General features: G+C 36.4%; 10 protein-coding genes, 2 long non-coding RNA genes and 5 other non-coding genes across 26 annotated transcripts in view; 3 read left to right on the top strand and 14 right to left on the bottom strand.

Moving 5' to 3' along the window:
- sh3bp5lb (SH3-binding domain protein 5-like, b) overlaps positions 1-2,543 on the bottom strand; it is a 19,310-nt gene extending 16,767 nt beyond the window's left edge. The window contains exons 1-3 of one of the 3 annotated variants that reach the window (XM_067425315.1): positions 2,169-2,543; positions 1,833-2,085; positions 1,535-1,597 (exon numbers count right to left, since the gene is read on the bottom strand). In XM_067425315.1, the coding sequence (XP_067281416.1) occupies positions 1,535-1,597; positions 1,833-2,078 (309 nt within the window). In that variant the 5' untranslated portion in view covers positions 2,079-2,085; positions 2,169-2,543. Of the gene's footprint in view, positions 1-1,126; positions 1,164-1,534; positions 1,598-1,832 lie in introns of all 3 variants that reach the window. The other 2 variants (XM_067425316.1, XM_067425314.1) reach the window with 2 other exon arrangements.
- Positions 2,544-2,901: 358 nt separating this feature from the next.
- On the bottom strand, positions 2,902-15,317 carry gtf2h4 (general transcription factor IIH, polypeptide 4). Of its 2 annotated transcripts, XM_067426241.1 has the most exons (14): positions 15,160-15,317; positions 14,732-14,847; positions 12,918-13,022; positions 10,746-10,877; positions 10,475-10,660; positions 10,270-10,378; positions 9,065-9,133; positions 8,817-8,900; positions 6,285-6,453; positions 6,057-6,187; positions 5,931-5,978; positions 4,308-4,386; positions 3,778-3,839; positions 2,902-3,663 (listed from the first exon to the last, which is right to left on the bottom strand). In XM_067426241.1, the coding sequence occupies exons 2-14, from the start codon at positions 14,845-14,847 to the stop codon at positions 3,553-3,555; spliced, it is 1,401 nt and encodes a 466-aa protein (XP_067282342.1). In that variant the 5' UTR covers positions 15,160-15,317; the 3' UTR covers positions 2,902-3,552. The 2 variants fall into 2 exon arrangements, with proteins under 2 accessions (XP_067282342.1, XP_067282343.1); XM_067426242.1 differs by lacking the exon at positions 15,160-15,317 and having other exon boundaries at positions 14,689-14,811.
- A 204-nt stretch (positions 15,318-15,521) lies between these two features.
- polr1h (RNA polymerase I subunit H) lies at positions 15,522-17,616 on the bottom strand. The gene is made up of 5 exons (XM_067426793.1): positions 17,477-17,616; positions 17,227-17,346; positions 16,038-16,141; positions 15,830-15,939; positions 15,522-15,667 (listed from the first exon to the last, which is right to left on the bottom strand). Exons 2-5 carry the CDS (start codon positions 17,342-17,344, stop codon positions 15,643-15,645), a joined length of 357 nt encoding a protein of 118 aa, XP_067282894.1. The 5' UTR covers positions 17,345-17,346; positions 17,477-17,616; the 3' UTR covers positions 15,522-15,642.
- An 11-nt stretch (positions 17,617-17,627) lies between these two features.
- On the top strand, positions 17,628-30,394 carry ddx39b (DEAD (Asp-Glu-Ala-Asp) box polypeptide 39B). The gene is made up of 11 exons (XM_067426792.1): positions 17,628-17,724; positions 19,378-19,609; positions 19,693-19,820; positions 19,929-20,021; positions 23,648-23,831; positions 24,381-24,499; positions 27,755-27,886; positions 28,965-29,074; positions 29,169-29,313; positions 29,408-29,555; positions 29,830-30,394. Exons 2-11 carry the CDS (start codon positions 19,378-19,380, stop codon positions 29,844-29,846), a joined length of 1,308 nt encoding a protein of 435 aa, XP_067282893.1. The 5' UTR covers positions 17,628-17,724; the 3' UTR covers positions 29,847-30,394.
- LOC137048549 (uncharacterized) lies at positions 19,714-21,924 on the bottom strand. The gene is made up of 3 exons (XR_010899435.1): positions 20,179-21,924; positions 19,925-20,072; positions 19,714-19,844 (listed from the first exon to the last, which is right to left on the bottom strand). It is a non-coding gene; the product is annotated as an uncharacterized lncRNA (long non-coding RNA).
- A 5,860-nt stretch (positions 30,395-36,254) lies between the features above and the next one.
- On the bottom strand, positions 36,255-47,764 carry mgat1b (alpha-1,3-mannosyl-glycoprotein 2-beta-N-acetylglucosaminyltransferase b). 3 transcript variants are annotated; one of them, XM_067425626.1, is made up of 3 exons: positions 47,395-47,764; positions 38,600-39,513; positions 36,255-37,576 (listed from the first exon to the last, which is right to left on the bottom strand). In XM_067425626.1, exons 1-3 carry the CDS (start codon positions 47,402-47,404, stop codon positions 36,875-36,877), a joined length of 1,626 nt encoding a protein of 541 aa, XP_067281727.1. In that variant the 5' UTR covers positions 47,405-47,764; the 3' UTR covers positions 36,255-36,874. The 3 variants fall into 3 exon arrangements, with proteins under 3 accessions (XP_067281727.1, XP_067281729.1, XP_067281728.1); XM_067425628.1 differs by lacking the exon at positions 47,395-47,764 and adding an exon at positions 40,149-41,542; XM_067425627.1 differs by lacking the exon at positions 47,395-47,764 and adding an exon at positions 45,581-45,682 and having other exon boundaries at positions 36,256-37,576.
- Positions 47,765-51,834: 4,070 nt separating this feature from the next.
- On the bottom strand, positions 51,835-82,287 carry vars2 (valyl-tRNA synthetase 2, mitochondrial). 4 transcript variants are annotated; one of them, XM_067425122.1, is made up of 30 exons: positions 82,209-82,287; positions 80,043-80,259; positions 79,878-79,959; positions 79,649-79,749; positions 78,808-78,929; positions 78,575-78,641; positions 78,380-78,477; positions 77,468-77,549; positions 75,645-75,764; positions 75,451-75,559; positions 75,275-75,363; positions 74,978-75,068; positions 74,120-74,247; positions 70,322-70,425; positions 70,028-70,109; positions 65,412-65,488; positions 65,087-65,174; positions 64,250-64,346; positions 63,385-63,455; positions 63,155-63,280; positions 62,827-62,931; positions 57,676-57,744; positions 57,515-57,593; positions 57,293-57,420; positions 55,721-55,873; positions 55,375-55,611; positions 55,158-55,269; positions 53,041-53,228; positions 52,804-52,953; positions 51,835-52,079 (listed from the first exon to the last, which is right to left on the bottom strand). In XM_067425122.1, exons 1-30 carry the CDS (start codon positions 82,229-82,231, stop codon positions 52,002-52,004), a joined length of 3,273 nt encoding a protein of 1,090 aa, XP_067281223.1. In that variant the 5' UTR covers positions 82,232-82,287; the 3' UTR covers positions 51,835-52,001. The 4 variants fall into 4 exon arrangements, with proteins under 4 accessions (XP_067281223.1, XP_067281227.1, XP_067281224.1 ...); XM_067425126.1 differs by having other exon boundaries at positions 82,258-82,282; XM_067425123.1 differs by having other exon boundaries at positions 64,250-64,343; positions 82,209-82,246.
- Positions 81,455-86,418, top strand: ppp1r11 (protein phosphatase 1, regulatory (inhibitor) subunit 11). The gene is made up of 3 exons (XM_067425127.1): positions 81,455-81,756; positions 84,480-84,588; positions 84,885-86,418. Exons 1-3 carry the CDS (start codon positions 81,679-81,681, stop codon positions 85,064-85,066), a joined length of 369 nt encoding a protein of 122 aa, XP_067281228.1. The 5' UTR covers positions 81,455-81,678; the 3' UTR covers positions 85,067-86,418.
- Positions 86,419-90,245: 3,827 nt separating this feature from the next.
- Positions 90,246-95,096, bottom strand: c19h6orf47 (chromosome 19 C6orf47 homolog). The gene is made up of 2 exons (XM_067425851.1): positions 92,726-95,096; positions 90,246-91,656 (listed from the first exon to the last, which is right to left on the bottom strand). Exon 1 carries the CDS (start codon positions 93,688-93,690, stop codon positions 92,746-92,748), a length of 945 nt encoding a protein of 314 aa, XP_067281952.1. The 5' UTR covers positions 93,691-95,096; the 3' UTR covers positions 90,246-91,656; positions 92,726-92,745.
- Positions 95,097-95,569: 473 nt separating this feature from the next.
- On the bottom strand, positions 95,570-98,822 carry LOC137047610 (uncharacterized). 2 transcript variants are annotated; one of them, XR_010899212.1, is made up of 11 exons: positions 98,424-98,822; positions 97,950-98,007; positions 97,662-97,718; positions 97,396-97,450; positions 97,120-97,175; positions 96,850-96,905; positions 96,588-96,645; positions 96,338-96,380; positions 96,190-96,252; positions 95,961-96,021; positions 95,570-95,778 (listed from the first exon to the last, which is right to left on the bottom strand). It is a non-coding gene; the product is annotated as an uncharacterized lncRNA (long non-coding RNA). The 2 variants fall into 2 exon arrangements; XR_010899211.1 differs by having other exon boundaries at positions 95,570-95,773.
- LOC137048570 (small nucleolar RNA SNORD52) lies at positions 96,707-96,773 on the bottom strand. The gene has a single exon (XR_010899455.1). It is a non-coding gene; the product is annotated as a small nucleolar RNA SNORD52 (small nucleolar RNA).
- LOC137048572 (small nucleolar RNA SNORD52) lies at positions 96,975-97,040 on the bottom strand. Its single transcript, XR_010899457.1, has one exon. It is a non-coding gene; the product is annotated as a small nucleolar RNA SNORD52 (small nucleolar RNA).
- On the bottom strand, positions 97,246-97,312 carry LOC137048567 (small nucleolar RNA SNORD52). Its single transcript, XR_010899453.1, has one exon. It is a non-coding gene; the product is annotated as a small nucleolar RNA SNORD52 (small nucleolar RNA).
- Positions 97,522-97,588, bottom strand: LOC137048568 (small nucleolar RNA SNORD52). The gene has a single exon (XR_010899454.1). It is a non-coding gene; the product is annotated as a small nucleolar RNA SNORD52 (small nucleolar RNA).
- On the bottom strand, positions 97,788-97,853 carry LOC137048573 (small nucleolar RNA SNORD52). Its single transcript, XR_010899458.1, has one exon. It is a non-coding gene; the product is annotated as a small nucleolar RNA SNORD52 (small nucleolar RNA).
- A 321-nt stretch (positions 98,823-99,143) lies between the features above and the next one.
- atat1 (alpha tubulin acetyltransferase 1) lies at positions 99,144-119,954 on the top strand. Its single transcript, XM_067426742.1, is given in 14 exon segments — positions 99,144-99,685; positions 101,474-101,534; positions 101,641-101,732; positions 101,897-101,954; positions 102,043-102,156; positions 104,721-104,822; positions 105,144-105,189; positions 106,599-106,644; positions 107,094-107,168; positions 110,152-110,371; positions 116,410-116,513; positions 116,611-116,623; positions 116,625-116,713; positions 119,348-119,954. Coding segments are annotated over 14 exon segments (1,401 nt in total). The 5' UTR covers positions 99,144-99,593; the 3' UTR covers positions 119,637-119,954.
- Positions 119,955-120,101: 147 nt separating this feature from the next.
- On the bottom strand, positions 120,102-131,862 carry si:ch211-152p11.4 (regulator of G-protein signaling 18). The gene is made up of 6 exons (XM_067426741.1): positions 131,530-131,862; positions 130,333-130,845; positions 128,833-128,894; positions 128,512-128,642; positions 125,862-126,028; positions 120,102-121,588 (listed from the first exon to the last, which is right to left on the bottom strand). Exons 2-6 carry the CDS (start codon positions 130,792-130,794, stop codon positions 121,418-121,420), a joined length of 993 nt encoding a protein of 330 aa, XP_067282842.1. The 5' UTR covers positions 130,795-130,845; positions 131,530-131,862; the 3' UTR covers positions 120,102-121,417.
- Positions 131,863-133,807: the final 1,945 nt, after the last annotated feature.

Here is a 133,807-nt window from a genome sequence, read left to right as displayed (position 1 = left end):
TAAGAGATAATTAAGTGTTCACTGTGATTTTAGACTTGTGTTTACATTTTAATTAGTGTAATTGTTAATTAGTGTAATTGAAAGTGTTTTCTGTGGTTGCGTTGACATTTCTGCCTTTATAACTGAGGGGATTATAATCAGAGGAAGGTTTAAAATAAAATTGTTTAAATGTAATATATTTTTCTCCTGGTCCTTATTTTAAATAGGTAATTAAATTATAAATAATTATTGATATCGACCAATATGAAACACCATATCGTGATACAGTTTTCTGCCATATGGCCCAGCCCTATCTGTAACAATGCAATACTATCGCAAATTAAAAAAAAATGTTTATGTTTTACTCACATAAGTGTGTTGCACCATTCCTGTCGGATACAATGTAGAAGTCACAGCATTGTGTTTTAATCTCAATGTCTGCAAATCCAGTGTCGACCTGAGACTTGTTTACAAACGATTATCTTGCCATCTTCGGCATGTTTATTGCTCGTTTAGCTCCATGCGTTGGAGGGTGGGGCTACAGAAACAAGCGTACACATTTATCTGTAGAGGCGGTGTTTCCCCTTTTATTATGTCATTGATTTGAGAGCCTTGTTTTCTGGGCCTGGTGTCTATTAAAGCTTTTCTTTTACTAACAAGGAAGTTTTCAGCTCTGAAATTTACAGGATATTCTTAAATTACCATGACCATTTATATATCAAGGGAAAAGGGCTCAAGGGAAAGATGATTTCTCAATTCATCACCCCTTTAAACAAATTTTGGCTTTGCAAAATAGAGCTAAAGACAAATAGAACAAGTGTGAAATGATCAACTTAAACTTGTGTAACAAAATGTGATTACAAGACATTATAGCACTTGAAATTAAAGAGCTCACTCAAGCTGCCTCTCATTTCAGGGCATCACATGTGCATTTTGAATAAAGACATTAGCTGCCCCAAATGACGCACATTGTATAAATGTTGAAAGGTTATTTTGACATCACTGATAGCCCTTCCCCCTCATCTATGGCAGAAAAGCTGCGACAGTTGAGCGCATTTAGTGTCCAACATTGCACACTTCCGCTTTTCGGTTAATTAAAGGGATAGTTCACCCAAAAAAAGAAAAGAAAATTGTGTAATTTACTCACCCTCAAGTTGTTCCAAACATTTGTGAATTTCTTTCTTCTGTTGAACACAAAAGAAGACATTTTGAAGATTGCCGGTAACTGCTGATAGCCCCATTGACTTCCATAGTATTTTTTCCCTTTTTGGGTGAACTATTCCTTTAAGTGCATCATCCAGGTATTTTAAGTGCTTTTTTCTGTTTGGAATGTTTTGTGTGGAAATACTACTCCTGAATATATATATATATATATATATATATATATATATATATATATATATATATATATATATATATATGATTTCTCAATGTTAAGTGGTCTCTTGATTTTTTCCAGAGCTGTATATATATAGCTAGTAAGCGCACAAACTAAGACACACTTACTGTCAAAGTAGGCACCTTTGAGACAGTAGTTGTGTCACAAATTACTCACGTCCAGCTGTAGTTCCAGTCTGTTGATCTCATCACTGGCCTGATTCAAGTGTTCCAGCTCCTCCTGACAAATGGGAAACAGGGAGGGAAGATCTGACATTTAATTACTATTAATATACCGGTATGCACTAAATAACAGACACAATTATATGAATTTATACAAAACTTGCTTAATCACAGACAAACAAATCATTTTATATAATTTTGCCATTATAAACCCTTAATTGAAGCAAATTGTGAATATTGTGTCAATGCACCTGTCACAATATCAAGTTTATTATGGGTCCAAATCTTAATACCTGAATCCTGGGGTCCAGCTCTTCCTCATACTGTTCCTCATCTTCATCAAACTCAGGCTTATCTTTCTCAACCAGCTCAGTGTTCTCGGTTTTGCTCGTAACTTCCTCATTTCCTCCGTCCCCGCTTCTGTTTTTCAGGGTGTCGTCCCTTTCCTCGGCATCCACCCCGGCGCTCTCCTCTCTCCACTCCCCTGACTCCGGCTCCCCGGATCCGGGGGGATTCTCACGCTGCCGCCCCGGTTCCATCCCTGGCCTTGAGAATGACCCGTTTTGCTCTTATAAACTTAGAATAAATAAGTGTTTAAATGTTTGCCATGCCTATAAATATATATTTACCCGATAATTTTACGATAAAGCGCTACATAATCGGTGAATGAGTGTCGTTTAACGGCGCAGGCGTTTTGTTTGCAGCGGTAGGCGTCATGCAGTGGAGCTGACAGCGCAGAATGACCCGTGCTGAACCGTTTAGCTTTACGGCTAACTGCAGAAATCACAGCCTTTCCATACCGCACAGCTCAGGGCTCATAAATACAGCGAAAGCTCCAGCCAGACATCTTGATGGTCACTGACATTGTCATTTCAATACTGGTAACGTTAGTGTTGCTAGTTCCCGTTATTTATTCCCCTCCCTGTTTCTTGCGCTCTCTCTCAGCTGCCTTTCTGTTTTTGTCCAGGATGATGATCCTTCATGAACCAAAGTTTCCGCCTAATTTCCAGTTACTCCAGTCATTGTAACTAACTACTGTAAATAAAATCATACTCAATTTTAAATCTTCACACTGAAAATGCTCTGCTATTTTATTTATTTATGACAGCGGTGGCTAAAACAAATAAACAACCAAAAAAGTTTACTAACAAAAATAATAAGTTTATAATATAAATCTGATGAAACCCGTAAAGTACACGTCCTTGGCATATATCACCAAAATGGCATTTCATCCTGAAAATATCAAAAGAAAAAGTAAATTATTTTCATCTATTTCTTATGATCTATTTTTTTAATTAAGCGCACTTTTAAACAATATTGTGAAGAAAAAATCTATTAGTAATTAATTATACACCACAGCAGTTTTTGTTGTACTTATATACATTTTTAATGTAAATCTGTTTTGGAAATTGCCATGAAAATATTGCACAAATGGTCCTACAGAAATAAGCATTATTTATGTAAAACATAATTATGTATTTATAATGCACAAATGGCCCTAAAAAATAAGCATTATTTATTTAAAACATAATTATATTTATTTTTTTATCTTTGAAAAATGTGACCTGGACATGTTTTTGTGAGCTTCACCTATTAAGACTAAAATGCATTCCCCTGCATCATCCTAAAAGCTAAACTGAATTCTGTAATTTTACCCCAATTACTTGTGACTGAAATGTAAATTTCATGGACTAAATTTCCATGTTATCAAACAAGAAATTAGCATTCGGCGTAAACAGCATTTATTTCAGTCAGTTAAACTCGTACATGTAACAAAGACAGACACAAAAGCATAAGGGAATAATAATTATGCACATACGGTCTCTCATAAACACCAAAAGGCTTTGAACTATGTATAGAAAGGTTTTTTTTAACAAATGACCTTAAGTATACACAAAATAGTCCTCATTATAGATGGTTCCTCTTGTCCAACCATAAGCAGTAATTCTCAGTATCGTTCTCAAGTGAAAGATGTATCTCGTGGTCTTAAAGGTCTATTTTTACGTATTTCCTTTATGTATGGCTTTTTTGTCTCTTCCAGAATCTCTTAACCTCGCTGTGTCCATGTGGCGTCACCACCATGACCCTGTGAGCGGGGTTCTGCCAAACCAGCACACCTAAACCCTGCAGAACAGAGGCTTTACTGTCAGTACTCTGTGCGTTACTGCAGGAGAGACCGCTACTGGTTATGAAAGTACACCAAGTAAAAATGGGGAAAACATTTTTTTTTTTTTTTACCTGAGCTCTGTCTCGCAAGACTTCAAAATCAGCCTGGGATAAAAACTGGTTGTATAACACTCCTGAAAGAAAAACATGGTTTAAAGTTAAAGAACACAAAATGCATCACTGAGACATCTGTATATTTTCAGGTGGCGTTTATGACCCCCTGACCCAAACCTTATTCCAATGCTAATTTTTTTATTTGTATTACATTTCACTAACACACTTCTTATACAGTCTGACATTTATACTTGAGAGAATGAACCCTGCAGGTCACCCATGGAATGAAAACAAATTCCCCATGCTATAATATCAAGATGATGTTTTTATTATTATTATTGAAATGGAGAAAGCCATTCTCACAGGTTCCATTTCAGTAAAACTGGAACACTGTATTATTTAAATAATTAAAATCACTAATGTAATAAAATAATTGTATAATATGTAGTGGTTTTATTTGAAGTCAAAAAATCGGCCGAGTTAATGGGAAATGTAAATTCGCTTTGGAACTACAAAGAAGAGCTGGTCTCATATGCACAAAGACTCACCCTCAGTAAACTGTAAGCGATCTTTTTCAAGCTCCCACAGTCTGATCTGATCTGTGATGGTTGGGGGAAGAACAGGGGTCTGAAAGACAGAATGACACATGCAAACATGTTCATGCATCAAGCAGTGAATATTTGCACTGCAGTATGGAATTTTTAATAAGAATCGGCATATTGCACAAGGGAGACACCTAAGGGACATCTCAAAATACAAGGGTGAACTAAAGGGATTAATGCATTTTTAATTAAAGGGATTAATGAGATTTTAAATGTAAAAATTTTTTTGATTAACAAAAACAATGTTAAAAATCCTTAATCATTTCAATTTAAATTATTAAAAACTATTTTAATAATTATGCATTATTATAAATTAAACGGACAGTTCATCCAAAGATGAAATTACTCATGTCGTTCCAAACCCATTTTTGAAACACAAATTCCCCCTATTTAAAGGTATGATAGGTTATAAAGAGTATTGTAGTCAAGACCAAGATCAGTGTGCAGGGCAAAACCGAGTCAAGACCAGACGAGCACTCCTAAAATTCCTTTACATCTACTGCTGCTTGAGAGAAGTCTTATATTTAATAAATTAATACAATTAGAATAATGAGACACTATAGAGCTGTTACCAATTAAATAAAATCACTAACAATAAAATGAATCCTTGCACTTCAGTGGTGGCACAGAAGTTGAACCTGAATTGGTACAATCACTTGTTAGCAACAAGGTGTCGTGTTTGGATTTTTGAGGTATCACACACCCCTAATATGCCATGAGTGCAGAAATAGTGTTTGCTCACTTACCCCGGCTTCCAGATATGAAATATGTATTTGTCTTTCATTTAATTCATTTTATTGTATATTTCCCTTTTACTGAAACACTAAGAGTCAAGATGCATATTGCCTGTACTATTGTCTGTACCTCTCACTGAGAAAAAGCACATGCTATCAGTGTGTTTGGGGTTAGAACTGGAGCTTAATCAGCTCCAACCTTGGACAGACTGTGTATCTGTGTATGTGCGCGATATTCTATGCTACAGATCAGAGTTGAGAATGGTGTACAACGGGCATCCTAAGAGATGGCTGGACTTGTTGTTTTGGACAAGCTGGCGCCTGCTCCAGATCAGGAAGGTCACTACGGGCCTTATTCCGGGGTGAAAGCGTCAACAAAAGACACATGTGAAACTGATTAACAGGCAATGTGTGGAAATTTACCATGACTTTTCATATTCTCTGTGCCAATCAGAATCCTCCACTTTGCAGTAATGACGTGGATAGACCTTGAAAACTGTATAACTATTGGGACAATTGTATGTACGATAGGTGGGGTGACGAGACGGGAAGAGAGGGAGCGCGATCTATGAACTCAACTCAAGACCTGAAGCTGGCTTCTGCTGATGAAACTGCAAACTATTGTTCAGAACATTTTCCTTTAAATAATTGCACTCCTGACTCTTGGTCTTCATTTTTTACTACTAGTCTTGGGTCATATACTATTAACCCCAAACTGTATATTTTATCTATATTGCCCAAACCTAAACTAGACCAAGTTTGTTCAGTTACGGCAAAAAATTTATTAAACCGTTTTTATTAGCACAATAATACATATAAATCTGTTGGAAATTACCTGTTTAACCATTACAGGGTGTGCTCGGGTCCTTAAGAAGTGAATGATCTGAAAATCACAAAATAAATGTAATTAAAAGGGCAAAGCAGTCTGCAGAGCAATAAGCTCTTAGGTAGTGGCTCTCACCTGCTGTGCAGTTATGCCGTTACTGATGGCCTGCTGCACTGACTCTCTGGTTACCTGAGCAACAACCAGGTTAGGAAACCGATACAGCATCTCACTAAATAGAGCTACCAATGCAATCTGGAGTTCAGAGTCTGTCGGACATAGATTAAAAAAAAAGCGTTTAGACTGATCTCGTAAAGCGCAATACCTTCAAGACATGTCAGTGCATGTAATATGTGTCTTACATACTTGTGTAGGCATATACTCGATAATTTGTTTCTACAATGATGAAGCCTGTGTCCCCTGTTCCCGGTGTGGCTCCTAGTGCAGAACAGGCAGATCCAGAGGCAGGGCTTGCTGTGACTCCTGCAGACAGAGTTATGGCCAACCTCGTAGGGTAGTATCTCCTTGACTTCCTCTGTGAAAAGATGCAGCGGATGAAGCAACTGGTGCAAGTGCTTGTTTTAGACATATTTAAAGGAACTGTATGTAAGAAATGTATTTCAATTAATCATAAAATTGCCCTGATAGGTCTCTAGATATTAAGAAATCATGTTAATATCAAATACTTATATTACTGACAACAGTAGTCCGGGCAGGATATTGTCATTTAAAAGTTGTTTTTGCAGCCCTCAACTGATGTTGACATATTGTGTTTTGGCCTGAAGCTCCACCCTCCATATATCTACCAATCACAAAGTCAGTAGTGTTTCAGCATTCGGGTTGCCAGCTCTGCTCTAGTTATCACAGCTGCAGCTACAAACATTCCTGCTGGATCATGCAGCTTATCTGGCAACCTTGAGTCAGGGGGAGGGGAAAGTGATTGCAGTACCAGTTTTGGCCACGATATTACATACACTACATTTTTCAATACGAAGCATTCAAAGAACATAATATAGAAAGTTTTTTGAAGGAGTGTGTGGGTGAAGTTTATATTATAGCTCCACTCTAGTTTAGCTTTTTATAGAAATAAAGACAATTTAATTCAGGTGGATAATCATAACAGTTGCTTTAATTCTGTCAGCTCATCTAGAACAAGCTGTTCGCAGCAGTGATCACGTAACGAGAACACGAGCGTGTGTTATGAGGTTTGTTGCGTGTTGGTAAAGCGCTTGCATTTTAGCGTGTTACATGTTAGTGGACTAGACCGTGGCAGAGGATTCGTTTCGCAGCAGATGCGCCCGACTTATATTTAAAACTGCACGCTAATCACAGAGTACACACACCATCGAGAAATTGAAAGTTAAAGGGAACGCGCATTCAAACGCGATTTCAACAAGTTACCGCTGTTTGAAAGCGGCTTCCTGAGGCATGAGAATTTCTCCCAATATTAAAGCTATTTACTTGTAATTAAAGCCTGCAGCACTCCTCTAAGAAACTGAAGCCTCCGTGCCTCAATCACCCCAGGTGGCCGGTCCCAGTATAGCCGCCCCTCTGTGTTTTCTAATGGATGCAAGGCAAACTAAACAATCAAATTACACTTCAAATATTTTATCCCCAAAGTTAGTTTATGTCATTGTAGGCAGTTATCATCACAATGAATTCATTTCAAGTGATTACAAGTTTAGTTTTAGTTAGGTATTTGATTATATAAATGGTTGGGGGCGGGTGGGGAAGGGGGGTGACCTCATGATTGACTGCTGAGATCGATGTCTTCTCTGAGTGAAGTTGTCACTGAGAAACTAACAGACTTTTTCAGGATTTTTGGGAGCAGATTGGAGCTTTAGCTTTAATTTCTACATTTCCATAACTTTATTTCACACCAACATAATTCATTGTTCTGCATCTGTGAGAGTGTGGGCGGGCTTTTGATATAGCGGCTGTACTTCCTGCTCTCTACTGCGCAACTCTGGTCCTGAAATCACAACTGCTCAGACTCCGGATCCAAGATGTCAGTGCCGTGCGGGGCGCAATATTTTTTTCCCAGGATGGTAGGGGAAGGTACCACCTTTTTTCGTCTATGATTGGCTATAAGGCCTCTCCTCCGATTGGTTATATATCTCAAGTTCATTTTAGGCTTTAAGCTTGCCTGTTTCGTCTGTTTTAATCGTCTTTATAACAGAAGTAAACAAAGTCAACCCAACATAGCCTACACACACACACACACACACACACACACACACACCAAGTTTGTTTTTGTGACATATGGGGACATTCCTAGGGCATATTGATTTTTATACTATAAAAACTGTATTGTCTATCCCCTTACACTGCCCCTGCCCCTAAACCTACCCATCATAGGAAACATTCTACATTTTTACTTTCTAAAAAAAATTCATCCTGTATGATTTATAAGCATTTTGAAAAGTGGGGACATGGCCAATGTCCTCATAATTTACCCTCTTCTTGTAATACCCATGTCATTGTGCACATTTGTGTCCTCATATGTCACATATGTATATATACACACACTAGGGCTGTGCAATATATCGAAATTATTGAAATATCGCAAATGTACATATCGCAATATGCATATCGCAACAATATTTCTATTTCGTTTAAATGCTGTTATTTTTAACATTCTATATTGATGAAAGAAATAAAAAAAAAAAATTATTTCTGAAGATAGTGTAGTACTCGAGACCTGTCTTGGTCTTGAGACCGGTCTTAACACCATTTTTTGAAGGTCTTGGTCTCGCCTCGGTCTCAACCACATTTGTACTCTGTCTCAGACTTAGAGGACTGCGCTCTAGTTCCTAGAAATTCTATTTTAAATCCTGCACATATTTTGACTAGAGGACACATATGTAGTTATTCAGTATTTTTGGGTTGATGTCAAACCTTTCTTTGGAAAACCAGACCAAACTCTCTTAGATGCTGCAAAAATGTGAGCAGAGACTCACTCATGCCCTCCACAGAATAGTCCTGCAAGAAAAACATATATCAAACTACAAAGCAAAACTTTTTAATAAGACCAAACATACTTTATGGGACTATGGCAGAATGGCTTCTTTAATTTAATTATGATAAGTAATGGCTTTTATCTATGACTCATATGTTGTTATTGACATTGTAAAAGCAGCACTTACCCTACCAAGAGTTGAAAAACTCAGCTGGAACAAAAAGGAAAGAATCTCCACCAGATCCATTCCTCTCGACTATGAAGGAGAGAGATTTGACTGTTAATAATGAGGTGGAACCATATTTTCATCACTCCAACCACATTTGCATGCAGCCTAATAACACATGAACCACCAGAATGAAAAGCCACAATAAACTGGAATGAAAAGCCATCATGTAAACACCTTGGGGGGGAAATGATCAGACTGAAGTACAAGTCTTGAATAATTCAACAAAAAAATGAGCAATTGCCATGCAAACATTTTTATCTGACTAATTTCATGATCAGATTAATAAATACCTTGTGTGTGTACGCATAGTTGTGCAGGAAGTTTTCTAACCCAGAAAATGCAAAGTACTCTCATCCAGATGTTTAGTTATTGAAGAAATCGGCCATATGTTTTCATACGATAGAGACACAATTTTGAGATGACGCTTGAATTTGTCAACTTTTCTTAAGTAAAGTTAGCAAAGCAAGAAGAAAGCCATGTTTTTCAATATGTTAAACAGGCAAACACACACTGTTGTGCCATGCTAAGTTGTTTATCTTTCTCTGACAGGACTCTCACTTCTCGCTGTTATTGCACTTTTTGCATGCGCAAATGTTCTTCATAATTTCAAATGGGTACATGTGAATCCGCAGTTGGACTAATATTTGCATGTTAAAGGGTTAGTTCACCCAAAAATGAAAATTCTGTCATTAATTACTTACCCTAATGTCGTTCGACACCCATAAGGCCTCCATTCATCTTCGGAACACAAATTAAGATATTTTTGTTGAAATCCGATGGCTCAGACAGGCCGTCATTGACACCAATGTCATTTCCTCTCTCAAAACCCATAAAGGCACTAAAAACGTCGTTACAAAGCCCATCTCACTACAGTGGTTCTACAATAATTTTATGAAGCGACGAGAATAGCTTTTGTGCGCAAAAAACAAAACAAAATAATGACTTATATAGGCGATGGGCTGATTTCGAAACAAAGATTTGAACGGTTATGAATCAGCCTATCAATTCATGATTCGGATCGCGTGTCGAACGACATTAGTGTATGATATTATTGATACAATTTTCATTTTTGGTTGAACTAACCCTTTAACTATCTTATGATACACACATATCATACTGTAGGGGATATTTAACGTACAGACTGTAATATGTCGTGCACTGACCTGTGCTGTTTTGAGGTACTGCAGGGTGAAATACCACAGCTGAGATGCTGTGTCCAGCAGCAGGAACTGAAACCCTGCTGATGTAATACAAGGAGCCTCACCAACCTCGCTGAGAGAAAGAAAACAGATCAAGATAATTTTTTCTCTACCCTTCATATTCAACCTACTTTGGTTGGTGCATCAGTGGAGTGATGGTGTGCTCTACCTCCTCATGAGCCCAGCCTGTATGAGGAGCTGGGCCAGATCCTGGCTGACGGCTGCGCTAGGAGATCCCACCATGAAGTGAAGGATGACCTCCCAACGCTCCATGGCATAGCGGTCGAGACTCTCTACATCCCTCGCATGGCGATCGGGACCCAGGCTGCTGCCCTCATCTGACCACGGTTTACCACTGACAAAGATAAAAGAGAACATGAATCCGGTAAACCTGCTGCCGCAACCCTCTGATGGTTGTCAAATAAAACCGTGTTCCTCACCCGCCTAGCAGTGCTATTCTCAGGTTGTCTTTAAACACAGGGTTGAGCACAAAGCCTTGAAGACCACCCTGAAGCTGCTGACTGTGCCAGAGCCGTAGACCGGTTAACACAGACACACACTGATCGTGGTCCCTTGGAAAAGCAAAGACACCAACATATAAGAAAGAGATAATTCAAAATAGGGGGTTGATAATTTTTTTTAAAACATGGCCTATTATGATTTTTTACATTTTACATTTCCTTTAGTCTGTATTTTTGCTGTTTGAGCATGACAACGATCTGCAAGTTACAAAACACAAAGGTAGTTATTCTCTATATCAGTAACCACTGTTTCTGAACTCCCTGAAACACCTCGATTGTAGTCTTAAAGGGTAAGTTCAACCCAAAATGAAATGTACGTCATTAATGACTCACCATAGCCTCGAAATCTAGATGCTCCCTAGCGGCAGCAAATCTAATCTGCCGCGAGTGTCGTCTAGCCACTCTCAATACACTTATGAGCTGTAAAAACCAAGCTCTGGTCAGGCCAATCACATCGTGTATAGAGTCGGTGGGCGGGGCTTGACGATGATGATGGCAGAGATGCGTTTGCATGCTTCTAGTAAACACAGAAGCTGTCAAAAGGCAGTCTTTCAAATCAGCTTTGCCCACGACTCTGAAAGACTTGGAGTTAAGCTTTTCTCTGTGAAAAGAACAGCACTGAGGTCATTCTTAAAAAGGGAAGATGTTTTCGGAGTTTTGCCGACCGGATACGGCGAAAGTTTAATCTATCAACTACCTCCGCTTCACCTTTGTTGCTCTGGTTGGTTGTAACGCTATCCAATTGTGTGCAGAGGGAGTTTGAAAAACAACCGTTTATCCCGCCCCTTGGATTGAGCCCTGTCAATGTTAAGTTTCCACATCAAGATGTTTGGTCTGGCTTGTCAGGCTAGACTCACCCTAATGTTGTTCCACACCCGTAAGACCTACGTTCACCTTCAGAACACGGTTTAAGATATTTTATATTTAGTCTGAGAGTGTATAAAAGTGTATACACACTATACTGTTTATGTCCAGAAAGGGAATAAAAACATAATCGAAGTAGTCCATATGTGACATCAGTTGGTCAGAATCTCTTGAAGCATTAAATACATTTTGGTCCAAAAATCACAAAAACAACAACTTTATAAATCATTGTCTTCTCTTCCCTGTTTGTTTTCAATCATCAAATTAAGATTTGAACGGTTATGAATCAGTGTATTGATTCATGATTCGGATCGCCAATGTCATGTGATTTCAGCAGTTTGGCACGGGAGCCTAATCATGAATCAATCCGCTGATTTATAACCGCTTGCATCTTTATTTGAGGATTGAAAACAAACGAGGAAGAGAAGACAATGCTGAATAAAGTAATAGTTTTTGTGATTTTTGGACCAAAATGTATTTTCGATGCATCAAGATATTCTAATTACCTAACTGATGTCACATATGGACTACTTTGATGATGTTTTTATTACCTTTCTGGACATGGACAGTATAGTGTGCATACACTTTCATTCTGTCTTAAGGGTGTGGAACGACATTAGGGTGAATCATTAATGACATAAATGTCCTTTTTGGGTGAACTAACCCTTTAAGGTTTCTTACAGGAACATACACGTTACAATACCCATCCTTTAAATCATGACCACACAAGCCATATGCAAGGGCCGAGGCCTGGTCGAGTTACGTTAGTAGTGTGTTGAAACTCGAGGTTATGGTAAGTGGAGTGACATTTCCAAAAAATGCTCTAAGTGGTTAACAAATTACAACACATTGGTCCAGACGATCAATTAAGCTTTTTGGAAGTGGGTTTTCATAGAGACAGAAACTAAACAGAGCATTACTGAAACACTACAACAATGTAAAATATAACATTCAAGCATGAAAACCTATTCTACCTAAACAAGGGCAAAATATGGCCTCTTTAATGTATTTGAAAGAAGTATCTTGTGCTTACCAAACTTGCATTTATCTGATGAAAAATACAGCAATGAAATATTACAATTTGAAATAACCGATTTTCATTTTCACTTATTCCTGACAGCAATGCGTAATTTTCTGCATCGTTACTCCAGTCTTCATTGTCACACGATCCTTCAGAAATAATTCTGTTATGATGATTTGTATTAAAATTATAGAAATTTTACTTACTTTTGACTGTCTTTTTTAACCCAAAGTGCCACTGCGGCCTGTGGAAGAGGGTGGTCTAAAAACAGCATTCGCATCACATAATTCTTTGCCAAAGCTGGAAGTTCCCTGTGCGCAAATAAAATTGAGAAAGAGCAAATCAGCATAAATTACTGCGTTTTAGTATTATATCAGGGCCGTAACCACCACAGACATTGAGGGAGATAAGTCCCAGCCAATAATTTGAAATGGTCAAATTGCCACACGTTTAGCATTTATTACATATTAGGCATATATATATATATATATATATATATATATATATAGTTTGATCGATAAGAGTTAATATTGCAAAAAAAATAAAAAATACTTTTTCAATTTAAAGGAATTTTAAAAATGCAATTTATTTATTTGATGCAAAAATAAATTTTCAGCATCATTAATCCAGTCTTCAGTGTCACATGACCATTCAGAAATCATTCTAATGAGATGATGATTTGGTGCTAAAGAAACATTTGTGCGAGAACAGACGATGTAGGTTAATGTTAATGGTTTATTGCAGAGAAATCCGGAGGTAGAGAGGAGAGACAAACAGGTGAGAGGATATGCATATGATAGTTGGTGATTTAGCAGGCTTGTAACCGTGTTCTCGGTGCAGGTGAAGGACTGGTCCAGGATGCTGGTGAAACGGGTGAACAGATGACCCTGGCAGGCACAAATGAATGGACACAGGCTGTCTGACTATTTCAGGTAGGTTCTCAGGTGAGCAAGACAGGGTAGGTCATGTGTGCTTGTCATAGACAAGACCAGACAATAGTGAGGTGGAAGGTGACTGCTTAAATACAAGGCGTGATGAGGGTGATTGATTGCTGTCAGATGCGGTTGATGGTGGAGGTTGTTTGCAGGTGGGAAGTCTAGTGCAGTTGCAGTGAGTGAGCTGATGACTGGGACATTTTGATCATTATCAATGTTGAAAACAGTTGTGTACATTTTTTTTAGGATTCTTTGATGAATAGAAAGTACAAAAGAACATTATTTATCTGAAATAGAAAGCTTTTGCAACATTGTACTACCGTTCAAAAATGTAGGGGCAGTAAGACAGGAACTGTATGTAAGAAATGTATTTCAATTAATCATAAAATGGCCCTGATATGTCACTGGACATTAAAAAAAATCATGTTAATTTCAAATACTTATATCACTGACAACAGTAGTCCGGCCAGGATATTGTCATTTAAAAGTTGTTGTTGCAGCCCTCAAACGATGTTGATGTTGACATGTTGTGTTTTGGCCTGAAGCTCAACCCTCTACCTATCGACCAATCAAGAAGTCAGTAGTGTTTCAGCATTCGGAATACACTGCTCTACAATCATTTGATTGTAGTGCAAGTTTTGGCCACAATCTTACATACACTTCCTTTAAAAAATGTTTACACAACTGTTTTCAACATTGATAATAATCATAAATGTTTCTCATGTGACTCTGGAGACTGGAGTATAATGATGCTAAAATTCAGCTTTGCGTCACAAAAATAATATTACATTTTTTAAAACACCTGGAATTTTTGCAATTCTTATTTCTTTTTCGTAATTCCCTTAAATCCCTTTTAATACTTTAATCATTTCATTCCTTTAAATAAAGAGAAAGATCAACAACTTAATACCCACAAAAATGGTTATGGCCATGTGTTATATAATGGGCTCAGAAAAGTATGTGAACAATTAAGCCACATATGAAATTTGTGAATGTTATTAGATTAAAAAAAAAACTAAGTGGCATACATATACATACATACCTACATACACACGCACACACACAAACACTAAAGCAAGATGAACCTGTATACTGCCAGGCATGTTGCTGGATGATTGTAGAGCCTGTCGAGGACCTCAGGGCTCAATTCCTTTAGATACTCATGCAAGTTCTTACACTGCAGCTGGACGCGAAACTTCATCTGTAACAGCGCAGACAGATGAATACGATGACTTGCATTAAAACTTCTGCCATTAAAAAAATAATTATGACTGATATCTTTGCACACAGAAATCTACGACTACGGTGTTTAATGAATAAAACTTATACTAAATACATTTAAAAACAGAAGTCAACATCAACAAATACGAAAGAAGTGAAGACAAAATGTACAAAAAATGAAACCTTGGGACTTTTGTGTTCTACCGTTAATGAATAGGGGAAACGTAATTAAAAGCTACATTTATCTTAAATTTATCGTTAATTTAATTTAAATTATAGTACGCAGTCTTACCTTGTTTCACATGTGTTTGGGAGCAAAATACAGTGCATTAAATTATGTAAATCATTTTATTTCTTCATAAGCATTCATCTACGCATTCAGTGAGGCTAGTATGAAGCCATGTTGAATGATCACGTGATCACGAAACAAGCAGTCTGATTGGTTGAAGTGCCGTGCCTGGGAGACTGGGGAGAGAATTTTTGATAAACTACTCTTTTTTTTATTATTTTTTTTTACTTTTTAATAAAAGAAATATGGACTTATATTTGGTGCTTTTTAAATGCATACATTTTAAAATATGTATTATAAACCTAAACTGTGTAATATACATTCTAAATAAACCTTGAAAAAAGGACATTCAAACATTCTTTTTATTTATTATTTTATTATTTTTAATAACATTGTGGACATTAACACATCTTTAATATTTCATAATATTTAAATTCTGGAAACCAATAAATGTAAAAGACAAGAACAGCAGCAAATATAATTTTCTCATGAATCCTCCTTTTCTTGGTACCTGTAAAAAGAAAATATATATATATATTTTTTTTCCTGTCAGTTCACTGACAGATTGAACTGATGAAAATTATAATCACTTAAAACAGTGTCTAAACAGCATTAAAGAAAACCTGATAACAGTATAAATTGTTTAATTTCAATATGCAATTTGCATAATTACCTGCAGTGTATACATGTGAAGAAGACGGTCTGCCCTTCATCTGCAGATCTCATCTGTCTTGTGTGATACACCATTCCCTCTTTATTACAGCGAGAACATTTCCTGTCAATCTGGCGAAACATTTGCAGAAAATGAGAAACAGGTGAAAAAGTCCATTGGGTGACATTACAAACATAAGAATTAATTACAGTATTTTGAAATAACTTACCACTGGCCCCTTCAATTCAGCATCTTCCAAACTCTCACCAGTTCTGGTGTTCTGATCCAAAGGATTAAACACCACCGACGACTTAATAACTTGACCTGTGAATTCTGAGAGAGAATCCAACAGATAAATAATTTATTTGTTTATTCCATAAATCAGAAGTTTTCAAACTTTTAGTTCTGTAATATATACATTTATTTATTATATATTTATATTAGTGCTGTCAAGTTGATTAATCACAATAAATCACATTCAAAATAAAAGTTTGTTTACATAATCTGTGTGTGTACTGTGTGTACCATTAGTGTCTCCTCTGAATTTGCCTCACCGGCACATCATCATCAATAAACCGGTCTCCGGCGCGATGACTCCGATCCTTCAAGTATTCATACTCTTGTGTAATCGAAGCACCATCCTAAATAAACCCGTCTCTTGTGTGATACCCAGAAACTTTAAATATTCCAATCTAATATGATTTCTGACATGTAAGGTGGCCAGAATAATATTAATCATACACTGTTTGTTAATAGACCAGAGGAGAACTGGCACGTCGACTGAGCCTGGTTTCTCCCAAGGTTTATTTTTCTCCATCATGCACTGATGGAGTTTTGGTTCCTTGCCACACTAATGGTACACACAGTACAGTTTGGCTTGGCTTGTTATGATTATAATTATAAATTATTTTATATATATTCTATAAACTATAATACTGATCTGTCAACATTGTCGCCATGTGAAAAATTGAAATGAGCTGATAACATGACTGTTTTTCTCCGGAGCGACTATACAGCCAAATCAAATTTTGTTGAAATATTGTCCTGTTTAACACTGTGAAGCTGCTTTGAAACAATCGACACTGTAAAAGCGCTATACAAATAAAGTTGATTGATTGATTGAGTGTATTATTTATATACATACATATATATGTGCATCATACTGTGTGTGTGTGTGTGTGTGTATGACACACACACACACACATTTCTTAAATATATACATGAATCAGTGTGGATGCAATTAATAGCACTAAAATGTATTGATTTAATCCGTGTTTATTTTAATAAAATGTATTTAGTTAAATATTATTATGTATTTAACAGTTTTGTCTTTGAACTTTTATTATCACGAATACCAGTTTGAAGATCTCTGCCATGAATTATTACTTTTTATAACATTAAAAACATCTCTCTCTCACCTTGAACAGGGATTTCGAAAGAGCATCGAGGGCAGGTAATTGTATTTTTCCTGTCAGGCACTGGGAGAATGTTCCCACATTCAGGGCAAAAGTCGAGGTCACCTCTGAAACATGACATTGCTGGGGAAAAAAAATATTACAGAAATGTATTTCACACACTACATCCACAAAGTTCAAAACAGTTAGGACTTCTGTAACTACGCATGAGTACCAAACGTGTCACACTTATATCCACATTAACAGAACTTACTTATCAAAGCTCAAACACAATTGTCTTAAACTTGCTGGTGGTAAAAGTGTTGCTACATCTATGCTATTTTCAATAATAATAACAACACGATGTCTTCGCTAGAAACTCAGACGTCTCTTCTGAAGGCAGTTCATGCAGTTCCACATGTTGGGTCCTTCAGAAAAAACACTATTCGTCTCATGTTGATGACGTTGTAAACGTATCCAGCAGGTGTAGTGAAATCCAACCGCTTCGTACAGCATTTCGAGGTAACTAACTGCGATTATTTACTACTAAAACAATTCAAAATCAACAAGGGAAGAGATAACAGACTGTTTATTTCGTTAGAAAACACACATGAATACTGTGCTATAGTGCATGAGTTTGCCCGTTGCGTATCTTGGGCTAACGTTAAACGGATAAGCTACAGCCATTTGATATAGGCCTGGTTTCACAGACAGAGCTTATCCAATTAAGATATTTAAAAAGTTTTTAAAAACATTCAGATAAAACAACGGCACTGACATATATTAAGATATGTCAGTTCAAGCTGCTTTAAGTTCAAATAGCTCAAACGTGCATTTTAGTCTGGGACTGGCTTAACCCCTTAAGTGTCACTGGCCCACCGGTGGGCCCATTTGCCACTTCATGTTTAAAACAATATATCCTATATTTGTCCTGATCTAATGTTGACAAACTATATATCATTCGAAAGCTTACGAAGTCAAGATTCATCTTGTGCAACCCGATTTGAAATCGGACCTTGCGTTACCATGGAAACGGTGCTCTAAATTATTCTAGCGGGCTCCTCCCCAAGTGGCGTTGTCATGTTTCATATTTATTTAACATATTTATTTAATTTATAATAAAAACCTTTTCTAATCTTGACAAAACGCATATCGTCGGAAAGGTCTTAGTCTCACGGATCTATATCTGCAAACTGTTTTGTGATATTTACACAAAAATATATACATTTGACACAGGAAATTGCATTTAAAAAAATCAATGGAATTTAAATGACACCCGGTGGCTATTTGTGGTACAACGCCTAAAAAAAATCTCATGGGAACTTCAATTTTTGTGATATCAACTTCAAATTTGGAACACAAATTGATTAGACATATGGCTTTGATTTGATAGTAATTTTAGAGTCCACATTATTTTGTAACATATATATTTTATATTAAATATTAAATATCTAGTACAGTATATTTGATTTACAGTACATTTAAACTTCCATAACTTTTATAAACTTAATTTTTTTGAAGTGATTTCACTTGAGCAATACTCTGCTGACTGTCTTCTTTAAAATGAGACCAAACTTATGTCTATATTCCAAAGCATTCTTGAATTGCAACCATTTAAGTTTGGATAGTGAATTTTCATGTATATTTTCAAAAAGGGGGGTGACACTTAAGGGGTTAATCCTTGTCTGTGAAACCGTGGGAAAGTTTCTTAGTTTAAAGCAAACTAGCGTATTAATTAACATATAACAGCTTTAAATTAATATTAATTTCTAGCAATTAGCAAATAGCTGTTATAATTGAGAGTTGTTTAAGCTCTAAGTCTGTATGTCATCAAATCTAATAAAATAACACACACACACACACACACATTTCTAATTATATTGTAATTTTGTTACATTTTTGCATTGTTTAATGTAATCATGTTATTATAATATAATTCTAATAAAAATATATAGTATTTTATTTTTTATTTCGATTTGATAACATTTGCATTTTATTATCATACATACAAACGTGCTGTAAAAATGTTTAATTATGTCAAATAATACACACATTAAAGTAGCACATAATAGATATAATAACAATGATTAACAGAAAGAGGCACTGTCAGTTGCTCCAACATATCTTTCATCATATTTTTGCGTTTTTGTTGTCTTACTTCAATCTCTCTGCAAGATGACGGAGAACGATGTTGAGAATGAGCTGTTAGACTATGAGGAGGATGAGGTTGATGCAAGTGTTGCTGGGGATACAGGGCTTGGACCCAACGACGGCATCATATCCATTAGGAAAGGAGGGGTCAAAGGGTCATATGTGTCCATCCATTCATCAGGATTCAGGGATTTCCTTCTCAAACCTGAACTCCTGAGAGCTATAGTGGACTGTGGCTTTGAGCATCCATCTGAGGGTGAGCAATTCTATGTCCTCATAATATAATCCTTTGATATCATTTAAGATTAAAATAAGTATGTTATGTTTTTCCTCTTTCAGTTCAGCATGAATGCATCCCTCAGGCGATCTTGGGGATGGATGTATTATGTCAGGCCAAGTCTGGAATGGGGAAGACGGCTGTCTTTGTATTGGCTACCCTTCAGCAGCTGGAGCCAGTGACCGGTCAGGTACCAGCTCTCTTTTAAAAGGCTCTGAAAATAAAGAACTTAGACATAAATTAAGTGTGCTTTGTGTGTTGTTCAATTTGGGGTTCACCAGTAATTGCTCTCACCTAGGTATCTGTGTTGGTGATGTGTCATACCCGAGAGCTGGCATTCCAGATCAGCAAAGAATATGAGCGCTTCTCCAAATACATGCCTACTGTGAAGGTAGGATGTTTTTTATGTAGCAAATACTAAAAAACTGTTCTGATCTGTACTCTAGAAGACATTTGGGATGGATTAAAAAAAAAAAAAGTTCAATTCATGAGTTGGAATTAAAGGGATAGTTCACCTCAAAATTAAAATTGTGTCATCATTTACTCACCCTCAAGTTGTGTCAAACCTGTATGATTTTCTTTGCTCTGCTGAACACAAAAGAAGATATTTTGAAGAATGTTTTGGTGGACCTATCCCTTTAAATAGAATTGGGCATGCACCATCGAAATTTCTGAAATTGGAGTGACAGGAAGAGGAATTTACTGAATTGTAATTTAATTGCAAAAACACCAGTCACACTACAGAGGAATTTCATTATTCAACACAAGTTTTGGAACAAAACATAAATTACATCATTAGTTTAGACATCTGATTACTACCTGATATGCGGAATGCATTTCTCAACTGATTTGACATCTTTACCTGAAGTTAATGTAGTACTGTCAAAATAATTAACACAACCATCAGATTTGACCAAATTTATTTTTGCATACTGTACCAAAAATGTCCACCAAATTGTTCACATATAATAGTATACAAAATAGTGCAGCCCTGCTGGAGCATCTTTTTTAAAAAATCTGCTGATTTTTAATTATTACTGATTTTTTTTAGCCTAGAAATCTAGACACACCCTAGCGGCAGCAAATCTAATCTGCCCGTGAGTGTCGTCTAGCAACTCTCAATACCCTTCTGAGCTGTATTCCCCTAACTCTTGCCGGGCCAATCACATTGTGTATAGAGTCGGTGGGCGGGGCGATGACGATAATGACGATGGCCGAGTTGCGTTTGCGTGCTTCTAGTAAACACAGAAACTGGCGAACGGCTGTCTTTCGAATCAGCTTTGAGCGCGACTCTGGAAGACTTGGAGTTAAGCTTTTCTCTGAGAAAAGAACATAGAACGGCACTGAAGTCATTCTTAAAAAGGGAAGATGTGTTCGGAGTTTTGCCGACCAGATACGGCGAATGTTTAATCTATCAACAAGCTCTGCTTCACCTTCGTTGCTCTGGTTGGTTGTGTACAGTATCCTATCGCATGCAGAGGGAGTTTGAAAGACAACCGTTTATTCCGCCCCTCGGATTGAGCACTGTCAATGGTGAGTTTCCAGACCAAACATCTTGATGTCGGTCTGGCTTGTCAGGCTAGATTTTTTTATTTATTTTTCACAAAAAAGATTTACTTTAGTAGGGGATTTTACAGTAAAAGACCCAAAGACCAGATATGGATAATGAAGACCAGGAGTCAAGAGATGCAATCGATTAAAGAACATTTTGCTGAAAAATAGTTTGGAGGTCCATCAGCAGATGTCAGCTTCAACACTCAGCAAGGAGTTATTAGGGTGCTTTGCCGTACATTCACAAATCCACTGCAGTTTTACTTAACACAGGTCACTAAGCTACATCATTACTTCAGGTTAAATGATTCTGATTGGTTAAGAAATAGATCAATTTAGAAAATATCCACGTATGGACTGATAGGCAGAAGCATATCTCCATTGTTCATGACACTAGGATCATGACTTTAGGCACAAAGTGAACTTCTGTGGTCACAGCTCTATGGTTCTAGCCTCCAGCTAATCAGGAAACTAGTATTTTCAACTCCCCTGGATGCCAGTTGTTCACCTCACCAATACAGGGTCTGTAACAATGAATACTAGAGCACACACACCGATACACTGCTTCTTCAAGGCTGAAGTTAATCAAGCTCTGGCTATGATCAGGAAACTTTCCCAAAACATACTGATAAGTTCAGTTTTTCTCTCAGTAAGTGGTTCAGACGGTATCATTATTCTCAAGTATTTTAAGATCAATTTAAAGGGAATGTTTTAACTAAGAATTGATTGTGTGTATATCTATATGTGTACAGTCCCTGACAAAAGTCTTGTCCTGATATTAACCTGACCTTTAATTAATTCATTGGTGTTAGAAATAGCTCATATGAAAAGCTAAAACCCTCCCAAATGATGTTTAATGCACTGAAATAAATAATTTTCACAGAAAAAATATTTATCATTTAATCAAGACAGAAAGGTCAAATTTTGGCAAGACAAAAGACAGAAAAATCCACCTTCTGCCACTTTTCCTGCGTCCATCCTTTTAGCAGGCTGTGGGCCTTGGCAAATGCCACACGGTTTTTCAATTGTCTTTTGTTTAGTGCTGGCTTCTGGGCACTGATTCGACCATGGAGGCCATTTCGAGACAGAATCCGACAAACTGTTCTGGTTGACACAGGGACTTCAGGTGACGAGGTCTCGTGGAGCTCTGCTGCAGTGGAAAATGGGCTGGCCTTGGATTTTCGAGCCAACAAACGGTCCTCTCGAGCAGTTGTCTTGCGGGGTCTGCCTGACCTGGGCTTGTCAAAAACGTCTCCAGTCTCTTCAAATCTTTTTTTTATCCTCTGTACTTGACGCTGAGACACATTGAAGGTGTCTGCCACATCAGCAGTGGATCTGGTCTTCAGCCTCTTGATAATCAAAACTTTAGTCTCAGGGTGAATCTTAGGCATGTTTGCAGAGGTCTAGTTGCAGTCGATGTGAAGGTCTATTGTCAGAAGCCATCGGATTGTCACATGCCATCAAAAAAATCAGAGTTGCGTGAATTTTTGCACCAGGAGTGGCATAAAGTCACCCAACATCAATGTGAAAGACTGGTGGAGAGCATGCCAAGACACATGAAAGCAGTGATTCAAAATCAGGGTTATTCCACCAAATTTTGATTTCTGAACTCTTTCTAAGTTAAAATATTAGTATTGTGTTGTTTAAAATTGAATATGTAAATAAATATACTTATTTCCACTATTCGAGGTCTGACAACACTGCATCTTTTGTTATTTTGACCATTTGTTGCTTTCGGCAAATACGTGCTCTAAATTACAATACTTTTATTTGGAATTTGGGAAAAATGTTGTCAGTTGTTTATAGAATAAAACAAAAATGTTAATTTTATCCAAACACATACCTATAAATAGTAAACCCAGAATAACTGATAATTTTGCAGTGGTCTCCTAATTTTTTCCAGATCTGTGTGTGTGTGTGTGTGTGTGTGTGTGTGTGTGTGTGTGTGTGTGTGTGTGTGTGTGTGTGTGTGTGTGTGTGTGTGTATATATAATGCATTAATGCACTTATAAAAATGATTAAAGCAGATAAATGTCAATAATAAGTGTGAATAATAAATGTATAATTTATTTTGTAAGAATGTGACATGCTAGATCAAAATAGCTACTATTTTTAAAATCAGGACCCCAAAGTTTGAAGACACAAGTATTGGATTTCATTTAGCAAATATGATGCATTAATCTGTTAATTATATATTGATGTGTGACTTTTAATGGTGAAAATTAATGTTTTTTTTACTGTAAAATTAAATCTATTTTATTAAACACAATTTTTATAATTAATAATATCATATAATGTTTCTTTACATATTTATGGGTAATACATACTGATTAATAAAATGTATAAATAAAACCAACACTTATAATTACATTTCGATACATGTTTGCCACGTCACTGTAAATTCACAAGTTTAATTTTAAAGGCACAAACTTTTCTGCGTTTGCTTACGCTGTCTCTCTCCCCCAGGTGGCAGTGTTCTTTGGGGGTTTATCTATAAAGAAGGATGAGGAGGTGCTGAAGAGAGAGAGCCCTCATGTGGTGGTGGGAACTCCTGGACGTATCCTAGCTCTGTCTCGCAACAAGAGTCTCAACCTGCGACACATCAAACACTTCATCCTGGATGAATGCGACAAGATGCTGGAGCAACTTGGTGAGCTTTTTATTAAGAGAGACTATGGCTGTGTTCTGAAATCGGAATTTACTTACTGAATAGTGTCCAGTACACTGTGTACTGCCTACTTTTCTTTAAGAGCAGTAAGTGAATTAATTGGCATTATTCCATAATAACCAGACCTTTGTGCAGTTGTATGAAATAAACAGTGACTGCATTTTGATTCAGTTTTAAGTAAAAATGTCAACTTTTGACAGTCAAAAAAAAAAAAATCACACTAAAACATACAGTCAAGTGCACAGCATTGTGGGATAGAACATTCTATTCTGTCCATTGTCCTTTGTAGGTCATTGCACATTTTCTCACATTTTTTTGAAAGATTTCTGTGCACACTATTCATACTGACACTATATAGTTCAGAAACAGTACAATGCTGATAATTGCAACGTGACATGCAATGTATAATTATAAAAAATTATATATATAATTACATGTAATACATATATTATGTATAATTATTGTCTAATTATTAAAAATAATTAGTTTTTAATTATATAAATGCATTTTTCTTTTACTGTCCCCTGGCAGACATGCGACGTGATGTCCAGGAAATCTTTCGTATGACTCCTCATGAGAAGCAAGTCATGATGTTCAGTGCTACCCTGAGTAAAGAGATCCGTCCCGTCTGCAGAAAGTTCATGCAAGATGTAATTACGCCTCTCCTACTTCTACCATGTCAACAGCTCCTTCCCTTCACAAGACCACCTCATATACACCTGAAAGAGATCCATTTGCGGCCTCCCTGAGACATGTTAACGCTTAATGCCCCTTTCTCCTGCCCGTTTGATAATCACAGACTGTTAACTAATAGAGGCACAGTGAAAAAGATGTTAAGTCCTTAATCCCCGTCTCAGCTGGCAGCGCTGCGTCAGCATTTGGCAAACACGGTGACCGGTCCGTTTGGCCAACAGATAATGCACCATCCATCAGGCTCAATCCTCTGTAAATTTAAATAGGTCCTTTCACAACCTTTGCTAAGATCATGAAAATTCCATTTAATATATTTTACACAGAGTAAGAGGATGTCTTTAAGGGAAGGATGTAGTGTATCTTCAAATACACTTCAGGGCCATAAATCAAAGCATAAACGCATCTTTTAAAATCATTTAGGGACTTAGAGTTAAAAATGAAAAAACTCAACCCAACTCTAACAAAATCCTTCATATTTAAATAATCATTCACTCGCAGTATCTATTTATTAAGACAAATTGCTATAGTTCCTGCTCGACTGTAATTCCAGCCTGGAGATTTGTCCTCAAATAACCTTTAATTAAAAGAAGCACTTGTTGGAGCTTCATGAATTCTGTTGCCAGCTGCCAGAGACTCTCAAGGGGCATAAAACTAAAACTGATAAAGTATTGGCCCAACAAAGCAAGCCAGCTGCTAAAAGACTACATTAGATTCACGACAAACTGGCACTCCAGGGCTGCAATTAATTACTCTTTAACAAAGCAGACAGCACAATGAAATCATCTGAGGAATAAAGCGAAACAAAAAGATTCAGTCATGGGCAGCATAAATGAGTTCAGGTGGACCAGCCAATGATGGATCAGCTCTTCATCAATCCAGCTGACAGTCTGTGATTAGCACAGTTCCTCATCTGCCCCCAAGAAAGAAAAAAAACTGTCAGTTTCTAAGTTAAAGTCAAGGCAATGATCCTGGCCCGAAACGGAGTAGAAAGTATGCGCGGGTGTGAGGGACAAGACAAGAAAGAGAAAGGGAGGATTAAGCTGCGGAAGACTGGAACGAGAGGGATGAGATGATGATGAAACTTAGAGGAGAGAGGAGATATGCGCGGGTGAAGATAGATGCTCTTGAAGAACTATTAGGTGGCAACTGAAAGCCGTGACTCAAACATAAACCATCAATAGGCAAATTCAACTTTGAGCACCTTTAAAAAAAAATCTGAATGACTTGTGAGGGGCATTGCCTCAAAGCGCTGTGGCTTTACTAAGATCAAATTCCTGTTGCACCATAATTTACTATTAAATAATGACTCTCAAAACATACTCAAACATACTCATTTCGTGAGAGTTACTATAGATAAATACTATGCACATTGGGATGCTGCCTAATTTAATCCACTGATTTGAGGTCAGCTTTAGTAGGTTGAAGACAATATAGTATAATGAGCTTTAGTCAGACCAGCTCAGCAGCAAATAGAGGATTGGTTGGCAGGAAGTGAAGATAGATTTGCCTTAACATCTCTAAGGTAAGTGCAAAGATGTGTTATACACTAATAAAGTTGGAGTGTAGTGCTTTTGTTGAGGGCCAAATAGTGATAGAACAGAATTGTGATCTCAGTTACTTTTACTTGGCCACTACTATTTGTTATTCTTCCCACAACTCGTGCTAGTAGCCCAGATCCTAAAAAATGATTATCCCACCTACACAGATAGATCAGACTGGGGATGTTCTCTGTATATTTAATTAAGCAATCTGGTGAATGAATTTGGCCTTCTGAATCAATTATTAGAACATCCTACTGCTAAAGGTTACACACTGTTGCAGTCATAATGTGAGGTTGTGTATGAGTGTTTAAAGTCAACATGAAACAGAAAAAAAAGAAGAAAAAAAAGAGGTGGGTCTGGACTTGATTGGATGGTAAAAAGTGGACAGACAATACTGGGATAAACCTTTCAGTCGACCGAAACACCACCGGAACACGCTTAAAGGGATAGTTCACAAAAACCAAACAAAAATCCTACAGGGCTCATCATCTGTTTGGTTACTGTTTGTATTTTTAGGTGAACTATCCCTTTAAGACCGTATGGTGGCTAAATGTTGAAATTTCCCCATTGTTTTTTTCTTTTCTTTTTTCTGTTAATTGTTATCACCATAATTTACCATGTTATCTGATATACTGAACGGCTGCTTTCCCAGTAGCATAAAATAATACATGTTTAAATGCACTTTAAATAAATTGGTTTTCATTCAGACAAAAGCAACTATTCATATTTTTAAAAAGTTATGCAGATACTTTAGTCCAACTGAAATTGCGGAATCAGAACCTAGATAATGTGATTACTTGATCATCCAAAAAGCATATGAACACACATTAATCAGACTATAATTGGCCCCATACTTAAGCCTTGTTCAGACTGTCAGCCAAAATTGTAATTTTGTACATATCTGATTGGAATTAGAAATGTGATTTTTACAAATCTGTTTTGAGCTACATTAATATCCTATATAAATCGGACTGTCAGTTGAACATCACCTTAGATCAGATTGGAAAGCAAATAGGGTCAGTTTTGATTTCATGTTGACTTAAACTACTTAAAAAAACATGTTTTCATGTAATTTCCCAACTGCACATTTATTGGTAGTTTTACTTTTGTGTTTTTCAAAAGATCTGTAGCTTTTGAATGTTTATTTTAGAAATTGCACAGATATGATTTTAGGTTTGATATTGGTAGCTAAATATAGCCGAGGACAGCAGGGTAGCATTTATCAACGAGTTTGAGACAGTGTGTGTGTGTGTTGTGTTCTCATTGGCTTGGGATGGGAGGGGAGGGTGAATCTAACCCCCATCCCTTCTCTTCCTTCCCTTCCTTTCTCCTGCTGTTTCATAACTCTCTCCTTTCTAACACCATGTTCTCCTTCTCATTGTCGTCCCCTCCCCCACCACTGTCCTTTGCTAAACTTTATACCTCTTTTGTCCTTGTTTTTCTTTGTGTTCTGTTGTCTTTCTTTCCGTCCACGTCAACACCCATTTCACCCATGCGTCACACTGTCATAAATACCACTTCCTCTTTCACATCCTTGTAACATTATAATCTGCACCACCCATGTCTTGTCAACTTTCCTGTATGTGTCTTCACACAATCTTAACCCCCTGAACCTGCACACTCCTCTCCCACTCCTCCTCACCTTCCCCCTACTTCCACTGGTTGTCCTAGCCGATGGAAATTTTTGTGGACGATGAGACCAAGCTGACGCTTCACGGCCTCCAGCAGTACTACGTCAAGCTGAAGGACAACGAGAAGAACAGGAAGCTCTTTGACCTCTTGGATGTGTTGGAGTTCAACCAGGTATCTCGAGAGTCCACCAGAACGTTGTTTAAAGGGATAGTTCACCCAAAAATGAAAATGTTATGTTTATGTGCCTACCCCCAGCGCATCCAAGATGTAGGTGACTTTGTTTCTTCAGTAGAACACGTCGTAGTTAAAGGCAGTGTTGACTCTTTCGATGTCCATACCTCGGCCAAACAGGTTTGTTGCCACCAGGATTCGTCTCTGGAAATCCTGGTGGCCACAAATCATAGTTCTCATACTCCTGTGTTACCATTCACATGCATTATACCACTGACAGACTGCAACATTTGGAGTTAAAATTCGTAATTTGTGTTCTACTGAAGAAACAGTCACCTATCTTGGATGCCCTGAGGGTAAGCAGATAAACATCAAATGTTCATCTTTGGCTGAACTATCCATTTAAGTCTATTCAAACTGAGAGTGACTCGAGAAAAAGACAATAGTTATTTGTTAAAGTTAGCAAATCTATTTACACCAAATTTTTCAATTTTCTAATAAATATCTGTTTACCTAAAAGTGACATGCACTCTAGTCATTCACAGGCTGTAATGAAACAGTTCAACCCATTTGAATATAGATTTTGTTTATGCAAAATAAATGCAAACTACAACCCTCTGGAATGGAACGAAGTAAACTTGTGAGAATAAATGACAGGGATTTAAAATATTAAACCTAGAAATAACAATTGTATGCAATAGAGTGGTAAAGGTATAATGTCAGAAACCCAATAGGAAAATCTCAAAGGAACCAGCGGCCATTTAGTCTTCTGGGTTTTGCCATCATACCTGCACCACTTACATGTATATATACCTACACACATACACACACACACACATATATATATATATATATATATATATATATATATATATATATATATATATATATATAAAATATTTATTTGTATTGCTGGATCTTTTTTTCCCCCCACCAAGTTAGCTAAAATATTAATATGCTATGAAAAAGTCAATGGGTGAATTTTTGCACTTGGTTTGAAGTGTTTCTTTGAAATTTGTTGTTTCGTTTTAACGATGAAAATTGGCTGGTACAGTGTTACAGCTGCTTAGTATTGCAGGTGGTGATCTTCGTTAAGTCTGTGCAGCGTTGTATCGCTCTTGCCCAGTTGCTGGTGGAGCAAAATTTCCCTGCCATTGCCATTCATAGAGCAATGCCTCAAGATGAAAGGTAGAAAACATTCATACATTATGCACTTTAATGTTATTGTTAAGATGTTAGGATTTTTTAGGGCTCATATTACATCTGAGCATTATTTTCACAGACTAGCACGATATCAGCAATTCAAAGATTTCCAGAGACGAATCCTGGTGGCCACAAACCTGTTTGGCCGAGGTATGGACATCGAAAGAGTCAACATTGCCTTTAACTACGACATGCCTGAAGACTCGGACACATACCTGCACAGGGTTCGTTCAGTTCATGTGACAATGGCTTAATGTCAAAGCCAAATCATGGGCTGTAAATGGATTCACCTAAACAGCTTTGACTTTTCTCATTCAGGTTGCGAGGGCCGGTAGGTTTGGAACGAAGGGTCTGGCCATCACTTTTGTGTCAGATGAGACTGACGCCCGCACTTTGAACGATGTTCAGGACAGGTTTGAGGTGAACATCAGCGAACTTCCAGAGGAGATTGACATCTCGTCGTACAGTGAGTTTAACCGCAAAATATATTTAGTCATTTCTATGTTGTTTTAGGTTCTTTTCCATATAATAAAAGTGAATGGAACGTGTGGCTGTCGAGGTCCAAAATAAGAACATTTGTATGAGGGAGACCAAATTTAAATTTTGATTAACTATTTCTTTAACGTAAAATTGTCCGGATTTAGTTGTAATGTTTTGAGGAAAAAAGGTCAAAACAGTAGTGTTTTTTTGCGGTCATGAGCACTTTCATTATTTTCTACTTTTGCATCTTTTTCTCCTAGTTGAACAAACACGATGAAGGTGACAACACACCAGGCAGCTGTTTCTTCAGAGGATGCATGGCATTGTAGCATTTGGTAGCAACTGAGAGTTTGTATTTCACATAGAAAGACTGTTATGGTGTTAGTGAATACTTAAAATAAACGGCTCATATCGCAGTGTTATCCTATATGTGGTGGATTTTTTAATGCCTCCTCAGTAGTTAATTTTTGTTTTTCTTGTTAAAAGGGAGAATTTTTATTTTAAATGATTATTTTTTTCCCTCTTAATATGAATAATTTCCCATTTGCCTTGTTTTTGAGTTTTATTTATTTATAATGGAGATGCAAAATTTGTGTTTTCTGCGAGAGGAGTTATCACTGGATTATAATGGACCATACAGTTGATTGTATTGACGTAAAATTGTTCGAAAGTTATAAAACATATTAGCAGTATATCCTGAATGCTTGTTACCAGTAAAGTAGGTATCAATTAAATATATTCAGTGTTTGTTCAACTGCCAGACAAATGCCCACTTTGTTTGAATTTATCAATGCTTGTTAAGCCAAATAAAATGTTTAATTTACAGACATTTTGTTTTCAGTTATTTAAACATTAGTGATCTCAAAGCAGTTCACAAGACTCTTAGCTGATACCTGAACACTCTCAAACGTCACTTGTTTGCACAATGTAATTTGTCATCAGCACAGTCCACTGATGTCCAAGCGTTGTCCAACTGAAATCCATCTAGTTTTTTTGTGTTTTTTGACAAGTGTGTGTGCCGGTGATTTTAATGCTTTGAAATACAGACCACTAGAACACTGACAGTCAAAAGAATATACTTTGAAAAGCTTGTGAACGCTCAACCAGAACACAGAAAAAAATGAAGGGCCTTAACAAAATACACCTGGTCCCAGTTGTTGCAAACGTTTAATCTGGATCAGAGTAATTACAGTTTGGAAATCCCATGTTTTGCTATACAGCAGAGGTCTTCAACCCTGCTCCTGGGGATGCACTGTCCTGCAGAGTTTAGCTCCAAACCTAATCAAATAGGATTGGATCACCCTGATCCAGATACACACTTTTCAGATGACCAAATCTGGATTACCAGTGCTCCAAATGGGGTTACATTTCACAATGTAGGTTACTAGCTATGTTTCTTTATTTGAAGAGAAAGAAAACAACATAAACATCCCCTTCTATTTAAACTGGGTTTTTTTCTTTCTTTAAACAGTTAGACCCATACGAAGGCACTAAAGGGAAATGGTGATGAAAAAAAAAAATCTAATTTGCAAAGAAAGGTTTTGAGAGATAAAGAAAAGTCTTTGGGGGGAATGCAAACCATTTGTGAGAGAATGCAAAATAATTCAAATTCGTTTTTCCTCTCATTACTCTGATCATTGTGCTAAAGTACTTTATATGCAGTGTAAAAAATAAATATATACAGGTCCTTCTCAAAAAAATTGCATATTGAGATAAAGTTCATTATTTTCCATAATGTAATGATAAAAATTTAACTTTCATATATTTTAGATTCATTGCACACCAACTGAAATATTTCAGGTCTTTTATTGTTTTAATACTGATGATTTTTGCATACAGCTCATGAAAACCCAAAATTCCTGTCTCAAAAAATGAGCATATCATGAAAAGGTTCTCTAAACGAGCTATTAACCTAATCATCTGAATCAACTAATTAACTCTAAACACCTGCAAAAGATTCCTGAGGCTTTTAAAAACTCCCAGCCTGGTTCATTACTCAAAACCGCAATCATGGGTAAGACTGCCAACCCGACCCTGTCCAGAAGGCCATCATTGACACCCTCAAGCGAGAGGGTAAGACACAAAGAAACGTCTGAACGAATAGGCTGTTCTCAGAGTGCTGTATCAAGGCAGCTCAGTCGGAAGTCTGCGGGAAGGAAAAAGTGTGGCAAAAAACGATGCACAACGAGAAGAGGTGACCGGACCCTGAGGAAGATTGTGGAGAAGGACCGATTCCAGACCTTGGGGGAACTGCGGCAGCAGTGGACTGAGTCTGGAGTAGAAACATCCAGAGCCACCGTGCACAGGCGTGTGCAGGAAATGGCCTACAGGTGCCGCATTCCCCAGGTCAAGCCACTTTTGGGCTACAGAGAAGCAGCACTGGGCTGTTGCTCCGTGGTCCAAAGTACTTTTTTCAGATAAAAGCAAATTTCGCATGTCATTCAGAAATCAAGGTGCCAGAGTCTGGAGGAAGACTGGTGAGAAGGAAATGCCAAAATGCCTGAAGTCCAGTGTCAAGTACCCACAGTCAGTGATGGTCTGGAGTGCCATGTCAGCTGCTGGTGTTGGTCCACTGTGTTTTATCAAGGGCAGGGTCAATGCAGCTAGCTATCAGGAGATTTTGGAGCACTTCATGCTTCTATCTGCTGAAAAGCTTTAAGGAGATTTAGCACGACCTGGCACCTGCTCACAGTGCCAAAACCACTGCTAAATGGTTTACTGACCATGGTATTACTGTGCTCAATTGGCCTGCCAACTCTCCTGACCTGAACACCATAGAGAATCTGTGGGATATTGTGAAGAGAAAGTTGAGAGACGCAAGACCAAACACTCTGGATGAGCTTAAGGCCGCTATCGAAGCATCCTGGGCCTCCATAACACCTCAGCAGTGCCACAGGCTGATTGCCTCCATGCCACGCCGCATTGAAGCAGTCATTTCTGCAAAAGGATTCCCAACCAAGTATTGAGTGCATAACAACATAATTACTTGAAGGTTGACTTTTTTTTATATTAAAAAACACTTTTCTTTTATTGAATCAAAGGTATCCCGATCTTACTAAAAGGTTTTGAACAACACAAACGGAAGATTTGATCCACATCAAAACCAAGAATGGATTCTTGTGATCTAATCTGACCTCAGTATTCTTTTTTTCTGTTGATCCACCCATTTTCAAGATTTGATCCAATCCGATCATCCAGCTGAAATCTGATCAGATTTAGAACAACTGGCCCCCGGGCCATAACGAAATCAAAACCCCAGACCTCATTTACACTATAAAGGTTCTGAAGTGACTTTTAAATGTCTTTCCACAGACTTAAAAAAAAAAAAGTAAGCTTAACCTTTAAGCAGCAGTAAATTGATACCGGGGCAAATGTGTGATAGAGCAGGCACAATTTAGTATGGCTTTGAAATTCTGTTGTATCTTTACACTGAATTTTGAGCAGGCAAGGGAAAATTACCTCATGATTTACTCACCCTGAAGTCATCCTAGGTGTATGACTTTTGTGTATATGAGTTTTATTAAATAATGTCTCCGCTCTTCCAAGCTTTATAATGACAGTGAAATGGGGTTCAAATTTTTAAGCCCAAAAAAGTGCATCCATCCATCATAAAATTACCCCACACGGTAAAAAAAAATATTTTTTTTCACACGGTTAATTAACACTTTATGAAGTAAGAAAAATATCCACATTTAAAACTTTATAAACTAAAATAACTATCTTCTAGAGTAACCCCTGACCTCACGTATGATGTATTGATGAATGCGGAAGCGCAGAGAATAGAGCAAAACAAAACACTGGTTACGAATTAGAAGTCTAAAACAAGAATTTTTAAAGGGTAATGTCAGAGGATTTCAATATAAGAGGAGCTTCTTCCCTTTTTGTTTGAACCGGGAGAGGTGTCAACACTTATGCTGCCATTACATCCCACGTCATTGCGCCAGGGGCTACTCTTTTGGCGCAAGTCGAAGAGACTTTCGTAGGCCGTCTGCCGGAAGCTAGTTATTTTAGTTTAAAAAGTTTTAAATATTGATATTTTTCTTACAGAAACACATTGTTTTGTGTCGGAAGGCCTTTTTTAATTTTTAGGCCTCAGTATTTTTATACTTTATTATATGGAACACTTTTATGATGGATGGATGCACTTTTTTGGACTATATAACTCTACGTGTTTTTGTCTAAAACAAGAATGTAATATACACCTGATGGCTTGAGGGTGAGTAGTTTATACCTATTAAGCTTACGCACCCATTAAGCACACCACTATCTTTGAGCTTAGCTTAGATTAAACCAAGAAAAACAATTATTTATCATCCTGCTTGATGCCTTAACCAATTGATGTGTTTGTTACTATATACTTTCAGTGATTTCAAGCTAATCAGACCATTGCACATTGAGATATGGGTATCCATGTGTTTACACTCTCCAGCGGCCATTTTGAAAGCCGTCAGAAAACTTTCACCAGGAGAGGTTTATGCCTTTATTTTGGATAAGTATAACTTATTACTGTAAAATTAAGAGATTAATGTTTAGATTTTGCATATTATAACCTGGAACCGGGAAATAATTAGTTTTATCCATAAGATAGTTTCAGCCCCATAGCGCAGATGCTGCAGAACATTGTTAGCTTACTATAAGATTGTGTGCTACACAAATGTATTACTTTACAGGCATTACTGGCTTGTACTTTAAATTCATTATAATATAACTTACAGTTTATTGATGTTCTGCGGTTTTGCACATCTGTAATTTTTTTGAAACGTTATATTATTGTAAGGTGAGCTTAAAATATGCACTACTATAAAAATCACAGCTTCCGTAATATAAATAAGAAAAGGTATCATTTCATAAATATTTTTATAATAGCTGTTCATATTCAAATATTTATGAACTTAACACAACCTAGATGATTTATTTAGCAAAATTATCCTTTTTTAATTTAATTCCATAATGTATTAATTATTTTTTTTTATGATGTAGGCTATATCTTAATTGAAATGCTTTTGTCATTTAAAATGAAATAAAATATTATTGTGTGAGATTAATATTTATTAATTTATTGTACTGGAACCAATACCCTGTGCACCAAAATGTCTCAATAAACAATAAACTGTATAACGTCATTTTGTTCTTGCAGCCCTGGATTGGGAGTTTGTTCTCGCAGCTTTTTCTCGACACATCGCCTGAACAGAACTTTTTTTCTAGCGGTTGTCCGAGAACTATTGTGTGATTGGTCAGACATTTAAAGTGGGCGTGGTTAATGCAGAGAAACGCAGATGATCGGCACCTGCTTTTCTCGTGAAGTATGGAATGTACTGCCAGAACGAACTTTGTTCTTGAGAAAACGAACACATTTCTTTCAAAGTTCTTGCAGAGTATATTCCAAGCTTTAAGAGCCGCGTCTCTTGTGTGTGTTTGACGGACGGGTTCCTGTCGCTTTTTGACTACACATTTAATAAGCTATTCACAACTTCTTAGCTGGTCAAAATACATATGAGTGCATTTATCCCAGCACACACCATTGTTTTGGATGTTTGAATATTTTCATTTTAACAATTTGTTAACAACAAATCAGTCGTGGTAGAATCCTACCTATTTCCCAGCAGAAATTAAGTAACTGGAATAATGTCTATAGAAACACAAAATGAACGTCCAATTCATCTAATCAGTAACACACATCCTTTGGCTTTTATAAAATTGCTGCTGGCGGTACAAGAACAGGAAAAGAACATAGTTAAGTCAACAGCAGAGCCATGAGACAGGAAGACAACAGGACGCAAGAGGAGTGAGAAAGGAAATCTGGAGCGACAGAGACGTCAAAGGTGTCACAACGGTGCCTGAATCAATGCTGATATGGGGGGTTTGGACAAATGATCCCTGGAAGGAATTTACCAGATAAGATATAAAAATAATTTAAAAAAATACAGCATATACGGTCAAATATCAAAATAGTCTGTTTTATTCTCAATGTAATAAAGTTATAAACATATCAGGCAGTGGTTTCACACTTCTTCATACTGCATATGCATTAATATCAGATAATTTCTCTCCCAAACATTTAAATACAGTACATTTAATTAAAAATTTTCCTCATCTCTGGCCTACTGAAATCCGTTCATTCATCCGTAAGAACATGTAAAGCGATTTTCTAAGAACACTGGTTTTGCAACAAACCTACAACATCTTTAAAAAGAAAACAACAACAAGAGTTCTCCCAGGCCAGGAAGAACAGTTAAAACAAAAACAGGTTCAAGTACAGTACTTCAACAGAATGGCACAGATGAGATGTCGTCCAGAGATTTGGTATGTCAGATACATGAGCCTTGAATCATTTCTGCCACAAGCTTCATAACTTCAAACTTCATCGATTCAATGGTGCTACATAAAAAGTCAAATGAACAAGTCTGCGCATTTCAAATTAGACAACAATTATACACATTTTTCATTTATAATGATGTCAGGGACTAAAAAAAACACTCAGATTGGTCTTTCAAAGGCCGAATCTCACGGAACTAGTAAAAAGAAATTACGGAACTAGTAAAAAGAAATTATTTGGATATTGATTTTTTCTCCTTCTATATCTATTTTTTCTCCTTCTACATCTATATATATATATATATATATATATATATATATATATATATATATATATATATATATATATATATATATATATAATGATGCAATAATTTTCAAAATCATTACATTTTATTACAATTTATTAATGATAAATTGGGGGTAGGGGGATATGCTTGTGATGCAAATGTCGCAAAGAAAAAGCATGGTCCCAAGAATAGGATACATTTTTCTTCTGTATATATGCAAATATAAAAATATTAACTTTTTTCTTTTTGAGTGAAATGTTATCGTGAGATTCTCCCAAAAGACACTGTGGTAGGATAAAATATAAGACCTCTTGTATGCCTTTTGCATTGATGTTGAAAGCAACAGAAAGGTCAGTATGTTAATAATAAAAATAATAATAAAAAATCTGATAATTTTTTCTCCATATCAGAATGAGCGATCCTGCATAAAAGCTGTTTGCAGCGTGATTACTATTTTCTCTGAGGGAAGATTGTTGCATGATTGCTGCGCAAATACGATGCACCACCGTTTTGTGCTGTTTCCAGCATGCCTGGAAGTTCTTCCATGACAAAACAGCGGTTATTTTATACTCGCTTCTAAGCTTTTCTCTACTGTTTACACCCTGCCTCTGTTTTCTTTGGTTTGAGAGGGCTTTTTCTCCTCCTATACTTGTAATATAAGTTGTGAGTTCTCTCTTTCTTGCCTTTTGTGGTCAAATCCTCAGCTCCAGCTGGTGTCATATTTAGTCCAGCCCTCAGGGGGAGCCAGATAAATTCTTCGCCCACGGGATATAAAGCTGACTACGCCCCTGTAACCGGCACGGGGAACACCTGACTTCAAGTCGTCCATAACTCCCAAGTTGCGGGCCAGCACTTTAAAGCTGTCTCTGCTGGAGTACTGAACTCGAAACGGCCCAGAACCTTTCAGGCTTCCACCTTGCTGTAGCTCCTCGACCTTTACCAAGAGGGCGCTATACACTTCCTTTTCAAAGGTTTCATCGTACTTCTCCTTGACCAAGTAGGACAAGTCGAGTTTAGTGAAAGGCACAAATTCAGCATTGAGTTTTATGTAGCGCAGATACTGGTCAAAAAATTGACCCAAACTGACGCCTTTCCGGCCAAAAGTAATAGTCCTCGAGATCTCAGGACGAATGCACGAGCGATCCTTCCGCTGCTCTGGGTGCCGCATCCAGTCATCCCAGAACGCCTTGGGCCACTTAGGTTCCAACTCTGCCCAGACTTCCTTCAAAAGCATCCATCCGAGGCCAGGAAAGAAATCTGTCCGGTAAAGGAGGTCAGCCTTGCCTGGGTCAACCAGCCCATCCCGTCCGTTATCATTCCAGGCGGAAATGCACCACAGAGTCGGATCCGAACTCAATATGGGGTAGAGCGCACGGAAATACTCAAAAAAGTCTGGGGCCACCTACAAAATGAAATGAGAGCAGTTTTAAGACATTAAGAAGAACTGATGATGAACAAGAAACTATTTCTAAACTATCTGGACAGAAATGGCTAGTTATACATGTGTTCAAAGGTGGTTAGGTGAACATTTGTTCAGCCAGCTGGCTGTTTTATAACAATGTAGAAAAAAAATGTGTTTGGGCCTTAGGGAATCTCAGTGGTGCTTAGCTATGATGTTCAGTATCATAATGTCATATTCATAATGCAGGTGAAATATGTCATGTGGTGTAATTCCCCCAAAACCTAATGATATCTAAGAATTAATTTGTAAAAAATACTCACTATATATTTAAAAACCTTTTTGCAAATAACTAAAATGTGTACATTTATTTATGTATTCAAGATGTTTCCTGGAGGGTTATTAAATGTTTTTTTTTTTCCCCTGAAAATCTTACAAAACCATTTAAAAAAACAACATGAATACAAAAAGTATACTCCTAAAAACTATATTTTTAAAGGTTGTCCATGCCATATTCCTGGTTATTTAACTCCCTTTCACCTTGAGTATGGAGGTTTGCTATTTCAAAAAATAAATAAATTGTAAATGCAACACCTTTAAAGCACAGAGTCATCAAAGCCTTCACAGGACACAGTGAGGAGTGTTCAAAAACATGTTTGGCTGAATAGCACCTGAATACACCTTGATCCCTTCCTTTAGAGAACTCCTGACAACAGACCTGGAGCTTTACTGCTGTCCTATTAAAGGTTTTTTAGGGCGCATATTAGACTTTGTAATCAGTTCACCTGTGAGACTTTTCAAAGGAAATGGTTCAGAAATGTGCAAACGAAAATATTCCCTCTGAGTGAGAGAAGCTCTTATCAAAATTCCTCTCTATGAATTATGAAAGAGAAAAAAATTGACTTCCTTTCAGATACGGTACTATTCAGATCTGGTTAACATATAATGACGCTCAAATGCAGGATGAATACGATCACTGAGTACTAGTCATAAATGCACATATTCAAAACATATTCATGATCTTACCTCCAGGTCATCCTCCACAATGACCACTGTGGAGTAAGCGAAGACATTGAACACTTGGTTCAGAGCCCAACGGTAGTGCCTGGAGATCTTGTAGTAACCCTGGAACTTCCTGTGATCAGGTCGCACTGGAATGTCCGCTAGATCCGGTTGGCTAATGTGGGTTATCTGACTGCCATAGGAGCCAATCACCCTTGCCGTTTCTGCATGGCCACAGTCCTGGCTGACAATGATTGGATAAAGCTCAGCAGAAGGACGGTACTGTATCAATTTATCCAAACTCCTCCTCACTGTTACTCTGTCACAGGCAATGACGAGAATTGGGATAATGATTTGAGGGCTTGGCTTAGTAAGGCCTACTTCATTTTCCACCATTTGCTTGTTCTCTTGGTCCAGTTCCTGCTCTTTCGTGACTAGCAGAGGCGGCGTAACCAATATAGTCTGTGTATTTTTTGTAACAGTTTTTGTATCATCGACAGTTTTATGACTAAGAGAAACTGCAGGAATCTGCTGAAGTTTTTTATGCTCCTCAATGTTCTTTTCATCTTTTGCGCCCTCAGATTCCCTCTTTCCCAATTCTTTCCGCTGCTCCCATAGTTCCCTGTGACTCTGTATCTGTTTGAGGAGCTTTTTCTGAGTCTCCAGTTCCGATTCTACTTCTTCGGCCAATCTTATCACTTCGCCGGCCAATCCATTAGCTCCACCCACTTTTGCTTTCCTGGCTCCCCATTCTTCTCCGGCCCCTGGTTCAGCTCCGCCTCCCTCACCAAGTCGGCCAATGGGAGGCCTCCCCCATAAGAAGAGCAGGAGCAAGGCGTTCCAGGCGACAAACAGAAATGCTCCACACAAAATAAGAGATCCTTTCTTGCGAACCATGGCCCAGTGACACCACATGAGGGACTGTAGTGAGGAAAATGCTATAAATAGGGGAAAAGCAAGACATAAATTTAAAGATAAGGATAAAACCTAAAATAAATAAATCACAGACAAGAGTGATGTACATAACAGATAAGGCCAGTTCAATGACTCATGATGCACATCTTTTTGCTGGGTAATATTTACTGATTTTGATCAAGTTATAGACAGAATAAAGAAAATGTGGTGCATCTGAGAAACTTATGTTTACTTTGTTTTATACACAATAATCATTGAAAATTTGTGACGTAATAGGTACATTAAGTAATTAAGATCACTAATTAAAAACGTAACTTATTTTACTAAGATATATTTTGTTTGATAAAACAAAGTTGTTGTTTTTTACATGATTAACTTCACTATAACAATATTATACACTCACCGGCCACTTTATCAAATTCTGTTGCATTATTTTACTGTTAACACTGTGAAGATTCTTTGAAAAATACAAAATAATATCGCTATTGTAAAAAGCACTATATAAATAAAGTTGACTTAACTGTATTAGGTGTACCTGTTCAACTGCTTGTTAAAAGGGTGTTTTTTTCCTAGGCTTTGTTTGTGTTTATGGGGCGCAGTATAACATGTCTTAATACTTCTTTTTTTTTTTAAACGCCGTATTTTTCGTATATTTTACCTTTATTCCACAACGCTGTCTCCACTGTCCTTTGAACGGCTCATTTGCTTCCCAATCCCTCCAAAAAACGCAATGGTCTTAGATTGGTTAGATGGCCAAATGTAGTTTCATGTATTTTTATTGGCTGAAGTGCCAAGCACAAGTTGTCCGGAAACGTCACGGCCCTTACCATTATTGGCAGAAGTCACATAAGCGGTAACTAGCAAGGGTTTATAAAGTCACCAACCCAGGAAGAAGCTTGTTGTAGTCCAAACCGGTCGTTTTTGTAGGCAATAAACTGCTAAAACTTTAAAAGACAATATCTCCGTATGTATTGAACTTTCAGCGCTGTAACTTTGCAGATACTGTTTATGCTCAAGCAGCAACATTACACACTAACTAAAGTTTAATCGCATATAACCACCCCTTTAACACAAATCTAATCAGCCAATCACGTGGCAGAAACTCAATGCATTTAGGCAGACATAGTCAAGACGATCTGCAAGTTCAAACTGAGCATTATTTAAGTGACTTTGAATGTGGCATGGTTGTTGGTGCCAGACGTGCTGGTCTGGGTATTTCAGAAACTGCTGATCTACTGGAATTTTCACTCACAACCATTTCTAGGGTTCACAGAGAATGGTCAGAAAAAGAAAAATATTCAGTGAGCGGCAGTTCTGTGGATGAAAATGCCTTGTTGATGCCAGAGTTCAGAAAAGAATGGCCAGACTGGTTCAAGCTGATAGAAAAGCAACAGTAACTTAATGACCACACACTACTATAGCTGAAGTATGCATCTTTGAATGCACAACACATCAAACCTTGAAGCAGATGGGCTACAGCAGAACAAGTGCACAACGCCAGTTTTCATGGGCTCACCAAAATGAGACGATAGAAGATTAAAAAAACGTTGCCCGGTCGGATGAATCTCTATTTCTGCTGCATATTTTAGATGGTAGGGAGAATTTGGTGTAAACATCATGAAAGCATGGATCCATACTGCCTTGTTAACGGTTCATGCAGGTGGTGTTGGTGTAAGGGTGTCGGGATATTTACACTTGTTTTGCCTCTTAGTACCAATTGATCTTAATTTAAATCCCACAGCCTACCTGAGTATTGTTGCTCATAATGTCCATCCCTTTATGACCACAGTGTACCCATCTTCTGGTGGCTACTTCCACCAGGATAGCGCACCATGTCAAAGATCATATCATCTAAAACTGGTTTCTTGAACATGACAATGAGTTCGCTATATTCAAATGGCCTCCACAGTCACCAGATCTCAGTCCAAAAGAGCAGTATTGGGATGCGATGGAATTCGAGATTTGCAGATGTGCAGCTGACAAATCTGCAGCAACTGTGTGATGCCGTCTTGTAAATATTGGCATGTTATTATATTAAATAATATCATTGAAAATAATTTATATTATTAAATTATAAAATGCATTTTTTTATATATTAAAATGTATATATTAAAAGAATAACATTTTTACAGGCTGTACAGTGTTAACCCTGTCTAAGGTCTATTACCATTGGAGTACACAACGACAGATGCAAGTAACATACAAGCAAGAATTTCTGTCGTTTGAACAGAAGTCAACAGTTTTTTAATAAAAAAAAACGTCTGACTGCAGTTATGATGAATCACTTATTGAAGGCAGTTACCCACAAGTCAACCACAATCTCTTGTGATGGCTCCAACAACATTTATCACCGCACATCTTGTCTTTACATTCACATCATGTCGTAGTGGTGTTTGGATGGGAAATATTGGGCTTTCATCGCAGTATGATTACCATTAAATATTTTTTTCTCTAACAGTCTCGCCTATATTTCATCTGTACAACAGCTGCCTTCATCTTGAACACAAATTAGAGTATTTCATTCACCTCACTCCACAGGAGGGCTTTAGGAAGTACAAATTTCCCAGCATGCTTTGAAAACTATGCAAACCCAGCTCTTGGCAGGCTGAGGGCACTCCAGAGTAATTAAAACTGACAGTTTGATCAGGCCGCCGTGCGCCATCAATAGAGAGAGCACTCCGTAATTATCATGACAGTCAATGATGATTTTTTTTTTCACACTCGGGTGAACTGAAACAGAAATCAACACAAAGATATCACTCTAAACTGTCCTGCTGTGTTCCTCAGAGAAACTCTGGATCCCAATTAGCTGATGGGTTTCATGACCCTACATGTCTGTGGGCGGCAGGGGCAGCTACTAACAAGGGCAAGTCTATTTTTTCTAAGTGGGCCAGACCAACATAATTTGTAAACCAGAAAGGAATTTCCTTCTAAATGAGGCCTACAATTCCCAAGAGTGAAATTTAGAAGAATTCTGTCTATATGATGTCAGTTTCACTATAGTGCCAAGTTTATGTTACCATGTGTCTCATGATCATTGAACAGAAGTCTGTCACTGGCAAAAGAAGAGTTTCTGCGTGCTGCAAGCCAGGCAGAACTGAACATCCGTACACCCAAAAACAGAAACGTGGCATTGCCCAACGGTTCCTGTGTGGATTTACGGGGTCATAAATATTCTGAGTAAGCACTTTTTCATTAGACACAAAACCCATGGCACTCATGAAGGATGGTAAATATTATGCAGGCACGATCCGCATAAGAAAAACAACATTATTCAGGTGGACTCTGAATACTGAAATTGAGAAAGACAGACAGGACTGACAGTATTGATCCCTGAGAGCAAAGGCCACATGGAGTCTAATAGCTCAAAAAATGATTGCATGATGCTGTTCCCTTTATTTAAGTAAAGTAAACTCACCTGCTAATAACTATTAAAGTTGTTTTAACAATAAAAAACAACTACTTTGGCCATGACATGGATGTAACAAAACCATCTTCTGGCTAGCCAATACGATTTTGTAAAAGGTTTTCTTGTTAGACAACATTTTTAAATTTGTAATTTAACTGGATTACTTGTTATGGTTTTTGTTTGATATATTCATTTTAGAATAATTGAATTAAATAGTTTTGGACAAAATTAAGAATGTTAACCTGATTCAACTAAATGGCATTGAAATGAACTTACGTGAAAAAATAAAAATAAAATAAAATAAAAACGTTTACTGAAATAATGTTAATTCAATTCAACATAACCCAGTTACGTGGAACCAGTTGACATAAAAAAGTTAAGTAAATCCAATGTATCATTTCTACTAGTGAACATCTGGGTTTTTCATGAGCAAATACTTATATATAACATGCTTATAGTCAATATACACTATCGTTCAAAAGATTTTTGAAAAAAAGCCTCTTATGCTCACTAAGGCTGCATTTATTTGATCAAAAGAAGAAACAGTAACATTGCGAAAAATTATTTTAAAATGTAACATTCCTGATGGCAAAGCTGAATTTTCCGTGCCATAACTTCAGTCCTTTTATGTCACATGATCAGTCAGAAATCATTCTAACATGCTGCTCAAGAAATATGCCTTATTATTATCAATGTTGAGAACAGTTGTTTAATATTTTATTATTGCCTTAATATATTTGAAGAAACTGTGAAACATGTATTTTGTTCAAAAGAACAGCATTTATTTGAAATAGAAATATTTTGCAACAATATAAAAGGTATTTTCAGATCCGTAGATTGTTTGCTTTGTCCCAAAACAGGGATTAAAATTGTTACAATGTTATGTTACAATTTATTCTTGGTTCGATTACTTTTTTAAATGGACCAAAATGTATTATTAAATACAAACCTCTCTCCTTTTACAGAGTGCACCTTTTAATGTTAAGGTGTTTTGTGAATTCTGTGACTGTAGTAGGTACTGTTTCGAGCTAATCCTAACCCCAAATCCTAATCCTAACCATACCATCACTACATTATGTGTACGGTCAGATAATTTGGTATCATAGTGGTAATCCATCAGGATGGATAGACAACAAATCGGATAGCTTTGTTGTTATATTACTTTATAATTTTGTGCATGAATCAAGGCTTTGTCGGGACAACATAATTATACATATTTTCGAGAAGAGCAAATTAGACATCATTTTAAAATGAAAAGACGTGCTTTGCCCACGATTCATTTTGAAAGGTATTACCAAAACAAACACAGCTGCTTTTCACGCAACGTACGCAATTACCCATCATGCATTGTGATACAGTCTGGTTTCGCTGGGCTGTTGGGTTGGATTGGTTTCTCACCATAAGTAAAAAGCTCCAAAGTTCATTTTTAAGTGGGCTAGGACAACCACGGTCTGGTAAATCAGACTGTTCGTTTTGCAGTTTTCATATGTGCCTAAATTAACAGAAGTCATGGGGAAAATGCACCAAAGGAGCCAGGTGTGAAAGCACCCTAAAAGTCTTTAGTCACTCTTGCTCAATTTAATGCAGCATATGAGATGTACACAAACATTTGCATTAAAACTAAATTTGTTCATCGTATAAATCGATTGTCTCTCTTTAGGAGACTTAATTAAATCCCTTGATTTGTGGATTTGTTTTACAATCTCTTAAAATGTATTTGTGCTTCAAAGATTGACAAAAGTCTTATCGGTTTGGAAACGATGACTAAAAGGGAAAATGGTTAAAAAAAGGAACAATCTGCATCTGAAGCTACATTTTTCCACGGGAAATCTACAACTAAAAATGACAAACTTTCCTTTATGACATTAGTCAGATACTGTTGTTTAGCTAGTGAAATAAACTGTTTAATGACAAAGTCCATTCATTGTTTGTGACAGACACTGAGCCGCACACAAAAGTCAATACGGGGGTCATAAGACTGCTTGTCATTCTATTCACATCACACATGTAACACTGCAAACACCGATCAAACAATGATTAAAATGCATTTCCATTTCATATATCACCAGTGCTAAAGGGTAAAATGATACTATAAAACAGCCTAAGAGTTACAATGTGGCAATGGACATCAAAAGACCACCTAATAAAGTGCTTTGCACAGGAAAGGTGTCTGCTGTGCCATTAATAACCTCAATAATCTTCTGGCTGCAAGCAACTAATCTCCACTTAACCCTGTTAGAAAAGATATCTAAGACTAACTTCTCTAAACTCACTTACAAAACTACAATCAGCAGGACAGACGGAACCATTTAAGCCTTGATGGGTTTGAAACTCCCATAATCATGCTTTTTTTTTTTTGAGGAACAAACAAGACAGAAACACATCCAGTTCCCGTTTGTGCCTGCACACATATGAGCGTAGTTTCATCAAAAACACCTGGAATCAAATGTGACCACTAAACAGAAGACTTTTTAACAGGAAAAAGACAAGATTGTAAATAGAGCCTGCCGAATGAGAAAAGAGCTAAAACATTATATATACAAAAAAGCAAGAGACGCCCATAGATCATGAAGAACCACAGTCCAGGAACAAATCAAGCAGAAAGTAAAACAAGATGCCCAAAAGTTGCTTATTTGGCAGTGGATCGTATGGAACGGATAAGACGTATTGTTAAGCATTACCTGGACACAGAGCAGACTATGTTCCCACGTCTCTCCCCCAACTATTCACAAGGAGCTGATCAGCAAGAAACAGATGAGCAAAAGGGGAGGGGAATAGAAAGGAAAGGGGAGGGAAGTACTGTACTCACTCATGTAAAGAGAGAACACTGCCAGTTAACTCTCCAAAGAACTTTTAACACCCCTTTCACTCACATTAACACATGCAACACCCTGAAAGGCTCACTTGTAAAGAAGGTTTAGCTGTTCTGAACATGAAACGTAGGAACACATGTTTCGAAATGTTTGGTTAAACTGGAGAATAAAACTGGATTTTCCTACTAAAATGCACCATGGAAACCATAATTATTGTTATTCTATTGCTACAGTTTTACTAAAATAAAATGGTGGAAACTTGATCTTAGCCACCACTAAAAAAAATGAGGAATATTTTTAAATCTTAAACTGTTTGCTCATATATATTAATTTATTCAAAATATATATTCATTTATGGTTATACAGTCAGTTCTGGTTAGTAATATTTTAATATTTTTTATATATGGAAGCTTGTTTCCCCCACTGATATTGATATTATATTATCATATATTATCACAGAATATTATCATATATTATCACGGAATTCTTATATTATAACTCGCAGTCTCTAGTTTATATATTTTGAGAAAAAAAGTCACAACTGCGAGATGTAAACTAGTTGCAAGGGAAAACGGTCTTAAAAAATTATCTTAAAACAAGTATGATCATTTATTTATCAGATCTAACAATCACTTTCTGTAATATTGCGATACACTTTGTACCAGAGGTTGGCTTTGTATAAAGTTTTTTTTATTTTATTTTACATTTCACAGATTTTTGTTATACCAAAGGTCTCTTTGTCTAGTTTTGATGTTTGAAAACCATAATAAAAAATAATATACATTAAAATAAATGATTCTGTGGTGGAAACCACAGAATAATTTATAAACAAACTATATAAACAAACCATATTTATACTATACTATTAGGCTATATTATTTATTCATATTTTAAAATTGCTTTTTTTTGTAAATTTTTCGTTTTCATTTTACTCTTTGTTAGGTGCTGTCATTTTTATTAGTTTTTTTGTTGTTAAATATTTATATTTAGCTTTAATGTTTTCATTTTAGTAGCTACTTCAGTTTTTTTAACTGAATATATATATATATATATATATATATATATATATATATATATATATATATATATATATATATATATATATATATATATATCTCACATTATTTACATACAGTATTGCATATCATTATATTACAAATACCCGTAATAGGGACAACTAACGGTAGAATTCGCAGGATTTCTTTAACAAATCGCTTAAGAGAAACAAAGAATTACACGACATGAACACAACTGATCCTCATGTGTTGGTCTGAGGGGTAAAGTAGTGTTAAGTTATAGTGTAAGATGACGTGGCATCTTGGTTTAACTTGTACATGTTTGACCGGTGGAGTAAGTCTGAGTCGCACAGCTGAAGTCTGTCATCATAAACACTAGCAGAAGGACAGGACACACACGTTACTGACGGTACATGATGTTAAAGGTTCAACTGGACAGACTTTCCCCTTTAACCCTCATAAAGAGATCATCTACTGCACTAAACCTGCCTGAAGCTAAAACTCAAGGCAGAATATGAGGGTCATGACTTGAGAAGGATGTATTCATATATTTATTCTGGTCTTTAAAACAGTTTCACACTCACACTGGGGAAAATCACAGCGGTTTTTAATATAACTAGTGGCTAACACTTAGTTATACACACTACAAACCACGACCGCTCTCACCTTTCATCATCTCTGAACAGGATTGGGTTAAACAGCGAGATGGCCGTGACCGAAGAGATGCTGACCGTCTGAATGAAAGCTTCACTTTTCACTCTTCATCATCATCCTCATCGGTCGCCTTCACTCGCCGCTGCTGTCAATATACGGCTCTTTCCATTCCTGCAGCTGTCGCCCATTTCCCTCTCTACCCGAGTGTGTATGTGCTCTGTCCCGCTCCGTGTTTCACATCCGGTAAGGTCTGCAGCGATCTAACCTGGGGAGGTGAGGACGTGCGGTATCGGACTCTTGTTTAAACGTCCTCGTTTACAGTTATGCACTGATGGAGGGCTTCTTTTGACGCCGCCGCTCTGTGTGTGTACAGTCAAAGCGATTCTCCACTTCCGGATTGACTCACTAAGTAGGACCCGCCCCCCTCGCGCTTCCCTCCCCTTCGCCATTTCCCTAGTAACAAGATGCCTTAGCAACCGTCGCGAGGTGGTGATGGGCTGGGCACCTGAAAGCTTGTTATATGATATCTGCAAAAAAATTCATAAAGAATAAATCTCACTGGGGAAAATTCTGGTCAACCCAACATCACCAGTTAAAGAAATAATGTATATTTATTTTAGCCTATTTTGTGGATTTATACTGCATTGTGACATTATTATTATTATTATTATTATTATTATTATTATTATTATTATTATTATTATGGCAATTAAGACGTTAGGTCTACTGTAATGCAAAAAAAGAGTTTATCATTGGTGTATCATTAAAGTATCCTACCTGAATCTGAATAAATTAAAAACAAATTAACCCAATTTTAAAAAATTAAAGGTTTGAAATCAAAATCATGGGTCAAATTGACCCTAAATGATTCAATACAATTCCCCAAAATCACTCAAACAACAGCAAAACACCTGATCAAATAGCAAGCCTTTAACATTAAAGTCAGTATGAAACCGATATACTCTTTTCTTAATAGCTTCTTAAGCAATACATTTTTTGGGCGGGACTTCACTTTGTAGGCCAACCGGCAGTTAGCATCAATTGGTTCCCTGGGGGAAAAAAACAATTAAGGTGTATGATACTTACACGTTGTGTCCATCAAGATAGTTGCCACAGATGAACAAAACTTTTGTGAATTTTAAAGACGAAATGCTGCTGACAGAAGTAAAAGCTAAAGGCTATAAACAGACTTCACCATGGTCCCGCGATATCAACGTCACCATCAAATCACGACTTTGTAGCGTTCCAGGCAGTCATGCATGCCAAACTGCCTGAGCAAGAAATTGTGATATGTAAACAAAAAATGGCGGACCGTATGGGGCTTATGCTCATTTACAATCATTTCTATCTTATTTGAGGCAAAAGAAGCTGTTGTACCTTTTATTTTATGTATATTTGGAAAGGTAGGATATTCATTTATTCTTGCATTCAATGGACTGAAAACTAGCGCTAGAAAAGGGGCTGGTAATGCATTACATTTGTGGATAAATAACGTAATACCTTATTTTAATAAATGATTTGTTTTTGATGTAGGCTAAGACCCTTATAAACAGCGCTCAAACTTTAGAGCAGGCTCTAGCAACGCCAAGATCACTGTTTCAAATTTACAGCGAACTGAACAAATTAATTAATTAAATTAACATATAGTATAGGGTTCAAATATGCAAAAGGAAATATGCAAATGATGCTGAAAAACTAGGATTTAAAAAAAAAATAGGATCTGAACAGTCATTTTAATAATTACAGATATTTTTTGTCTTGTGGACTACATCGTATTCAGGACTGTATGCTAAAATAAAACTTTTTTGTTAAAATAACTTGGTGTAGGCTTTTAAGCATGACTGTGTAAGTGTTAAATATATGCAAATTGCCACCTTGGAACTATACGGTTCTCTGCATTCTGAGCAGTTTTGAAATATTGAGCTTCAAAGTTTTTGCATTTCATTCATTATTTTCTAAATAAAAAGTCCCAAAATTTACACAACTTAATGTAAAAATAAATACATTATGTATAATGTATTTACACATAATGTAAATAAGTTGTCACATATGTGAATAACCCATGCAGTTTTGACAAAAATGTCAGATAGAACCTTATAAAATAACCTCATTGCCTCCTAATCATCCCCATATACTGACTGGCTTCATCACTCTGTCTCCTCTCCACCAATCAGCTGGTGTGTGGTCGGCGTTCTGGCGCAACATGGCCTTCATTGCATCACCCAGGTGGATGCTGCAGATTGGTGGTGGTTGATGAGATTCCCCCCTTCAATATGTAAAGCACTTTGAGTGCCTAGAAAAGCGCTATATAAATCTAACTAAATATTATTATTATTATTATTATTATTATAGGTGAAGAAATGCTATCATCATGTAGAAATATTTTAGTATTTAACATTTAATTGTTGTTTTCACTATTTTGAGTTCTGAGTTTTAGAAGCCTTCAAATGAGAACTGGCACTCGTGTTGCTGTCCAGATCTGTTTCCACCTGTAATATTTTTTCCTTTTCCACTTTTGGTAAAGAGCACTTGCTCACTGTTACTCCAGATATTTTCTCATGCCTTATTAATACGACTCTCTTGGGCATTGTTCATATTTCATTATCAGTACAATGAAAAAACATCACAAGATCCTTGACCTTTTGTATTATCGTGACTCCATCGATGAAGAAACCAACATGGTAGATTAGGGGGAATCGTGAAATTGAGGACAACACAGAGTCTGACCTAGATGAGAATGCAACTGATGGGGAAGATATGAATGATGAAGAAGAGCTCCCTGCTGAGATACTTTCATCCGTAGATTAGGCAACAATGACACAATCAACAATGACACCTACTGCCTACACACATAATTGTATTGTTTTGGCAGGTGCTTATAAAGTGGGTATGTATTATAAATGCATAACTTTAGATCATGTTACTGTTATAAAATCAAACTGCATTTTCAAAATCTGAAATTTAGAAGTTTAAAAAAAAATATTGAACTGGTATTTACTTAAAATGAAGATAAATCAGTTATTGCATATATAATAAAAAAATATATATTTGTTTTATATACTGAAAGGGGGATTCTGAAATGCAATATACCTGTCTGTGTGTGTGTGTGTGTGTGTGTATCCTAATTAAATTCATAATCAAACCTTAATAAATATTTATCATCCTATATTATTATGATTCTTTCCAGTTATTGTTTTTACTTAATCAATAGAGTTCCATTTAATTTATTATTTTATTATTTTTATATTTCCTTTTACTGAAGCACTAAATCACTAATCAAGATGAATATTGCCTGTACTATTTTCTGTACCTCTCACTGAGAGCAATCACATGTTATCAGTATGTTTTGGGGAACATTCTAATTTGAACTGGAGCTTAATCAGCTCCAACCTTGGATATAGGTATCTTTGTATGTGCGCAGTATTCTGTGTTACAGATCAGTGTTAAGGAGGTGGATTACAGGCATCCTAAGAGATGGCTGGACTTGTTGTTCTGGACAAGCTGGTGCCTGCTCCAGATCTGGCAGGTCACTAATGGCCTAAATCTGGAGTGAAAGCGTCAACAAGTGACACGTCTATGGACACATGAAACTGATTAACTGACAATGTGTGGAAATTTACCATGACTGTTAATTTTCTCTGAAACAATCAGAATCATCCACCTAGCATTAATGACGTGGAATAGACCTTAAAAACTGTTGGGACAATTGTATGTACGGTACGACAAGACGGGGAGAGAGGGCGCGTGGAATACAAGTCCTTGAGAGACTTGCTGGCTTCTGCTGATGAAACTTGAAATGGTCTATACTTCCATAATTTTTTCTTAATTGCACTCCTTACTCTTGGTTTTCATTTTTCACTACTGGTCTTGGGTCATAAACTGTTAACCCCTAACAATACATATATATCAAAACATACATACAGTATATTAGCATAATGTACTACATAAAACAATATTGCCTAATAATGTTTCTAAAACAGGCTGAATTATGCTTTTGATTCACCCTAAAAAATCACCAGCAATGTACCTTTCAGACAAGTTTCCATCCTTCATTTCTATAGGCAGAGAACAGAACTGGTTAATTTGTAAAGCATAGATGACCTCTTTTGAAAGAGGTACTGTAATATACATAAATACATGTGGATAATATCATACTAAACTTTAATAACACAAAATAAATCATGTTTTCTTTTTAAAATCGAATTGCAACAGTGTATGAAAATGGTGTGCAATGAGGCTTGGGAGTAAACTCATGCATTTCAAGTAACAAAAATCTGGGACTGGGAGACTAGCTAGTACATTTGGTTTTCAAATTTCTTTCTCATGTATAGGTGGGTAAATCTCACCCACCTATACATGAAAAGTCCATATTTAACCTTAGTAATTGAAAGGAATCTTATGTATTTCACAGAATTGTATATTAATCAAAATAGGTACACAAAAGCAAAATGATTCATTGTTATTTGTTAAATAATTTATTTTACATTTGTTACATACAAACTAACATACAAATATGCACCAAACATGTATTTATTTGTTGTTGTTGAATAAAGCAGTGACTCAAAGTATTCTTTACTTCTGGTTATTGGATGGCTTTAGTATTTGGTTCAATGTGCCCATTAGACTTCTTTCCTAGTTTCTTCAAAAGCCAAAAGTTGGTCCTCAATGTTCTTCATCTCCTGCTCCATAGCTGTAATCTGGATATTTTAGAACACAATAAATGTATGCAAGCTCCTTCAGCTGTATATATTATTCTATTGACAAGAATTTAGCTTTCTCATGGGATATACCGATTGAAGCATATGCAGTGCATGCATAAACATTTCAAAGCAAAGAAATTCATGTGGATAATCTCATATTGAACTTTCCTAACACAAAATAAATAATGTTTTTCTGTTGGATGGAATTTCAACAGTGTATGAAAACAGTGTGCAGGCTTGCAAGTAAGCTCATGAATTTCAAGTAACATAGGAATCTGGTAGACTATCTATTTTATTTAAATTTGGTTTTCAAATTTCTCTCTCATGTATAGGTGTGTGAATCTTACAAAGAAAAGTCCAAGCTCAGGAATGGAAAGGAATTAGAATTATAAATTAAGCCTTCCAAACTGTCATTATATTAATTAAAAAAAAAGAAAAAAAAAATTATATATAAATATAAATTTTGATTATTTAATGTAAATATTTTCTCAGTGTAATAGTGGTGAAATAAAATAAAATTAACTTACATTTGATTAACAAATATTAGCATGATGCACATGACGATTACATTATTTAACAATTTAAATAATATATAATAGTGATTGTGATAATGACAAAATAATGTGAAAATGAAAAGAAAAGTTCCTACAATAGGCTTCATTGTGTAATATGATCTGTACTGATTTTGTAAAGTAAACTTCCCATTATCCTATGTACTCACCTTATTCTCCATCTCTTGTCTGATTTTATCAGGTACTTTTTCTGTGTAGTTGGGCATGTGGGTCCGAGTCAGGGCTTGCTTGAGTTTGGAAGCCAGCTTTTCTCTGCGCTGAGAGAGAAGAGCTCTCTGTTTGTCAGCATTAAAGCCATTCTGAGCACGTTGACAGAGAGAGAGAATGAGACATCAGCAGTATATATATAAGCACCATTTAACAAGGAAAATCTTAGTCTGCATTACCTGAACACTGAGATGCAAGCAGATGGAATGATCCACCACCCCTACAGCACTGGCCTTAGGTGGAGGGGAGTCAGTGAAACCTCCCTCTGGACAATGCAAATGAAGTGCTGAGATTCGGCCTAGTGTGCAGATAGCAGATCTGAAGTGGAGAAGAATCTCAGCCTGATCTGGTCCACACACTGCCCACACTAGAAGACATGATGAAAGATTTAATCTGCTATATACATACACTCACCGGCCACTCTATTAGGTACCCGTGTTAAATTTCTTGTTACCGGAAATATCTAATCAGCCAATCACATGGCAGCAACTCATTGCATTTAGGCACGTAGACGATCTGCTGAAGTTCAAACTGAACATCAGAATGGGGAAGAAAGATTATTTAAGTGACTTTGAATGTGGCATGGTTGTTGGTGCCAGACAGGCTGGTCTGAGTATTTCAGAAACTCCTGGTCTACTGGGATTTTCACAAACATCCATTTCTAGGGTTCACAGAGAATAGTCCAAAAAAGAGGAACTATCCAGTGAGCGGCAGTTCTGTGGATGAAAATGCCTTGTTGATGCCAGAGGTCAGAGGAGAATGGCCAGACTGGTTTGAGTTGATAGAAACAGTAACTCAAATAAACACTCGCTATAACCGAGGTATGCAGAAGAGCATTTCTAAAAGCACAACACGTCGAACCTTGTAGCAGGTGAGCAACAGCAGCAGAAGAACACACCGGGTGTCACTCCTGTCAGCAAAGAACATAAAACTGAGACTACAGATTGCACGGGCTCACCAAAATGACGATAGAAGATTAGAAAAATGTTGCCTGGTCTGATGAGACACGATTTCTGCATGGAAATTCAAATGGTACGGTCAGAATTTAGTGTAAAAAAAAATGAGGTCCATCATGCCTTGTATCAACGGTTCAGGATGGTGGCGGTGGTATAAGGGTGTGGGGGATATTTTCTTTCCATTGTCCATCCCTTTATGACCACAGGGTACACATTTTTCTGATGGCTACTTTATTCGCCATGCCACAAAGCTGAAATAATCTCAAACTGGTTTCTTGAACATAACAGTGAGTTCACTATACTTAAATGGCCTCCACAGTCACCAAATCTCAATCTAATAGAGCAACTTTGGGATGTGATGGAATTGGAGATTCACATCATGGATGTGCAGCCGACAATTCTGCAGCAACTGTGGGATGCTGTCATGTCAATATGAACCAAAATCTCTGAGGAATGTTTCCAGCACCTTGTTGAATCTATGTAACCAAGAATTAAGGCAGTTCTGAAGGCAAAAGGGGTCTAACCTGGGTAAACCCGGCCTGATCTGCCGGTGATTTGATTTCGCCCTGCATCTCAGTCTGGAAACCTGTACATTCATTTATCCTGCTTCGGTTACACTTTTGTGGGAACCAATCACAGACTGGCTTATCCACCTGGCGCGCTATTGGTGGATTTAACATGATGACGGATAGAGAAGCGATGGGTCGTTGCCCGTTGATCATGCCTCTTGTGGTCTGATTGGTTCAATCCAATTGCATACAGAGTCATTTGAACAATGCTCGTTGATCACGCCTCTTGTGCAGTACAAAATACAGAGCAGACTCCCCAGACCAATATTCAATCTTAAATTGAGCTTGGTCTGGTGATAGCCAGACAAGGTCCAACCCGGTAAAAAGGAGTACCTAATAAAGTGACTAAAATTGAAACCAAAATTAAAATTATATTGAATTATATTGAAATTAATTTAGTATCGAGACATATATATTGTAAGATTGATTAGTATTTTATATTAACTATATTGTTTTATATGTCTATTATAGCTTTTGCTAAAATGTATTTATTAATTAATTAATTAAAATTAAAATAAGAAGAGATTTTCTTAATGTTTTATTTTATTTCAAGAAACAAAATGTTTTTTTAATGGTTTTAGTTAAAAAATAATAACTAAAAATATAATATAAACGTTTATTCAAAAATATTAATAAATGCTATAACAGTATATAAATAATATTAAAATACCACTGCAAAATATTACAGTAGTGATACTTGCCTTTGCAAACACAGCTACCAAAACTAAAACATTAGCATTAAGTAAAAAAAAAAACTTGACATTTCCTCACAGTCAGGTCTTTCCTTTGTCATCTGGCACTGGGCCCTCAATAACCTCGCCACTCTGACAACTTCCTGTACCAAAGAGAAGTCTGCTTCCTCCTTAGGAAAATACCAGTGCTCCTGTGGTGAAGGAGGAGATTGAAAAGAGTTGTTTTATGACAAAAAGAGAACTGCATGTTATTAGGCAGGCGGCAGCTATAGTGTCTGTGTGTCTGACTGGCTCACCAGCTGTGAGATCTTTGGGTAGGGTTGCACACACAGGCTGGTGGAGGTCCTGTCAGAGTCCCCGTAAGGCAGGAGTCTCTGCCACATCTCCTCTGTGAGGAACGGCATAAAGGGCGAGAGGAGAGCGAGAGAGATGGACACGCTGTGATACAACACAGACGTGGCCACCTGCCTTTCTCTAACTCTCTGTTCCTCACTATCAGAGCCTTCGCATTTCAACACCGGTTTGATGCTTTCCTGAAGAGAAGAGAGGAATGGAAAAAGCCAATTTAGGGACGAATCTCATCAATCAATGACTTGAAGATCCATCAAATCCCGACAGCACTGCAGTGCAGATCATACTCACCAGGTAGACGTCACACAGACAGTGGAGCCAGAAAGAGTGCAGTGCAGACGTGACCGTGTGGAGCTCAAAGCTCTTGAAACCCTGCTCACACTGCTGAACCGTGCTGTAGAGACGTGAACATATCCACCTGTCTATGCTGGATAAAGGATAGGTCTGAGAGACAAATTGAGAAAAACATTAAAATCAATATTATTCTGCCTGTTGTCAATGAGTTTTGACATTGCATCTGATTGAATTTACAATACTGTTCAGTTTTTTTATGTTTTTGAAAGAAATCCCTTATGCTGCTAACCAAGGCTGCATTTATTTGATTAAAAAATACACTACATTTATTCCTGTGATGGCAAAGCTGAATTTTCAGCATCATTACTCCAGTCTTCAGTGTCACACGATCCTTCAGAAATCATTCTAATATGTGACCCTGGACCACAAAACCTGTCCTAAGTCACATGATTGTGGCAATAGCCAACAATACATTGTATGGGTCGAAATTATCAATTTGTCTTTTATGGCAAAATTCATTAGGATATTAAGTAAAAATCATGTTCCATGAATATATTTTGTACATTTCCTACTGTAAATATATAAAACATTTATTATTATTACTATATATGCATTGCTAAGACTTCATTTGGACAAATTTAAAGGCAATTTTCTCAATATTTTTTTTTTTTTGCTCCCTCAGATTCCAGATTTTCTAATAGTTCGACCAAAAATGGTCATATCCTAATAAACCATACATTAATGAGAAAATTGACCCTTACGACTGGTTTTGTGGTCCAGGGCATATGTATATGTACATATGATGATTTGCTGCTCAAGAAACCTTTCTTATTATTTTCAACAGTTCTGCAACTTAATATTTTTATGGATACCATGATGCATTTTTCAGGATTTTTTGATGAATAGAAAGTTCTAAAGAACAGCATTTATTTGAAATATAAACTTTTTGTAACATTATAAATGTCTTTACTGTCACTTTTGATTAATTAAATGCATCCTTGCTGAATAAAAAATATTAATTACTTAGAAAATAAAATCTTACCGACCACCAACTTTTGAACAGTAGTGTTTACATAAAAAAAGAATATCACAGTAAATAATGCATTCACAAAACAAATAAATTATTTCAGTTAATATTTGGTCCAAATTCCCTCAAAAATATCTGAAAACAAAATGTGCACTATTACAGTCTGTAACTGACACAAGCATACTGTGAAGGAAACAGTAATCAACTGATAATCTCAGGGAATAACTGTGACTTCATCCTTCAAATTGATTTTCTGTCATTTTGCACTGGGACTGTTCTTCTTCCTTTATAATTTAGTCTCATTAAACCAAATGAAAGCAGAAGAAAGAATGCATAGTGTAGTGCATAAACAGCATAGTGGAGGTTCAGGACAAAATACAGCACAAGATAAAGAGTTTTCTTTATTAGAACCTAGATGCAGAATGGGAGGAGGAAGATCATTAAATCATCTTGGCATCATGCAGATAAGCTCTCAACCACCCAGTGAGCTGTATCCGACGGGTTGTTTTATTGATTTAATGAAGAGATATTTGCTGTCGTACCTCGGCTAATGGTGTCGGTAAACTTGCATCATGCAACGTGGCGAGGGTGAAGCGCACCGCCTGCCACATCTTATTACAGAAATGTCTACAGCTCAGCACATGAGACACAGACAGGCTGATGTCCTCTCCTGCGACAGGATTTGAACAAAAGTGAAGGGAAGAACTCTGGGTATGTCTGATCGTAAGATTTGATTACAGGACTCTATAATGAGGGCGACTTACCCTGTGCTTTATAAGAGCAGAGCGCAAACCTCAAAGCGTCGGTCCCGCATTCTGGAATCCCTTTAGGGAAATCTTTTTTCTGCAGAAAGGACACAGGAAATTAGGTGAACCTGCTCAGTTGGGAACGGCTGGACCGCCGGAATAGAGAGCCTCGTACTGACCTGCGCTTCCATGGCAACAACGCTTTCTCTCGGATCCAAGTTTCCTTCTCTGACTTTCTCTTGAAGTCTCTACATAGATCAAACCAGAATTTGACTGACAAGAAAATTAAGTCCTCATGACAAAGTGGTGATTAGAACATTAGCTGTTTCAAATTATGATTTCTCAATGGACTGGCTGTTGCTTCAATGAGTGGAGTCAGTTCTGGCCTGAGGCTTGGTTAAAGACATCTGACTGATATCTGTTCACTGCCAGCTGTACAAAGTCTTGTTATATTCATTAATAAGTCTGAATTATTACTTTTATTAATATACTGAAGATTTAATGTTCATATGAACTAAAAAGGGAAAGGAGGAAAAAAATACAGACGCAGAAAGAGCGTTAACATGTTTCAAACCAAATGTGATGCTATGAAACTACACTAATGTAGTATAAGAAAAATCTGCCAAGGCATTTATTGAATTAGCTTTTATATTTAATTTTTTCTTTTTACTTTTTATGCATTTTTGTCATTTTTCTTTAGCTTTAATTTATTTCTAAGTTCAAGTAATTTTAGTACTAGCCAAGGCAATATTCCAAATTTTCATGGGTTTTTAAAGGGGTACTTCAGCGCTGGGAAGATGAATCTGTATTTAAACTGGGTCATCAATGTAGTAGAAATGTGAAATTATTTTTTGAATTTGGTGCCTTCTAGACTGAGAAAAGACAGAAAATGTATTTTTGTCTCATGGGGATGAAAGACTACAATTCCCAGAATGCTTCGCTGCCCTGTTAGGCCATTCCCAAAGCCACCTACTGGATTACTGTGACTGAGTTGAAGACACTACAATTAAAACCTGAACGTGTCTGTTAAATATAATGAGTGAGTCACCGCGCGAGTATCACAGCACTGATCACACTGTGAGAGAAATGAGCTCGTGATGAGAGCTCGCGGCATACATTCACAACACGAGTTCAGTTTGGCGCTTTTCAGTTCATGCCTTTGCAAGCTTAACTTTCATAGAAATTAATTTGAGAAGTTAAAACACTTACATTGCTCACCATAGCTCCGTTTAAATGAGTGCCTCCAGCTGCCTGCTGAGCTCTCCCTGCAAGCTGAGTGTAATCTCCCATCCCCCATGCGCAAGTTCAAAACATGCGGAAATGGCTCCCTCTGCTGGCTGTAGTCTTTAGCCTTATTCCATACATTCCTCCTATGATGCAAATATCGTCAATTTGCATCATAGGAGGAATTTTTCCAGAAATAAAATGCATAAATCTCTTGTCTCAGGGGGATATAAGGGGGGAAAGCACAATCATTTGAATATACTCCAGGGTTTCTACTGATACAAAGCCATATGCTAATCGCTGAAGTAACCCTTTAAGCTTTTTATCCAAATTTTATTTTGTTTTATTCCATATTATTTCAAATAATGAAAATAGCGTTTAATAGTTTTAGTTAACATTTACAACACCGGTCTGTTCACACAAAGACAATTATTTATAAAATTCTCTGCAAAAAGAGATTTCTCTGGAATTTTGAGGCTTTTAGTCCATGTCTATTAATTATGGATATACTAATATTAAATATTAAATATCATAAGCCAATAGTTATTATGTTATGGCCGATGACCAATAAATGGCTAATATTAAAATCTAATACTTTGTCTAAATATATATTTAAAAAAGACTCAAATCATTAAATGCTACAAGTGAATTTAGGATTGAAAATGGATAGCAAAAATGGAGATTTGCTAAAATTGATCAATTATTTGTGTTTCTAAAGACTAACTTTAAATGTGTTAAATTATGGCAAATGTATGTTAAATGTAAAAATGAGAATGCACAACTAAATATCCAATATTTAAAAACTAAAACAATCTTTAATACCGGTAAATCTGTATTGTGCATCCATACCATTCGTTTTGAGGTCGTCTATGTGTTAGCGCACTTCTACTGTAAAAGATGACTATATTACATTTTTGCACATATAATCATTTAACATTTGCCTTCCAGAGACATGGACCAAGTTTATTTAGGACTCATCGCACACAGCCATTTTTGTCCAATTACCGTAATTCCTCAATAAAAGCCTGTAGTCAATTAAACGCCGGGCCTCTGATAGTGACCGGGGGCGTGGTCAGCACAAACAAATAAAGGCCGGTCTCAAATAAAGGCCGGGGGGAAATGTGTGGATAATCTTCTAAATGCCTTTCATTTAATGTGCATTCAAGTTCATCGTAATGTACAGTAGGGTTGTGCCCGGCTGACCGACATCACGCAACCCTCCTGATGCCACGCGCCCCGTTGAGAGTCTTGCAATTGCGACACACTAATCTAAAGTAGTCTCTTCTATAGTTAACCTAAAAAACTTTGCAGGGATTACTCTGTAAATTAAATTGAGAATATAACTGATGCATTTATGCCATTTTAAATAGGCTACTATAGTCTATGAGAGATGTGACATCTGTGAAAATACTGTGTCTATATTGACCTTCACCTCTCGCCATTTTTAATAGGCCTACGTCTTACTCTGCATTTAACTTAAAATATTTTATTTTGTACAAGAAAACAGAAAAAGCCTTAAAATAAACTATGTTGATGAAATATTGTAAAGTGGTCATATGAACTAGACTAAACCAAAGACCGTTTAAAAATATGCAAAGTATAAAGTATGCAAAATCAAAATTGAATATCTCAGAGAAAAGTGTGTCCAACCTATTGGAAGCGCAGATAAGTAATTATTTGGTCAGAAAAATATAAAAAAGTATTTAAAAAATGATGTAAAAGCTATTAAAATAAAAAGTGCTTAAAAGTACACAACTTGCAACAATAGGCTATAGCTAGAAAGCGCGGAGTCAATATTTGGGTTAGAAAAATAATGAAATTATAGTTTTTTTCTAGTAGAAAATAATATTTATGTAAAGAAATATATTAAATTAAGTGCTTAAAAGTACACAACTCTTCTTGGAATGGAAGGATGTTTTTTCCTCACTTGCAACCTATTTAGAAAGCACTGAGTAATTAGGTGGGTTAGTAAAATAACCAAATTATAGTTTAAGTATAAAAAATATTTATGTAAAGAGATATAGTAAACGAAAAAGTGTTTAAAAGTGCACAACTATTCTTAAGTGGAAGCTAGCTTTTTTTCCATCATGCGCAATAGCCTATAGAAAGCGCAGATGCGTCATTATTTGGGTTAGAAAAATGGCGAAATCATAGTTTTTTAAAGTAGAAAATAATATTTATTTAAAGATATATATTAAACTAAAAAGCACTGGTGGTTACCTCTCACTGGTTAAGTCTCACTGGTGGTTACCGATTAGGCTACAGTAATTCTGACCGAGATTGCGAGATATTGACTCTATTGTGAGAAAAGTAAACTATAATTTAAGATTATTATATCGTTCAATTAATTGTTTTCCACCACTAATTAGATTAAGACTGGTAACTCAGCTATTATTTCCTATTATTGATTATGCTGACTTTGTTTATATGAGTACAACAGAATCATGTTTGAAACCCTTAAATGTTGTCTATAACAGTCTCTGTCGATTTGTGTTGAGATGTCTGTTCCTAACCCATCATTGTTCTATGTATCAACAATTGAATTTTTTATCTCCTAAGGCCAGACGACAGCTACACTGGTTTCAGTTTATTTATAAATGTATCTTTTTTAATTATCCTCTTTACTTGAAGCAATATCTAGTCCCATATAGGTCAACTTATGGCCTAAGACACCTTGATCATCTCTTTTTTTCTGTCCCAAATATATCAAAAGAAATTGGAAGACGCGCTTTCAAATTCAAAGCTCCCTTTGATTGGAATAGCTTACCCTGTTCCTTAAGGTTCATCTCTTCCTTTCCACTCTTTAAGACAGCTCTGTTAGCTTATTTACAATCACGTGATCATTGTAAATGTTTCCCTATATGAGATGAATTATATATGGTTTTTTTATTTTATTTTATTTTATTTTATTTTATTTTATTTTATTTTATTTTATTTTATTTTATTAATTAATTAATTAATTAATATTTATTTATTTATTTATTTATTTATTATAATTTATACACTTTTTAATTTTATTTCATTATTATTACTATTATTATTATTATTATAATTTTTATTTTTTTATGTATACTTGGGTTATATGTATCTGTTTGTTCCTGGTGACTTAATCAAATACGGTGCTCTCGAATATGGTTCTCTCCTGTAATATTTTGTTTTTGAAATTACTTTATGCTGTTTATATGAATATTTTGTGGTTAGAGGGGGGACGGATTGGGGTGGTTGTTTGTGTGGAAGAGTTTTTGTATGTGTGAGTATGTAATTGTCTGATGTTATTTTGAGGACCCCCTCGAAAACGAGATGTTTCATCTCAAGGGGTTATCCTCTAATAAACTGAAACTGATTGCTTTATCGCCTTTCTGGCTGTTGTTGTAAATAGTGATATGTTTGCATGTTTCTTAAAAAAAATCAAGGATATCTGTCCACTGGAACGCTATTGCTTTTATTCGCTATTAATTTAAAACAGTTTATTTAAAGCAATTATTTTTTAAACAGATGGAATTAGAAATACAAGCCTACCCCTAATAAAAGCCTGCTTCAAATAAAAGCCGGTTCCCTTCTACAGTTCAGGTAAATAAAGGCCCTGGTCTTTATCTGAGGAAATACGGTAAACGCTCTCTAGTGTAAGAAAAAGCCCCTCCCACTAAAGACCGCCTGTAATAGAATAGCAATAACAAGTAGCAAATTATGTAGTTTTTTAAAAATATTTTAAATCAGTTATTATTTTTAAATTTCATTTTAATTGATCGAATTGACAAATCCCAACACACTGGTCTAGCCGACCAATCAGAGCACGCTGTGCTTTTCAAAGGAGGGGCTTCATAGAGACAGAAACTAAACATACCGTTACAGACAGACTGCAACAATGTCAAATATGTGCAAAAAAAAAAATGTAACACGGAAAACCTATTCTAGTAGACCCTAAAAACTAAATCAAGACTTTGAAGCCCTTTGACGCTGCATTGAAACTGCAATTTAGAACTTCAACCCATTGGACCCCGTTGAAGTCCACCATATGGAGAAAAATTCTGGAAAGTTTTCCTCAAAAACTTTTACTTCTGAAGTGAACTAATCCTTTAAGGCTGAGAGTGAGTATGTGTGTATACCTCTAAAGATATCCCTGAGATGACATCAAGAGGGTCAATGACATTTCCTAAAGATTTACTCATCTTCCTTCCATATTTATCTCTCACCAGAGAGTGAAAGAGCACCTGTTTGACACAGTGATGGAGCAGAGAGAGAAAGAGCAATAAAAGAGTCAGAGCAGCACTAAACAGACACATTTTGATGGCGAAATAGACGGTAACATTTCTCAGTGACATTTTGGATACTTTTGGTATATGACGCACATCGCAATATAAAATTTTCAATTCCTTCTAGCCTTATGATATGACATTTAGAGTTATGAGCTCAGCAATAAGCCATCAACACAACCTGTTTAAAGGGCAGCTGGCCTGTCAACTCGCTGCCCAGCATCACCATCCTGGCCACCCAGAAAAAGATGAGGTCGCTTCCTGTTTCCAGAATGGAATTAGGGTAGAATTGTTTGAGGTCCTCTGTCTAAGGATAGAGAATCAGATCAAAAGCATGTTCATCTCCACATATGAATACAGACGTTCTTGTTTTTTCATGATAGTGAAAGAAAAATGGTCTATTAAACGAACCTGCTCAGGCCAGCCGAGCATTGCAAATGGAAAGAGCCCAGAAGAAAACCAAGTATCCAGCACATCTGGGTCTGAAACAAACAGACGCATTGTTGATTTCCAAGCAAGTGATCAATCAGTGAATTATTTAACTTTGAGTAAATTTGTATTTTCAGTTGTATTTTTTTCCACAAAATGCTGCCAGATGACTATTTTCTAATATGACTATTTATAATATTTATATAAACTTTTATGGTACTTTTTGTCACATTTGGCACTTGACAGCCCCTGGTCACCATTCACCATATTTTATGGAAAAGAGCAGCTTGGACATTCTGTAAAATCTTTCTTTATTTAGTAACACGGAAGAACAAAAATCATACAGGTTTGGAACAACAGCTCATTTTATTATCATTTTATATACTAATATCTGTTCTTCAATATTTCTATTATTAAAATATACACAACAGTTTAAAAGTTTGGGTCAATACATTTTTATATTAATGCTTTCATTCAGCAAGACATTTATGATGTTACAAAATATTTCTATCTTAAATAAAGGCTTTTGAACATCATGAATATAAGAAGAGATTATTTTTAAGCACTAAATGAACTGAAGGATCACGTGACACTGAAGACTACTGAAAATTCTGCTTTGCAATTACAGGAATAAATAACATTTTAAAATAGAAAACCGTTATTTTCAATATTCATAATATTTCAAAATATTAGTGTTTTCATAGTACATGTGATCAAATAAATGCAGCCTTGGTGAGCATAAAAAGCAAAAACATTAAAAGATCCCAAACTTTTGAACAGCATTGTAGATTATGAGTAGTAATCATTAAAACAGAAGTGTGATTCATTTCAACTCTATGATAGTCACCCTGTGTGAGTATGATGGTTTCAGGCTTCACCCCAAACTTCACAGCTGCACGTTGTCGAGCCTCTGCAGCACTCCTGCCCCATACCCACTGCTCCTGCTTGAGACAGTCAACAATCATCAAAGCTTTTGATAAAACCCTCACGCAATACAATCAGGCCTAATCATGGACACATTATGATGTACTACACTCACCTAAAAGATTATTAGGAACACCTGTTCAATTTCTCATTAATGTAATTATCTAATCAACCAATCACATGGCAGTTGCTTCAATGAATATAGGGGTGTGGTCCTGGTCAAGACAATCTCCTGAACTCCAAACTGAATGTAGAATGGGAAAGAACGGTGATTTAAGCAATTTTGAGCGTGGCATGGTTGCTGGTGCCAGACGGGCCGGTCTGAGTATTTCACAGTCTGCTTAGTTACTGGGATTTTCACACACAACCATTTCTAGGGTTTACAAAGAATGGTGTGAAAAGGGAAAAACATCCAGTATGTGGCAGTCCTGTGGGCGAAAATGCCTTGTTGATGCTCGAGGTCAGAGGAGAATGGGCCGACTGATTCAAGCTGATAGAAGAGCAACTTTGACTGAAATAACCACTCGTTACAACCGAGGTATGAAGCAAAGCATTTGTGAAGCCACAACATGCACAACCTTGAGACGGCTAAAGAACACTTTCAGCACCTTGTTGAATCAATGCCATGTATAATTAAGGCAGTTCTAAAGGCGAAAGTGGGTTGAACACAGTTTTAGTATGGAGTTTCTAATAATCCATTAGGTGAGTGTAAGTACGTCATCTTTGGACTATAGATGCAAATTGTTTGATAGCCCCCCACCTCATCTGTGTCCTTTGAGTTTTGCAGTGTCACTCGATAGGCTGGAATCTGATGACCCCACCAAAGCTGTCTGGAAATGCACCAATCACTGCAAGGTGGAGATATACATGACACAATCTTATTCAAACATGCAATTGAAAGAATATTAACATGGTATATAATATGGACATGACCCTAAACCAGCCTAATTAATTATACAGAGCCGCCTTAAGACTCACTGACTAGTCAAATAGACATTCAGGCAACCCACAAAATAGTCTGTTTTTATAAAATAAAGCTTTGCATATATAAGAAAGATCTATGTGATGTAAATAATAAGGCTAACCTGATGTTGGACAGCCAGCTCTTCCACATTTTTGAATAAAAGTGAGGAATTATCTGTAAATCCCCTTCTTCCACTGCCTAAAAAGAGTATATACATGGGATGTCAATGTGCAATTTAAAGGGATAGTTCACCCAAAAATGAACATTACCCCATGATTTTCTCACCCTAAAGCCATCCTAGGTGTATATGACATTCTTCTTTCAGATTAATACATTTTGAGTTATATAAAAAAAATGTCCTTGCTCTTCCAAGCATTTTAATGGCATGAATGGCAGCCCAAAATCTGAAGCCCTTCCGTATTCACCTAATGGAAAAAGCATAACTGGCACGATGATGACGTCGGATGTTGCTTAAGTGTTTTGAACTGCGAGAGGCATTACACATTCGTCATCAGTTGAATACCGAAGGCGGTCTGGCAGAAGTTAATTACTAAAGTTTTAAATATGGATATTTTTTCTTACATAAACCCATCAATTCACTTCAGAAGGAATATTTATTAACCCCTCGAAACCGTGTGGATTACCTAGGCCCCATTCACACTGCAGGCAAAAGTGGCCCAAATCTGATTTTTTTGGGGTCAAGTGACCAGGTCAGACCTCTTCAGAGGTAGTGTGAACACTGAAATCTAGCCCAGATCTGATTTTTTCAAATCAGATTTAGACCACATACATATGTGTTCCTGAATCTGACCCAGATCTGATTTTTTTCAATGCGGCCGCAGTGTGAACAACCAAAGCAAATTTGATGCGTCTTTTACGTCAATCTATGTCGACATTTGTCACAATTATGCGCCGGCGAGTTAGCCCTAGACTAAACTGACACAGACAGTAACATTAAAAACTTGACTAGATATGGAGAACATTAATGGAGCAAGTCAATGGAGGGAGAGTGAGGTGTTAGACATATTTAGTATATGGGGAGATACTTCAATTCAAGCTAAACAAGAAGAATCCTACTGTAACCGCTCCGTTTTTGAAAGCACACGAAATGGAAGAACGGGGCACAGAAGAACGTGGCTTCAGTGACAAAAGAAGGTGACAAGAGGCCAAAATAACCAATTTTGCTCTCTTTCTTTTTGTTCTTCTCCTCTTCAGCACCTGCTCATTAATGTTATGGCTTCCATTACACAAACATATTTAAATAAAAGCAAAAATGCATACTTCTTCTATAACCTCCCGAACTTTAGTGCAACAGCGTGCTGCGTCTTATGTCATTGATATTGTTCTTTTGCACATGCGGGTTAGTTTGAAACCTCAAACAGTTCACACTGGAATCAGATTTAGGCCACATTGTTAAAGGTAATGTGAACAGCCAAACAAAAAATCAGATCTGAGCAAAGAATCAGAATTGAGCATTAGGACTTGCGGTGTGAACGCGGGCCATATATAATCGATGGATGCACTTTTTTGGACTTCAAATTTTGGGCTGCTATTTACTGCCGTGATAGTGCCAGGACATTTGTTAATATAACTCTTATTGTATTAGTCTGGAAGAAGAATGTCATGTACACCTAGGATGACTTGAGGGTGAGTAAACCATGGGTGAACTATCCCTTTGACAAAATCATCAAAAATAATAATAATCGAATTTCAATGGCAAATGTGTACTATCATTGACATTGTAACAGGAATATGTTTTCCAGTAAAGATCTTAATGAGCTACACTCATCAAGTTGCTTGAGGGAACAGAGAATATTGACAGGGACAGTAATTAAACCACAAGCATGTCAATTCAAGGCCATACAAACAAAAGCAGGATTATGACATTTGAACTGTAAATGTGCATGACTGTTTGATTAGTTTGCTGTTGGTAATATTTTGAATGTTTTTTAAAAGAAGTTTCTTATGCTAACCAAGGCTGCATTTATTTGTCATATTGTGAAATATTACAATTCAAAAGAACCGTTTTCTACTTAAATATATTAAAAAATTCTCAACATTTTTTTATTATCGATGTTGAAAACATTTTTAGAAACCGTTGACTTAGCCTGAAAATTTGAACAAGCACAACTCACAGGTCACTCCCCCTTGCTCTGTGCTGCGCTACAGCCCACCCTCAACAGCTCCTCCCCATCACAACGGAGCCTGTTGTGAATGTGCAGGCTAGTAGAGGGCCACCGATGACAGCAGAGAAGTCTAACCTAAAAAATGAGGCGCCATCTGGGGTGTACCCCCGGCCTGCGAGGGACGATGGGGGTATGTGTCGAGGGGAACGAGCGAGAGACATGGGAGGAGCGAGTGAGAACGGGGACGTGATTGCGAAAGAGCGTCACCTGTGAGCCACACCGGTCTCTCAAGTGCTCTCATGAGGGAGCTCAGAGGCATTTAAGGACGAGCGACACCAGTCAAGGACGAGAGAGGACCAGGCTTGGATTTTATGTTATGTTTGTGTGCGGGCAGTCGTCCAAGAGGGGCTGCCCGCGGTTTACTTTCGTTTTGTTTATTAATTTTGAAATTAAAGTTTGTTGAATGTTCGCCAGTTCCCGCCTCCTTCCTTTCCATCTAAGAACCGTTACACAATTGTAATCAATTTTTTTCAGTCCCAATTGCAAATCAGGTTTATTGGCAAAATGTACAGACTTTCAGCTGTTTGCAATGAAAAAAAATCAAAATAGCTAAACACAACAAATGTTTCAAGTAATTTCCCCAAATTCAACTCAAAATTAAAAGTTTAATGACTTCTGTATTTTGAAAATTATTCAACCCCTTCATGGCAAGCATCTTTAGTACTTAGTAGAACACTCTTTTGCTGTTATGGCCTGTTGCAAACGAGATGTATAACTAGACACCAGCTTCAGACAGTGTTTCTGAGGACTCATGAGTCATGAGCAATGGCCTCCAGTTCTGTAATATTCATAGGTTTGCATGCCGCCTTCTTCAAATCCCACCAGATTTTTTCAATGGTGTTTAAGTGAGGTGATTGTGATAGCCACAGTAGAATCTTCCAGGACTTACTTGGAGAAATTTGAGGTATGCTTGGGATCACTGTGCTGCTGGAAGGTCAAATGATGCCCAAGCTTCAGCTTCCTCCCTGACGGCATATTTTCTCCTAGGATTTCCTGAAACTTCACACACTGCAGGTTTCCAGTGCCAAAGGATGCAAAGCAGCCCCAGAGCGTCACCAAACCACCATGCTTAACTGTAGGCAGAGTGTTCTTTTCAGAAAATGCTTCATTCTTCTTCCTCCAGACATACCGCTGATCAATTGGGCTGAAATTCCAGTTTTGTTAAATCGCTCCAAAGAACAAAACCCTAAAGCTTCTGTGGCTTATTTACAGGATTTTGAGCAAATTGGAGTTGACTTTTCTTGTGCTTTTGTGTCAGTAGTGGTGTACATCTTGGAATTCTGGCATGAAAACCACGTTTAGTACGCGCCTTAATGTGCAAGCTGAAACCTCAGTGTCTGTTGCCACCAAGTCTTGCTGCAGGTCTTTTGCAGCCACTTGAGGGTTTTTCTGCCTTCTCAGAAATCTGATTGCCGTTGATAGCTTCCTTTTTCTGCCCGGTATAAGAAGTGTAACACCACTGTTCCTTTAACTTTGAACTTGCGAACTATGCTTACAATGATGTCTCTAGGAACATTTGTTTCTGAAGAGCAATGATATCTTCACTTATCTTTCTGGACCATTCTTTTGACTTTAGTCAAATGTGAACTTCAAAAAAAAACTTTCATGTGTTCTAGCTCAAGCAAATCTGGTGCAACTAACGACGCCCTTGATTAATTGCATCAGGTGTGCTTGAGACAACACCAGATATATGCTGCGTTCCAGTTAGTTTTTATTATGCCCTTCACTTGCTAACTTCCCTCCGTCTCATTCACTCGAATGTGCGTCATTGCTTGCGTTGCATGAGTGCCCACTACTGACGGAACATTCGCAATGGACTGAACTGGAACGTCCTAAGACCTTGATCACTTGGAATCTAAAATGAAGTGGATTTATTTATTTATTTATTTTTCTTTACTAAATTGTTTAATGCAGCATTCTATATGTATATAGGTGAGTTTGGGTTGTTTTAAATGTTTTAAAAAAATAATAAAAATATCAGAGTTGTTTGTGGTAGGGTAAATTAAACGTGATATGCGGTGACGTCACAATCGTGCTGCATTGTGGTATATGAAGCTGCCTGAAGTGTACATATGAAGTAGACTCAGAAGTAGTCAAGATCGAGAGAGCAAGGGTCTGTCCATATAAACTTCCCCTCGTCTACTTTACAAAGTGGAACTCACTTCAAAATGGTGGCAGGGATTCTCCCGATGGGAAGTGCTTAAGTTTGCAAGTGCGTGTCTAAAAGTGGAGTGGAACGCAGCCTTGTGCTGTTGTGAGGGATTCTATTCCGGGCGGCTGAATAATTTTGAGACTGCAGAAGCCATTAAAAGAAGCCAATTAAAATTGCAGAAGCCAATTATTTGAATTTAAAACATTTGTTGTCTTGAGCCATTTCAATTACTTTTGCTTGATTTGTTCATTGCAAACCGCTGAAAGTTTGTACATTTTGCCAAAAAACTTCATTTGCAATAGGGGTTAAATAACTTTTATTACAATTGTATGTGTAAGACAATGTGAGATTTAGTGCATCAGCACAATTTATATTTGATGCAACAACAAACTCACTTACTTGAACTGCTTTTTTGCCCATCTCCTGACAGCGTACAAACCACTGTTTCTTCAGCAATGGTTCAATGACATCTCCAGAACGGCTATGTGGAATGAATAAAATCAAGACAGGATACAAGGTCAAAGACTAATGTTATTTTTTTAGTGATAAAAACCCAAATATGTTTTAAAGGAATAGTCTACATAAGTACACAAAAATGTGGCAAAATACAGCTAGATGATAATACACAAGTCTGTAATGCTTTCATAAATGAGAAGAATTTACTGGATTGGGGTCTAATTTATAGTGGTTCACCTGCAGATTGGTAATGACATGGGATGATCCTTCTTTCCTCTGAACAGCTTCCTCTCCATCAGCGCAGTAATTACTCGTTCCCTGGCATCAAAGCGTTTAACACCCTGAGAGACAGAAACATACTTTACATGCCGAATATCCATTCCTTTAAATATAGAGGCACCTTAAAGGGATAGTTCGCTCAAAAAAAAAAATTCTGCCATCAATAACTCACCCTCATGTCATTCCAAACCCATAAGACTTTAGTTCATCTTCAGAACACAAATGAAGATCTTTTTGATGAAATCTGAGAGATTTTTGTCCCTCTACTGACAGCAACTGACATTTTTATACTTCAAAATCTTCCTAAAAAGATTAGAAAAATCAATCCACATGAATTAAGCGGTTTGGTCAAAATTTTCTGAAGAGACTCAATCATTTTATATGATGAACAGATTTAATTTAGGTTTCTATTCACATTGAAACATTGATAATAGCTTGACGCGCAAGAACACGTGCTGTGTAAAACATAAGAATGAACCTCATTAGTTCTTCTGATCTCTTCATTAACTTTTTGAAGCTTCAGAGCGGTAGTTGTGTCAACGGAGGGACAAATAGTGCTCAGATTTATATTACAAAAATGTCTTATGGGTCTTATTTTCTTCTCAACTCTATTCAAAATAGTTTTCAGGAAGCCACGGAGTAGTTCGCATATTCAATAATGATTTAAGCATATTTTAATTTGATATATTGAATTTTGTAACATCCTGGGGTTCCAGGTGTGCACAATTACACTATGAGACCATTAAATATGTTTTAAAATTCTAGACTAGATTTCCTACCAAGCTAGAAGGCTAAGCTGAGGATATGTTGATCTCAGACGCCTTTCAAACCCACTCATGAAATATTCCTATCGCCCGCTGACCTCCTGTAATACAATATGTTAATGCATATTTAGAGGCCTTACAGTACAGATTCTTTGACCTTTATACAAGTCTTTCCAGTGAACAGAACTTCAATATTCATCCGTTTCACGATCCTGAGATATGCCTACACCTCACTGACCCCTGTAATATACTGAAGATGTACATTTGGAGTCCTGCAGTTGCTAGTTTGCCCTTTTATTAAAAAAAAAAAAAAGGGGGGGGGGGGGGAAAGCAAGCTAGAAGACAGAAATATTTTTCTCTCAGAGCCCTCTGACACTCAGAACTGAATAAATTTAATCAGACATAAAACTTTCTCTCAAGTTGCTGTCTTAGGAGATATAATAAATTCACTTTACAATGAGGTTCCATTTATTAATATTAGTAACATGAACTAACAATGGAAAATACTTCTAAAACATTTAATGTCAGTTAATGTTAATCTCAACATTTACTTATACATTGTTAAAGTCAAAAGTTGTATCAAATTGTAATATTGTTTAATGGAGCTAACATGAACTTACAGGTCCTTCTCAAAAAAATAGTGATATTGTGATGAAGTTCATTATTTTCCATAATGTAATGATAAAAATTAAACTTTCATATATTTTAGATTCATTGCACACCAACTGAAATATTTCAGGTCTTTTATTGTTTTAATACTGATGATTTTGGCATACAGCTCATGAAAACCTAAAATTCCTCAAAAAATTAGCATGTCATGAAAAGGTTCTCTAAATGAGCTTTTAACCTAATCATCTGAATCAACTAATTAACTCTAAACACCTGCAAAAGATTCCTGAGGCTTTTAAAAACTCCCAGCCTGGTTCATTACTCAAAACCGCAATCATGGGTAAGACTGCCGACCTGACCCAGTCCAGAAGGCCATCATTGACACCCTCAAGCGAGAGGGTAAGACACAGAAAGAAATTTCTGAACGAATAGGCTGTTCCAAGAGTGCTGTATCAAGGCACCTCAGTGGGAAGTCTGTGGGAAGGAAAAAGTGTGGCAAAAAACACTGCTCAACAAGAAGAGGTGACCGGACCCTGAGGAAGATTGTGGAGAAGGACCGATTCCAGACCTTGGGGGACCTGCGGCAGCAGTGGACTGAGTCTGGAGTAGAAACATCCAGAGCCACCATGCACAGACGTGTGCAGGAAATGGGCTACAGGTGCCGCATTCCCCAGGTCAAGCCACTTTTGGGCTACAGAGAAGCAGCACTGGGCTGTTGCTCCGTGGTCCAAAGTACTTTTTTCAGATAAAAGCAAATTTCGCATGTCATTCAGAAATCAAGGTGCCAGAGTCTGGAGGAAGAATGGGGAGAAGGAAATGCCAAAATGCCTGAAGTCCAGTGTCAAGTACCCAAAGTCTGTGATGGTCTGGGGTGCCATGTCAGCTGCTGGTGTTGGTCCACTGTATTTTATCAAGGGCAGGGTCAATGCAGCTAGCTATCAGGAGATTTTGGAGCACTTCATGCTTCCATCTGCTGAAAAGCTTTATGGAGATGAAGATTTCGTTTTTCAGCACGACCTGGCACCTGCTCACAGTGCCAAAACCACTGGTAAATGGTTTACTGACCATGGTATTGCTGTGCTCAATTGGCCTGCCAACTCTCCTGACCTGAACCTCAGAGAATCTGTGGGATATTGTGAAGAGAAAGTTGAGAGACGCAAGACCAAACACTCTGGATGAGCTTAAGGCCGCTCTCGAAGCATCCTGGGCCTCCATAACTCCTCAGCAGTGCCACAGGCTGATTGCCTCCATGCCACGCCGCATTGAAGCAGTCATTTCTGCAAAAGGATTCCCAACCAAGTATTGAATGCATAACTGAACATAATTATTTAAGGGTTGACTTTTATTGTCTTAAAAACACTTTTCTTTTATTGATCAGATGAAATTTGCTTTTTTTTTTTTAGATTTTGGGTTTTTCGTGAGTTGTATGCCAAACTCATCAGTATTAAAACAATAAAAGACCTGAAATATTTCAGTTGGTGTGCAATGAATCTAAAATATATGAAAGTTTAATTTGTATCATTACATTATGGAAAATAATGAACTTTATCACAATATGCTAATTTTTTGAGAAGGACCTGTATAATGAACAGTTGTACTGTATTTGTATTAACTAATGTTAACTTAATTAATATATACTGTAACAAATGTATTGCCGATTGTTAGTTATACTAACATTAAATAATGAGACCATTTGTAAAGTTACAAAATCGTTAAATCACTAAATATGAAATAAGAAACAAATAATAATTATTTTTATTTTTATTAATTATTATTATTAGTCAAATATTACATGTACTATAAGTAAAAATAATACTAACAATATTTACTAAATGTATACCAAAAGTCTATGTTTTTACAAATTATAGTAGGTGGATTAAACATCGCCTGTGAAACAGGAAGTGAATATAAAATGAACACAAATCTTAAAGTGCACAATGATCCCTGTCATTCAAAATAATCATGACCAATAATTCCATAATTGTAATGAGCTGGTTATCTGATAATTCTCAGGACATAAAATCAAAATTGACAATTCTGCTTTTTTTATGGAATATTGCAGTTTATCATAAATGCTTTATCCATGTACATTGTTTATTTTAATTTTATTTATGATCCCTCATAATCCTTAATCAAAATAACTTCCCCTCCCTCTTGCAACATCTCTGATGGCGTGTTTACTGGTGCGAGGATGGGACCTGTCACTCACACGAGTTCACAACAATAGCAAAACATAATGAATCAACGATTCAATACATTTCCAATGGACAAAATCATGTCCCGCCTTTTTCCCCTTTACATTTTTTCATTCGAGAAGCCATGTCACTCAGCTATACCTCATAGAGAAGAAAAGACTATCAGAACTTTTTGTAAATCTCTGTACCTGTAGCCATTGGCCACATACTGAGGTCATGGTCCCATCTCCTCCAATCACAGTGAGGTGTGGTAGTGAATGTCTCTGAGAGACTATGAAGTCAGTGTGGTCATGAGCTGGTGTCAATTTAACAGCACCTATGAAGGAAAAGTTTAAAAAGACAGGGATCACAATAGCAAAATGTCATCAGATTATCAGGTGAAAATGGTCCATTGTCCATTGACAATACTGTAGTGATTTATAAAGCACCGCTCACACAGAAGTCACTTTTAGTCCAAGCAGCTTTCTCCGACAAATCCGTGTGACCAATATGTTGTAAACTATGCCTGTGTGGGGAAATATTTCACCCTCACAAGAAATTAAAGTCATGTGAAAAAAAACAAACAATTTAACACTGGCCTAATGGACCCTTTTCATGGATTGTGATGATGCGTTGCCCCAGTTATGCATATTAAAATGTAGTAAAATATTTAATACTTCATTTTTAAAAAAACTTAATATACATTTATAATGCTATACTTTGTGTTATTACTTTGACAGTAAATTACAAAAAACAAAAACAAATAAACACTTCTCGCTATATTTCTTCCTATTTTGGAAAGTTGTGGAAACCCTAACCGCTATTTTTTTTATTTTGCTATTGAAACAAAAGAAAATTCAGACTTTATATTTGCTGTCGTCCCCCGTTCAACACCATAAAAGTTTACTATAGTGAGTCAATAACGTCCTCTTCTGAGAACTCGCGAAATGTGGAAAGGGTCGTCCATTTAATGATAAAGATCCAGTTATCAAATAAACAATACATAATATAACAAATAAAATGAAGCACTCATCTCGTAAAATATCATGCATAAATGAATGAAATACCGGTGCCTAAGGTCATATCCACCATAGAGTCAGTGACAATAGGTAATAACCGCTCTGTGAAAGGATGCTTGCAGTGTTTGCCATGAAGATCCTGAAAAGAAAAGAATGAATGTTAAGCAATTCTAGGTATTCTAGGTCACAATAGCCAAGCGAAGTAGGCATACTGCATGATAATTTATCAAATGCAGTATGAGTAGTACAATAATATCCCATTCTAACACAAGTATAGTCTTGATAAGTAACATCATAAGCACATAGTTAACAACAAAATCCATTTGAAAACCAATATAACTTTACTTTATATCGAGGGTCATCGGGATGAACAGCAATGGCCACGTCTCCCAGCATTGTCTCTGGACGAGTGGTTGAAACAGCAACCTCTCCTTCTAAGAAAATAAATAAATTACAGCTTTGAACCAAATGGGGTAAAAACATCTTAAGAAATCAAGCAAACTGGAAAAAAGTATGCTTACCATTTCCCTCCAAAGGATATGCAAATGTAACCATGATCCCAAACTCCACTTTCTGCTGATAGCCGGGAACAGACAGAAGAGTCCTGCCAGACAGCTCCTTTGAGTCCACCTTAACACATCGAATCATGCCTTAGTCTACAAGAAATGTGTGGCATTTCTAATGTTGTCAGACGTTGTTTGACCCAGTGATGCACCTCTATATCTGAGATGGCTGACTCTAACGCACAGCTCCAGTTGACCAGACCTTCAGAGCGATAGATGAGCCCAGAGTCACACAACCTGACAAAGGCTTCAGTCACAGCACTGCTAAAACCCTACAGGGAAAAATTTAATGTTTAAGATGTTTATAATATTGTAGACAAAATCTCTCCAAAGACAGATGGAAATTTCAGTTGATAATAGTCCTGGTTCATTGGTCACAATGAAAACCCTCAAGAAAATGTTGTATTAAACATGCACTTCTAGTGTATGTCAAATCCTAAAAGCACATTTGATTACACTTTATTTAAAGGTGACAGTTACTTTGTACTTACTCAAATAAGTATTGAGTTATATTAACTAACTATATGTAGTACTTACTATAGATTCACGGTTAAGGTTTGGTTTAGGGTTAGTTACTTGTAATTATGCATCATTTACTGTTATTACTATAGTAACTACGTGTAGTACCGTTTAACTATGTCACTAAAATAAAGTGTTATTGTATTTTTTTTAAATAAATCTGTACTTGCCGATACTATAATATTAATTAAATAAAAGGCAACTTTTACACACTTTCAACGCTGATTAAAGTGAATTTTGTAATAAGGTAAAATTTAATTCATTTTTGAGTGAACTATCCCTTTAAGCGAGTCTAAAAACACTCTAAAGTTCAGCTAATTGCATTTAATAAAAACCTAAACAATAATACATTTTAATTTAAATGCAGTTAATATGTAATTAAGTGTTAGGAAATATTAAAAGAATACACTTAAGTGTGAAGTGAATGTAAAGTATATTATTTACATCAGGGGTGCCCAACCCTGACCCAACATTCTCCTGAAGGTCTTAATTAGCTGGTTGGTTCAGTCGTGTTTGATCAAGGTTGGAGCTGAACTTTGCAGGTAGGTAGATCTCCAGGAACAGGACTGGGCAACCTTGATTTACCTAATAATACTCTTTTAAAAAGTATGCTAAAGTGTACTTTTTTTCACAAGAGAATGGAAGGTCAGGTTGAGCGAACTACACTGGGGATACATTAACCAGCACTGTGCGCTGCTGTTATCTAATGCAGGGGTTTTCAAACTTAATGATGCCAAGGACCCCCAATTATGATGAACCTTTATGAGGGACCCCCTTCCTAAAACACACACACACATATACATATATTATATATATATATATATATATATATATATATATATATATATATATATATATATATATATATATATATATATATATATCAATAAAAACAAACAGTAAGTCATAGTAAGTGTGACATTATAAATACAACATATTGTTTCCAAACTTAAACTGGCTATATTTAATGGTGGATGTATAAACCTGAAGAACATTTTCAATTAAAAAATGATTTGTATCAAATCTTTCGCAATAAATGCATGTAAACAAGCTTTCATACTGCTTTAGGAACTCTGCCTTAGTGAGATAAAGGGAGAAAACTCACTATAAAAGGTGCAAGACAAACATATACAATTCTGGAAAGTGTGTATATGTCAAGAAAGGAGAGAAACATTTAGAAAATGAAACAGTTTATCCATTTTTGCTTAGCCTTTTTATTCCCTGAAATTTTCTGGGGACCCCTTAGAACCTTCTGGAGGACCCCTGGGGGTCCCCGGACCCCAGTTTGAAAACCCCTGATCTAATGCACATTTTCGCAAATGTCTTTGGCTATCTCTAGATATACTATAACTTCTGTGCACGCTATACATACTAAAGACTGCAAAAATTCAGTACCATGGTAGTAGGCTATTCTAAACAGAGCCAATGTACGAACTGACAAAATCCTTTTAATTACCGGGTCCATCGTAAAACAGGCTCTGCTCCAGTCAAGAGATGCACCTAATTTTCTCAGCTGATGATAAATCTCATCCCCTTTTCTGGAAAAAAGAAACAACAAAAAGGAAACCATTTAAGTTGAATTACAAAAGACCCTAAACAGTTAACCTATGGAAATGCATAATGTAATAGCTGCAACTGAAAGGATATGATATATATGGAATCAGAAATAAATAAATAATGTAATTGAGACATTTTATCTATAAATTTGTACTTTTTTTTGCAATTGCGAATTTATATCTCAAAATTCTGACCTTTTTTCTCAGAACTGTGATATAAACTAATTAAGTATAAAGTATTTTCTCACAATTCAGACTTTATAATACTCAATTTACTGAGTTTATTTCTCACAACAGTTCATTTCTCACAACTCTGAGATATAAACGTGAATTTTGACTTTTTGCCGCACTTGTACGATATAAACTCACAATCCTAACTTTTTTCTTGGAATTGCGAATTTATAAGTTACAATTATGACTTTTTTTTTATTGCAAGAAGTAAACGTGAAATTCACAGTAAAAAATATTTTCTCGCAATTCAACCTTTATGATGCTAAATTGCAAGTTTCTCAGTTTATAAAGTCCGAATTTACGGGAATAACTTTTTTTTTTAAATGTGTTTCTCACAATCTCACAAAGTTAAGATATAAGCTTGCAATTCTGACCATTTTTCCCGCAATTGTGAAATATAAACTCGCAATTGTGAGTTATAAAGTCTGAATTTGTGGGAATGGTTGTTTTTTTCTTCCTTAATTTCCTGCAGTCTCACAAACTGTGCAATATTAATTTGCAATTCTGACTTTCTTTCTTGCAATTTTACAACTTTATAAAAATTTTCTGTGGCAGCAAAAAAAGAAGAGACAGAAACTCACTCATTTTTCCATCCCCAGACCTGTTTGAGGAACTCCTCTCTACTGAAGTCCTGTCTGCATTTCCCCTGTTCCCTCAACAGCTTCCTCTCCACCACAGACTATCACACACAGGCACATCAGAGAGCATTCTGAGCAGCTAATATGCATAGAAAATGACAACTCAGCATCTTCTTTTGCAGTGTAGAGATGGGATACCTGTGTTGCAATTCCAGCATGGTCACATCCAGGAACCCATAGCACCTTGTAACCCTGCATTCGTCGCCTGAATGGTCATGAGGTGAAAAAATAAATAAATAAAAATTAATATCCAAGATAACACTGGACTCTGCCAAAGTGTCCATTTATACGGATCTTGTATGTACATGACATGCATTGTTGAAACATGTTATATTACTGAGTAATAATCAAAGAGTTTCTTAAAATAGTACCAGCGAGCCAAAGCATCTTCTATAGCCACTGTCAGTGCATGTCCGAGATGTAAAGTGCCGGTCACATTTGGGGGTGGAATACATAAGGAGAAATATTTATCAAAAGAATGGGGCTGTTTACTCTGAAGAATAAGACCAAAAAAAAAAAAAACTTGGTTAAAATCATTCTAATATGAATACTTATAATATGTCAAGAAAAGCATGTAACATGCAATAATATATCCACGCCACTAAAATAACAAAGATTAGCACAGTTTATGCTTACCAAGACTGCATTTATTTGATAAAAAATTACAGTAAATATTATTACAATTTAAAATAACTATTTTCTATTATAATATATTTAAAATGCAATTTATTAATGGGATGTTAAAGCTGAATTTTCAGCTTCATTGCTCTGTCTCACATGACCCTTCAGAAATCATTCTAATATGCCGATTGGCTGCTTAAGAAACATTTCTTATTATTATCAATATTGAAATCAGTTGTGCTGCTTAATATTTTTCTGAAAACATCTATTTTTTTTCATGATTCTTTGATTGATAGAAAGTTTTTTTTAAAACTGCATTTCTTTCAATTCTTGAATCTTTTGAACATTATACAAGTTTTTTTCTGTAATTTTTGATCAATTTAGACCCTTGCTAAATAAATACAAATAAATAAAAATCGATAAATGTATTCATTTGTTTTTACAAGCTATTCATCATAAAGAGAAAATAAACATGAGAAGTTCTGGTAATTTTCAGACATTGTTTAGGCATATTGTTTAGACTTATTTTATTGGATTAACAAAATATTAAAGAAGACAAAAATGTGTATAAAGCCGTAACTCCTTGCTTACATGCTGCTCTGGACTGAAGAATCCTTGTTTCTCCCACCACTGATACCAGCCAAACTCCACATATTCTGGGCTGTAGGATTGTGGGAAGGGCAGAGTGGTGTCTAAAAGAGAGGATGTTGGGAAGACATGGGAATTACAGAGAAAGGGATGATTGCAATAGAAATCTACAATAGCCACCCAGAGCATCAAAGTCATAATATGAAGAAGAAGAGGAAACATATTCCGTTACCTTTCTTCTCTCCAGGTAAGAGTGGAGCATTGTAGGTTATTTTCTCTTTATCTGACCAGCTCAGTCCAACATCATTCACATCCTATAAGGGTTAAAGGGTTATAAGGCTTGGATAGTTTTAAACCAAATGATATGTGCACTATTTTGATTATGTGTATAACCCACACTAATGAGTATGGCCTTCTCCCGTGCTCGTCTGCGTTTGGCTTTCTCAGCCTGTGTCCTGGGATGATGTGAAGGCTGCGTGTTGGATGGAGTTTGAGAGCAGAGTCTGCATCCCCATGAGCTCCAGGCCCTCTGTAGATCTCTGCTCCAGATTCTGGGTGACACCACATGCACAGACTTCCACATGTCCTGAAATCTGGAGCACTTAATTGTGAAACTAGTATAAAAAGACAAACAAAATGTGACCAAAAAAAAAACAAGGTTAATAATCGTGACCAGTGATTTATTTTGTGCATTACATTAAAAATCTTGAGTAATCTTAAACTTTTTGACATTGCACCATTGTATTTTTTTTTAATGTACTTTGGAGTCAGTGCTGTTATTATTAACTACAACTAAAACTATTAAAATTATTTTAATATTAACTGCAATTAAGCTGAAATGAAATAAAATTATTAGATGAAAAACTCAAGCTTACAACAACAACAAAAAACATAAATGGCATCTAACTGAAATACATTTAGGTACTAAAAATACTTTAATTAAAATAATAAAATTAATTTGCGTAATATAAAATTATGGAGAAAAAATAATTTTGATAATTTTAATCAATCTATTAAAATACTAAAACTAAAACAATTAAAAACATTATAGTTATAAAAATCTAATTCTAAAATAACACTGCTTGGAATACCATATTGTAAAAGCAATGGAACATGAAAATGGTAAGCATTCAGTACAATGGTATAACAAAGCAAAAAATATACATAAAATGTGAAATAAACATGCAGGATCAAAGGTGTTTGATAGTGATTTAAGCAATCAATGAAGGTTTGTCTTTATACAACTATTATAAATAAATGCGTTCTGCAGCTCCATGAAAGGCATCGTTCACAGAATTCACATCTACTATTATCATCAAAGAAAAGCTGCATATTTAAAATTACAGATACAAAGGAAGGTACCTTCACTAGATGTGTGCTATCACAGGGCGCAGACATATTGCGGATACGTCACTGATTTTTACCACTGATATATTTAGGTCTAAAATGCTGAGACTTAAAATATTTAGATTAAAAAGACAAATCAAAAAGATGAGAATAATGAAAGTTAAATTACAGAGGATTATATTTCCTTTTCGACATACAAGTTCGTGTAGCGTCCGCTGTTTCCTATCGGATAGTTTTTAGAGGAACACTCGACGGTTGCGTTTCAAAAGCTAATGAGCTGCCTATCTAGTCAGCATTGCTACGCGTCAATGTTGCGTTGCGCTTTCTGGGGTCGTTACATTTCTGGCGTGTTTCGAGTAAACGGCGTATTCAAATATACAATTCAGCTGAGCTGACTTCAAACACAACTATAATACCAGACATCCAGTCTAGGTAGTCAGTTCACTCGTTTTTTGAAACGGTCGACTTCAGAAACCGGTCCGTCCGTAAATGTGTCCTTCCGAGAAGTGATTAGACTGGGGCAAATTCATCTCATGCATTCATCTCAGATTCATAAATCGTCTGGCTCGACATTTTGACAGGACAGCCGACAACTGAATATTTGTTTTGTAATATCATCAAAATTGAGACCGGACTTTCGTCGATCGAGCACCTCTGGGAAGTGTTATTTGGGTTTCATCAGTGCTATGGCGGAGGTACAGCGTACATCGAGTGAGACGATAACGGAGACCGTCCAGACGGGCACACCGCCTCCACCGCAGCAGGTATCCTGCCCTAGTTACTGTAGACACCATCACTAACCACCCTTGCACGGAATAATTCAGCTACAATAACTCAGACCTCTTGTAATTATCTAACGTGAATCGTTTTATAGTTAGCATATCGACTAGTTTAAATGGACTGAGTAGATACCAGTATAAAGGCCTGTTTAGTAATCAACATATTCAGCAGGGTTTATGTGCTTAACTGGTTTGGCAGTGTGTTGTGATCATAAATTAATCCCCATCACATTTTAACCTGTTGTAAACCTTAGAAACAATTACCATGGTAACCAAAGTTTTCGGTTTAGTTACAACTTGTATTTTTACTGCCTCAAATTTAAGTAGAATTGTGAAAGCTATTTACAGCATTTACTCAAAAAAATGAGAGTACCAATTATTGTTATCTAAAACCATAAAACAAACAACAAAAATCGTTACTTTACGTAAAAATTTACTGAAGTATAGTTTGCAGTTTCATCAGCAGAAGCCAGATACAAGTCTCACAAGTTTGTTGGCCGTGCTCCCTCTCTACCCCTCCCGTCCTGTCGTCATACCGTACTTAAAATTGTCCCAACAGTTATATTGTTTTTAATGTCTATTCCACATCATTACTGCAAGGTGGATGATTCTGATTGGCTCAGAGAAAATGAACAGTCATAGTAAATGTTCACACATTGCCAGTTAATTAGGTTCACGTGTCCATAGACGTGTCACTTGTTGACACGTAGTGACCTTCCAGATCTAAAGCAGGTACCAGCTTGCCCAGAACAAGTTCCCCAATCTCTTAGGATGCCTGTAATCCACCTTTTCAATACTAATCTATAACAGAATATTGTGCACATACAAAGATACACAGTCTCTTCATGGTTGGAGTTGATCGAGCTCCAGTTCTAACAAGAATGTTCCCCAAAACATACTGATAACGTGTGCTTTCTCTCAGTGAGAGTACAGACAAATAATAGTACAGGCAAAATTCATCTTGACACTTAAGTGTTTCAGTAAAAGTAAGTGTAAGACAAATCATAAATATGTAAGACATATTTCATCGCTGGAAGCCGGGCTAAGTGAGCAAACACTCTTCGGTGTATTGAAGCAGCAGGGGATTTCAAAATCACCCTTTCACCACAGACACTATTAATAATAAATGTATTTTTTATTCACCTTTTCTTTCTTTTTTGTTTACACTTTATTGTAAACAAACTATAATGTTTGACCAATAAAATATAGTTACAGGTAATACCACAATATTAACCAATATTACCAATATGGTAATATATAGTATTACCATGTTCATAAAATATAATGCATGGTAGTCTACTACAGTAATTTAAAGAATACATGGTATTGCTGTGGTGTATGTCTAACAGACCTTGTTGTAACCAAACGATACTACATAGTAAGGTCCCATGTTTATTTATTGTGGTTCTACAGTTGTAACACTAAGTATTTGGATTTAGCTATAATTAGCATGGTTAAGCTATCCATTTAACAACATACGCATTTACTTTACACAACACCACTTTCAACTAAAAATGGAAAATGTTTTAAGCGTTTTGGGATTTTATTTAAATGGCAAAGGGATTTTGGGGGCCTGCAAATGCAAACTTTTGAAAGGGGTACTTCAGCGCTGGGAAGATAAATCTGTATTTAAACTGGGTCATCAATGTAGTAGGAATGTGAAATTATTTTTGAATTTGGTGCTTTCTAGACTGAGAAAAGACAGAAAATGTATTTTTGTCTCATTAGGATGAAAGACTACAATTCCCAGAATGCTTCGCTGCCCTGTGAGGCCACTCCCAAAGCCACCAACTTGATTATAGTGACTGAGTTAGAGAAGACACTACAATTAAAAACTGAACATGTCTGTTCAATATAATGAGTGAGTCACTGCACGAGTATCACAGCACTGAGCACTAACTGCAGGAGTGAGATAAATGAGCTGAGCTCTCGTGATGAGAGCTGAGGTAATCGCGACTACACTCGCGGCATACATTCACAACGCGAGTTCAGTCTGGCTCATTTCAGTTCATACCTTTGCAAGCTTAACTTTCATAGAAATTAATTTGAGAAGTTAAAAGACTTACATTGCTCACCATAGCACCGTTTAAATGAGTGCCTGCAGCTGCCAGCTGAGCTCTGAGTGTAATCTCCATCCCCCACGCGCGAGTTCAAAACATGCGGAAATGGCTCCCTCTGCTGGCTGTAGTCTTTAGCCTTTGGCCAAACATTCCTCCTATGATGCAAATATCGTCAATTTGCATCATAGGAGGTATTTTTCCAGAAATAAAATGCATAAATCTCTTGTCTCAGGGGGTATGAGGGGGGAAAGCACAATCATTTGAATATACTCCAGGGTTTCTACTGATACAAAGCCATATGCTAATCGCTGAAGTAACCCTTTAAAAAAAACGGTTTCAGAGTGGATATTTTTTTAAATTATACTGTTATACTGTCTGTGTAAACTACAAAAAACGTGAAAGTGAACGATGACACCATGCGCATGCGTATTGCATGCTCAGCATAGGCACGTAGTGTTTCTTTACAAAGTGACATCGCCAACTACTGACCTGGCAGCAGAATACAGCGCTTTTAATAGTTTTTGCGGATCATGGGGATAGTTTTGGCAACGTTGTCATCTGTATGCTGATAATGCGAAGGAAAAACTTTCAGTTTTTAAAACATTGTCATGTCAACTTACTCTGACACGCTCCATATGATGGTTTCAGGAGGGCAGAAGCTTGACCATCAAGCTCAGGAAAAGGAAGACTGAGAAGAAAGTGGAGTGGTCCAGTGACACGGTGGACAATGAACATCTGGGCAGGAGGTCTTCAAAGTGTGAGTCTGGGTTTATTAGTGTAGGTTATCAGGTGTTTGGAATTTGTTGTTTAACATGAAAATCTGTTTAAAACTTTAAAAAAATAGTGTAGGACAAGCAGATCTGGGCCATTTCCAGTCAGCTTTAAAATAGCTGGCCTTGAAAATTGGGTTTAGAATGACCTGCATCTGCTCAAAGCGGCTGATTGAATGTTTCATTTCTTGAAATAGAATGTCCTCAGCTTATTCGTTTTTTTTAGCTGTCACATTCTTCTAAAAACAATTTTTTTGAATAATTGTTTTTTTGATTTGTCCAGGTTGCTGTATTTACGAGAAGCCACGACAGTTCGGCGAGTCTTCTTCAGAAAGCGAGGGGGATGACGAGGAAGGCTGTGGAAGTGCGCACTGCGTTCTGGGACATGGGAGAAGAGGTCATGGACAGAGCGAGGGTGGAGGGACCACAGTGCCACCTAGCTCTGGGGGAACAAACCCTCACTAGAAGTTAGTTGGAGAGTCGGTTTGAAGCGAAGGGTAATGGGCGGCACTACATTCATAATCCTCACTCACACTGAATTACATCACTCCATCACTGGGTGTCAGAAGCTTTTTGATGAATGAAAGCTTGTAGAGCAATGCAATTTGATTGGTTTTCCCTGTGGTCATTAGTTTGATGAAATGGGGAGCGACTAAACCTTTTTGCGATCTGAATGCTGTGTAAAATTGATATTTGTTGTACATAGGATATTGGTTTTTATTTCTTTCTTTTTGTAAAATCTATATTTATTTGTTTGTGTTTAACAACTTGATCTTACCAGTTCTGTGTCCACAAACAATATTTGAATGGATTAAAAACCTTCAGATATAATTCGAGAAGGTTATACCTCCTTGCGGATTTGAAAGGAATAAATGCAGTATAAAAAATGAATTTTATATAAAATTTAATTTGCCTTGCTGTCACAATTCTAGCAGCAGTATTTCTTCATATCACCTGATCACTTGAGGAAATTTAAGCGTAATATGTGTTGTGTGCTGTAGTGAATTCAAAAAATGACAGATTTCAGGAACTCAACCCTTTGATTATATTTAGGGCGCATTAAATCATTTCCATTACTTTTCACCAGTTTGAGTTCTAGTGAGACTCCCCTCAGACAATCAGGCTAGTAAGAGACTCAGCATGTACATACAAAGACAATGTGTTTAATACGTAGTGAAGTGGACTGAGAAACATCTGAATTCATTCTGAACGCGAGGTGAGAATGGCACCTTGATTATTACCCAAAACCGAAGAAAATCTAACAGCACCAGTGATATTAAAAAGTCGGATACGGATATGAAAATGTGTAGATTTGGCAATTATCCTTTAATTCTCATGTTTAACATGAAATGCAGGGAAAATCTTTTGGTGTGTATGATTGAGAAGATCACCCTGTGACATGTAAGGTGCCTCATTTCATCCTTTTCATCCTATGGCTGCTTTTATTTAGCAGAAATTGATATAAAATCCAGTAAAAGTGGGAGAGATGCATGCCGTCAGTGAGGTGTATAGTAGTTTGACTTGAGCTTTAAGGACTGATTGTATGTGGTTATAAAGATCAAGGGAAGGTGCATGACTGAATGCTGGCCAAGACCAAAATGCACATAGCATCATCTCTCCACCGATGTCAGATACAGTTTACAATTGATTCCCATCACCATCGCATCAGTCATCTGTATCCCAGCATTCACATGCATCTGTCGTCCCTTTACTGTGAACGCACCAGTATGTACATAGGTCATAGAGTGGATTTAACATGAATAAACAGATGTTAAATTATGTTCTTTATATCTATTAAATGCTTAATGGCAACCTGATTGTGTCATCTCTGTTTGAATGCCATCCTGATTCTGTTCAGTCCTTATATGTACAGTTATGTAATGATTCAGTTGATGCATTATTAATAGATCTCAGAAGCTCTGGTAAAACATTTTAGAGCAGTCATGTGCAAAATGACAATCATAATTTAAATCTACTTCAGCAACATTGAATTTGGATGTTGTTAATAACTAAAATGAATGATTCATAAAAATAAAAAAAGTAAAAATGATTCAAAAACATTGCAAAATTAGGGGTAAAAAACATGAAATGAAAACACTAATTTTAAATAAAAGAACTAAGTTGCTCACTGGCACTACCGATATATATATATATATATATATATATATATATATATATATATATATATATATATATATATATATATATATATATATCTCACACTCACTCACTCACACACAAATTTAATGTAATAATATTAGAATTTAATGTAAATAAAATTAAAAGTAATTTCCCAGCCCTAAATAAAATCATAACACTATTTTTTTTGTTCTGTGTAGCTCAAAAATTCCCTGATCAGGCATAAAGTTATGACCAATTGACCAAACAAATGACCTGAGGCCTGTTGCATGAATCTAGTTGAACAGACTTGAGTTTCAGAGTAGGTTTAGAGTTGACAAATCCAGATAAATCCAACCTGGTTTAGATCAAGTTCAGCCATTTCTCAAAGCTCGGTATAAACTTTCTCTGTCAACTCGGGTTTAATCCAGAGTTAGCGATCAACTCTGAAGCACCTGAAAGTGTGACGTGTGTGGCAAACAGCCAATCACAGTGTTTGATTCACTTCTCTTCTGAAGATTGAGATATGCCTAATAATTATAGGTTCACAAAGAGCTCAAACGAATACACATTGTTTAAAATAATTATGAATGCATATATTCATATTACTATTTGGCTACTTGTCCATTTATTTAATATTTATATGAACATATGAATTCAAAGTGATTATAATTCGTATAATATAAATATAATTAATAATTTTTAACAAAAGATGCACAATTTTATTTCTAAAGTTCTCTCATTATAAACTGCTTTAATTCCGAACGAGATACAGGGAGTGTGTGGTTTTAGCGCATCTTTACTTGCAGCTGATTGGTCCAGTTTGGGTTTGTGATCTCTAACCCAGTATAAAACCTGCTCCTGAGCAGGTTAGCTGTGTAGTGTCAGTTACCATGGTGATGAACACTGATAAAAACCAATCCACCTTCTTAAGGCCGACAACCAGTGTTTGCTCAAAGTAATCTCGAAATTACCAGTGTAACAGCAGAAACCAGCTTTGTGCAATAGACCACTGATGATCTGACTTGTTCAGCACATCCCACAGATGCTCTGGGATTTTGGCAGGGTGCATTATCCTGCAGAAAGAGGCCACAGCCACTAGGGAATACGGTTTATATGAAAGGCTGCAACAATGCTTAGGTAGGTGGTACATGTCAAAGTAACATCCACATGGATGGCAGAACCCAAGGTTTCCCAGCAGAACATTACCTAAAGCATCACACTGGCTTGCCTTCTTCCCATAGTGCACCCTGGTCAGGGGTGGTAAGTAATCAAGTAAAAATACTTTAATACTTTATGTATTAAGTATTTTTTTCGGGGATCTGTACTTTACTTGAGTATATTTTATTTGCATCTACTTTTACTCTTACTCCACTACAATATTAAAGGCAAAGTTTACTTTTTACTCCAATACATTTCCCCATGCCCGCTCCAAGTATTAAGTCTTTATTACACTTGATTTCCAAACCGGTCTGGTCATTCATGGATGATCCAGTCGGGTAGCCTATAGACTTGACAAGGCTGACAAGTCAGGTGTGCCACACTAACGTTAGCTCATGTGTTTCCCCAACTTTTTTATTTTGCGGCACACTATTCACTATGAAAACATCGGTAACATTTTACAATACAGGTGCCCTATTATAATTCATGCCTAACTAATGCACAGATAATCATGAGTTAATGTATTACTAATGAAGAACTAAACCATTAATGATTACTGCATCAGCAACTAATGAACATTCGATATGATTAATAGATTAAGTAATATATGAATTGCTATTAATTAAATGACATCATTAATTCCCTAATAATATATTACATTAACTAATAATGTAAATTTATGTAGGCTATCCAAAGCCATGCATTCCGACTCTCAGTTGTCTGTTTAATTAATCATTAATCATAGCAATTGGCAAAATTATAGTATGACTTTACTTGTTGAGGCACATGACTATTAACTAATTGTTACGTAATATGTCATTGTGGTTATGGCTTTTGAATTAATTTTGAATTAGTTAATAGTATCTTGCTCCTCATCTGTTTTATGGAGCTAATGTTATGGAACATGTCTATTTTAAGTTTAACCCCTATACTGCGTTAAGATGCTTCATTGTCTCTTATTAATTGCAACTCTAACAAATTCTTAATTGCAGTATCTAATCTTATTATTTGTTCAATTAAAGCATTGCATATCAGCCCCAAAAGATTTTATCTGCTTAATTATTGATATTTACAGTTAATTTGAATATTTACTTTTTACTTTCGGTACTTGAGTACATTTTAAACCTGATACTTTTGTACTTTTACTCAAGTGATGTTTGAATGGAGGACTTTCTACTTTTACTGGAGTATTTTTTTATTTAGGTATATATACTTTCACTCGAGTATAACTTTTGAGTACTTTTACCACCTCTGACCCTGGTACCATGTGTTCGTTAGGTAAGCAATGCACACGCACCCGGCCATCCATTAAATGTTTCAGACAAGGCCACCTTCTTCCATTGCGCTTTGGTCTAGTTCTGATACTCTTTCTATCAGAACCAGCATTAACTTCTTTCGACCACATGTGCCAGTCTTTGCTCCCCATCAGTGAGCCAAGTTGGCCGCCTAGGATGACCCTGTCTCTGATTCATCACTGTTCCTTACTTGGACCACTTTTGATAGATACTGACCATTGCGGACTGTGAACACCCCACAAGATCTGCAGTTTTGGAGATGCTCTCACCCAGTCGTCTAGTCATCACAATTTGGCCAATGTCAAACTCAAATCCTTATGCCCATTTTTCATTTAATTACTTTGAGGACAAAATGTTTACTTGCTGCCTTATACTGTATATCCCACCCAGATTAGTTATAATTTGTTATTACTAGAGATTCTAACTAACTAACTGATGTTACATAGGGACTACTTTGATGATGTTTTTATTCCCTTTCTGGACATGGACAGTATAGTGTGCCTACACTTAGATACACTGTCGGACTAAATATAAAATATCTTAAACTATGTCTGAAGATAAACGAAGGTCTTACAGGTGTGGAACAACATTAGGGTGAGTCATTAATGACATCATTTTTGAGGGCACTAACCCTTTAAATAAGCCACATACCCTCTATTTAGATATCAGAGAACAATTAAAAAAAATGTTTCAAATTATTCTAGGGCACCTTTAATACTGAGAATTGGACCCTAAACTAGTTACAGAATTTTCTTAGAGTGTAATCAAATTATTTGTATTTATAGGTTTTAATAAAAGAAAACTGGAAAATCAATCATTGTTCAAACAGTTTGGAAAACCTGATATAAAATCAATCTCAAGTGTTTCATTTCCTAATCACCAAGGTGGCCATCTGTGTAATGACAACAAATGCTGGTTAGAGTTGAGATTTCCATAAACATCTGTACAACAAAAAAATACATTTTGGACCACTTAAGATTGACTGACCCATAACAGATACAATCTGTGACTACATCTGTCAATTTGTTCAAGAAAGTCACCACATAGCCATGGAAACTCCACACATGAAATTTGGGAAAAGGAAGTTTATTTTAGCTGTAAGGACTATTGAAGACTCAGTGTGCACTTAAGAATTGTAGATGAAGATTTCTCGGTGTCCCACAACCTAGGTACATCGATCCTTGAGCTGTAATCCATTTCACTCTACAGCAGACATTTTTTATTCACAGCCGTCTGGTTTTAACAGTGGCCCTTCAATGGACTCAGAACTTACAAAAATAAAAAAACAACACATTTTTAAAAATCTTCAAACCTGCTCAATGTTGCAGTGATCCAACAAATCTAGCGCTACATTTTAATGCTTAAATAACTGACATGAACAACCAAGAAATTGATGAGCCAGTACCATAAAGAAAGTAAAAAAAAGTTACAACATATGAAAAGCATTTCACAATTTTTTCATTGTTCTATAGTATCATGCATAGATAAAACGCTATCTGTGGAACACATTCAGGAGAAAGCTATTCAACAAGCGCGAGACACATTTGGGCAAAGCATTAGATATTAAGCTTTCAGTACGCAGTTGTGCAAAATTACTTTTAATTTCATTACCCATAATTCCCTGTGAACTGGCCAAATACCAGATCTCGTGAGGCACAAAAGATATAATCAACTGAAATATAATGAAGCAAATAAGAATGACAATATATATGAAATCAATCAGACATGCAATTAATGTTGCAATGAAGCAAACATAAATATACGTCAAACACAGTGGTTCAAATGACACAAGGACGCCTTAACAGATTGAATTAATGAAATGAATACAAGCACAGAAATATGTAATGCGCAGGTTTGCTGTGTGTAAAAAGTGTTTTAAGCTATTATCCAATTCCTTTACAATTGCACTCAAAAAGTTCACCAAGACTGGACTAATGGACTGAAAGAAGGATGAGAGATATAATGAACTCAATCCATTACATGGAAGAGCACGTAACAGAAATGAACAGTCCAGAGACTCAGTTAGAGGCAACATCGAGCTACAAATAAAGTGACACATGCAGATATGCACATATAGTGTGGAGTTGTAAAGGTGTTAATCACCATATAAGATGAATGTTGCGTTACAAACAACTAGTTGCGCTGGATGAGCCTTCAGAATCAATTCCCTGACAAGCTTTCATTGCTGGTTCTTCAGGTTTGTGGATGACTTCCTGTGCAGGCTGTCTTGTGGCAGATGTTGTTTGTTGTTTATCGCTGTAGATTCTAGGGTTTTACTCGTCCACTTCTCCTGCTGGTGTGCTATGTCAAAATAGTTTTTGGGAAAAGGAAAAGTTCATTTTAAAGTAAGAATAAAGAAAGAGGTGCTGGTAGATTTAGGGTGCTCTTCAATCGCTCATTGGAAGTTGTTAGTGGTCGGTGTTGAAGTGGCCAACTATTCACTGAGAGATCATGGTACAGGACTATCAGCATGTCAGTAACCTGTAACAGAAACAGATGAATGATTAATGACAGTTGCATTATGCAATTTGTGTGTTCCACTTAACTTGAATCTCGCCATAATTTACTCACCCTGATGTTGAGCTATGCTGGATTAATATAGAATTTGGATCAGCATTCATTGTAATTGCATGGCAAAGAAAAAGCAGCTTTATAGTTTCTTTTTGTGTGAAAGTCATATGAGTTTGTCTCCTCTCCACCAATCAGCTGGTGTGTGGTGGGTGTTCTGGCGCAATATGGATGCCGTTTCATCATCCAGGTGGATGCTGCACATTGGTGGTGGTTGAGGAGATTACCCCTTCTATATGTAAAGTGCTTTTTTAATAAATGTAACAAATTATTATTTATTATTATGAGGTTAAAACAAATGAAGGTGATTCAATAAGACGATTTTTGGGTGACTATCCCTTTAAGACAATATTTTTAAACAGTCAGTCTTTGTCTGGGATGCATTTTTAAAGATTGTCCTCCTATTTCAAGATCATATCAGAAGGAAAATTATGTACAGCATACAGCCGCAAAAAGGTTTCACAGCTTCATTAAAATGTCACACTTGTTTATCTCTGGTTGAAAAATATAAACCCCAACCCCTAGAGCGAGGTTAGGACTCTTCTAAAAAACAGAGGACAGAGGAATAGTGTCCTTAGTGGGTTTTAGCACATTGCGGTTGCTAGTTGCAGTTGCTTGTGTGAAGTATAAGGAACGAAAATGTGATTTGTTAGTTGCAATTACGATATTTCTTCTTGTAAAAAAAGTGAACTCATAATTACAACTTGTAAACATTGACTGGCCTTTAATGTTTAGCATTTGCTGTGGCATTCTGTGTATTTTATTGCTGTTGTTTTCTTTTTATCACCATGAGTAATCAACATGAAAGCCTTACTAAAAAAATATAGTACTTATTTTTCTACCAGCATGTCACATCAGAGAACTGTGAACGTGCAAATGTGTTAAATTATCGAAATATTAAAATTAAAAGAAAATATTTTAGATAAAGATGTTCCTCAAGAGTTGAGGTATATTTTGATGTACATCAGAAAAAACTACTTACCCAGTTTTACCTGACTTTTCCTAGGTCTTCAACTCCTTTGTTTGACTCCTTTCGTCAGTGGCCTGCTGTGGTTTATTCTGCTCCCATATGTCATCCTGCTCCTCCTCACCCTCTTTGACCTCACCGTCACCTTTCCCATCATCCCCCTCTGCCAAAGCCTCATTCTGGCATACGCTTACAGAGATGACCAGGGCTTGCACCATCCCATAGATCAAAGCAAACTGAAGCAGGTACTCCTGTACCGCCCACAACAGTCCGGCCATCCCAACAGATGACACCAGAAACATGGCCATCCCATGGAGCCATAGCTTCAGGGCCCCCTGCACCCCCATCACTTCCAAAATGATCTTGGTCGGAGGGGACACAGTACTCAGGAAGCCCACCACAAACAGATCAAAGAGGTGGCGAAGAAAATTAAAGCAAATGTTGTAGTGTTCAGGCACAATATCGCCTGTCCACGAGCGAGAGAAGAAGCGGAATGCTCCTGATGGCTGCTGAGACAGAGGCGTGGGGGATGGTGGGGGCGTCCCGTAGTCTGATTGCCCGTCGACTTCATCACAGTCCCAAGTACCTTCATTCCACCCAGCACATTTCTGCTGGCGGAGCCCAGTGGATGTCGACCACCGGGGCCAAAAGAAGTATCTGGATGGAAGCATTCTCCTCCACCATTGTGAGGAGCTCTGGGCTGCTTTCTCTGTCTCAACATAAGGCCTTATCGCCCGAAGCTCTTCTACTTCCAAAGGAAAATTTTCTTCAGTCTCCCAGAATTCCTCAGTGAGTGTCTTTTGGTCCTTTTTGGTGTTCTCACCCCTCCAAACCCAGGCAGTAATTCCCCATAAGCCCCATTTGCTTTTAGTCTGACTGTCTGTTGTTAAGGGTTTCTCGGGTTTGGTCTTGTTGCCCCAGGACGAGTATAGATTTGCTGGACTGACCCACCCCCAAACTCGCCCTACAACTGCGGTCATGTCAGCACTATTAATTTATAATGCACAAAGGGGAAAATTAAAAAGCTATTACATGAAGTGTCAGCATGTGTAAAAATGCTAATATAATTGTTAATTTAACTGTAATTAACTATATTATTATGCAATACTATGAACAGGTACCTCTTAGTCTAAGGGTATAGCTATTTAAAAAAGTCAAAAACAACGTTTAGTGTCATTTTAAGACAGCATATAAAGTTTACATTGACACACGTATAAGGCATCTAAACAATGAGACCTCAACATACCTGTATTAAGGCGTGTTTGTATTAGAACAAATGAACCAGAACATAACTTACGGGCCACACCCTTGCAAATCACCCAATGACAGGTTGACAAACTAATTTGTAATAAAAATAAAAAATAAAATAAAATATCGCTGTGGAAGTAGGGTCTCATATATTTTGCGCTCTAAAAGTATTTTCCTCGGGCGAAACGACGTCGGTTAGCATGTCTGAACAAGCCGATAGACTCCATAACTTTAAACGCTAAACTGTGTCGATGTCGAACGGCGAAACACTAACGACCTGATAATCAAAGTTACCTCCGACGTGAGATCTTTGATAGACAATAATAACTGACAGTTACATCTCCAGGACATCACACAGTCGCTCTGCTTCAGTTGCAAAAAACAGTGGCTATCACTTATAGACGCCAGCTTCACATTCCTGTTCACTACCGCCACGCACTAACATGCTCAAACTTAAACGTTTAAACAAATAAACAATTATAGTCAGAATGCGAAAATACAGTCCAGTGTAATTCCAAGAAATTCCCGGTGTTTTGACTGAGGTAACTAGGGGGGGAAATGCTATAGAACGGTCTGTTCACGAGCTGGTTTACTGGACTAGTAATGGGAGGTCCGACTCGTTCACACGAATCGATTCTTTTAAATGATTCATTTAAAATAACTGGTTTCATGTAGCAATTCAACGATTCTTTAACAGAATTGCGTCACCTCGTGGTCTCGTCCTTTCTCGAAAATGTCTCAATAAATCCATGTAAGAATATAGCATTGTATTGCTGTTCATTACGAATCAGACAGACTGAATAGGGAAAAGCTTAATAGTATCTGACCATTTTAGCAGACGGTTTTGTATAGTGTACAATGCCAGGTTTATTGGAAAATGTCAAATAATTAATGTGCCATTCCGAATCCGGAGTATCATACCAAAACATTTACTAGTAAGAGAAATATTCGTATATGTCAATTTAAGAATTGTACCTCTTTCAACCTGTTCTCGGGTCAAGTGAACAAATTCCCTGAAAAGATCCGGCTCAGAAGAAAGATTCGTTCACAAACCTAACGTCATTACGCACTAGTACGTGAAAAACAAATCCGGTTACATTGTCATCACTGACCCAATGACCTTCACTTTGTAGATGTGTTAGTGTACGTATTAACTATTAAAGTCTGTTTTCTAAGGCGTGCGGATTTGTAAAAAAGTATACTTGTCGCAAACAATATATGTAGCGAGAGCGAGTCAAGTTGCGTGAAGTCAAATATCACCACCACTAAAACGTATTCTCCATAATAAAAGTCCTGTGATTGCGATCAGTGGAATGTGTGCTTGAATGCTTCCAAAATTCCCTTAGGTTAAACAAAGAATCTGAGATCTGAAAGTACAACTTTTTTGTAATCAAAATTCATTATTGAAGGGTTTGACCCATTGCGAAATTATTTTAATATTAAATCACAAGGTGTTTGTATCTCAGCTACATAGTATGAATGCTACTGTACGATTAAAATGACTGTCAAATGCATTTGCACTAATAATAGACCCATTACCATGAATAAATTGAAGGCATACATTTATGCACACACTAAAAAACAACTTCAAATCAAGCTATAACATTTTTATTCAAATATTACAGTAAACTCAATTTAGAAAATGCAGTTCACAAAGAACTGGAATTTAAAAACAATGAAGCAGTTACTCCTCAAAATGTCCTTGTAAAATACAATGGCACTGAAACAGGTGTTTAAATTGACAGTACTAGAGTAGCTTGAAAGTTTAACATTGTGCTGCAGCCGGTCACAACTCTTCTGCCAAGACTTTAACTTCTGTCCTTAAAATAAAAACAACAAGTGTATTAGATCACAAATGAGGAAAATAAAGTGCATCAGATGTGTCAGTGTTTCAGTGCGCCGCGAGAAAGTTACTTCATTGACTTTCAGTAGAACCGAACTACGCAATCATCATTAACACAAAGTATAAAACTAAAGCAAGGTTTATTGGACCAGTACTTACACAGGTCTGCATAGTCACATGCATACACCCATCATTGGCACAACTCCAGCACCATGTCAACCTAAAAATAAAAAATAAATAATCAGAAGTCCTTGTAACAAATACTAGTAATATCAAAAGCTGTGCTCAGAGAAATGTGCAAAGCTTCACATTGTCATCAGAGACTATTCTATTGAATCATCATTGTACATCACTGATAAAAGATCAGCACTGTTGGGATAACACCAACCTTTATAGAATCATGGGCTCAAGACATTTAGTCTACATTGGCTTCAAATCCTTTGTTGAAAACCTTGAAAATAGAAAAATTGTTAGAGCTCATCATGGGCCATACTTAAAATGTCATGACTCATAGGAATAGGAAACAGTTCTCTTACTGGTCGTCAAATGTTGCAATGAACCACCATGTTGGAATCCAACCTGTAAAAATTCCAACATTTAGGGATATCCAAGTGACTTTTACTCAGTCACTTGTTGTACTGCATGTGTTCAGTGCACTATAAAAAGCTTCATGGGTAAATCAGAGACTCTAGTCTAATGATTCATCATAACATGCAATGGAAAATGGGACAATGTTGTCCTTTAAAAAAAATTGTTATAGGTTTCCATAGACAAACAATTTCTTACCCATTGGTTGTAAACGCTTGACATCAATAACTGACAAAGACTGCTTTTCCAATCACACCTGTAAAAAAGTTAGTCATTCAGGAACAGCCAAGTCACTTAATCACTTGTTGTACAGCATGTGTTCAGTGCACTATAGAGAGCTTCATGGGTAAATCAGAGACTCTAGTCTAAAGATTCATCATTACATGCAATAATGGGCAATAAGATAAAATGCTGTCCTTTACAAAGAAACTATTATAAGTTCTCATTGACAAACTCTTACCCATTGGTTGTAAACGGCTGACAACAGCTACCTGGCAACAACAGTTTCCATCCAACCTGTGAAAGTGATTTTGATATTTAGGAACATTCAAGTCAGTTTTACCCAAACACTTGATGTATTGCATGTATTCAGTGCACTATAAAGAGCTTCATGGTAAATCAGAGACTCTAGTCTAATGATTCATCATTACATGCAATAATTGACAATGGGACAAATTATTTCCTTTGAAATGACTAATTATTTGAAGTTCTCATTGGCATAAACTCTTACCCATTGGTTGTAAACAGTTGACATCCGCTACCTGGCAATGACTGCTCCATTCCAACCTGTAAGTGTTATTTTTGACATTTAGGAACATCCAAGTCGGTTTTACTGAATCACAAGCTGTACTGCATGTGTTCAGTGCATTATAAAGAGCTTCATGGGCAAATCAGAGACTCTAGTCTGATGAATCATCATTACATGCAAAGGAAAATAGGACAAAATGTTGTCCTTTGAAAATTAAATGTTATAAGATCCCATTGGCATAACCTACTTATTACTCACTGGTTGTAAATGGTTGACATCAGCTACCTGGCAGCGACTGCTTCTCCAATCCCACCTGTAAAAAAGTCATTTTGACACTTAGGAATAGCCATGCAATTTTTACTCAATCACTTGTTGTACGGCATGTGTTCAGTGCACAATAAAGAGCTTCACGGTTAAATCAGAGACTCTAGTCTAATGAATCATCATTACATGCAATAATGGACAAGACAAAATGCTGTCCTTTATAAAGAAATTATTATAGGCTCTCATTGACAAACTCTTACCCATTGGTTGTAAACGGCTGACAATCAGCTACCCAGCAACAACTGCTCCCATTCAACCTGTGAAAGTGATTTTGACATTTAGGAACATCCAAGTGACTTTTACTCAATCACATGGTGTACTGCATGTGTTCAGCATACTATAAAGAGCTTCATGGGAAATCAGAGACTCTAGTCTAATGATTCATCATTACATGCGATAATTGACAATAAGACAAAATAAAATTAAATCCTTTGAAAAGACTAATTATTTGAGGTTCTCATTGGCATAAACTATTTCTTAGTTCTTACCCATTGGTTGTAAATGGTTGACATCAATACCTGGAAACAACTGCATATCCCATCCCACCTGTGAAAGTTATTTTGAAGTTTAGGAATATCCAAGTGACGTTTACTTAATCACAAGCTGTACTGCATGCATTCAGTGCACTATAAAGAGCTTCATGGGTAAATCAGAGACTCTAGTCTAATGATTCATCATTACATGCACTAATGGCCAGCAGGGGTTTTCAATCTTTTAGAATTAGTAATAATTTTGGGAAATTATTTTCTATTTGTTACAGTAGTTTACTCACCATAGTACTTGAAATACAAATTATGAATGTATATAAATATTTAATTATTTTATTTAAAACAATGCATTAAAGTGCACGTTTTCGTTAGCAATTTTTATTATTTATACTGCTTTTTTCTGAAGTCTTGGGGACCCAGTTTGAAAACCCCTGAAAAAATAATAATAAAACGCTTTAGTTTCATGTTACTCACCGAGAAATTCTCGATTTTTTGGCCCATTTCTTTGCAGTTTGCTTCCACAACACGACACTATTCACGAGTAGTAAACATTTGCAAACAATGAACATAATATTATTAAGTCATATTCGATTAACGTTACGCGCGTTGGTGTATGGACTAAAACTGCGACCACGAGGGCAAGGCCACGAGCGCCAAATCTTTTAGGTCTTCGGATAGCGTTAACGCAAGTGCTGTAGGCGTTTCAAAAAAAAGTTATAAACGCATATCACTAAACTGTGTTTTCATGTTTAGTTAAAAAATATAAAGCCCGTTCACTGCTACCCCAAACACTGCAGCATCCGCAGAATGATAAGGATCGCTAAGCGTTCACGCACCGAAATTTAAGAGGGTCCTAATACTGCAGGCAGGGTAGCGAAATATATGCCTGAATGAAAACTTACGCCCATTTTCGTGCATGCAATTTTAAACCTTCCCTTACTATTCTTTGTGTTTTTATTTTACAATTTAAGTTAAAAAAAAACGCGTCCCGTGTTTATTTGGATATGAAGTATAAGTATATTAATATAATTAATAATTATTAATTCAGTTCAACCATATATCAAAAGCACAGCCATACAGCACGCAGTGGTAATTGCTGGCAATTACATTTTGCCTTTAAAAAACAAAAATCACAAAAAAATTGTATAATCTATAATGTAATAGTTGCTATGCAGCTCAAAGTTGTGCGTCGTTGCCAAGAGGAAACGGAAATAAATCTTCTAAAGCCGCACATTTCTGCTACTATGTCTAAATTAAAGATGTATGTATTACATTTTTTAGAGCTATAACTTGAAATCTTTAAAATAATTACAGGTGTTGGAAGACTTTTGTGGTATTTTCGCGTCTTGAATCCTGCAGGCGTGTGTTTTAACAGCACTACGGCTAACCACTGGCTCTCAAGCCGCTCATCCTGCACAAGGGAAGGGAGTGACACAATGGGAGGACAGAGGAATCATCGATAACACCGCTATACATCTATGCCTTTAAACAAACCTACTACTGAAGCGGCACTAATGTGGAACTGGTATTTTAAGTGCAGGCCAGTGATGCAGTGAGAATCGATTGCCACTGTGATAAATGCATCTGAATCTGCAGTAGGGCATTAGTAGAGTATTGTTTTAAGATTTCAGATCCGTCCTTACAATGGATTTCCCTTTCGACCTCAGTGCGCTTTTCCCCGAGAGAATTTCAGTGCTGGATAACAATTTGAGTGCAGGTCGGAAAGCGCATGGCAGGTAATGTGTGTTTTATTGTGACTGAGGGGTGGTTGGGAGGTTTTCAACATTCACTGCTTTTGTCATGAACAGTGGTTGTGTCTACCAGTGGGGGTGTTTTGCGAGGCTAAATGTTTTATTTGGACCATGTCACCTTTTTCTATAATGATAAGCCTATTGCTGTATGGAGAGCTTGACGTCAGATGATGCAAATGCGGCCCCGAGTAAACGACAAATCTGACATTAGTCTGTTTTAATCTGCCATTGGTATAATCTGAACGATGCTGATTCAGTAAGGCAGCCATAGACTTCACTGTAATTACATTATAGACTATCACACAATGCCATAAGCATAGATAGATAGATAGATAGATAGATAGATAGATAGATAGATAGATAGATAGATAGATAGATAGATAGATAGCCTTTACATTTTATTACATATTACATTTTATTTGTAATTTAAAAAAACAACCTACATACATGATACATAAAACACAATGATAATATAACATTACAACAGATTCTTTAAAAACAAAAACTTAAAACAGACTGAGCATTCCTAATTAAAACATAATTTCTTTTAAAAACATAACATTTTCTAATAACACAGGATTTTGTGGAGCTTTTTCAACATACATGACAAACACAGTATATTACAGCGTACATTACAACAAATAAATAAATTCACCAAAAATGTATTTGATTTAACCAATAGTGTGTTTATCTAATTTGAATTTTGCTGATTTTATTTCTTGTGTTAACTATGAGGTAATTTAGATGCTAATGTTCCTGTAAAACATTGTAACAAATCACTTTAAGCATATTTATCTCCAATGACTATAAATGTGCTCTGTCCAATACAATATTCAAAGGCCCTCATATCTAAGTTTATATCTCTGGTATAAACTAAAAATAAAAACTTCAAAGAACCATAATGCATAAAGTCTAGAATAAGCATGTTCCTCCCCTTGGAACATATCAGAATTAATGACTAATGTAACAATTATTGACTAATGTGTAATTAGCCTGTGAATGCTTAAATATGTAAATACAATATATAGGTCTAAATCTGGGTGATCACTTTCATATATTTAACCCAGCCATTAAACTTGTATAGTTTTTGTTAGTGTTTATTTAAAAGAAACATGAAAAGCATCCACTTATGCAGAATATAGGATGGTAAATATTTAATTGATGAGTTGTCAATACAGTATAGAACTATACAATATATAGCGTTTGATTTTACTCCAAAATTCTTCATATTGAGACAGAATGATGCCTGCAAATTCATGGTTCGCTGCCTGGAGTCCTGTTGTTTCTGTGAATTGCAGCGATCCAATTGCTTTTCTGTAGCTTTTGCCAGTATGTAAAAATATACCTCTTACCATACAATATACCATTTAAACAGTCAATCAAGTATGTTTTAAGTGTTTTTTTGCAGCATTCACGCTGAAAACCAATGCTGCCACTCAGTCTTTTTGCCACTCAGTGGTTGTAATGACAGTCACTACAGCTGACGGTGATGTCACGTGCATACCCTCTATTTATTATACATTATTTATCCATGCCTTACAATATAAGAAAAGATTATTGCAACTTCCATATCGGTCATCAGCCACCTTGATATTAGAATCAGCTATTGAAAAACCTTTCAGCGTATTACACAGCTATATTTAATAAAATAAAAATAATAAAACGTGAAAACCAAAACGTTGTGTATTGTAAACAGGTCATCATCATAAATGCTGATTCAGATTTTGTCTTCTTTGTGTGAGATTCCTAACACACCGGATTTTTCTTCTCTAGACCAGACCCTCTTCTTCAGATCACCACAGTTATAGATGAGCTGGGAAAAGCATCCTCTAAGGTAATAATGACTGTCTTTTGTCTCTTCTTGAGCTTGCAGATGTCATTCACTGTCAATTTCAGTCTGTCATTATGTCGTGTGTGTTTGTGTGTGTGTAACTCCTCAGGCCCAGCAGCTGCCTGCACCTATAACCAGTGCTGCAAAGCTCCAGGCCAACAAACACCATCTCTACCTCCTGAAAGATGGGGAACAGAACGGGTACGCTCGCTATTTCTGTCCCTCCCCCTCCCTATGCTTCAGATTTAATCTATTTAGATGTCAGTGCAGCCGACCTCTCTCCTTCCTCTTTTACCATTACATGTAAACACATCCACTTCTGCTGTTAATAACATTCTTTGACCCCCCTCTTCCTGTCTTCCCAGCGGGCGGGGTGTTGTAGTTGGATTTCTGAAGGTTGGCTACAAGAAGCTCTTTTTACTTGTAAGTGTTCCCTCATTATTGACTCGGTAATTACATCCCGCCTAATGTGTGAGTTTTTAAAGCAGATGTATGTTGTTATTGCCTCTAGAACCAACGGGGGGCGCATTTGGAGACCGAGCCATTGTGTGTGCTGGATTTCTATGTGACAGAGACTCTGCAGAGACATGGCTACGGGCTTGAACTCTTTGACTTCATGCTGAAAGTGAGTGTCTCTCAGCCAGCTTATTTATTAAAAGACTATTTTATTTATCATTTCATCATGTCATTCCAAATCGTGTGACTTTTTTCTGGCATGGAACACAAAACATGTTTTAAGGAATGTTCATACTGCTCTTTTCCATACAACAAAAACATACAACGGAAAGCAACAAAATGCACCATAAAAGTATCTTGAAAGTGGTCCATATAATTGATTATTACATGTTTGATTAGATACAGTTCTTAATTCCCAGATAATTTCCCTTTTCACTGCAGCTTTCTGTTCATTTTTAAACATTCTTAAATATCTTCCTTTGTGTACAGCAGAGCAAATAAATGTATACAAGTTTGGAACAACTTGAGGATGAGTAAATTATGACAGAAGTTTTATTTTTGTGTGAACTATCGCTTTAACGTCATTGTCAAAAATGTAATGGGTTTTTATATGTTTTTTTTTAGATCTTTCTGAATGCTAAATGACATGGTTGAATAAGTAGAAGTGCAAATAAGATTTAAGAGCTATGGTGAAGGCTAAGATTTTGGTTAAAAACATTTCATTTGAAAAACTTTAGACTTCACTAACTTATAATTTGGTGTGTTTCTCATAAAATTCTTTTAATTCTTAGGGAATACACATGGAAATTATTTATATTCTCAGAGAATATACATGTATCACATTAGTCATATGGACTGCTTTTATGCTGTTTATTTTGGAATTTTTGAAACTTGTATGGAAAAGAGTAGTATTCAAGGAATAACTTACCCAGAAATTAAAATTTGATGTTTATCTACTTACCCCCAGGGCATCCAAGATGTAGGTGTGTCTGTTTCTTCAGTAGAACACAAATTAAGATTTTTAACTCCAACTATTGCTGTGCCAGTCAAATGATGCATGTCAATGGGGTGTTACTCTATGAGCGTAAAACACACACACACACACACATATATATATAATATATATACAAATCCATATTAAAGGGGGGGTGAAATGCTGTTTCATGCATACTGAGCTTTTTGCACTGTTAAAGACTTGGATTCCCATCCTAAACATAGACAAAGTTTCAAAAACTAATGTTGGACGTTTGATGGAGTATTTCCGTGTCAAAAATACTACTTCCGGTTTCTCACAAGTTTCTGAGAGTTTTTTCGAGTATGGGTCGGCTTGACGTCGACAGAGCGGAAGGTCCTTGTATGGGCCGTACGGGCTCTTCTCCCGGAAGGGTGCGCGCGCATGTGACTAGAGAGAGAGAGAGCAAATGCACGCCCATAAACACTGCTCTCAAGCTGCAGATCCACTTGTCCGTGAACACTTCTGTCGCGCCACGCTCTACTTTATTACTATGGGTAATGTCAAGCGACTTCAACGCTTCAGCACAGCATTCCGGAAAGGCAGCGCTGCATTTGAACCGATTTGAAAGCAGAAATGACGGGAAGCATCACAACATCACGCTTCAGTCGCGTCGCAAAAGTGCATCTCCATGGTCACCGCTGTCACAGGACTTCACCAAATCAACTATGTTACCAAAGAAACAGAAACCTAGAGGACGTTCTCAGAAAGCGTGCTTCGTCATTCAAATGCGCTAACGGTTACTCCATTGTTGTTCTATGTATAACGTTACACTAGTCTGAAGTGCAAAACTGTTTTGCTTGCTACTGCTAATGTTTAGCCAAATCATGTCATCATAAACCATGAGTAAACCCACACAAATGTTGACAGGCCACTAAATACAGTACATACCACAGAGACGGACGTCCTGCTGTTGCTGTTTCTCCTGTTCAAATTATTTCAGCCTCCGGATCTGATTCTGGATCATATATGTATTAGTTGAATCTGATTGATAGCCATGGTTTATTAGAGTAACGTTTTCTTCTCCATGCTTGAGGACGTCACCACTTTGTGTGCGCTCGTCATTCTTTAGCTCCGCCCAGACTTTTCGGAGATATGAAGTGTATATGAGTAGTATGCAATACAAGCGGCGGAAGTGATCTCTTGTGCGTATCTCTACGCCATATTGTGTCATTTGACCTCCTTGCCGGAAGTGATGGCGTGGGGACAGCTGATGCACATAGTGTTGTATTTGAGGTAAACAAATATATAAATACTGTTCGGTTTCTCACACAAACCGATTATTTAGTGTCTTAAGACAGCAATGTGTCGTCACAAGCTGTTGTGTTTAATATGGTTTAATATGTGTATGTGTTTTTTTACTCTCATAGTGACTCTCATAGAAATACACACCATTGACATGCATTATACGAGAGTTAAAAAGGAGTTAACAATCTTCATTTGTGTTCTACTGAAGAAACAAACACAGCTACATCTTGGATGCCCTGGGGGTAAGCAGATAAACATACATTTTTTGTTTTTAATGTGAACTATCACTTTATCATTCTTCCTTATATCTACTTTTGTGATTCATGAAAAAAAAGAAAGTCATATGGGTTACATACGAGTGATAAAATAATTTTCATCTTTTGTCCAGTAAATAAGTCAGTGTTACTTTTGTATTTACTTGCAAGGAGCCCTGTTTGTTTTCGTGACTGAGATTTCATTCTCTGATTAAACAGCACAAACGGGTGGAGCCTGAGCAGATGGCGTACGACAGACCTTCTCCTAAATTCCTGTCATTTCTTGAAAAGCACTATGATCTCAAAAACAGTGTTCCTCAGGTAAAAGTCACCTGAAAGGGCTGACACGAAACAGTCGCAGCCAATCAGAGCATGCTTGATTTTACGTGGAGTGAGACTTTTGGACTAGTGATATTCCAGAAGAGGGTTTTTAATTCCTTGACACTTTATTGTGTCACACTTGTTTAAGAGGACATGATGTTACAATAATACTGTCACTGAAAACAATTTCATCAGACATTACATGTTAAGGGATATAATCATGATATGGAGCCTGTTATATAACAGTTGCTTGAATGTTATGATGCAGTTCTTTGTCTAATTTGACTTAATTTCTTCTCTTGTCACACTTTCTCCTGTCAGGTGAATAACTTTGTGGTGTTTGATGGCTTCTTCCAGAGTAGATCAGGTAATGCCTGACTGCGCGTCACTGTTCTGTGGGTTTGGAATGTTGTTCTGGATTTGTGCCAGTGTTCATTGACTTGTTTTCTCAGGACAACCCAAACCCCCCCCACCCCGCCCTTTACTACAGTACGTGCAAGGCAGCATTGTATTAAAATTCCTCCTCTTTTTGTAGATTTTTCTGCAAATAATTCAGCCCGAACCGCTTAACATGCAGAATCTATTCAAACATTGTTTTATGGATCAATTTAAGTTTTGATCTATTAACTTTTTGATTATTAAGTTTTTTTAGTATTTGCTTTTTGCTGCTATACCTGACAATATTGAGTAAAAATACATATATAAACTAAAAAATAAATATTGATTTTGGCCATAAAAATGTATAATGGATTGTTTTAATGAAGTGTTGTTATTACCAGCTAAAACAAATAAAAATTCAATAAAAATTTCAAAAAAATTGAAATACTTCTGAAAATATATATATAAATATGAAATAAAAAACCTAAAATTAGAAGTGCTAAATCAGAACTACATTAAATAAAATTAGGTTTGTTTAAAATGACTAAAACTAAAGCTAAATAGAAATAATAACAAAACTAAAATTAACATGAAAATTGTAAAAGTAGTTAAATAATACTGAAACACTTATTTTAATTAAAAACATTTTCAATATTTATATCATATGACTAAAATTATTTATTCAATTGTTATTCAATACAAATTGGTGACAAACACTAGTTGTAACTTATGTCACCAAGACTGATTTTATATTTATTTATTTATTGATTCTTCATTTTATGGATTTAGTTCGAGAAACTTTACGGTTGTATTTTTTTTTTTTTAAGGTAAAAATGTATTTTCTTTTTCAGACTTGCATTATTCAGGGTTAGATGATCCTTCTTGCAAATATATTTACATGTTCTTTATATAATTATCAGCCTGGTGGATGATGATAGATTTAAATGTTATGCAGAAATAAAGCCTGCTTTCTCAAAGGCTCACAATCAAATTTAAATGCAAATTTTATTTGATTGTGAGCCTTTGAGAAAGCAATTTAATTTTCCAAATTACATTTTAGCAGATTCCACGATTAAATTAAGAAAAGTCTTTGTTGTGCTGGCCCATAATGCTCACAGCTCTCTTTTAGTTCTTTTATCGTTTCATATTTTTAGTGCCTTTATATTTAAGGCAAGTCTATTTCCTAACTTAAACTGCAGTCTGTTATTTTGTTTTCTGTAAAATGGTATCTTTGTGCCTGGCTAACTGTTTTCAATGTATTTATTCTTGTGTATAAATGACCCGTCAAGTCCACATCGTGCTGTTAATAGTTAGTAGTCGCCCTAGATTGGTTTAAAATGTGCAAACAATTCAAAACATTCATTGTTCAAGTACTTTTGTCTCATGAAACTCTCTCAGGAACACCTTCCTCCCCTCTGACGGATCAGGGAATGTACGGATTTTTGTAAGGACATTAAATATCTGCTGTTCCCTTTACCTTCCCCTACTGTCACCCAGCTTCCACCTTAGTTATCACTCCCTTATCGTATCCCCATGGTTTAAGCGAGAGACTACTTACTATACTCTTCCTTTGCACACAACCGGACCCCCATAATGTCTGCCCATGTTAATCAGTCCCAACAACTCAGTCACAAACTCACTTCCTTACAATATCCCTTGCTGTTCTCCTTTAAAATCCAATTATAGATAAGTGCTATATGTTTTCCCTAAAGTGCAGTGTAATGATAATCGATATATGCATTGCATTATGGCCATGGATATTTAGTCATAGGAATATCTTTGAAGAGTGGAGTGTGTGCTGTTCAACTGCCTGCTGTACTCCAGACTTATTTTCAATCATATCGGTTGTTTCTGTTGGCTCTTTCTGACCACCTTTCTGACGTCTTTTTACAGCGGTCCAATTGAGAAAAGTTCCCCCCAAAAAGCCAGAGGGAGAGATCAAACCATATTCGCTAATGGAAAGAGAAGGTGGGTTACTCACAGTCATGTCGTATATTTAACCGGTTGGCACAATACAGACCCCTAGTAACTGACATTTACACCAACTAGCTGAATACTGACATCATCCAGATGCTGTAATAAAGAGTTTGAGCTGGAAATAAGCCTTCTATTAGTCATTAAATGTCTTGACTTGGTCCGTAAGTTACTTTAGAGCCCTTAGAAAAAAGTTACGGGAAAGAACTCTCACAATTACTTAAAAAAAATAAAAAACCTAGTTTAGACACTTTAGGGTGGTAATCAAGGGACTTTGAGACTTAATCCATGTGCACATCCAGATTATGGAACCAAAAATCTTATTCAGAGCGGTGGCATTCTTTAAAATACTGGAATGGAATGGCATTTGGTTGCTGTTCACAACGAATTGAACAAAGAATCTGGATAGAATGTCTGAATCGACGGCATGATACAAGTAGTCCAATACTGAAAATTTCTCTTTTAAATTCTTTTTAGTCATTTAAAAACATATTGCACAACCAGTGTAGTCTGATTCCTCAGTGACTCTTATGAGCTAGTTATGAATCAAAAACATTAATGATTCCAATTAATGAAGCCCACTTCCTAAACTAATGACTCTTATTAGCCAGTTATGTTTAATCAGTAATGATGCTTATGAGTCAGTTATTTTTAATGATTCAAAACATACAGCACAACCAGTGTAGTCTGATTGTTGAACGAATGATTCTAATGAATCCTTTTTAGTGAATTAAAAACATAACATAACCAGTGTGTTCTGATTCTTGAACAAACAACTCTTAAGAGCCAGTTCTTTTTAATGAATCAAAAACATACAATGTAACCAGTGTAGTCTAATGAATGAATGAATGGTTCTCATGAGCCTTTGGTTGAATGAGCCTTATTTTTGCTAATCAAAAACATATAGAACCATGATTGTAGTTCGATTGCTGAACAAATGACTCTTATGCACCAGTTATGAATCAGAAACATACAGTACAGTGTAGTCTGGTTCCCGAACAATTTTTTCTAATGAGTTAGTTCTTTTTAATGAATCAAAACAGTGTAGTCAGATTTATGAATAAATTATTCTTATCATTATTTTTATTTTTAGGGAATTTTTTTAGGGAAGGAGGGTTAGCTGGCCCAGTGTGTTGTGATTCGCTAACCGCCTAGTGCGCGTTTCTCGGAAACCCCTTACCTTTACCGGTACTCTGTAAAGGACGTGGATCTATAGGGATTACTACTGAATGTAGTATTTGTAGAATGTAGAACGATTATAGCTAAAAATCTGTCGCAATAACTATTAACCCGAAACGAACACTAAACATTGGCTTTACTATAGTAGCCAAATCAAACACAGAACCATATTTAGCATGCCTGTAGATAAATAATACATTAAAGCTCTAATCAAAGAATAATTTATACTAATTCCAAGCAAGTTCGCTGTTGAGATTTAAAAAAAAAGTTTGTAACGCTAGGTGATAATGTTAAGTATGAATGAGCATTTAACAAACTGGTGTGCAGAGCCAAACAGCGTTGTCATTTGTTTACTTCCTTGCTGCAATGTACAATTTACAATACAAACTATTACAGGAAAACATAGACAAAAAGTAAATCATACTTACAAGTTGTGGCCCGTAAACAGTTTCTGTTTTTGAAGTTGAAACTGCTCCATCTTTCAAGACAAGCCGTTGTGCGAATCCTGCATTGAACTCGGGACGATTGTGGAAGCTTTCCTCTGTAAAATGTGCAGCACAGAGAGCGAGATTTGGGACCGAATTAAAAATAAATTTTAACCATTGATCCCTAACTCCCCCATCCCTAGGAAGGCTGAACAAAGTGGACCTGCAATCCGGATGAAAATAACAGTGTTTCGTTGGCATTGCAGGAACAACACTCCAGCTTACTAAGGCCAGAGACACACTGCAAGCATGGCGTTTCTGTTGTGTCTCAGCCACAGGGCGGCTGTCTGGCGTTTTTTTTGTTGTTGTTGTTAAGCACATTTTTGTGCATTTTTGTTAAGCACATTTTTCAGAGACAGTTTTCTCTGTCTTTGCACACCAGAAGCGTGTCTGACGCAGCACTGCTGCTGCTATTGATGTACAGGGAAGGCCTATACTTCATGTTAAATATAAAAATATAGCCTACTGATACAGCAAAGACAACGTCGGCAGTAGCCTATTGACCATACATATCTATGGTATTGATGGCAAAATAGGCTACAGAATATTTCGTTCTGTGTTGACAAGTGCAATATTTCAAAATCGATGATTGTTTTTTTAAAATTATTATTACAATTAGGCCTCTGCATTTATGTTAACCTAGAGACTTTCAAACATGAAAATGTAATTTATTAATATGTATTCGTGTCAAAATTACATATAAACATCATTTCCTATAGTATTTTTTTGCCTGGAAACGCTTCCAACACGCTTGCAATGCGTGTGAAAAATAGGCGTCTCTTCTATTTCTAGCATGCACACGTTTTCCACGCCACATGTCACTCAGGCAGTGTGCAAACTCCAACCTGTTAACATGGGAGCCGAATTAACCACACAGCCGAGACGCTCACAGCATGCCTGCAGTGTGTCCCCGGCCTAACTCTTCTCCACAGCAATAAAAAATGGCTTTGCCCCCCTTATTTTATATTCTTGGAGGAGGGATTTATGTAAATATTGTGGTTAGTGATTCAAGCTACCCTGGAGGAATGTCTGTAGTCCTTATCGGCCATTTGCTGTAGTCCTTAGAAATTGATTTCTTTAAAAGCATATGTCTCCTTGTGCTTTAAACTTTGAATGTTGCAACTTTGCAGATGTTGTTTATGCTCAAACAGCAACAATACACACTAGCTAAAGTTAGAAAAGTTAAATCGTGTTTCACCACCCCTTAAAATTACTAAAAGAATAATGAAACTGTTAAGGAATCAGAACCTGAATCCTTAAATTCATTATGATTTCCCATCCCTAGTGCTGACATCACTTCCTTTGTTCCACAGTGGTACGGGAGGAGCAGAGGGCTCTCCCCTGGCCATTCGTTCACCCTGTGGGTCCCCCCCACTCTCCCCCTCTACTTCCATCATCTCCGCAATCCCGTTCACTCAGTGTGGGATCCTCCCCCAGCCGGGCCCCTCACCGTCCCGCCGTGGCCCTGGGGCTCCAGCAGGGCCAGACCCCTTCCTCCCAACTCAACGACAGCTGCAGGGCAAAACGCACCAGGTACATCTCAACGGCACCTCACGGCCAGTTACAACATACTTGAGTCTAAATCCAGCTCTTTTCTTGCAAATATTTACATCGCATCCTCTTCGCTTTTTCCATCTGGTGCTTATTTTGGTGGATGAGAGCATTGGCTCTGTGGGAATGAAAGCGAAGAGACACTGAGGTCGTTAATGTTCACTATGAGCCACTTCCTGTGTTAGATGAGTGCATGGTCGACTTGGCAGCAAGAATGTGAATTCAGCTCATTAGTGCATCATTAGTGTATCACTGTGTATCACATGAAGGTCAGACACACTGTCTGTTTATTCTTCTAACACGTAAGCGGCCTTGATCGTGTTTTTCTTTTGGAAAAGCGCTAAACATTTCTCTTCTCTTCTCCTCTCCTCTCCCTTTCTTCTCTTCTTCCTTGCTCATTGTATACATTGACTTATGACACATGTTGTTAAACCCCCTCACTTGTATCTCATTCATTTGATGAGTTTGAACTTTTCTTTTCTTTTCAACCGCACATTTTATCACATTTCCTTGTTATCTCATTCCATGCTAGCTCTCTAAATAGATCTAGGCTCAGCTTTCATTGACCCTCAGTCTTGAACGTCATTGTCTTAAAGGGATAGTTCAACCAAAAATGAAAATGTGATGCTTATCTGCTTACCCCCAGGGCATCCAAGATGTAGGTGTGTCTGTTTCTTTAGTAGAACACAAATTAAGATTTTTAACTCTAAGTTGCTGTGTCAATGGGTTGTGGCGACATATTGATGTCTTAAGACATGAATCAGTTTCTGTGAGAAGCTAAACAATATTTTTTTACCTCATATCAGACAAATCTTTTTTTGTGTCTATGTGTGTTTTCTGTCAATTATTATAATAATAATAATTAAACCCTGTTGACATTATATGACTGGCACAGCAACGGTTGGGATTAGAAATCTTCATTTGTGTTCACGGGGTCTTAAAAAGTATTAAAAGTTGATAAATCCATTTTGGGAAAATTAAGACCCTTAAAAGGTATTAAAAAGTCTTAATCATGATTTTGTGAGGTATTACATTTTGTTCAAGCTTTGTCAAAAGAGTTTGACTCCAAAAAGTATTCATGAATATATTTATTTTCATCCCCATAAGTATTAAAAAAAAAAAAAAACACTCTGAGATCGACTTGGAGCGTGCACGCCAGGGATGTAAATTAGGACCCGCCACCAGCCAAATGCGGGTGATTTGTGGCGGGTAAACTCGCTTCACCTACCGAGCATACTGTTTCACCTCTTTGTAAACTTTGTTCAATGCATGCAAGTGATGCCGTATGTTCGCATATGACCAGTCGTTTTCCCCGTCATCACCCGTGTGAAGACGCGAATGCATCATCCGAGAACGCGGTGCTCGTCTCACAGCGCGCAAATATTGAGTTCTCTTTCAAGCCTTGCTCTTAAACTGACAAACTAACACAAGAAGTATGTCAACACATGTCCATCTTGATGTGTATCCTAGCAGACATAGTCTGTATATGCCTTAAGTGAACTGTATATACAGTCGAGAAAGACAACGCATAACCCTGCATTAGGTCTTAAAGGGGCAGTAGCCTTACTGCTGCCTGTTTAATGTCAAACAAAAGATAAGGACATCACTCAATGCTCTTGATTGAATCGCTTTTGTAAGTTTAATAAGGATTTATCTTTAATTTAAACACTTAAATATGCAGTTATTTTACATTTGATTACTTTATTCAATTTCTGTACCTTTCTGCAGGTCAGTAGGCATGTACATTATTATTATTTAATGTACACGAGTGATGTCAAGTTAAACATTTTAGTTTGAATTTTATTTTATACTGTGCATTGTTGCAATGTGCTAAATAAATATTTGCATAATTTGTAATTGATTTATTATTTGAAACTTTAATTTATGCAATCACATGATTTTTTGTAAAGTTACACAGTCATAGCATTAGCCATTAATGCAATGGTACTTAAAATTGACATAATTTCTTTCTGTGTTTCGGTTTTCGGCCTTGGTTTCTTCTTTTTTGGTGTCGGCCAAGAATTTTGATTTTGGTGCATCCCATTCCTTACTGACAATGTTCTGCTTGGTATGTTGTCAACATGCTTCAGAAGATGCCAAAACTAATAGTTTCATTGTTGGGACTAAAAACCATAAAAATGGAAGCCATAATCCAGGTAAAAAAGAGCGCACAGAGTTAATGAAATATATATCAGTTTATGTTTTGTGTGTGTATAAGAGAGAAAGAGAAAATGTCAGTATTTCATTGAGACTTGAGATTAAATAAACTGCTTAAGTATTGTAGAGCTTATAGTATTAATTTTCACATGCAGTTACACATTGTCGGTTAAAAACAAAAAAGTGGCTGGTAAAAACATTTAGTGGTAGATTTAAAAAAAAAAGTTAATTTCCATCCCTGGCGCACGCCGTCTACGGGTGACGTCACGTATTTTGCAAAATGCACAGTTAGGTAATGTGTTGCCCTCCATACGTCGAGAAACAGATATGCAATATAAACAATACAAAATTGGCCTACAATAAAGATTTTAATTCTACATTCGACTACAACTGTTAATTAAAGGTATTGAAATTAACCAGTAAACTTGAAATGATCAGGATTCCTGCATATACCTTGACTGAAGAAACAAACACACCTACATCTTGAAAACCCTGTGGGTAAGCAGATAAACAACAAATTTTAATTTTTGGGTGAGCTTTTCTTAAAATTCCTAGCTAGTTCCAATTAAAGAGATAGTTCACCCACACATGAAAACTCCTGTATTTGCTTACGCTTTTGTTAAATTTTCTGTGGAAATCAAAAGGAAAATTTTGGAGAATCTTGTGAAGATTCTTTAGAATCTTCCACGGATAAAATAACAGCCTAACATAATGACAGAATTTGCATTGTTGGGTGAAGTACTATTGTAAGATTTTGCTTTCTTCCTAATTGTGAGTGTATAAAAAATTAATACAATTTCCTGTAAAATGATTTGATAATACACGTTTGTAATTAAACTGGAATCTCTTTTGGTCTTTTCCATACCCTTTCCACTATGGAGTGTTTTAAAATATAGATAGGTTTGTAGAGATCAGTTTACTATAGTGTTAACCCTCAGCTGTTAAACATCCTCTGTCCTGAGCAGCAAGTAATAAAAACAGTTGAAAAAATGATAGGCCTTCTTATTTAATCACTTGTCAAGGCAAGTCTATTTCCTGATATAAAATGCAGTCTGTTATTTTTTTTTCTGTAAAATGGCATCTTTGTGGCTGGGCAGCTGTTTTCAATGTATTTATTCATGTGTATAAATGACCCTTCAAGCCCAGATCGTGCTGTTAATAGTTGGTAGTCACCCTAGATTTGGTGTTCAGTCCAGATATTTGTCTTGGCCTCAGGGTGCTGCTCTTGACCAGTAGTTGTTCATTATTATATATATATAATACATACACACACACATGCTACTCTTCAAAATTTTGGGGTCAGTAAATTAAGTTTTTTTGTTTCTTATGCTCATCAAGACATTTCTGTGATGTCAAAGCCACTAATCATTTTTCAGTGTAACATGATCCTTCAGAAATCATTCTAATATGCAGATTTGCAGTTGTGCTGCTGCTTAATATTTTAAGAAAAACTGTGATAATTTATTTCAGGATTATTTAATGAATAAAACGTTCAAAAGAACAGCATTTACTAGAAATACACTATACTGCAGTAAACATGAACTAAACAATTCTAGAAACCTGTTCGAATGACATATATCCACTAAAATGCCCATGGATAGCAGTTAAAAGTTTACAAAATTGTCAAGTCAAATCAAGCCTCCCCTTGCTTTGATATTTTATGACCTAATTACATTACATACGTTCATACAGTTCTGAGTACGGTAATGCATAAGTGTTCAAATAATGTTTGAACAGAACACTTTTTATGCATTTTGTCTGTTCATTTACACAACAATTGCTTTTTTGGAGACCTGCAAACTTTTAAAAACGGTTTCAAAGTGCAAGTTTTTGAAAACGATACTGTCACTTTCTCTGTGTTGACAACAAAATGCGTATTTGTGACATCATGCACATGCATATTACGTGCTGAATATTTAGGCGGGTAGTGTTTCTTTACAAAGTTACATCGCCAACTACTGGCCTGGCAGCATAATAGAATACAGCGTTTTTAGTCATTTTTGCGGATGTGAACGGGATTGTTTGGACAATGCTGACGTCCGTATGCAAAAAGCGAAGGAAAAGCATTTCCATTTTTAGTAGATCGTTGCCATGTAAACATGCCTTTAGACAACACCAAAAAATGTCAAAAACAAGAGAATTCATTGATAACGTTGTTGAATCATTACCATTTCTGTTAAGCAGAGGTGTAGAGTACCTGAAAACTTGAGTAAAACAGATGCCTTACATCAAAATGACTCCATTACAAGTTACCAATTACTGAAGATCATTCAAAAAGGTCCCGTCAATATGATGGATAGATAAAATAATGTTAAATAAAATAAAATTGTCAAATCCTACTTGCACTGTACATGCTGGTTTCGGCCTCATTACCGCTGCAGTCATGTCCTCATTTCATAAATGAAACCTGCGATTCACAACTACCTGCTAATGCACACGCATTCATGTAAAGTAGCCATGTTGACAAGTTTGGATAAGGCAAACTTCACAAGATCTAGTACCTTTAATATAGTGTAGATGGCAATAGTGCTTCTTTTGTGGCAGAACAATTTAGTAATTAAATTGCACATTAATTTAATTAATGTAAAGTAAGTAAAGAGTACATATACACAATATTTAAAAATGTAGACAAGAGAGTAAAAGTTGCCAATATCTTTTGATACTCAGTAAAAGTAGCCAAAAAGATATTTACAGTAACTAATTCCATTTACTCAAACACTTTACACCACTGCTGTTAAGTAATCAGAATTATATCTAAAGGGTTAGTTTACCCAAAAATGAAATTTCTGTCATTAATTCCTCACCCTCTTGTCGTTCCACACCTGTAAGGCCTCCATTCATCTTCGGAACACCAATGAAGATATTTTTGTTGAAATCCGATTGGCTCAGACAGGCCTTCATTGACACCAATGTCATTTTCTCTCTCAAGACCCATAAAGGAACTAAAGACGTCGTTACAAAGCCTACATGGATGCTCTAGATGGACATCTCACTACAGTTGCTCTACAATAATTTTATAAAACGACGAGAATAGTTTTTGTGCTCAAAAAACACAATAACGACTTTGTAATGGGCCGATTTCAAAACAATTCAATTTATGATTCGGATTGCTTGTCAAACCGCCAAACTGCTGAAATCACGTGACATTGGCGATCCGAATCCTGAATCGATATGCTGGTTCATAACAGTTAGAATCTTTGTTTTGAAATCGGCCTATCACTATATAAGTCGTTATTTTGTTGTTGTTTTTTGCGCATAAAAAACTATTCTCATCGCTGTATAAAATTATTGTAGAGCCGCTGTAGTGAGACGGGCTCTGTAACGACGTCTTTAGTGCCTTTATGGGTTTTGAGAGAAGAAATGACATTGGTGTCAATGAAGGCCTGAGCCATCGGATTTCAACAAAAATATCTTCATATTCTTATAAATATCTTACGGGTGTCAAGTAATTATTAACAGAATTTTCTTTTTTGGGTGAACTAACCCTTTAAGCAATAAATATAATCCCAAAATATCAGTTATATCAAAGTCCATAACAAAATTTGTGACATTACAACATATTTTTTTTTTAATCTGCTTTGAGATTAAAAAGCCAACATCACATCACACAATCATTGCCTGTGTCCTCTTTCACTAGAATTTATTTTTATACAATGTTTTGAATTTGTGTTTGCAGTTATGTTTAATTACGTTTTTATTTGTCCCCTTTTTTCTGTCACATTTGTTTCTTTTCCTTTCTTTTTTACCCCCCATTTTATTTATTTCTCATTTTTTCACTCTCCTACCCTCCTTTCTGTATTCTCCTCGGCTCTCCGTCCCGTCCCTCTATCGCCACTGTTTGTCCATTTCCTCATATCCTGTAGCCACCAGGGTCTGGTTGCCAGGAGCAACCTCTACAGTCGCCATATCAACAGCCAAGACCTCAGGCAATTATTGGCGGAAAGGCAGAACCCCTTGAAGCTTCCAGGTAACGCACCGTTTGAACCGCAATCAACCATTTACCATGGCACAACGTTAAAAGTTACGATGGTCCACAGAAAACCGAATTAGTAAACCATTAGTAGATGTCGTGTGTGCTTCCTCAGGACTGAAAGCAGAGCTCTGTGAGAGAGTGTGTGACACAGGGGCAAAGGCAGATGCAGTGGAACACAAACACACTTCAGAAAGGTCGGACTTTTCTCACATAACCTTTGTGAGAGTCAGTTTCTGGTGCTGCTCTTTGTATTATTTACATGTGTAATTGGAAGCAAATACTGAAGAAAACACCAGGGATTTATTGCGAGGTAATGACTAGGCCTCCACAGAATCGACGCCTACTGAATTCCACAGAAAGCACTGCTGAATTGTTTTGTTTAGATGTTTGTTAATGAGGTTTGCTAAGCCAAGCATCACTTATGGTTAAGATTTGAACAAACCCTTAACCCTGAGTATTTAGATTTGCTGCAACGTCTCATACCATCATGCTTATTTAGGGAATACTTTTTTTTTTGGGGGGGGGGGGGGGGGGGGTCTTGCATGACAACATTTCCTGAACGTCACAGACCAACCATTGTGAAAAAGAAGTGCGCTTTAAAATGTGTTAAAGGGTTATTGGGTTGTAAAATGCTTAAAGGGTTAGCTCCCCCAAAAATGGAATTTATTGCAAATGTCGCGTTATGAATCAGCGTATTGATTCATGATTCGGATCGAGTGTCAAACTGCTAAAATCATGTGACATTGGCGATCCGAATCATGAATCAATACGCTGAATCATAATCATTCAAATCTTTTAGCAATTTGCGACATTTGCAATAAATTAAATTTTTGGGTGCGCGAAGATGAACGGAGGTCTTATGGGTGTCGAACAACATTAGGGTGAGTCATTAATGACATCAATTTTCATTTTTGGGTGAACTAAGCCTTTAAGTATATTTTTAAAAATGTACAGATAAAATGCTGATAATATAATATCAATGAAATACACTACCACTTAAGTGTACTTAAAGAGAGTACCCTCACGTTTCTACACACTCTTTGTAATAATGTCAAATTAAGCTTGAAATAATTTTCTGATTTATTTTCAAATACATTTTTTTGTGCTTTAAAGAAGTACTCATTTTGATGTGTTGACTAAACTTTTATCATTTGAACTGTAGTGTGATATTCAAAATGACATTTAAAGTTAATATATTGTAGTAATTTACAACTTAATTACAAATGTGTTTCAATAGAAATAACATAAAATTTAAAAAAAAGTTCAAGTTAACTACCATATAAATGCTTGTTAGTACATTCGGCAGGACACTTTAACCATATTTCAAAGACAATAAAAATATGAAATTACAAATAAAAATGTAAGTGGGGCAAAAAGCACTGTCAAGTGCATACAAATTTTAAACTTTAATACATTTTAATCTAATATTTGCAATTAACTTTCAGAAAAAATTGTTTAGTTTGCAGTGTATATAAGTACTCTTCAAAAGTATGCTTAAGTGTACTTTTTTCACAAGAGTAAACATTGTATTAATAAAGCTTCAAGCTACAGTCGTGCTCTAATTTAAACACCCTTTGCAGAATCTGTAAAAATGCCAAATAAGAGAGATTATACAAAGGGATCGTACAAAATGCATGTTATGTTTTTATTTAGTACTGTCCTGAATAAGATATTTTACAATAAAAGATGTTTACATATAGTCCACTAGACAAAAAAATAGCTTAATTTATAAAAATTACTCTATTAAAAAGTTTACATTGATTTTTAACACTGTGTGTCGTTCCCTGGATGATCCACTGCTGTTTTGTGTGTGTGTGTGTGTGATGGTTGTTTTTTTTGTTCTGAGCAGTTGAACTGCCCAATTTTCTTCAGAAAAAATCTTTCTGGTCCCTCAAACTCTTTCCAGCAATGACTGGATGATTTTGAAATCCATCTTTTCACACTTAAGACATTTGAGGGACTTGAACATTCAATGACGCTCCAGAAGGGGAAACAATGCATTCAGAGCTGGGGGTGAAATCTGTTTTAATTTGAAGATCAGGGTAAATTGTACTTGATTTATCTTCCGGGAAACATGTAAGTATCTTCTGTTGCTTCTGAAGGGCAGTACTAAATAAGTTATTTTTATAGTTTCAGCTATTTTTGTGTAAAAAGATGTTTACACACCTTATTTTGTTAAAATGATTTACATTTTCAGATTCTGGGTCATGTAAACTTTTGAGCACAGCTGTGTATATATCTGCATTTTGTTCTAATTTGTGTTTACATAAAATGTGTCATACGTACCTGCTCTAAACCATTTTTTGCTTGGTTTACCTCGGTGGAAAAACAAAAAACAAAATAAAAAGGTTGAAAAATTCCAAAATTCCACTTGCATGGAAGGGATCAGTCATACCTAGAGACCAGAATGTTGAGGAAGAATAGCCTAACGACACTACATTTTCTTCAAAAATTGTAAAAATCTGGTTTGTTCAATTTTTTTTGTCTAACATAATACTCTCAGCTGCAACTAAGAATCTAGTACTATCAGATCAGTTTGGCATGAGTATTACATTTGAAAGGTGGCATTTTATTCCTTTTACATTCAGTGCAGAAAATGTGAAAAATGTGTGTATGTTCTGTGTGGGCCTAGTTATAACGGTGACAGGAAATACAGCATGTGCATTTTTGTACTTTTATAAAAAAAAAAAAATCTAAGTTTGATTTCACTTGCTTCTCTTCTCAGCCCTGGCCTTGTATTTTATCATCCTGAAATCATCATTTCTGCTGCTGAGTTTTCAATTTCTTGCTCTTCAAATGTACTTTTTTTTTTAAATCATCTTTTACAGATCGCATCTTCAAGGCCAGGTTGTCGCCCTTCCAACACTTGCTGCCCCGAAGAAAGATCATCTTCAGGAACAGACCTCCATAGCACCCTTGGAACGCGGTGAAAAGCGATACAGTGACCTGAAGACCAAAGCGTCACAGAACAGAGAAGAGGACTGGAAGAAAGATAGAGCAGCTGAGATCTCGAGGGACGGAGGGAGAGGCGGATGGTCTTGGACGGTTGGGGAGAGCCGCTGTACGGCGCAGTGGGTCCGACAGAAACAAGAGTATCGCAGCACGCGGCCCTGGTGACCGGACGCCACTGAAGCAGGAAGATATTAAGAAATGAACTGTTGGTCATTGCAAAGGAAGCTAGAAGTGAGAATAATGAAGGCGAAAATTATTTAATTTAAATTATTTTTAATAAACCACAAAAGTGAAAAGCTTTTAATGAAAATAAAATCAGCAACTATTTGTAACTCCATTAGATTTGTGCTTGTAAGACATTTTTTAAACCAGTCCTATTTATAAAAACTTCAGCAATTCATTTTATAGCTTGTGCTTTTTATAATATGATCATTTATGTAATGAAACTATGCAAAAACAGTTTTTTTCATTAAAATATTTAATGAAATGGTTGAAAATTTGTTCTGTTAGATTCATTTAGATTGCTGCTCTTAAACAACAAATACTTTTACAGTCAAACTGATGCACATTCTTGTACACTGATCTCATAAATACCTCAATCCCTTGAGAAAATCATTTACATTATACTAATAAAACAGATTTATCAGATTAAACCTTGGAAACATTTTACCAAGGATATTAGTGCATGCAGCTCCTTAATAGCATGTTTAAAATTATGATACATGTACCGTCTAAATGTCTCAGTCACAGTAGACATCATCAACATACACTAAAAAGTGGATATAGGTACATACAGCACATCACATCCTTTCATTCTGAAGCAAAACACACACATATGCCAACCATTTTTCGATATGCACGAATATCTGGAATATCCATTCACACAGTGATTTTGAATGTGTATTGTCTCTTTTGAAGATTTTTTCCAGGTGTTTGTGCACAGTACTAAGAATGCAGTGCTTTTCAGATCATTTGCTCTTAGAACTGTATGTGTGCTTGCTTACTTGGGATGGTTTTAGTCCATACCAGTGTGTCTGCTTATGCAGGTTCCACATTTTAAACCTGTCAACAGGTCACATTTCCCAACTTCAGTATGTCACAATCATTGAATTCTACAGTTAACAACAACAAAACAAAAAAATGTGTTCACACTAAGATATTTCTTAACAGAAATTGTTGGGCCAAACTCAGTCACAGACCTTTAATTTTAATTTCTATAGTCACATTTTCTTCAAATTAATGATTGTACAGCTTTAATGTGCAATTTGTAATCAGCTACACTAGGGAGTTTGGACACCCCTGACCAACAGCGCTATGCTAATGCACATGGTTTAAAATGTCTCAAACATTTTAAACTCAAACCAATAAAAACTGGCCATCGGTAAAGACAAAAGAAGTTTTAAACTTTCATTTAAAGTACTTGTGTTCATATAGCTTATTTAGATCACTGCCTGTTTTAATTTTGTCAGTGGGATCTTGGTATTTTGTTTAAATATATATATTTAACTATACTAAATAACTATTTATGGGAAAGTACATTTTAGAATTCTAGGTCAGAAAATGGTTTGACCTTGATGTCACCCGTATTGAGTGCTCAGGCCTTTAACTGAACAGCCCATTCTTGCCAGACGTGTTTTCCCTTTGTTGCCTGTCAACATGCCATTTAGTCGTCTTATTGGCCTGTGATGTTTTCAGTCTAGCAACTGAGAAAAGCCCAAATCAAACTTGTAAAATGTTAGCACCTCAATACCCATAGCATGACCTTTTAGACGCATTCAAGACAATCACGTAATCCCTGCTCATTGGCTTCCCTTTTTATTTAACTAAAATGTTCTTCAGTAGTAGTTACGATTATTTATTTTTCATCAAAAGTTCTCATAGAGACATGTTTGCTGTCTTTAGGATGACCTCTCTCTCTCTCATTGGATACTCTGCCCAATTGTTTTTTAGTATGAATCCCTCAGTAGTGAGTAGTAGATCTCCGACTGGAGGAAACGGGGGTAACAGTCCATTTCCAGGAGGCAGTAGATGCGCTTTTGGGCATGTGAGAGGGAAGTGTGAGAGGGGGCTTTGAGGAGCTCTATGGTCAGTTCTCTTGTCTTACTGTCCAGATTCACCTAAAAATGGAGGAAAGAAATGAGTCGCACAAAACGGCTAATAAAGAGTAGTATAATTAAAAATGATATTCTGTAGGATGTCCAAAGTGTTTTTTGCTTCTAGGCACTGGGACTGTCAAGCTCCAAAAAACCTTTTTAGATGTACATTGTCTTACAATTATAGAAAAACATTCTACAAGTCTTCTGAAATCATATGAAAGATTTGTGTGTGAAAAAGACACATTTATTTTGCTTTTATAATTGACAAGCTCCAGAAATGACAACGGAGACTAAAAATACTTTGGTAACACCTTACAATACGGGTGCACTAATATGCATTAATTCATGCTTAACTAATGCACAGATAATCGTAAATAGTAATAGAGAACTAACCCATTTATTAATGATTACTGCATCAACAACTAATGAAGTTTCTTTATGATTAATAGATTAATTAATCATTGAATTGTTTTTATTTAAATGACATAATGTATTAATTCCTTATCAACATTATATTAACTAATCATTTAAATGAACGTGTTAATTACCACAACGGGTCAAAGCCATGCATTTCAACTTGCAGTTGTCTGCTTTAATTAATCATTAGCTAATAATGTACAAAGGTGTCATTATGTTATGACTTTACTTGTTGGGGCACAGGACTATTAACTAATTGATTAAGTAATATGTAATTGTGGTTATGGGTTTTGAATTAGTTAATATCCATGTGCCCCAACAAGTAAAGTCATAACATAATGATACCTTTATAAATGGTCAAGCTCTAAAACATTTTTAATATTAAGATTAATAATTTATTTTTAAAGGGGTCATTGGTAGCCCATTTTCCACAGGTTGGTATGATTCTTTAAGGTCTTCATGTAAAGTAATGTAAAAACCTCAAGTAATTTGGTTAAAATTACTCAAATGTTTGTATAAAACCACCCTTTATTACCTCCTCAAAAACAGCTCTGTTCACAGTGACCCGTTTCAGTGCATGTCTCTTTAAATAAATAGAAAGAAATGAATATGTTACTGCTAACCCCACCCAGTGTTGGGGGGTAACGAGTTACAAAGTAACGGATTACAGTAACGATATTACTTTTTTGAGTAGCGAAGTAAAGTAAAGCATTACACAAAAAATATTGGTAACTACACTACTTTAGTAGACTATAGGAACGCGCTTTCGTGCGTTACCTGAGTCGTGTTTGCCTGTGTGTGAAGTTTTGATCTATTTAAGTGCTCCGTGCATGCGCAGCGTGTGCTTGCCTGGGCACCGTTGCCATAGAGATCGATTTGAGTGATGTAGCTCCTGGTGCGAGGAGAGGGAGACGGGGACATGGGGGTTCGGCCAGTGGCGATATTCACATTACTTTCACTTTAGATAAATATTTTCACTTTTCTACTGTCGAGTGATAATTTGGAATGAAAACAGAATGGAAGCCTACATGTTAATATGAATGCAACCTTAATGGCATGGAAATGTTTTTTGCCATTGCGAAAAATGGAAATGTTTTTTATTATTTCATTGCGCCACTTTTCTTTCATTTTTAAGGTAAACATTACCCTAGACCGTTTGACTGTTGCGCTTGCATCCTTTCCATACGGTTGCAGTATCATGCATGACACGGCTTTATAAACACAGCACTCAAGTTTAAAATAAAAAAATCTCATCTCTAGACCTGTATATCGCATTTTTAACCTGTGTGAATTGCCCTAAGCTGATTAAGAGATAAACAGCACCTTTTTATTTCAGTGCTTTTATTTAAACAGTCAGCTTGCCTCGTACATTCAGTTTACAGCATCAACAACAAGAAAAAGAGGGCAAGCTTTTAACTGAAGTATGCTTTGCATTTTAAACACTTAGCTACATTATTTTCTAGCTCTGTCCATGCAATAAATGTCCGTTCTTAAATAAGCAAGTTTTTAACTTTATCTGCAAGATATCGCATTGAATCACATTAAACAATCTCTCCCTTAAACATAAAGTGACCTTTATCTTTATATTTTTCATTGACCACTTATTTTTATTTTTTGTGTGTGCCATGAATCTCATAAAAGCTGGTTTTGTTCTCAAGAGAAGAGTTTTGTTCTCATGTTTCCCAAAGACTGTGTTTTGAAAACTTGTGTGTTGACATTTTAATTGGTTTTACATGCCATTTTGTAAACATTTATACAATAAACACTATGCTGACAACCTAAGTGATAATAGGGCTATGATGTTTGTCCACGTATCTACACTCTAAATTAAGAAGCGGGAAAGTAAAGTAATAAGTAGTGAAGTTACTTTTCAAATGCAGTAACTAGTAAAGTAATCTCATTACAATTTACAGAAGTAACTAGTAACTAATTACTTTTTGTGAGTAACTACCCCAACACTGACCCCACCCCTCTCTTCCGGGGGAATGAAGTGCTGCCTTGTACAGTGTACAACCAAGCGACAACCTCCTGCAGTCTCTCTTGAAGTCAATGAGGAGGTAATTGAAACTGCAATTCTTCAACTGGCCACTAGGGACAGGCTCCAGAAGTGAGCAGAATCTCATCGAGCCCCATATTAAAATTCCCAACTTTATTTTGGCAACGCGCTGGCAAGATGGCAACGGCCAGCTCATTTCTACGTCTATCGGAAATCCTATGGGTGACGTCACGGACACTACGTCCATATATATATATATTTTTTTACAACTGGCTGAGGGTGAAAATATGCTTATAGTGGACAGTCTGTCAGCGGTCGTGAGTGGATCATGACAAATGACAACTTGCTCAGAAAATTAAAATGGCTTAAGTGAGTGTTTAGGCTTTTTGAGGATTTAAAGGGGTGATGAATTGAGGAATCAACTTTTCCTTGAGCTTTTGATATATAAAAGGTCATGGTAATATCAAAATATCCTCTAAGTTTCAGAGCTGACAACTTCCTTGTTAGTCAAAGAAACACTTTTATAGACACCAGGCTCAGCAAACGGTCCTGCGCTTAATACGGACGTCAGTGCGCGACGAAACACCGCCTCTACAGCGCGTCTAATCCAGTAGCCCCGCCCACCAACTCATGGAGGGCTCGTGCTAGCTGGTCGACAACAATAAACATGCCGTGGAAGATTAAGATATTGCGCTATTCCTGGTCGTGGAAGAACACAGTCGCTGCACAAGCTTCCTTCGGGTCCTAATATTAGGAATGTGTGGTTTAAAACTTTATTTTTAATGAAGTTCCAGCTCACGTGGGGAAGACAGTGGTATTCACTTAATTTCACTGCGTATGGGCCAGGGCTTGCAAAGACCGACAGGCCGATGAATCTCATTATATTCGGTTCTTGTTCTGCTATTCTCTCTCAGTCTCTGTAGAGTTGACATCTAAAGGGCGGCGCGTGCACTGAATGTGTATGTGTGTGCGCGCGCGATTCGCGCTTATGTCGTCCAATCTTGCGGGCTATGTGTAATATAAAAATTAGTCCAATCAGTCGTGGCTCGGTGAGAAATAAAACATTGTGCTTGTTTGATAAAGACGTTTACGAGCCCTGTGATCGAGAGAATCATTCTGGTTGCTGCTTCTCCCTCATTCTCTCCCCTCCCTCATGTGAACTGAACTGACAGGGGAGCTTAAGCTCATTAAAAATGCAGATATTATCCAATCCTAGCCGTGGGCGTTTACTTCCAAGTCTCCAGTGCGGCACGCCCATCAAAACCCAGCGTTTTGGAGACAGCCTCAAAACCAGTGTATAAAATAGCCTATTTCTTATTAGTTATGATGTTTTTAAATGCAAAAATCGAACATCATTAGTTGACCTCAGATAACAGTATAAAAAACAAAAAAAAACAATGACACCTTTAAAAAAAGGAGTGAATTAATTTTTTATCATTGTAGAGTGGTTGTGTTCAAACACTGCAAAGACAAATTTACATGCAAACACCATATAAAAGTGATTTTTTCATTCAATGGCCCCACAACTAATATTATATCCTTTAGTTCCTTTGTTCTGGTTTCACCTGAAGACTTATTTTTTTTGGAGGAGAAGACTGAAATCTCTGCTGCATTATAATTTGCAAAAATAATGGAGTTTCAAGACCAGTTTTGAAAATCAGATTTCAAATTTGGCACACACAAAGACTTGGAATATAATGTATGAGTCATATGGACTGTTTCTATGGTACTTTTTATGTTTTTGTCAACTGTCAATTTGTAGTTCAACAGCCCTAGTCCCCATTTGTTTACATTGCATGAGAAAGAGCAGCTTGGTCATGTTGGACATTCACATATATATATGCAGTAAACAGCCAAACAGCATAATTTAAAAAGATCTACCTCTCTGGGAGCACCTGGCTGGATGTAAGTCTCAGAAATCATTTTTGCCCTCCTATGCAGGCTAAATTTGTTGGACGACTGACTGTACTGCTCACAGGCCAAGTAGAACTGCAGGTTTTCATCACTGAACTCGGATCGCAGGAACGCTTCAAAGACTGTGACTCCCACTAAAGGATTGGTGAAATGAGAGAAGAAAGAAAGAAACATGACTAACATTGGTAGAAAAAAAAAGAAAGAAGCTATTTATGTTCACAAACGGGAAGGGTAGCGGCTCAGATGACACATTCACATGCATGTTCTGCCATACACCCACACACGTCACATAGTACTTGCCACAAAAATCAGAGAAGAAAAAAGCTTTGGATGTTGATATCTTGAGGGTTTATCTCACACCACATACCTTCCTTCCCTCTGATTTTCTCAAAACCCTTGAACTGCAGGGTTGCGACACTCTGAAGTAAGAAAATAGAAGTAGGACGGGGGCAGGGTTCTGGAGTTACAACACACTGGTGTTCCAACATTTCAGCCAGTCCAGACACCAAAACACACCCACGCGACACCATTAAAAAAAAAAAAGATTGAAATGCTAAATAGAAATGCTGTATAATCCACACTAGCTTGGCCCTATGTACAGGCATAAATAAATATGGCACAAATATTGAACTTAATATACTAAAAGCTTTAAAAATTCAAGATCAAAATATTTTCTAGAAATTCCAGAAAATATTACAAGGGTTGAACGATTGAGCCAAACGCAGTCAACGCTAACAAAATGGAATACAATTTTAGTTTACTTCTCTTTTCATCATGCTGTAGAAACAATCCGAAGGATGTTACTTATTTTGGTGTCTCACAGTTAAGAAATATTGCTTTTTTGTAATATGGGAAATATGTGATTACAAGGTTGATTTATTGAATATCAATTCAACCAATTAAATATTATCGTTTCGGTATTTTCAGTAACAAGTTTATAATAGTCTTCTACAATAAACTGAACATGAATTAAGCAGACTGTCAAAATTCTGATAAACTGTATAATTTAAAATGCTACCAGTTACATATCTAATAGTTCCCTCTCCCTTTAAAGAATATGGGATTTATAATATCTATTAAGTATCTTATTAAAAATCACATGACTATTATGTATGTATGCATGTATGTATGGAGAGAATTAGTTCCCAAATTGGCCATAGTAGTGACAGAATAGTTTGAATTCCTAACTCCATGTTATCCTTGGTCCAAACAGTCTCAAATGTAACCGCAAAATGTATTATTAGATTTTATGAGGTCTGTCACGCTAATCATTTGCTTAAGGGTCAGAGCAGACATTACAAAATGGCAACAAAGTGGGTAATACAAACAAAGATGCTGTTAATCATTAAATCCTCTTAATTATAATATGAAAACAAATCACTGGAAACATGACGCCTGTGTCAAGACAAGCGTAACTGTATCCATTATTAGTACACTGTTTATGCATCACAAGCTGCACTAATAATGAAACCTTGTTTCTTACAAGTTGTATTTTGCTGTTAGGCCATGTCATTCTTACATTTGAGGTCTGTGGTGCTTTCTATGGCAAATATTATTGCCCAACCATATACAGTAAGTACTGAAAATCAACACTGTGCTACGAACATTAATTATCTGGTGTGCTAAGAAGAGGTGCGCTACTACTTTTCTAAGAGGTCTGACTAACCATGTTTACCTGGTAGACAATGAAGCAGGCACAAAAACATCCTACAGACTTTCACTCAAGCGACTTGAATCATATCATGAGTAATTGTGCCTTGACTCTCTTTTTTTTTTACAACTACTTACAAAACTTAGCTATCATCATTCTGCAAACTTTTCATAGGCAAGCACCACTCACATTTCCTTCTGAAAATATACAAATCTAGCTGGTTTAATCTGTGGAACTGCACGCTCTCAACCTCTGGGGGAAAAGCCCACTATTCTGTTATCTCGTTTCTTCACATCGTTTTATGTTGTTAGGGAATTCTCAGGAAACTCGGGCCTGAAGCTACACATGAAAGTGGTTCCTGAATGTTAAGAGGAAGCAGCTTCAAGGACGTTTCAATGATGTAATAGAGGGGTTTCACTACAGAAGCACAGAATTGTACTGAGCTAACCTACACTACCGTTCAAAAGTTGCATTTAATTTATCCGAATTACTGTATAATGTGATGGCAAAGCAGCCATTACTCCAGTCTTTAGTGTAATCATTCTATATGGTAATTTAGTGCTCAAGAAACATTTCTTATTATTATCAATGTTAAAAACAGTTGTGCTGCTTAATATATTTGAGGAAACTGATTCTTTGATGAATTGTACCTTTAAAAGAATAGCATTTATTATTATTTTTAAATGGAAATCTTTTGTAACATTGTAAATGTCACTTTTGATCAATTTAATGCATTCTTGCTTAAGAAGAAAAAAACTTTTTAAACAGCAGTGTGTTTTATAGATATAAGACAGTATATTCAGTATATTTCAAGCATGGCATGTTGGCCACAAATATTTCCAAGACCAGCATTCCAGGTCAAAGTTAGCTTTTCTTTTCCATGTGACGCTGTGATGTCTCGCAAGCGTCCTTTGACCAGCTGCTTGGCGACTCTAGAAGTTTAAAAACAAATGACTGAGCGCTCACCTCTGCTGTCCAGCAAAGCATCAAGGGACTTGGCCCAATTTTCCAACTCCTTCCTGCTGAGTCGAGCTTTGGCGTGGCCCACCTCACTCCACTGCCTGAGGAAAGGCATTCGAGAACGCCTCTCTTTAGCACTGAGAGAAACAAGACAGTGAGAGGATATGTGATAAAGATATCCAGCTAAAAATAAGAAGTGTGTAATCAATAACAGTGAGCTGGAGAGGGGTTGTTTTGCCAATGGCAGACAGAGAATAGGCCAAAAGCAAAACAGAAAGGGGAGTAAATCCACATGAGATTGTGGAAATATGTGCCTTGATTGTTTACCTGCTTATGGTCTCTCTGTGCTCTGCACTTGTCAAATTTGAATGTGAGGACTGCGGTGAACCCTTATGTGAAAAAATAAAAGATAATTGTCATAAGGATAATTGACTTGATTTGAGACTTTAAGGAAGTATCATTTAAACAAATGTTCCATGACTTAAATGTCATGAAGGCGTTACGTCATGGAAAACATTCTCATAATGCCAGATCTATCTGATGACAAAATATTCCAGACACTGAAAGTTTTTGTTCCACAGTGTCTTTTGTGATTTCTTGCCACAATATTGTAGATATCAGTGTGATTCCCTAATAAAGCACTAGAACATTCAGTTCCTCTTTCAGGGTTTGCTTCTTCTTTCAATGTTTGGACAAAGCAACATTATATCTCAAGGGGTAGAACTGATTCAAACTGAACTTAACTAATTGTGTAATACAAAAGCACTCATGACTTTTCACTTCATCACACTTGGCTTGTAAATTTGGAATAAGCTATACTGTATACTGGAGCTGAAGCCCTGCTGCTCCTAATGTATGCGAAATGTAATGTACAAAACATAAACAAGGCTCAACTATAAAGTTGTCTTGATGGCCCAAGGCCAGTGTGAGAGGTCTTTTGCCATATCGGCCCAGTGCTTACGTTGTTATATGATATTCTATGTATTTGTATTTATTATCCCAACCTGCTATATAGCTGTAATGGAAATACACTATAATGGTTACATTTCCAGGTATTTTTTCAAATTAAAAACATTAAATATTTGTTGTAAATATTTTTTAAGCAAAACAATTTTGTGCAAAATATTATGCTTTTTTTTAAATGTATTTTTGACCTAAATATTTGAAAATACACTGCAAATCACAGATTTGTAATCAGTAAGATTTTTTTAACCAAATTTTTTAACCAAACATGGAAAATTAATAACCAGAAAATTAATTATTCTAACATGGTCTGTTTTTATGGCATCTGTTTGTATATAGTTCATTGCAGTTTTTTTGCATTTATGTTCCTTATGTGATAAATTAATCATTTTAGTAATCAACGCTGTACTATAATCGACAGTTAAGGTCTTTATAATGTTACAAAAGATAAAGAAAATGTATCACAGTTGCCATAAATACCATTAAGCAGCTTTCAAAATTGATAATAATACAAAATGTTTCTTGAGCAGTAAATTAGCATATTAGACTGACTTCTGAAGGATCACATGATAGTTCAGCTTGGCCATCACAGGAATAAATGACATTTTAAAATATTATGATTTTAAATTGTATTAATATTTCATAATATTTTTGTTTTCCTATATATTTTTATCTAATAAATGCAGCCTTGTGAAGCATAATAAACTCCAAACTATTCCCAGTCTTTGTTGTTAATAAACATTCAAAATGCTATTAAAAGTGGGGGATTGATCATCTAACATTAACATTCATATAAATAGTTGTTCATATAATATTAAATATTGTTATATGAACAACTTCATAAACTAAAGTCTCCAAACTCACCTGTCCAAACAAACTTTTAAGGTGTAATTTAGCAGCTGCCAGTTTGGCCCGAGCTTGCTGTCGGTGATAATGAGTAGGTTTTGGAGAGCTGGACATATGGTTCGATTTCAGTGTGGACGACGAAGAGTGCAGGGTATCACACTTTCCCATACTCTCATAGCTGCCTTTGGCATTAGCAGCGAGTTGGCTGTCACTGTAAGCTTTAAAGCTGTCATTAAGGTTCGTAACTCTCAGTAAACCAGAGTCCTTCTCCAAGCCGACCAGATTTTCCACACTAACGCTGTGATCTCTGTTAAGCTCGCTCTTTCCAGCACTTCCTGACATTGCATCTGGGGTGCAAGGATAGGATGCTGAGGCCCCATCAGTATCGTTCTCCGAGTTGTCCGGGGTCCCATCTCTATCTCCCTGTCCCCATAAGTCCAGATCCAGCAACGCACCCACAGAACTGTACTTACGCAGCATTATGCTGGATTTTTAAAAGAAAGCAAGGAAGATAGAGACAATGCCAGAGGCCTACAGAGAGAACAACAGAATGGGCAAAAATAATTCAATTAAAAACAGATCTATCCATCTAATCTATGAAAACTTTACAAAATTCAGCTCACAGACAGACAGACAGACAGATAGATAGATAGATAGATAGATAGATAGATAGATAGATAGATAGATAGATAGATAGATAGATAGATACATACATATATATAGATAGATAGATAGATAGATAGATAGATAGATAGATAGATAGATACCAATTCTCATTAAAAATATTACATAGCCTACTGTAGTAATTATGTGCACTAATACAGCACTGTGCACTACAATTGCTTTCTTATTTTAAGCCAATAATTACAAGTATCTAATTTTCAAGAATTTAAAATTCCCAAAGTAGCAGTGTGTGTTGTTAAAAACTATTTAGTCTATTTACGCAGTAGGGTTAAAATTTAACCAAAGTTTAGCTTTACATTTGTAAACGAGTCAACTCGCGCCAAGTAAGACAGAAGCCTCATGACTACAAAAATGAAAGACACGATAAATAAAAAAATCTCCCATTATAATCAACAAATATTTGTACACAGCAAGCGCGTGAAATCGTTTATTTTAAAAGAAAAGCATAATTTGTCGAGTCGCGTCTTTAGCTATTCGTGTAAACAAACAAAACGGATCATTTACGGTTCACATTATGTCATACAAACATACCTTACGATAGAGCCGTTTCTCGTCTTTTCATGACAAGTCCATGAACATGCGTTAAATCAGAAAGATTCGGAGTCGGCCCGTCTTTCAAATGGAGTCTGGACAGAAACACACACAATTGGTCCCGATTCAAGCGAGTAAACTGAACGGAGTCCTTTTCGTGTAGCCGTCAAAATCACGTCTTTCTTATCCTCCTTTTCATTTTACTTCTGAATGGCAAAAGCAACGCCTATTTTATTTTTGTCACACCCATAGTTCAGTCTGGGCTTGCCCTCCTTACATACTTGGAAAGTTGAGTAGCAACGGTCTATGGTAAAGACACACGCGTTTATGGGTTCAAATTGTCATTAGTTGACGTCAAAATACCACAGTTACAGCCACGTCTCGTCATATACATTTAACAAACATACAGGTGGTTTCTGTAAGCTTCTAACAATGTTTGAAGAAGATATAAGATTATATATGTTTAGTTTTAGAGTAACTAATTGTACTAATTATTATTGGGCGTAATAATGTACCATGGGGTTACCATGATACAATTTTACAAAGGCATACATAAGAACAAATGGCGCATCTCCCTGAACAATATTTATATATATATATATATATATATATATATATTATAAATTGTATTATTATACTATCATATTTTACAACATTAACTTCTGAAGGCTCCGTGTTCGTGGTAAATTATGATTTAACAGGTGTTTAAAAATGACACGATTGTATATAAGAGAGCTCTCACAGGAAATGCCATAGGACAAGAATAATGCAAACTTTCCTCATTTTGACGGGATAAACTTATTATGAGTTTTATCATTTTATTTTAAACAATATGATAGAATACATGCATTAATTCAATCATTTGATTTAAGAGAACAGATACTTTATTTTATATGGGACTTTTATTTTGGCACATTGGATTTTTTCTGCATGTAAGTTTGTCCAGTAGATGGAGTGGTTACACAACGCAATGTTTTACAGTTTTTTTTTACAGTTGCTATGACAATTTTGTCAATACATTTAACAAATTTCCTGCTCTTAACGCAGTTAGCACAACATCTGTCTGTCTGTGGACTATACAAATAACACATGTTTATTGCTTTGGCACAAAATGATTTTAACACAAATTTAAAATGCTTGAACTTCTTTTACACACAAGCTCAACCAAAACCAAAACAATTGATTTTTACTTCCAAATTTACCAGTGCTTTAACACTGATTGTCAGAACAGATAGCACCATCTAAACCTAACCTTATAGGCTAAAGTCAAAGTGAACAGCTGTTCAAATTGTGAATTGACACACAACTATATCCCCTGTATTTTATTCCATTGTTACTGAGAAACAGCTGCAATGTTGTGCAAATATAAATCACAGCTGATTTTTGTCCAGGAATTGTTCAGGTGTTGATGTTCTTTCATTTACATGGCACATAAACACAGGCATGCTCAGGGAACAATATAGAGCAACACAAAGAAAGTAAAAAAATGCCTGGAGGGGAAGATCATTGGGCTGCTGGATGATGGAGAGGAAGATGAGTACCAGGACAAGAGAAAGGATTGGGACGAGGACAAGGTAGAGATTGAGGAGATGGTGGTGCTCAAAGAAGGGCCAGAATTAGGTTAATAACTGATGAAATAAGAGCTACTATCATAGACCATGTCATACCACAGGCTATCATACAGAGAGGCTGGTGAATGACGAGTAGGCTACAGCCAAATCTCAGCCGGGACACCAGTTTTCAATTTTCAAGAAACCAACAGGTAGGATATTGTTAAAGGCTTCTCCTACTGCAAAGTGTAAATACTTTTATATATATTACAGTGACTGTGCCTTAGGTCACAAATATGTAACTGTATTGTCTATCTAAAGATTCAGTATCTACCTCACTCAGGGGGCAGAGGAAAGCTCCTGAATGAAGAACGGGAACTTGCTATATAAACACGGTGATTGCTGATAATTAAATAAAACTGAAGGGCATTCTATAAGATGGTTAATTTATTTTTTGTATTGAATTTCTGAAGCAAAAGAAACAAAATTCATGCAATTTACTAAACCTAACAAAACCAAAATGTGGAGAGGCTTAAAAAGACTGATCAATCTATGATCAATACAATATATACTGTCTATTGTATAAGAGCAGACCTGACACATAAAATAATGCAATTTCTGTAATTTCATCTGATGTTAGTGTTTTTTATGACATTGTGTTATGATTGACTAAATGTTGCTGTTGGAAGAGAACGTGTTAGTGTTTTGAAAATATATTTGTTTGCAGT

This window comes from Pseudorasbora parva, chromosome 19, assembly GCF_024679245.1.
Source record: "Pseudorasbora parva isolate DD20220531a chromosome 19, ASM2467924v1, whole genome shotgun sequence".
Classification (NCBI taxonomy): domain Eukaryota; kingdom Metazoa; phylum Chordata; class Actinopteri; order Cypriniformes; family Gobionidae; genus Pseudorasbora; species Pseudorasbora parva.
Note: the sequence above shows the minus strand (reverse complement) of the source record. Positions and strands in the feature narration are given on the sequence as shown.

What these genes read in the sequence shown, in the direction of transcription:
- polr1h (XM_067426793.1), bottom strand. Translation starts at nt 17,344, where the DNA reads ATGTCATGTTTCAGAGGTGACCTCGACTTTTGCCCTGAATGTGGGAAC. An exon ending in TTTCGAAATCCCTGTTCAAG is followed by an intron (nt 16,142 to 17,226) that starts GTGAGAGAGAGA and finishes ATTCTCTCTCAG; the next exon opens with AATTCACAGGTCAAGTTATT. An exon ending in CTGAATTGAAGGGGCCAGTG is followed by an intron (nt 15,940 to 16,037) that starts GTAAGTTATTTC and finishes ATGTTTCGCCAG; the next exon opens with ATTGACAGGAAATGTTCTCG.
- mgat1b (XM_067425626.1), bottom strand. An exon ending in TTGTGGAGGATGACCTGGAG is followed by an intron (nt 37,577 to 38,599) that starts GTAAGATCATGA and finishes TTCATTTTGTAG; the next exon opens with GTGGCCCCAGACTTTTTTGA.
- ddx39b (XM_067426792.1), top strand. Translation starts at nt 19,378, where the DNA reads ATGACGGAGAACGATGTTGAGAATGAGCTGTTAGACTATGAGGAGGAT. An exon ending in GCAGAAAGTTCATGCAAGAT is followed by an intron (nt 24,500 to 27,754) that starts GTAATTACGCCT and finishes TGGTTGTCCTAG; the next exon opens with CCGATGGAAATTTTTGTGGA. An exon ending in ATGTGTTGGAGTTCAACCAG is followed by an intron (nt 27,887 to 28,964) that starts GTATCTCGAGAG and finishes TTAGTATTGCAG; the next exon opens with GTGGTGATCTTCGTTAAGTC.
- ppp1r11 (XM_067425127.1), top strand. Translation starts at nt 81,679, where the DNA reads ATGGCGGAGGTACAGCGTACATCGAGTGAGACGATAACGGAGACCGTC. An exon ending in CACCGCCTCCACCGCAGCAG is followed by an intron (nt 81,757 to 84,479) that starts GTATCCTGCCCT and finishes TGATGGTTTCAG; the next exon opens with GAGGGCAGAAGCTTGACCAT. An exon ending in GGGCAGGAGGTCTTCAAAGT is followed by an intron (nt 84,589 to 84,884) that starts GTGAGTCTGGGT and finishes TGATTTGTCCAG; the next exon opens with GTTGCTGTATTTACGAGAAG.
- gtf2h4 (XM_067426241.1), bottom strand. Translation starts at nt 14,847, where the DNA reads ATGAAGTTTCGCGTCCAGCTGCAGTGTAAGAACTTGCATGAGTATCTA. An exon ending in ACGGCATAACTGCACAGCAG is followed by an intron (nt 5,979 to 6,056) that starts GTGAGAGCCACT and finishes TGTGATTTTCAG; the next exon opens with ATCATTCACTTCTTAAGGAC. An exon ending in TCTTGCGAGACAGAGCTCAG is followed by an intron (nt 3,664 to 3,777) that starts GTAAAAAAAAAA and finishes TCTGTTCTGCAG; the next exon opens with GGTTTAGGTGTGCTGGTTTG.
- vars2 (XM_067425122.1), bottom strand. Translation starts at nt 82,231, where the DNA reads ATGAAACTGCAAACTATACTTCA. An exon ending in AAACTGCAAACTATACTTCA is followed by an intron (nt 80,260 to 82,208) that starts GTAAATTTTTAC and finishes TTTTTATACTAG; the next exon opens with TTTCACAATTAAGTGCTCCA. An exon ending in ATGTCATTACCAATCTGCAG is followed by an intron (nt 70,110 to 70,321) that starts GTGAACCACTAT and finishes CATTCCACATAG; the next exon opens with CCGTTCTGGAGATGTCATTG.
- c19h6orf47 (XM_067425851.1), bottom strand. Translation starts at nt 93,690, where the DNA reads ATGACCGCAGTTGTAGGGCGAGTTTGGGGGTGGGTCAGTCCAGCAAAT.
- si:ch211-152p11.4 (XM_067426741.1), bottom strand. Translation starts at nt 130,794, where the DNA reads ATGCTGCGTAAGTACAGTTCTGTGGGTGCGTTGCTGGATCTGGACTTA. An exon ending in TTAAAAGTTTGTTTGGACAG is followed by an intron (nt 128,895 to 130,332) that starts GTGAGTTTGGAG and finishes TTTTCACATAAG; the next exon opens with GGTTCACCGCAGTCCTCACA. An exon ending in CACAGAGAGACCATAAGCAG is followed by an intron (nt 128,643 to 128,832) that starts GTAAACAATCAA and finishes TGTTTCTCTCAG; the next exon opens with TGCTAAAGAGAGGCGTTCTC.